Below are 126,968 nucleotides of genomic sequence, written 5' to 3'. Positions count from 1 at the left end.
GCCAGCAAGGAGTCATTTTTAGTATTTGTTTGGTCTCTCCTCTCTCTCTCTCTCTGTCTCTCTCCCTCTCTCTCTGGATGTCTCAGCAAGTAAAATGCATTTGCTATGCAAGCCTGGAAACCAGAGTTCAAGCCACAGAACCTATGTAAATGTAGGAGAAGATAACCAGCTCACATTTTTCTCTGACCTCCACGTGGGTATCATAGCACATGTACATACATATGTATGTACGTTTAAGAAAAAGGAACAAAGAAATAATGAGTTTGGAATTCAAAGTAAGTCCTTACCTTCACAATTCCCAATCCACAATATTGATTGGTAGATTCACATGCTATATGAAAAAATGAGTAACTAGATGGGGTTTACCTCAGTGGTAGATGTGAGGCCCCATGTATGAGCTACAGCAGTACCAGAAGCAAGGACAAAGAAGTAGCCAAGGTTGCCTTTCTAATGTGAAATCTAGATATGGGGAGAGGACCGCAATCTGCTAACAGCCAAAGCACAGAATGTTCTAGTTGAGTAAACAACTGAAAACAGTACCCTCTGCACCTTCAGCATTTCTCACCTGGACTTATCCTAGTCAACTAAGCAATCAAAATGGGTTTGAGTCAAAGATTCATGCCTAGCCAATTAACTACTGTTTGTGGAAGTCACCCATAAAAATCCTCATCTGTCCTTGCCTTAATGGCTACTGTTGAGGGACAACCTGGTTCAGTGCATTCTGCATTCTGTTCCCCTAAAAACTACTACTTCCTTTGACCTTGGTATCTTGGTTAATACTTTATTAATCAAATACTACCCAGTAATGCTCTCTGTGTTTTCCAGAATTTGAATATAATTTATAATTTTCCAAATCATCTAAATTTAATCATTTGAATTTAGAGGCTTTCTTTCTTTCTTTGTCCTGCGGGTGGGTACCAGAGATGGAAATCTAGGCTTTACACATATGAGGAGGCAACCTCCAGGGAGTATTCCAGTCCTAATAATTGTTATTATTTAAACACATGCTCCGGGGAATCATAATAGTATGAATATGAAAGTTGGAAGTATTTTAAGAATGATTTAAGAGCCTGGAGGTATAATTACAGAATGTGTGTTTAGCCTGCACGAAGTCTTGGGTTAGATACCAGCACCAGGAGAAAAGTGCAGTTCAGACTTCCTGTCTACATGTGAAAGATCAGTATTTGTCAGGGGCTTAGAAACACAATTTGTCTGTCCAGCACACATGTACACACACACGCACACACACCCTAGCTTCTCTACCTGGAATACAGCTTCCCAACTGTCTGTGTGGCTTGCTTCCTGAGAAGACATAAATAATCATCTATTACCACACCTCAAATGAACTTATAAAGATGAAAGGTTTATTTGGGATCATGGTTTTGCCGTTTTCAGTCCGTGGTCACTTGGCCCTGTTGCTTTGGGCTTTGACAGCACACTATGTAGCAATGGAAGCATTGGGAGGATTGGCCAGCTCTCCTGCTGCTAACAGCCGAGAAGCTAAGACAGAAACCAGTGTCTGCTTCAAGGGCATGCCCCTGTCTCCATCACCGAAGTGTATCCCACATAACTGCCCAGCAAAGGCTGCAGTATCTCCTAGTAGCACCACAGGCTGGCAACAAGCATTGGCACCATGGGGGGCAGTTACCCAAAGTATGATGCCTGCTTTTTAAGTGTTTTAATAAAGGGGGTGGGCTAGAGAGAGAGCTCAGAGGTTATGAGCACTGGCGTTCTTCCAGATGATGGGGGTTTGGTCTTCAGCACCCAAATGGTGACAACATATGTGTGATCTGGTGCCTCCGCAAGCACAATGCACAAGCAACACACAGACATACTTGCAGGTGAAACAGCCATACACATAAAATAAAAAAATCAGACATGAAAAAAAGTTTGTAATAAAGAAAGAAGCACCATTATTAGGAGTCTGGTATTAAATAGTTGGGTAGCCTTAGGTAAGTTCACAAACGTTTATGGGCCACTATGTTCTCATTTGGGAAATGAAGCTGGGCGAGGTTTGCAGTTCTTGACACCACTGCACATTAGAATGGCCATTGCACAGACTCCTGACACCAGGGCTGCACTGAGAATGTAACTAAAATCACCCAATGAGCTCAATAAAGTGCTGATTAGGTCTCTGGTGGGACTGTCACAGGTGACAGTAGGACTGGACGACAAATTGCTTTCTTGAGTAGATCATCTCCACATGTCTACACACTGCTTTGTTCTGTGAACAAAGGCCATGTTTTCTTTGTATGCCTGTGTCTGTGTAAGTGTGTGGAGGTCTATATAGTGCACATACATGTGTGCAAATGCAACCCGGGTATGCCAACATGGGTGTAGAGGTCAGAGAGCAATCTCAAGTGCCAGTCCTTGCCTTCCACCTTATTTGAGACAGAATCACTTTGTTGTCTTTCCATGGCATGTGTGAGATTAAGACTGACTGGCCCATGAACTTTCTAGAATTTTCCTTTCCCATCCCCCTCCCCATCTCCTCAGAGGAGCTCTGGGCTTACAGATGTGTAGCGCCCCCTCCAGCTTTTGTGGGCTTTGGGAATATGAACCCAGGTCCTTGCACAAGTGGCAAGTGCTTTCACCTGCTAAACCATCTCTCCGGCTTTTATATTAGGTGCTTAATGAGTCCCATTAAAAAAAATTCCACATTTCTCAGTGAGGTGGGGGAATAAAACTTAGAAAATACAGAGCTATGAAGACAGCATGTGATCTCTGGTGTTTTCCCTTTTTTAGCAGTTGCCTTTTAAAATGTATGCAACCTGAGAACTATATAAGCCAAATGGAAACAAAGTGTGTGTCTCTCACTCTGTAGTCATCCCACACCAAGTCCTTATTGATCATATTTTGCATAAAACAGTCTTGATGAGTTCATCTCTGTCTCTGTATTTTCTCAGTTTATTTGCCTCCTACTGTTTTCATTTTGAAAACTGCTCAGAGGCTGTGTGGGCCTTGAGAGCTAACTTCAGTGAACTGGAGTTGTTCTGTACTTGTTCTTAATATATATATCTGTGTCATAATGAGGATGATACCCTCAAAACAGTTAACATTCAAATATGACAGAGAGTGCCATCTTTTTCTGTGCTGTGTTTCCTACAGTTCTGCGTTCTGTAGAGACTGTCTGGATGTTATGCCTGCCTTCAGAGAATTCATAGAGTTTTTGTAGAATGAATGTATTTTAAGCTAAATTTCCCCTGCTCTTATTCCAGGTTGGGGGACATATGGCAGTGTTGATTCTGGAGTTAGATTTTGTTTTTGTTTCCCATCTCTCCCTGTTCTCGACACCTTCCTTCTGAGTGGAGTCAGTTTTGAAGGACTGAGAAACAGCCCACATTGTGTCCCATCTACCAGATGTAGCGTCCCAATTTCCCTCCTCTTGCCATAAGCTTTTACCAACTGTAACAATGTGCTGGGAGCGCAAATTCAAAAGCCTCTTCTCGTGATGGGTTGTTAATAGTGTGCGCCATGGCCCAGGCCCACCTCCTGTGATTCTGTGCTTAGCATTATTGAAAATGACATTTACGGAATGTCTCAGATTCTTCATTACTCATTTCCTCGTACTCTTCCTAGTTGGCATAATTATCGTGCAAATTTATATCTTAGGAGGTGAGCATCAAAAAGTTAGTCGTGTCGTGCGTGTCCTCGCCCACACCCCCCCCCCCCCCCCACACACACACAAACACTCTTAAGAATTTAACACATCCTCAACCTATACCAGGGCCTGAATTTGACAGTTATTTATATCCACTAGATGGCGCTAGTTATCTGTTGAAAAGACTGCCTTTGCCTTTCAAAAGCGCTTGCTTTCCTTGGATGTTAGGTGTGACTGAAGAGACCACTGGACTGAAATCTCAGGTTCCTTGAACTGTGCTTGGGTGTGTCTTTAAATAGCCATTCAAACGGGAGAAGTGAAAATTAGATCTGAAAATAGTAGTAAATATTATAAATAGCTAATAGAAACCATTGATTTTTTTTTTTTTAGAAAAACAGGAAATTCTCACTTATTTATATAAAAAACAGCAGATGTGCAAAGTGTGTTTTTATTCTACTTCCTCTTTTTTATAACAACTTCCAGCACTTCTAGTCCAGCGCATCCACAGTGACAACCACATAAGCCAGGGTGAATTGGGGAGTAAACAATGTCTAGGAGAATGATGGCCCGTTTTTACTCCAAGTAAGATGCCTTTTGGTGGAGTATCTTTTCATGGTACATTTTCAGCAACTAATACTGAACTAAACCTGCTGCCCGTGGGTTCTCAGTGATGTCCGAGGATCTCTTGGGGGTTGTTAGTCCAGATACCATGCAGGAGCCTGCATTTTAGCCAGTACTGTAGTGATTCTGGGGCAGCTGGACCCTGAGCCTATTGGGATCCAGTGATGGAGTTCATGCTTCAGACAGTGAGTGGTGAGGCCGCGGCTCTGTGGAGCTCTTCTGGAGATGGCTCCTACCAGGGCTCTGAACAACAGGGTACTTCCTGCTGTAAAGAGAATGGGAGGAGATAGGAAATGTTTTGTCCCTCCCACTTCCTTCATTCCACACCTTCCTTCCCTCTTTTTCCTGCTGATGCCTACATGGATAGAATCTGGTCCAGGTCAATGGACACCTTTATTTTATTTTATTTTTTTTAAGGCTTGCTGTTTTTCAATGCTTATTGTTCTAAAATCATAATGATGCCTTTGGTTTTTCTGTTTTGTTTTTGTTTTAAGTGAAAGGAGTTAGTGCATGCATTGTCATGTGACCTTTGCTGTTCAGGGACTGTGAATGTCAAGTGGAACTTGCCAGATGGTGGAGATGATAATAACTTGCTCACACTTGTGCTCACAGATGCGCTCTTACCACACCCTCCCAACACACACACACACACACACACACACACACGCACACACACAAAGAGCAGTCGAGCTATAAATTGCAGAGGTTTGTTTTTAAGGATTTTTATTTTTATTGAGGTGTGTGTGTGTGTGTGTGTGTGTGTGTGTGTGTGTTAGAAATGAGTGTGCACTCAGGCACATATGCAGTCTCCCTAGAGCTAGAGTTACAGGCAATTGGAAGTAGCCCAGTATGAGAGCTGGAACCACACCCCAGCCCTCTGCAAGAGCAGTTAGGGAGGCTCAGCCCCTCTAGATTTGTTTTGAAAAGCAACAGGTGAATGAAGAGGATGCTATGTTCTGGTGCCTGCTGTGGGGCTCGGAGAGGAGGTCTTGTCAACTCTGCCCTCTAAAGAGCAACTTTCCAAGTGTCTTCTTCAGGGGAAGGGACAGATGTTTCTCTTCTCTGAGGGAGTTCCCTCAGTGACACCCTGCTTAGCCTTCTCATTATGTTGCTAGTTCCAAAGTCATGTCACCTGCCCACTCTTGAACCTGTACAGAATTAAAGAGCTGCCAGAAAGTATCTAAGGCAAGTGGCAGGTCCCTTGCTGAAGCCAGCTGAGACTGCATGGTGCTGCTCCTGATACCCCCCCCCATACTGCCAGGGGGTTGGTGAGACACCCACTGCACATGAATGATGGCTGGGGTCAAGTTGATGATTTCAAGGCAGCAATCAACCCTGGGCTAAAAACTAAGAGATACCAGGCTGCCTGTGTCTAGCCTACTGGCAAGCTTGTCTTTGAATTCGAAATGAAACTAATCCCATCAGTTTTATTTGTTTGTTCCTTGTGTTCTGTAGCTTGGGTTCTGTGTTAGTTATCCTCTTTGCCTCCTCGTTTTGATGAAAAAAAAAAAAAAAACACCGGATAAAAGCAATCCAGGGAAAGAAGTGTTGATTTAGGTTCACAGTTTGAGGAGATACCATTTAATGTGCAGAGAAACCATGGCAGCAGGAGCATGAATTGGCTGGTTACACAGCCTTCTTGCCCGGTCAGGAAGCTGTGGGAAATAATCACCAGGGCTCCATACACCTTCTCCTTTTGTAAAGTCTGGGCCCCAGACCGTGGAGTATGTGCCCTATCAAGGGCATAGCTTCCCACTTGGAGTTAAACCTCCCTGGAAATGTCCTCATTGACAGACAACCTTCAGACGTTTCTCTCCTACTAGATTGACTCAACCATCAGTCGTATTAAAATGAAGAGATGGACTACGTTATGGGAAACTCAACCATGACATGCACTTGTGTACTTGTTTCAGTACGAAGTTAAGTGAAAACAATTAAAAAGACACGGAGGAGACAGACGCACACCAGCTTTGCGGGTCGCAAGCAGCAATGCACAGAAATCATCCCCCCCACCCTTGAGGTAACAGCTCAGAAATAAATGATAAGTGAATACTCAGAGAAACCCGTTCTTCAGTCAAGGCCAGGCTGCCCCGTCCTGGCATTTTTAAACAGCTTGCCTTGTCTCTTAAGGGTCTTTTTTTTTTTTTTTTTTTTTTTTTTTTAACGTGGTTTAAATTCACTGTTTCTCTCTGAACTCACACTGTGAAGGGGACCAGGAGCTAGTCGTCTTGATAAATGTTGATTTAGTTCTTTAAGCCTTTTGCATATTTGATCATAACTCCTTATTTAATGGAGCCTGCTTTGCTTTCTCTTCATTTTTATCAAATTGACAAACCAGAATGACTTTTAATTGATGTTTTATATTCCTGGAACTCAACCTACAAACACATGAAACCACTTTATATGTCTCATATGACTGGATGCCGATTCTTTCTCTGCCAAGAGCATGGCCAGAGGCCAGGCCCTTAACCTTGCACAATCTGTTTGTTCCACTAATACAATAGAGGATGATACATGGAGAGCAGAGGAACCCTTGAGTGTGGAAGTCCTAAGTGAATATGTATTGTTTGACACAGGCACAGCCATGTCAAGGACCCCAAAGCCTCAAAGCCATGAGAATGGCAAAGCTCCCCACTCCCTTAGCAAGGAACTCTGGGGGCTAATAAAACTTTCTCTGATCTGTGTGTGCAGAAATGTCCACCATAGCTCTCTCCCTCCTGTAAGTTTACAGCCTGAAGACTGCCCCACCTGCAGAGACTAAACCCACCTCCTTGTTTATGTGTAGGTGATAACCCTGCCTCCACGTTCAGCTCTGTGCAGTAACCTCTCCTCTCTGTTCAACTGTTTACAATAGGCATGCTGAGCTTCTGGGGGGCTGTGGTTTTTCCACCAGTTCACTCAAGCCCAGCTTCTCTGTGTCTCTGTTTGATGTTCATTCTTTTGCCACTCCAGTGAGGGTTGATACCTGGGGCCATGATGAATACAGCATATCCCAGCCTGGAGACACTGTGATCCTCTGCTTTAAGAAGCCTTGGCTCTCTTCAGAAATAGGCCCCAAAAGAAAAGACATTCACACCAACTTAAGAGGTACCTGTTCAGCAAGCCAGGCAGCAAAACCCAGCCAGGTAGTAGAAAGAGCCATCCATCATTATTATCTCCTGCAATCATCTAAAAATGAATTAAGCAAACCAAAGCCACAAGGGACATGCACTATTTGTATAGCACAAGTTAACAGAATGGATAAAAGACTGGCTTGTGTTTATGAGACTGTATCTGTGATCCTACTGAGAGCAAGCCTCTTCTCACTTCCCACTTCTTTATCAAATCAAGGGATAAGGCCTAAAATGTTTCTTTGTTCTGTAGAAACTGAGAAAGTAGCATGTTGTTTTAAAGTTCTTTGTTTGCTTATTTATTTAGTGCACATGTGTGCCCCAAGTTTCAGGGACGCTTACACGTGGGCAGCCCACTCACACTCCTGCATTATTTGACTCTCGCCCTCTGGTCATTTGAATTGAGTCATTCAGCAAACTGTTTCTGTGCAAGTGAACCTTCCTTGTCTCTAATCATGCCTAGTTGAAGATTCCAAAGAGGACAGCAGTTAGATGATTGTATAAATCCTGTCCACCTGCTTGCTCTTTCATTTTAGGTAGAAGGTGTCAGGAGTCAGAACATTTCTGGTTAAGATACCCATTTACTGGTCCCCCATAACTAGCAAGGAGAAAATAAAATCCACATTGGGAAAATATCTATTATCTTTGTTTTTTTAAATCTACTATCTACTGAGTGAGTTAAACTCCAGAATGATAAAGACACTTAAAAGCATTGGTTTCCACTCCACACATCTTTCTATGGATTAGGTATTTTCAGAGAGTCATAAATTCTGGCCCGCAATCTTGAGCAAAGTTAATGGTGATGGATAAGAGTTATAAATACTTTTATGGTGATGTCTTTTTCTATTAAATCACAGGGCTGGTGGATGGCTAGGCTAAGGTCCTCTAAATTCTAAGTGCTGTGGCTATATACAGCAAATGGTCATTTTATAGGGAAAGAATTTTGCTGGATTTTTAAAATAACCTTGCCACCATCCATCAATCAAAATTGCTCTCTATGAAATACAATTTTCACTTTCCTCTTGCGATTGTTGCTAGCATGTGATCATTTACTGAATCTTAGGGTCTTTTTCTCCTCTAATATATCAAGAGAGCAAGGACTATAACCCAAGCACTTCTCCTTGAATTATAATGGTATCATTAAACTTAGTAGTATTTACTGTTATATAAGACTAACTCTTGGCAGTATTTTATATATTTGCAATAAAGAACATCACATGTCCCTCAGAAATGTGGGTGACAGTGACTGACTTGGTGGCAGGGGCCCTTAAAGTCAACTAAGACTAAATTGGATGCAGAGTTAGCAAGGAGGCCAAGAGACATAAGATGACATTGCTGAAGAGTCTCAGCAGACCAGACTGCCGCTTTAAGACATTTACTCTAAACCAAATATCTCTGCAGCTTCGGAAGGCTGGCAGAAGTTTGGAAAATGACACTGCAAGAAACAGCTGCCAAGCATTAAGGATTTTAATCTAGTCCCCAGTACAGTTTAATAAAATGTGCCAATTGGGTATTCAAAAATAGTCGTGATAAGGATAGATGATATTGATCATCAGTGCTTTGGAAGCTGCAAGCAGAAGAATGGGCTCTAATGCCTGAGTACTGTTTTTAGCTGTCTCGTACTTGCTTCATCTCTCAGGGCTAATGACACAGCCATCTGTGCCTCCAGCTCCCATCTGCAAAACAGAGATCATATCGTTTCCTACAGAAAGTCTGTGGGCTTTCTTTACTACTCTCCAGTGAAACATCAGCTATAAACACAAAGCAAGCAATAATAAGCTGAATACTACTGAGGGAACATACTTCAAGGCAGGGTTCATAAATTAAAATTAATTAAGAACTTCCAAATAATATTCTAATGGCTTGGAGTGGTTGTTGCAAATGTACTTATATTGCATTCACTTTAGGTGGTGTAAGTGAATAGCATAAATGACTAACAAATAAATGAGTGCCAGGATGCTTTGACTCATTACACAGTATATTTGCATATCCAGAATATCACAAATTATTATGAAAAAATATAAACTGATTTCTGAAGCCAATTAGCATTACTTAAGTTAAACTTACTTTAACAAAGTAGCAGTGTCCCAAAAGAACAGTAATAAACCCGCAAGAAGACATTTTTCTTCTTGGTCATCCAGAAGATACTGGGGGAGTAGAGCAGACTAGCCCATGTCTGCCTTGTTCATACGGTGAAACCAAAGGAACCGTCTGAGTCAATGGACACCTACAAAAGCCTGTTTACCCTGCCCCTGACAGCCAAAATCTCCTTTTCCTTCAATTTCCTTTAACAAAAACTCAGGGTCTTCCTTGATTTAGTTGAACTGTGTGCTCCAAAATTCAGAAGCTTTTGAACATAGCTTTTATTTCTATGAAAGCAATACATGTAAATGGACTTTCACTGTAACTAAAAAGCTTTAAAACAAATCCAACTAAGAGTTCTGGAGATGAGGACCTGTGTCACCTGAGCTGTGCCCTCTGGCACGTGCATATTACCACAGACCCAAACAATATGCATATTCTACCTTCGGCATCATCCCTTTAGACAGAATTGAGTGTGTCCTGTCATGGCAGACGCCTTCCAGCTTCCCTGCTTCTCCATCGTTCTCTCAATAGCACTCTGTGGTTAACTCTATACCTGCTCTTTACACTGGTCTGCACTCATGAGCACCATTCACCCCCAAGAGTTAGTCTGTATTTGCCCCCCTCACCTTTCACTCCTCCTGGACTTCATAATTGCCTTATTGTTTGTTTTGCTTGATTCTCCTCATATCATAACCCCCTGTACCTCTCAAATACCTTCATGTACCATGTCAGTAGCAAAGGCATCTGTAAGCTGTGATCTTTAAAAAAAAACTTACATTTTTATTAATTCTTTGAGGATTTCATACAATATGTTTTGATCATACTCAACCCCAATCCTCCCCTAACTCTTTCCATATCCACCCCACCTCCCCACTCCCTCCCAACATCATGTCCTCATTTTTTGTTTGGGGGTTTTGTTTCGTTTTAATAACCCATATACTGTTGGGTGTGAGGTCATCCTCGGATGAATTATACTCAAGTCACACCATTCCAGTATGGACTGGTGACTTCCACGTCTTATGCACTGTCAACCTAAGGTCTCCTTCTCTATGACACCAGGATTCACTATGGCTGTCATCAGCGTCATAGGCCCTATGTCAAACCCCTGGTTAGAGGCTTAACTCCTGGTTGTTTGCTCCTCCTCCCCTTGGACAATATCCTCTGGTGGCTTTTAGTAAAAGAGGACATGAGAGGTAAGTTTTCTGAGAATTGATTATTTGTAAGTGTTTTCTATTCTACCTTTGCATTTGAAGTGTGGCTAGAGCGAGAACTCCAGGTTGGAAATTTTCACGTTCATTCTAGCACCTCCTTTTGCAGATGCTATATTATTCATGAACTGCAATGAATAAAAAGAGAAGTAAATTTGGGATCACTAAATTCTGATCAATAAAGCTGAAAAAAGAATTATTGTTCATGCCCATTGTGTAGGTCAGGAGCCATGGTTCTCAGTATTGAACTACTCACCCATACCTTGAGAACTTACGCTGTCTCTACTGGATTCAAATAAGACTCGGAGGCTGAAGAAAGAAGGGCACAAAACCCTGCCTTCTGTGCCATTAACCCTTGCCAAAGTCATTAGAGGAATTCATGAAAACCAGCAGCAACACTCCCCAACAGCAGATCTTTCTCCAGGAAGGTTTCACCGCTGCTCCATGGGCTGTTATTTCTTATTTATTTATTCATTCATCTATCATTAATTCACTTAAATTTGACAGGAAGAGGCTCCTTCCTGCTCAGAACATGAATAACCATGGAGGCTTTCATAAAACCATGTTGGAGATCATAGATTCATATTTATGAAAGGCCCCAGGACTTTATTCTCCTGATTAACTAGTTGATGCCCTCGGCACAAATGAGGGAAAACACTGGTTGGAACCTAAAGCAGAGGGACCGTTTTAGCTCCCAAAGCATTATACATGGAGAATCAGAACTCATTTCCATTTACTCTAAAAGCTTCCCATGTAAAGGCTTTTGAAGCTGCCCTGGGAGCTAGTACTGACCTCAATTCCTGATTTATTCACCCATCCTCCCCCACCCCCTTATTTACCATGGCGCACTTTCCTTTGGGCCACAGAACTCTAATACAGCATATCAACCTGCTAAAACTTTGCAGCTATGTGAGGGAAGTGAATCGATTTGTCACTGTGTGAATTACATACAGGCCGGTATGTTGGTAAACTTCAATCTGAAAGAATCAGTGTCTGCCAGGGAGCGAGCATGATGTCCTCTTCTCCAGTGGTGCTCCAGTAAACAATCCCCCACCTACACTCATGCACACAACCCTAATTAAACTCAGTGGGTCAAAAACAAATAAATATAAGACATGACGGCAGGAGGGGACTCGTTGAGAGGAATGTGTTTAACAAGAATGGAATGGGAAGATACGAGGATGACATGGGGTGAATGTGACCACAGTACAATACATACATATATACATACATGAAAATTTCAAAACATTTAAGAGACAGCTACAAATATGAAAGTATTAATCCTTGTCCTTCATGAAAACCTAGCCAGAAGTAAAATCTTTCCCCCTCAGAACATATCAGATCCTCAATGCATATCAAACAAACCACTGAACCCCAAATACAAACGTGCTGAGCATCACACACAGAGCCCGGGTTATTAGGGGGCTTGTTTCTCCAGTGCAGCAGGTGACAGCCTTACGTCTCCTTTTCTGTAGCTAGGCCTCTCTGGGTTTGTGGGCGACTCCTGACACTCTGTATGTTCTGTTATTCTGTTATAGTTCTGTGCCACAGGCATAATGGGCTTCTGAATTGTCTAGGGCTTATGGATTTAAATATCCTTTGTGTATGAACTGCCAGGAGTATCAGCATTGTGATTATTATTGTTGGAATAACTTGGAAAAGCACCAGTTAATGTAGTTCTCTGAATAAAATTCTCAATACATTCTCTGACCTGTTTTTAAAAACATATTGCCCAGGTTCCAGTATTGATATAGCTCTCTCTACTCTGGGCCAGGCTGTGTTGAGTCATACCATTTAACCCTCATGTGTATTGACAAACTGTCTGTTGTATACCTTGGATTTTCCCGAAAACACAGCTTGAAGCAAAGCTCTGTGCAGGTAAAATGTGGGAGTGATCCTTCAGTGCATAAAAGAGGCTGGAAAAATCAAGATAAAAAGGAGTAAGAGCCAACCCAGATATGCATTAATTAGGTGCCAGTGTGGTAATTCTATTCTATTTTGCCTTCTAAGAACCGAACATTTGTTCAGGGCAGGGAGCAAAAGTATTTTTCACTGGTTTCCATGTCCCTAGAGTAAATATTACTCTCAGAAGGAACAACTTCTCCCGAGGCAGAAAACAGAGAAAGTGGGCCTTAGCTGCATGCAGGGAAGAGAGTGGATGAGGCCAACAAAGCTGACAGTAGACACAGTTAAAATCTGAGCAGAGGTGAAGTATTTGAGTCAGAACAATAAGCTTACGTCACTGTTATCATCCCACACTACAGAAAGGAAACCAAGGCACATGGCAGCTTCCTCACCTGTCCAAGTTGAGGGCTCCAGAGACTGGAAAGTTAAGGAGGCTTCCTCCACAACTGCTATGGAGCTCTACTGGGCGATCTGCACAGCCCACTCATCAGCTCAGCTCAGACACCATCTCCGTGACACTCACTCCTGGGGAATGAATTTTCATTCATTCAACAACAACACAGGACAGTGCTTCCACAGTGCTGTGACTGTATTCTTGGGAGACAAACAGGTCTCTCTCATTTGAGGCCACGTTTAAAGAGACACCCAGGGAGGGAAAACAGCTCAAGCAATCATTAGAGCTCAAAAAAAGGCTTTTTAAATTTTATTACAATGTTATTCTTCACAGAGTATAGAAATACACGTGGCGACACAGAGTATAGAAATACACGTGGCGACAACTTATTAGACATCAGCCTTCCCTCTCAAACACACATGAGAAAATGCTAACCAACCTCTGCTGCTGCGAATGTATTAATCGTACATACATATTGCCAGGATGACACCAACATGAGTACATTAGACAGGTTCTTCTCGGGCACACAGAATTTTCTGACAGATTATTTTTCCCTTTAGTAAAAGCTGAAACAATTGAGAAGGCTTGGGGAATGTGAGCTTGTAGGGCCACAGTATTAACACAGTATCGGGGTCAGGAGCTACAAATGGCATGCACACAGGGCTCAGGGGGCAGCAGAGGTTCGAGAGGGGCGCCGGCCAGTCCCCTGTGTCTGCTGTGAGCAAACAACTCTGTGAGGTGACAGAGAGGAAGGTGTTCCCTCCTCTCCCAGGAGAAGGTGTTTGGGTTTACACTCAGGAATCACAGGACACACAACAGAAGAAAAGGAAATTCCCTCCACACGGACCGAGCTTCCTCCTAGGGGACAAGGGCCAGCATGGCTAAAACAGGAGCTGCTAGGACCGCTGCATTTGAGATGCAGAAGTCTGCCTGAGGAACACCCATCCACTCAAGGCACCTGACTGACTCCACCAAGGACCATGAGCAAGGGCAGAACACCCTAAAAGAGAAGAGCAGTGCGCCCCCTTGATGTAAGAGGGAAGGGTTGGGTTTGAACTGGGCCTGGGAGAGGAATCCCACAGCACAAGAGAACCGGGTCACCAAGCTGCTGAGACGAGCCCTCTCTCCCACCCACCACGCACAGCTCATTCTGAAACCTCCGGGGAAACAGGGGATGAAGTGATCGATCACTGCTTTAGCAGTTTGCAATTACTATTTCTCCCTGCTCTGCTTGTCTCCTGTGGAAACCAGAATCACTCACCACACTGTAAGTGGGACTGGAGGGTTGGCCCGTTCTCTATCTCAGACTGACAAGACTTGGGGCAGCACCACTTGGCCTCATCAAGTGTTTTTACCTTAATGTCACCAAAGAACCCAACACGTGTCGCCTGCATTTCTTCAGTACCTTGTAATTCCAAACATCTGCCTGTGTTGCTTCCCTGCTGTAAGTCGCTCAGTGTGCCGCACTATACTGACTCCAGTCTTGCGTCCTAGGCCACGTGGAGGAAAAGAAGACTATGCATAGTGGGCGTTCCTCACACTGCTCTCCACCACAAAGCTACCCTCCCTGTCTTTGATCAAATACAGTTTAAAGCAAAAACCCACGGCGAAGGGCCGGCAGTGTTTTCCAGACAGCACAGCTGGTGACTGGCAGACTCACGTACATTTGTCAGAGGCCTTGGTGATACCAACAGGGTGTAAAGATAATCAAGGACAAAGAGCCTGCCTCAGACACTGCCATGTCTGTCGTAAGGTGGGTCCAGTCATCTCTGCTTTAGGACCCAGAAAACCAGGTGAAAGATGTTAGAAAACCACTGGATACTTCACTGGGCACGGTGGCACAGGCTTTTAATCCCAGCACTCTGGAGGCAGAGGTAAGCGGAGCTCTGTGAGTTTGAGGCCAGCCTGGTCTACAAATAGAGTTCCAGGACAGGCTCCAAAGCTACACAGAGAAAACTCTATCTCAAAAAACAAAAACAAAACAAAGTTAAAAACACTGTGCCAACTTCACCTTTGTGGCCATTGTAGCCTACAATGATCTTGGTTGGGCCTGCTCCCTTTGAATGCACAGGGAAAGGAGGAGTTCCCCAGAAAATATGCATGAAGGACCTTCAGACCTGTTCCATACTGCCCAGCTTAAGGTGGGGTCGATTAAGGACACAGATCACTAACATAGATGGATATATACTCCCTCAATAAAGAGGACATTGGATTTTATGTAAACTTCCCCTTTGCCCCATATAGGAGGTGTCACCCACGGGTGGCTTGCAGCCGGAGTGAAGGGAGGGCAGGAATACACAGCTCCCTGTTGCTTCCAGGCACTTAGAATCCTTGCTAGGAGTCTACCTTTGGAAAAATGCTCACTTTATTGTTCCTGCTCATCTTCCGTTCCACCCTGCCTACTTTGGGCACCTTTGTCTGGATCAGCTCTTCTGGGGTATTGCCCAGTGGGGGAAGCAGCCTCTTCTTGCTATTTCGGGTCTCAGACAGCCACTGAGGGGGTAACTCGAAAGGCCCAAAGCCAAACTGCAAAGAATATTTATCAGGGAATAGCCCGTGTTCCACAGGGGCTACTGGGGCCTCCTGAGATACTGAGTCCACTGTGCCCGGAGGTGGAACAGAGGGGGCCAGCTGTGGCTCTTGCTCTCCCTCTGGGCAGGAGGTAAGTTCCTCCTTGGCCTGGAAATCAGCTGAGCCGAGATACTTGGCCTCACTCTCTTCCTCATCCTCTGAGGGCTTAAAGATCTGCTGCTGCCCAATGTGGAACATCTCTAAGAGTTGGCTACCAGAGCGCATGCTGGGCTCCAGGCTGGCCTCGGCCACCTCACTCCCAGTACTAACCACATTGCGGCGGCTGTACCGGTGGTGCAGCTGCACCAGGGTCCCAACCAAGCACTTGCGTACTGATTTGTTCACAGTTAGGAAGAGCACAGGGTTGGCCAACAGAGAGACTTTGGGCAGCCAAATGGCAGTGAGAAGCAAGAAGACAGAAGTGTTAGGTACATTGAGCACAGTCTGGTAGACAACCAGGGTGACGTAGGGTACACTGCAGAGGATGAAAACTGTCACCATGGAGAGCAGGGTGGCATGTAGCTCAGCCTCGCGCTGGGAGGCATAGGGGATGGAGATGGTGTTCTGTGGGGTCCTCAGTGCGGCAATGATGACTTTCTTCTTCTGACTGGCACTCAGAGCCCTCCGGATAAGGATTAGGAAAAGAAATACCACAGCCACAGGCACAATGACCGTGGTGACATTGTAGATCAGAACATACACCAGGTGGCCTAGGGAGTTGCTCCAGACTTCTGTGCAGGTGGACATAGCATAGATGTCGGCTACATTGGTCACAGCAAACACAGGGACACTGGCCACCACTGCATGAGCCCAGATGTACATCACCAGTTCCCGAGACTTGGCATCAGATATTTTTCTCTCCAGAGGATAGAGGACTGAATAGTACCTGCATGACATAAAAGCAGAATTCATTTCACAGGAAAAAAATACTCTTGAGATTAGGGTAACCTGAACTACCAAAAGTAGGCAGAAGGGAACAATAACAGACAGGAGGAATCATTGGAGGATTTCAGGAAGCCAGACCTTAAGTTGTGAGGACTCTGAAGTACATGGAGAGATCAATAAACCAAAAAGAAGTAAAACCAAAACTTTCTGAAGATACAGAGAAAAGCCCGGTCTTCATGCAATTCTTAAGACTCTACTGGGAAAATAAGCAAATATGTTCAATTCATAACTAGCCTAAGAATTACTGCCAGCAGGACTAAGCTCTGTAGTGCCTTCAACATAAAGGATACAGATCCCTAAAGTCTCCTGTGTGTAACTGATAGCTGGTAGCTGGTAGCATCCTGTGGGGCTGGTTTTCAATGTAATGATAAGGGGTAACATAAATTTTCTACATTGAAAAGAAGCCTCTGAAAAAATTTTAAAGCCACTGTCACAACAAATTTATCTACATACATCTGGAAAGCAATCCTACACCCTACTTCAGACACTGCAGATGATTAGCCTCTAAGGCTGCTCATGGCAGAAGACACCCAAGTGAACAATAGATCTCAACCAAGTCCAGCCAATCACATTGTGTCTGCCCAGTAGCCAATTACCATAATAACTCTAAAAGCAACCAGCAGATCTCAAATGCCTGTAAAATTAATTTGTTGTTAAAATTCAGATGCAGATTTCCCCCCTTCCAAGCTATAATTTGACCATTCTGTAACTACCAAAGAATTCCAAATGTACTTTGTTTTCATACCATCAGCAATCTGGGAGAACTAAATAGTTTCTCAGACCCCACAACCATACTCATCACCAAGGGGTTGCCATCAGCCATCAGAGTTATGGCGAGACTCTTCATATTACTTGGCCAGGAGAAACTCTGCTCTCAGCCAACACCAGGGTTGATCTCCTTACCCTGATGGCAGTCTCTTACTCATGCGGACAGGTGAGAATGAATGACAACCAATGCTGTGAACACCCTGTGCCAGACTGCGTTACTAATATGAACAGATATGCAGGAACACCACCACACTCTATGAGAATGCATGAACAATTAATTACACTCTAGAAGGTGATGGCTCTACCAGAGGAGGTACTTGGCACAGAGCACCTGAAACTACCTAGGAAACTATCAGAGAATGGCACTGTTGTGGAGTCTGATGGTGGACAATGAGGGAATGTTCTGAGGCTGAGAGAAACATAATACAAGTACTGCATGGGCCCTGGATGATCACAGAAGGGTGGGGCACTGTGAAGAGGGTTCTACTTATTCTTACCCCAGGGAAGAAAAGATTACGTATAAACAATGCATGCTCTCAAAATGCTTTGGCTCTGAATACAAATAAATGTTTCTAATCACAACTCTATAGATGGTACCACTCTCATACATAAAAACAGTAGGATGCCTCTGGATGCTACTTGCTCACTGCCATGAAACACAATCAGGCATCTACCTATCAGCTTTCCACCCCATTACACACTGGGAAATAAACTGTAAGATATGCACACACTAATGTTCTTAGGCTGCAGGTAGTGTAGGTGGCCTCCTAATTAACTTGCCAACTTAGTGTCGGAAGACAAATAGATGCAAGGAAGTGAGAAGATTCACTTCCCTTCTTCAAGTGCACCTCACTGATGCCTGCAAGTAATGTGTATATCTGAATCATAAAATAGGAATTTATCCACCTGGTTTTTCTACTAAAGCATTTGTTTACTTTTTTGCATGAGTGATGGTTTGAAAAATGCAAGGGTTTATCAGCTGGAAGGAAAGCCAGGACTTTTTATTGTTCGCATATTTCTTGTCTAAGATCAAGGGCCTAGACATAACAAATAAGAGTCATTGTGTTGGTTTGTGGTACAACAATAAGATGTTCTAAATAATATGTTCTGCTCTCACTGAATGTGAGAAAATTTAAAAAATTTTCCACATTGGTCTGGGAAGATGGCCCAGTGGTTATAAGCTTTTACTGCTCTTCCAGAGGACCTGAGTTCAGTTCCCAGCACCCACACAACAGCCCACAACTGACTGTAATCCCTCTTCCAGGGGATCTAATGTTCTCTCCTGATCTCTGCAGGCATCACACACACACACACACACACACACATACACACACATACACACACGCACACGCAGACAAAATGCACATACACATAAGATAAAAATTTTAAATCTTAAAAACAAAACACAAAACTCTCAGCATTCATAGCAGCTAAATTAAAATAACAACCCCAAATAACCACCAATCAGTAAATGAATAACCAAACTATGGTAGACCCCACAATGGGATGCTGACATGTGCTCTGACATGCTAAGTCAAAGAAGCTAAAAACAAAAGAACACATGCTGTGTGATCCCACTTACACAAGCTGCCTCACAAAGGCAAACTCAGAGCCAGGAGGCAGAGGGGTTGCCTGAGGTATAGAGATGGGAACAGAATCAAGTGCCCGGAGAGTGAGATCAACAACTAACTTCTCCATGGAGCCCTCAACTAATGCCTGTTGAAAACAGGATCAAACACCCATACATAAACACTGAGTCGAACTAGAACCCAGATGTAGATGGAGAGGAATAGACCATGCGGCAGAAACACATAGAGACAGCTTACCTGAACAAGGAGGAGCTAAGGGCCACTAGACTGATAGCTGGGAAGCCAGCATGGGACTGACTCAGGCCCCCCTGAATATGGGTCTCAGCCAGAAGGTCTGAGCAGTCTAAGAGACCTCAGACAGTGGAGCCAGGATGTATCCCTAGTGCACAAAAGGACTTTGCGAACATATCCCCCATGGAGGGATAACTGCCTTAATCTAGAGACAGGAGAGAAGCCCTAGGACCTGTCAGATCTACATGACCCCAACTGGATGGCATTCCCCTACATATGGAATTGGGGTGGGGGGATGGGAGGGGAGGGTGTTCAGAGTGCATGTGAGAGGGCAGAGACGGTAAAAAGGGAGGGAAGGAGGGAGGGAGGGCTGAGAGAGAGGGAGAGAGGGAAGGAGGGAGGAAGGGAAGGAGGGAGAGGGAACTGGGATCGACATGTAAAATAATATATTATTATGCTTTGACTCCAAAATTTATGTTGAAGGACAAGTTACTGGGGAAAAGGATTTCTATTTTTTGTTTCCACAGAAAATGAAAAGATGTGGATTCCTTCCAGACTAATGTGGTTTGATCACACCAGACCGCCTGAAACAGAGTACAAGCTGATCCTGCATTCAAAACAGCTGGACAAAACAGCCCTACAGACAACAGCCAGGATATCTGAATCTTCTTCGAATCCCCCAAGACAGTGCCCCTTACCAGCAGGAAGTAGTTTGGAAAGAACGACGCCCAAATTCCCAAATATTGTGTATAAATGTTTGTTTTCGTTTAATTGGACTGTTATATAAAATTAAATAAAATAAAAAAAAAAAAAAGAATCAAGTGCCCACCAGCAGGAGGCTTGGAGGGAGCACTAGGGAAATCCTGACGCTAGACCTAGCACAGGCACAATCCAAAAAGAGCATACTAAAACTCATTGGCTCGAATCCTTTCTATAACATGCAAACTATATCTCAAAGCTATTAAAACTTTCCAAAGAGTCCATAATTTAAACGTGAAGACCTACGACCTTCATCCCAGCTAATAGAAAAGCTGAAGCAGCAGGATGGCTTGAGCTCAGGAATTTGAAGCTATGCTAGACAACACAGAGAGACACCATCTTAAAAAAAAAAAAAAAAGACTACACCAGAGCAAAGTGGGATTGCAGAAAGACACCTGTGCAACACACATGACCCAACAGAAAATGAAAGCGATAGCGCTCCCATCAGAAAGTAAACTGAGACAAGCACTCTGAGTCCAAGTCATGAATGATGGACGTAACTAAGGCATTTGATTCATTCCTTAAAGATGATGGAAGAGAACAAAACCAATGGGGCAGCATGCAGCCCCAAAACTAACTCCTCCAGAGAATCATCAGAGCCATATAGTCATTCGTTAAGTAACTCCCTTTATCTCCCAGAAATGCTTACAAGCTACTTCAGATTGCAGTGCAAATACCAATTCCAACTGGGCTAGAACAGCACCATGATCCAGTAGCATCCTGGTGATAAAAATCTGACCCCAGGATCTTTTCTCAAGATGTTCCATGGATGTTCATCCATTTGTAAGACTCTGTTTTAGACATGCATTCTCTTTCTTTTGGCCACGAGTTAAAAACTAAAAACTAAAAAAAAAAAAAAAAAAAAAAAAAAAACAAAAAACATTGTATGAAAAAGCAATAACTCATCATTCACTCCATGATGCTCAATTTTCAATGCATAAAAGAAAGAACCCGCAGGGGTGGGGTGGACAGATGGCTAAGTGTTTAAGAGCACTTGCTGCTCATATAAGGGACCCAAGTTTGGTTCCCATCACCCACACTGAGCACCTCACAAATGCCTGTAACTCCAGCTTCAGGGGATGAAAGTCTAATGCACTCTTCCCACGTCCACAGGCAACTGCAGGCTCTCTCTCTCTCTCTCTCTCTCTCTCTCTTTCTCTCTCTCTCTCTCTCTCTCTCTCTCACACACACACACACACAAATACATGTTTAAAAATTAATTACCTGTCCAGGGCAATGGCAGGGAAACTGAGGATAGTCACAGAGCAGAAGACTTTGTGTAAGAATTTGACAACCTTGCAGAAGAACATAGTGTAGATCCACCAGCAGCAGTGAGGGCTGGTGCTGAGGATGATATCAAAGGGCACGCACACCAGGCTGGCACAAATCCCGGAGCAGGCCAGGTTTTTAATGAACCTGTTGGTGACAGATTTGAACACGGTTGTGCGGCAAGTTGACCATAACACCATGAAGTTTCCTGGCCAAATATGTAAAAAAAAACAAACAAACAAACAAACAAATAAAAGTGAATTAAGGATTTAAATCAAGAGTAAAAACAACAAAAAAGAAGAAAGGAAACACAGGTTAAACATTTTAATGTGTTAAGAGTCTATTTGAAGGATATTATACCATCAGTTTACATAAAATATCTAGAGCACACCATAGCAAATATTCTACATGAAATTTTAGTACTACTTTTTTTTTTTTTTTTTAGTTCCAGGCAAAAGACATTCTGTGATGATGGCTCAGTCTTACTGGCAGTATAAATAATCAGCTAGGTATTCCTCTCAGGCAGTCTATTTTTTTTTCCCCTTTGGAGGCAAGGTCTCATATATTCCATGGTGGCCTTGAGCTAGCTATGTAGCCAAGGATGACCTTGAACTTCTGACCCTTCTGTGTGTTTTCACCATGCCCAGTTTATGAAGGGCTGGTGATGAAACCCAGGGCTTTGTGCATCTACCACCCGATGTCCCCTGACCATCAGCCAGTCTACTCTTCTAGCATTTGCTAATGACTTCCATGTTGTAGAGTATCCGACAGAAACAGTGCAAGCCGCACATGGAATTTACAACTCTCTAGTGTTTCACAGAGTAAAAGGAAGCAAGTGAATTTATTGGTACCTTTTATTTAACCCAACCAATCCCAAACATTGTGATTACAACATAACATTACTGATAAATTACTGATGAAATATTTTTCCATTCTTGCTTTTGTGCTGTCTTCAAAATCCATCATGCATTTTATTTTACATTTCCAGAGCATCTGTTTGAAGTGGTCACATTTCAAGTATGTAGAGGCCACAAATTTTGCTTTCTGTTGCTGTGATAAACACCATGATCAAAAACAACCTGGGAGCCAGACAGTGGTGGCCCACACCTTTAATCCCAGCACTCAGGAGGCAGAGGCAGGGGAGTTTCTGAGGCCAGCATGATCTACAGAGCGAGTTCCAGGACAGCTAGAGCTGTTACACAGAGAAACCCTGCCTTAAACCACCACACCCCAACCCTGAAAAAACCCAACAACTTGGGAAGGAAATAGCTTATTTGGCTCACATTTCCATGTCACAGTATAGCATCGGGGAAACCAGGGCAAGCGCTAAAGCAGGAATCCGAGTGACATCAAGGACGGAAGTAGAAACCATGGAAGAATGCCGCTTACTGGCTTGCTCTCCAGGCTCAAGTTGAGCTGCCTCTCATGTTCCCAGTCCCAGCTGCCCAGAGGTGGCACCATCCACTGTGATCTGGGCACTGTCTCATAAATCATTAATTAATTAATTAATTGATCAGACTTGCAGCAGGCCAATATGATGGAGGCATTTTCTCAATTAAAGTTCTCTTTTCCAAGATGACCTGTTTGTATCAAGTTGACAAAAATAAAAAACAAACAAACAAACAAAACAACTAGTGACCCATACACTGAACAGTGGAAATTCTAGAATGACCCTATCAACCATCTCTTCCTGACAGTTCACATAACGTACAAATATCCCACAACACCATCCCACTTCCATTAACCTTTGGTTTTTCCAGGGACTCTGGTGTCTCTACAGCCTCTTCCTGATTAAGACTACCTGTTCCTGTGGCTTTCCATTACAATGCTGATGAATCCCAGATTCATGTTCCAAAGAAGACTTTTCCTCTCAACTCCAGACTTCTAATTCCAATTAAGCCTGATAATGTATCCCTTTCCCAATGTGTCAACCTCCAGGGCCTGTGTATATAATCTTCTGTCTGCCTGTCTAACCTCATACCTTCCCTCCTCTGGTTTGCAGGATGACAGCTCTCTGGCTGCTCTTGAACTACATCAAGGTTAACCCTAACCCTGGGTGCCTTTGCATAGCATTTCTAGATTGCCTGGCATGTTTGGTTCCCTTTAATCTAGGTTTTAGTTTAAATACTGTCTCATCCAAAAGGCCTTTTCTGACTACCTCTCTACTTTAAATACTTGTGTTTTTTCCTCCATTGTACTTTTATAATACCCTACTGCTCCTTTATAGTAAGTCCCTGATTATAGGCATATGTTTCTCTCCTTTTTCATTGAGGGAAAAAACAAAAAATCATGTCACTCTTGTTCAGTCACAAGTCTACATACAACTCAAACTAGGAAGAGTAGATATCTTATAAATAATTGTTAAATAAATGAATTTATTAAAAAATACATGGGCAGACAGCAATCAAAAGTCCTTGTGGTGAAACCATCCTTTCGGGGGTTATGTATGTCATTATCATCAGAGTTTCCAAACTGAACTCTGAGTTAGAATGACATATTGAATCAAAGCCTATTTCTGACTGAGGACCTGAAATTGCAAAGATGCCCCAATGCAGTGAGCTCCAAGCTCAACTCTCAGACTCCTAGACTTGGAGCCTGCAGCCCGGGTGGCCCCATCTTCAGGTGCTCCACACAGCATATCCTTCGCTTCCATTCTGTAACTTGGCCATCGCCTAAGGACACTGCTTGCTCTTGTCCACCTGCCCACAGGATGCCTGTGAACGGGGCTTTTTGACAGCAGAGCCATGCACTGTAGGAAGGACATGGTGCTAAGCAGGGCACAGCAGATCCAGAGCTCCAGGAAGGGTCATCCCAAGGAGCTGCTTTAGTCCTTGAATGTGGACAGAACTTACTGCCAAGTTCTCAATGTTCTATGATGCCTATTTTCTTGTAGACAATGTAGAAAACCAATTGATATATCTAGGTACAAAGGCCAGCTGCTTCCAGGAACTCTCTGCAGAACTCTGTGTTAGTATGGTGACTCAATAAGAAAGCATCAACAGTGTTTATAAGCACACACACTCCCATTTATTCAGGATACAAACTGCTTATACTGATGCCACCTGTCATCAAGGTGATATGCTGTAAAGCCACCTGATTTGGAAGTTCTTTCTAGGCCTTTCTTCACTAACACACAACCAAAGCATCCTTCCTTACAGTTTTCCAGGCGGGAATCAAGTGTGGCCATGGTCTATGAATGGAATAGCCACTAGAAGATCCATGGTCCATGGAGAGATGCACACATCACCAGATCTTTGATTTTCACCACTGAGGTCGTCTTTAACCCCCCAAGGGACTTCCCATAAATAAACCTTTCTCATGTTGTGAATCAAAACCCCGAGGATTTGCTTGTTATTGTTGTTTCATTTAAAAACAGGTGTGTGTGTGTGTGTGTGTGTGTGTGTGTGTGTGTTGGATGAGAGTGCCTGTATATTTTTAAAAACATATTTTGGATTTTCAGCCCATGTCTAAGTCCCCTTGGGTAGCACCATGGGGCTATTGGGCACCTCAGCACTTGGGGGCCACTCTGAAGTTGTCTGAGCAAATCTATAGTTAAATCCCAGAGGATCGCTGGCACCACATTCACCAGTGCCTTCACCCATGCTCCCAGGCTAGACCACTCTTTCCATTAAGTCCACAGCAGTGACCTGTGTGGGTCCCACGGTGGGCTCAGGGGAGCCTATGGAGGACTATGGCTCACTGTCCAGCACCAGCTTCCCTGGGTAATAAAACCCTGGCAATGAGCAGCAAGTGCTCTTAACTGCTGAGCCATCTCTCCAGCCTCAAGCCCACAATTCTTAGACCTATATAACCATGGGGATCAGCTGGACACTTTCAAAAGGCAGAGTTCTGCACATCTGACCCTACCCCATCAGAACCTTGGAGAGCCTGGGAATCCTTTATTTCATGTGCCCAGCAGGAAATTCAGAATGAGTAACCACAGCCGTCCCCTCCTAAGCTTCACCTAGCCTAGCACCACAGGATTCTTTAAATAGAAAGAGAAACACCATCCCATCCCACAACATTAAGGGCAAACACGGAAATCTCGGGAGAATCTAAGAACAACTGTCCACGAATCCTGGAAGGAAACCCTTCTCCATCAAGAATCAGGGTGGAGCTTGGCTTCTCTGCCCTGTAAACTGAGCTCCAGCTCTTCCTTTTGGAGTAGCAACACCAGAAGTGAAATCTTTGACCAAGTTTAAAATTTTTTTTAAACAACCTTTTCTGATACTCTGTATCTCTTCCAGATGACCCACTGGCCAAGCAAAAAAATAAGGAAAGATTTTTAATTAGCTTTAATAGAGTTACTTCCTGTTACCCCCATTCCACGGAGTGCCCTTAAGTACATTGGGACTATCCACTTTGCTTTGGAAAGAAGAGGGGAAGTTGAAGGGAGGTATCAGTTATTCACCTAAAGCTGTACAGGGAAGGAGAATGCAGGGCAGATAAAAGGGAGGGCAATCTTAGGGGCTTGATGCCCAGAGTGCTGTTCCTGTTGCTGCCACCTGGGAGCCAGCAAGACCGCTCTAGACTTCTAGTCTGGAGCTTCAGGTTTGTTTCTCATGTTTCCCAATGATTAAATGATTGCTAAGCTGATATTAAAACTGATCATTAAAATGCAGACAAGGATTGAAAAGATGGCTCAGCTCCTAAGAACACTTGCTGCTCTTCCAGGGATGGGTTCCCAGAACCCATGTCAGGTGACTCACAATTGCCTATGACTCCAGCTCTAGGGCATCCTATGCCCTTTCTGAATGTGTGCACGTGTACACACACACACACACACACACACACACACAATTTAAACTACGAATGAAAGAATAAGTATTAACTGCCCAGTGATTAACTATTATAAACTTTAAGAATGTTTTTCAGATATAGATTTTTGTCTATGACAGTGGGACCAAACTATGCACATTGCACAAAATCTTATCATAGATGAGCTGTTTCTGTAACAATATCTATATCATCATTTTAATAGCTAGATAAAGCAACAGTGTTTTTCTGGTTATATTCTAGTTAACTTATCTGTTGCATGTTAGTGGATTTCTTTAAACTGTTTATACTATTCCAATATTATACAAAGGTGATTAAAAAAATCAAACTGCATATTTATTGATGAGAAATTTCTAAAAGCAAAGTGTATGTGTGTGTGTGTGTGTGTGTGTGTGTGTGTGTGTGTGTGTGTGTGTAGGCAGAGGCAGGAGGATCTATGTGAGCCTGAAGCCATCCTGGTCTATAAGAACTAGTTCCAGGACAGTCTCCAAAGCTACAGAGAACTCTGTCTTGAAAAATCAAATAATCAAACAAACAAACACCTTTATCCATCATCTTCCCACAAGTGGCAGGAAGTACTATTGTTCATTTCCTTACAAGATAAACAATTAAGAATTTAATAAAAATGGGGGGGGGGAGAGAAACACTATTCATTTTCTAACCCTTTTATTAGGAAGCCAAAACAGCCCTAAGGACATTGTTTTGTTTCCTTTGGGTACTATTCTACGTGCATTCTTTGTAGCACTGATGTTGGTTTTCTTTTTCAAGTTGGTATTTACTTATAAATAAATGCATAAATAAGGAAATACTGCCAGAGGATGAAAAGGAGTGAGACTGAGTTCAACCCACTTTAAAGTGTAGAATGCAAAGGTAACACTGATTTTACCAAAACCATTCCACCAATCCCTACTGCCACTGATGAAAATAAATAACCCCTAACTTTTCAGTGCTGCATTTTTAAAATGTAAGGTCTCTTTACCTTTTATTTAAGATATGATCCCTGGATGCCACCATGCTTATTACCCAGATTTTCAGCATCCTAGTGAAATAAAATAATCCTAAGATCTGTCTTGGTCCTTTCTCCAAGCAGAACACTACAGCAGAACACTATCACAAGACATTGAGTTGGAAAAGAGAAAGGACATGGGAAAGAGAAGCCACACATATGGCCATAGCCACCCTCCTCCTCTTGACCTCAGTCTCCCACTGTCTAACGCCCAGGAATGCCAACATGAGTAGCCAGAACGCCCACAAATGAATGTGCTGTCTATTCTGAGAACCATTGTGAATGAGATTGTTAAAAAGAGCCAACGAACTGTCTGCATTCCAGCTTCTTCGAGAGGAAGGATCCAGATGTTCAATGCTTCTGTCACTAATGGAACTGCCTTCTTCGCCAGCAAGCGTCACAGAGTACCTAAAGTAAGGTCTCCGTGTCAGAGCAGAACTCTGTGGCTGAGTATAATGGCACACTCTCTCCCTAACATCTCCCAAGGCCATTTTAAAGCCTCCAAATCACACAACAGAGCTACTTCTGAGCCGCTTGAGTGCATTTCTCTCCTAATGCTCACACTTCACTGTGTGCTTGTGCGTCTTGCCTTTCGGTTTAATCAGTGAACTCACCGACTTTGCCTCTCTCTGAGTGGTCCTGGAATTCTCCTTTCTTCGTGATGAAGGCTAAGTACACTGGTGCACCTAAGTAGAGGTCCCCTAGGTTCTCAGGAGTGCAGTAGAAGTTTGATGGTGACAATACCACAGACTATGCTATTTATAAAAGAAATAAGTAACCAAAATAGCTGAAATTTGGGGTTGAAACAGCTCAGTGGGTTAAAGAACTTGCTACTCCAGCCTGATTATCTGAATTTGATTCTGGGATCCCAGACTGGAAGGAGAGACAGATTCCTGAAAGTTATCCTCCTGGTTCCACATATCAAAACTATGGCACACACACACACACACACACACACACACACACACACACACACACACACACACACCACGCTAAAAAAAATTAGCAAAAAATGTGATTCTTATTGTGGAATATGGAAATCCAGGTACAAGGCACGAATCCATTCAATTGTCCAGCCAGAGCTGCTCTCTGTTCCCAAGATGGCTCCCTGTTCCTGTCTCCTCTAGAGGAGGTGAGTGTGGTGGGAAGGAGGAAGGCAAGTGGGCCGACCACTGTGTGTACCTCTTTTGTAAGGACCATGATTCCATTGGGTCTAATCTTTTGAAGCCCCACTCTTAATACCATCATACCAACTGCTACGCTTTAAATGCCAATTCTTTAAAGGGGATTCATTGAAACCAAAACAAAATGAAGATTTTAAATGCATGTTCTTCTTTGAACCCTTACATGTACTGTTTGACCTACACTCTCAAAGAGGATTCCCTTTCATCAGAAAGGGGGACTGAACAAAAGGGGACAGTGAGGGAAAGACAAGGCCATAGAGAAGTGAATGGTCCCTAAAGAAATTTGGAAAGACACCACTGAGCCGGGTGAACCTCCGGGCAATGGAGAGGAGCTGGGACAACGGCTGACTTTCTCAAAGTTCACATGTCCAGAGGAGTACTTAAAGTTCCTATCTTACGCTAGCCTTAAAAAAAAAAAAAAAAAAAAAAAAAAAAAAAAAAAACTTCCCCTCCTTAATCCATTCAGATCATCTCCCAGCTACCCAGAAGGCCGACACTGGTTAGGTGTAAAGTGGGTCTTTTGATATTGGTGCTGACAGAATGCTGACCACCAACAAGGATATGAAGAAGAGCTACCTTGTAACCAGACCGTTATGCCTGGTGGCTTTCAACGCAATCCACTCTACTCCTCTCACTTGAAATTTGGATCCTTTCCTCACTAATGAAGTGTTTATTTGCCATAACCTGTGATTAAACTGCCTAATATCTGCCCTGCACTGCCTAAGCCAATCGCTATTATCATGAGAAAATTACGTTATTTCAGCTACAATTAATTTGATTCAGCCACTCTTTCATTTAAGAAAGATTCAGAGAGTTCAAATTAAGTAGGAATTGAATTAGCAGGAGAGAGCTACACAGTGAGTATATTAAAATTCATGGTGAATTTTAAGCCATCACTTGGAATGGAAAGCATCTTATGAAATACAGCTTTCCAATTTAACCTTGGTTAGCTTCTCCTTGGAGTACTCACTCCCAATGAATAATTCAGGTAAAGTATTAACTGGATTCATTGTTGTAATTCCTAAGAATATAAAAAGGGACTCCAGTAATAACCTTGTCTGGTCATCTCCCGGGAGACCACACAAAAAGCTTTAGGTAAGACTGCAACAAACACAGTGGTTCTAGCAGCAAGGTGTCCAAACGGCAAGACAAACTTCATTCCATCAAGATCAAAATGGCCTCAGAAACCTCAAGTGGACCCTTGGGTCTCTCAGTCCAGAAATGCACAAGGTAAGAAGAAAGTCAAGACTCTCAACTAGTCTAAACTATAAACATTTCATCGTTCACAAATACCTCACTCTCTGATCTCTCATACTGGCCATGGCCTCCCTGGAAAGTGTGTTATTCCTTGAAACACTACAGCAAGAGCCTCTGAATCACCTGCCCTGTCTGTGAGGGCAATGACAATTAATGACCTCATTTTCCATTTCCCTTTCATGAGGTGCTGTAAATTAAATAGACATTGTGTTAAAGGTTACTTAGCAACATAACAGCATTGAGAGGTACAGGAGCCTTGAAGAGCTGAGTGTTTCCATAAGAGATAGAAATGCTTTCCTCCTACTGAGTGGATGGTCTAGAAGTGAAGGACTAGACTGGTATGCCAGAGTGTGTTGTCATGAATTGAGCCTGGTCACACACACACACACACACACACACACACACACACACACACACTCACACGCACGCACGCACACACACATGCTTCCCTTCCACTCTTCGCCCTGAGCCGAAGCCTCATGAAAGCCTCCCCAGAAGCTGAACAACTTTAAGTGCTGTGCTCTTAGTCTTCTGACCACTACAACTGTGAACTAAATAAAGTTTTCTATATAACAGAAAATCTATTAAACCAATGAGTGTGGAGAGAATGCTTCTTGTGATAAAGAACCAGGTAGTCTGGCGCTCTCCACCATCAGGCATGCAAAAGAACCAAGCAGCCTGTGGAAGCAAACAACTCATGGTCCTATGTATCTACTGCACAGGCCACCTCAGTAAAAGGTCTTTGTAGACACCAAAGTGTTCCTTCAGAGAACCAGGCATTGTCATACACTACTATAAGCCAAGCCTGGAAACCAGAGTTGGGATCCCACCACTCATATAAGAAGTGGGGGCATAGACCTGCCTATCCCTCAAACCCCAGAACAGAGGGGTGGGGAGGGCACAAGTTCCATATTCAGGGAGGGCCCTGCCTTAAAGGAAACAGCAAAGAGTATGATGGAAGAAGACACCCAGCAGCTTCTACTGGCCTCCACATGCAAGGTGTACACATACATGCATGTATACCACACTCACATACATGCACATTCTCATTCACACCCACTAAATAAAAACCAAAGTTCAAGAACCACAACTTATAATTCTGCAAACCTTCATTAGCACTAACAACTTTTATTCTTGTGTGTGTGTGAGAGAGACAGAGACAGAGACAGAGAGAGGGTTTCTCTGTGTGGCTCTGGCTGTCCTGGAACTTACTTTGTAGACCAGGCTAGCCTTGAACCCACAGACATCCACCTGCCTCAACCTCCTGGGATTAAAGCACCACACCCAGCTTGAACCAAGCACATTTTTTTTTACAATGAAGAGTTGCTTTATAAAGACCTAAATAAATAATGAAATGAAAACTTAAAGTTTCCTATGATTTTATCAAACTCACCAGATTTTTTTTTTCTCTGTGTACTTGGTTTTGTAGGTACACTTACTGATGGCAATGGTCTCCGGTCAACAAGCTGAATGTTTACTACCTCCCATTGTCAGCACACTGCCAAAGCAGGCTGAAGAGACACATTCAACAATGACACATGGTGCTGTACTGTAATTAGTGTACACGCGACGCTCACACATTCACACACTCCACCCCCTCTCTTCCCGTAACTATAATTATGTAGTTGGAAAGGAAAAAATCATGTTGGAAATATTTCCAAGGGCCTCAAGGGTAAGATAATTAGAGGGCTAAGAAAAGAAAGTGAACACATTCCGCTTCAGTCCACTGGGACCAACACAGCTGGGGAGTCAGTGGAGCAGCGTTTGGAAATGGGAGCTTTACTCCTTGCAATCTGGGCCTAATCTGACAATGACATACTTAAAAGTTCAAATTCCATTACTTTTTCATGGCTGAGTTTGGGGGAAACAACCAAGACTGAAGGGCGAAGAGCTAGGAAAGTGCTGTAATTCTAATGGATTTGAACTCATTCTTCCATGACTGGGAAGGTTGTTTCTCCCCAGCAAACCTTCTCCAAGTCCTTCGTTTTCTCCTGTCCCTGAAGGAAGGACAAGACCAACACAGAAGGATGGTCCTGGAGTGAGATGCTGGGAGCACCAGAGCAGCAGATGGGGTGAGAGCTGAAGAGGGCCAGATCCAGGACAGGGCCAGATGGAAGGAAGTGACAGGATCTGAGGTTGAGGGCAAGGTCAAGACTAGGACACAAGCATCACTGAAGGGATAATGCACAGCACACAGTCCCACGAGGACACTCAAAATATGAACATGGAATAAATGCTCAGAATACTAGGAGTCAAAAGTTTCCTGGAAGGAGAGAGTGGTATAAAGTAAGCGACGGAATGGATCAGCACACCGCAAACATATGAAGAGCCTGAGAACTAAGGCACTTGAGAAATACATGCCTGTAATAAAGGGCAGTACAGTGGACAGAAACAATACTGTTTAAAATGCAAGCCGTGGCTGTGAGAGAGCTTCCTGTGAAAGCTAGGCAACCCAAGTTCAATACCCAGAGAAGCCACATAAAGGAGGAAGGACAAAACTGACTCCATAAAATGTGTTCTCTGACCTCCAGAGACCCACTGTGGCACAAGTACCCTCACCCAAGTCATGTGCCTGTGCACACACTCACATGAACACACTCACACACAGAGCTATTTGTTACGTTGTAGCAGAGGATATTTCGTGAGGGATAGGAGACGGAAAGAAAGGAGGGCAAAGCATTGGGAACAAATCAATAGGGAGAACCATTTCTGTTCTACTCATCTCCCCATGCTGAGCACCATTGTGCATGTGCATTTCCCAGGGGCTATTTAAGGCAACTTGGGCTTTCTGTGCCTGAATCTTCCTTGCTGAAAACTGAACAAAAGGTTCCTTTTCTTTGTATCATTTTCTAAGAATCCAAGATCCATGATGATGGTGGCCAGAGAGATGCAGATAAACACGCGAGGACTTACCTAACATTTTAGAATTTCATGAATAAATTGTTTTCCAGCTCTCACATTTCCCTACTCATACTAGTTGATTTGAATATCACAGTTATTTGTCATGTAAGTATCCTACAAGTTCAGAATAAAGCTACACTATTAGCCTGATTAAAACATAAATGAGAAGATATGACCTGTTATTTTCCCATCACATAACAAAAGTCAGAGAGAAATGTTTTCTATCCTGTGAGAATGATTTCCTACCATAAGGGTTCATAAAAGACTGGCATTCACAGGACAATCAGTGTCACCAAGTAACATGGATAAAGCAAATAAGATGGACTACAAGAGCTGTTCACTTACTCAGCCACACATCCTATTAGTCTTCCCTGGATATGGTGCTTATAAAGGGTAAGTATGCAGACAGCATGACTAAGGATAGAGCATGAAATCATTATTTTTTATAGCCAGCCAAGTAAGGAAATGAAAGTCACCATATGTGCAAATATTGGCTGCTTTTTCCATAAAGAACTTTCTGAAGCTCCTTCACAGGAGTAAGTGGTGTGTCACACTGGTCATATTGTATGCACGGATATGGACAGAAGAAATCTGGACAAGACATTCCTATATTGCCCTTGTTTCCAGAGGTGACTAGACAACCCTTAGAAAGAGAAGAAGGGTGTTCACTAATTGTGAAGCCAACTAGGAAGAGAAGACTGGTAAGGCCACTGCACAGCCATCTGCCTTTTCAACGGCCAATGACAGGAAAATTAGGGCACTTTCAAGAGTCCAGATGGCAAAAGCAAGTTTTATGCGTTGGCTTTTTGTCATTGCTTTGGTTTTGGTGCCTTAGGCTCTGCTCTGCTCTTCGCTGCTTTGTTTTAGAGTCAGGGTCTCTCACTATGTAGACCAGGCCTCTATCTCAGAGAGATATGCCTGCATCTCCCTCTCCTCCTGTCTGTCCTCCTCCTCCTTCCTACCCCTTTCTCTCAACTGAGTCAGATGTGTCATGATGTTGCACTGCTGGGAAACACTATTTTAAGATCCCAATGACCAGGTCTGTGGTTTTTAAAACTTAAGTCAATCAGGCTTGAATAGCTGCTGGGGAATTTGGAAATATCTACTTAGACAAAAAGACAATTTATCATGCTGCATCTGCAAGGCCACTTTAACATGGAATGGAAATGATGTCATTGGGCTGAGTGCCATGTTTTGTTGTTGTTTGTTTTGGAGGTGCTTTTTTGTTTGTTTATTTGGTTGGTTGGTTTTCTGTTTTGTTTTGTTTTGAGATGTTGACTTCTAGTGAGTTACAGGTTAAGTTGCCAACCAATCCATGGCCAAGCAACCCACTAATTCCCATCTACAGTTCTCCTTGTAAGGAATGGATCTGTGATGGAAACGTGACTTCAACCAGAACTTTGGCTGCCCTGTCCACTCCTAACAATGCCAGTTTCCATTTTTCAGGATTGGCGGGTATTTAAAGAGTGAAAACTCCATTCTACGGCCCATTAGTTCCTCAAAAGAAGTTTATTGAATAAGTGCATTTCATTATAAAACCACTAGAAGGTGGTCTATGCTGGAGCTAAACTTATTTAAAATATATCTTGTTTCTATTCCTAGAAACTTTCCAAGCTGCTGCCAGTTTAGATTACTGCCCTTAACAATGTTAATGCTCACTTTTTATATGCCTCACATGTGTACTCCATTAATGACATTCTTAAAGCAATAATAAACATGTGCCTCAGTGCTAACATAACTGCTCAGACCTGGCCTGTTGGGCACCACCTCTGGGACATTGCACAGCATGGCTCTATAGAAGGAAGTAAAGCCTTTGATCATTAGGTTAATTTTGTAGTGACGTACATGTTTATTTCCAGAAGGTATTAGTAATGCAGTTTTCAATTCTAAGATAGTTTTTTCTAATGTCTTTAATTTTAAGTGTATGAGTGTTTTGCCTGCATGTATGTGCCCACAGAGGCCAGGAGGGGCCTTCAGATCCTCTGGAGCTGGAGTCACAGACAGATGTGAGCTGCCATGTGGATGCTGGGAATGAAACCAGGCTATCTCTGGAAGGGCAGCCAGTGCTTTTAATTGCCATCTCTCCAATCCCTTAGAATAGCTTTCTGAAATCAGTCCATCTTAGGTTTCCATAACTACACTGACATATGTGAACTGCATATACATCCTGTAGTCTTTATTCCGTATTAAGTTTTCTTATAGTGACATATTTCCTTATGAGTTAACCAACTAGAGAGATGGAAAATATTCTCAGATTTAGTTAATGAGGTAATAAAAATAAAAGGTTTAATGAGAAGCTGCTGCAAATCATAAATGTATAAATCCAAGCCTATGGAGAGGACCTGAGTTTGATCCCCAGAATCCACAAAAGCCAGGCACAGTGGCACCCACTTGTGCACTGAGGGTCCATGGGGCTCACAGGCGGGTCAGCCTAGACTACTTGGCAAGGTCCAGGCCAGTGAGAGACCATCTCCAAAGAGGAATGACATCTGAGGTTGCCCTCTAGCTTCCATGTGTACATGTACACTCCCCACATACACACAGCAAAATGGAAAAATCCAAAGGCAAAAAGGTTAAACTGAGGCATATGATCAAATTTGTAAAATCTTTGTCACCTACTTGTTTCCTATACCCTAAAATTGGAGCCTTTTTTAGGACTTGACTAAGCCAACAAGTATACTTGTCAAGTGGTCACCATCACATGTCTCAATTTATTCAAGAACTTATGGAGGCAAAATGTCAACAATAAGCCTAACTTAGTGACAAGGGCCTAAGAGCAAAGTTGGAAACAAAGCTACTAATGTCTCCTTGTGACAGTCATAACTAAGTCTCCCATTAAACTTTGACCCAAAGACCCCTGTATACTACCTGCCCCCACCAAATGAATAATCTCCCCTCTTGAATTTTGAGCCATCAACTGTATTATCTATTATTTAAGATAAAAGGATTTACATTTGTTATTTGTTTTATGTGGCCTTGGGCAAGTTCTTAAACATGTTTCTGTCACATGATTCACTCATTGTTTTAAATAGAAAATCCAGAAAGGAGCTTCGTAATAAAATTCAAAAGAACAAACTCACTCGCTTTATGTCTTAAATTCTGAAAAAGAAGTTTTTGGTTAAACTTTAAAATCTTGGCAATTTTTAAACATTTTAAAGCTAACTATATTTCTGGTTTTTTCTTTACTGCATCCAAAATTAATTATCGCTTAATTAAAACTAATAATTTATTCTTGACCAAAACGACACACATTATTTCTAATAAACTATTAAAATTTAGTAGAAGGGGGTGGGACTGACATTTAAGCCATATTTTCTTGTAACACTGATCAAAACTTATGTACTAAATTCTACTTAAAGTGAACTTACTTCTATTTTGAATTTTTTAATTATAGTTTTTGCAGCAACAATCAAAATGCCCACACAACTACTCTTTCCCTTATGAGCAATCTCAAAAGTTGCAAATAATTAACAATACACATTGAACCTCTGAGCATGGCTTTCTCCATTCTATGTATGACAGTTTTGTTTTGTTTTGTTTTGTTTTGTTTTGTTTTGTTTTGTTTTTGAGACAGGATTTCTTTGTGTAGCTCTGGCTGCTCTGGAATTAGCTCTGTAGACCAAGCTGGTCTTGAACTCAGAGATCCGTCTGTCTCTGCCTCCCAAGAGCTGGAATTAAAGGCATGTGCCTCCACTGCCTGGCTAACTGTGTATAACTTTTAAGTGGTTAGAACCATTCTTATAAAGACTAGGCTGTAATTATGACATCTATTTTTATAACCTGAACAATGAAATTTGCATTATAAGAAGTAATTAAGCATTAATAGATTAATTAATAAGTGGGCATCTCTCACAGTGAATAGGGTAAACTAGCATAAACGTGCATGGTGGATGTGACAGTGGACTTCTGAGGCTAGGTCGCAGAAGACAGGTGCATGTTCCTTTCCTCTCTTTTGAGTCACTGGCTCTGGGGAAAGCCAACCAACTGATGAGCTTCAAAGAGCCCAAGCAGTCTGGCGAAGAGGTCCACACAGTGAGGATATGAAGCCACAGGAAAGAGCCCAGGGGATCTTCCATCCTTGCTTAAGCCCTCCTGTGCCTGCATCTCTGGTCAGCATCTAACTATAGTGGTATGAGAGAGCATGAGCCAGGAACACCCCCCGGACAAGCTGCAGCCAACTTCCTGACCTTCTGCAGCTGTGAGAAGGGATGAGCCCTTGCTACTTTGAGCAACTGTGGTAAGGTCCCTGCCTTGGGCCAACATTGCACAAAAAGAGGATACTAACATGGACCTCGAAGGACCACTGCATCCAGTGAAATGAAATATATAAAGGGCCACATTTAACTCACAGTGAGGGTTAAATAACTGTCGTATCTGGTGCTTTCCAGTGATCACAGCCTATGAATTAGTGAGAACGATTCCCAGAAGTCAAGGAAGACATCTCGGCATTTACTGTGCAACCACCAAATAATTGCTTCTTCAGACTGTTACACTGAACTATTTGCTTCTTCAGACTGTTACACTGAACTAACATCTTTTGCTCTAAAGAAACGATCCTTTAAACTTCTCTCCTTCACACAGCCCTGATAACTCTTGGCAGTGAATCTCCCACTGAGTCTCTTGGCTTTCTAAGGTCTGATGAGAACCTAGACTCCAAACAAGTTGACAGGGAGCGCAGAGGCTGACTGGCGGGGTCGCCTTCGCATCAACTTGTTTGCCCACTTGCTCTCCTGCCTTCAAACCTTCAAACCCCCACCCCCACCCCTGCAGCCAGCTGAGCTTGCCCTGTTTTCGCTTACACACATGGCTGACATCAAGAACAGCCCCGAATATGCTGTGTTTTCGCCATGATCTTCAGAGCCACTTACGGCACAGCCAGGAGCGGCGCTGGCATTGCTATGTCGGTCATGAGGCCAGAACTGACCATGAAGTCCATCATCCCCGCGGTTATGGCTGGGATCATCGCCATCTATGGCCTGGTGGTGGCAGTACTTATCGCTAACTCCCTGACTGATGGCATCACCCGCGCTACAGAGTTTTCTTCAGCTGGGTGCTGGTCTGGATAGCCTAACTGCTTGCTGGCTTTGCCATTGGCTGGTGTTCGGGGCACTGCCCAGCAGCCACAACTGTTCGTGGGCATGATCCTGATCCTTATCTTTGCAGAGGTGCTCAACCTCTGTGGTCTCATCATGGCCCTAATTCTCTTCACAAAGTAGTCCTTTTCCACCACCAATCACAAGATAGGATGTAAGGGCCACCCCTCCTCATTCCAGAACGAGCAGCCTCTCTCTCTCTCTCTCTCTCTCTCTCTCTCTCTCTCTCTCTCTCACACACACACACACACACACACACAGGGGCAGCTGTCCCCTCAGTAGTTGGTCTTGTAAATGCAGTGCCCTAGTGCCCATTGTCTGTTGCCCTGTCCTGGCCCCTGCTGTGGACATCTGGGCCCACTCATCCCCCATCCTGGCCCCTGACCACTGAGGATGATACCCCACCCATCGCCCTAGAGTGCTCTGTGTATAAGGATGAATTAGAGTTGTCATTTTTCTCTTCACTAGAAGTTTATTTATAAAAGATTTGACCCATTCATGTGTCTGTGGAGCAGCCCCTGTCTCCAGCTATATAGTAATCACTAGTAAAGCATCGCCTTGTGGGGTTCCTGTTGCTGAGACTCCTTGGATGGAGCCACCCTCCCCCAGCCCGGGACAGCCAGGGTAGAGGATAGAGTGTTACTGCTCGACAATGCTGGCTTCCATCTGTGTCCAATAAAAGTTCTCGGATGTGAAAAACAAGTTTACTGGTTTGACTTCTTCCCATCCAGGCCAATTAGTGAAGTCAGAAAATGCAGCTGCCAGGCTGGCAAAAGTGACTCGCCCTACTGAAAGGTTCCTAAAACAGGACAAAGCCATCATCAAGGTGTGTAAGTCAGCCAGTTGCACTGGACCTGAGGCCTGGGTGGGGGGCGGCAGTGACGCCTGAGGGGTCACGGTGAGGCTGGTGATGTGACAGCATGGGCCTCTGAGGTGACAGTAGTGCCTCTGTGGTGTGATTATGAGGTCACCGTGAGGACTGGGGGCCTGCAGTGTAACAGGAGCTGTAGAGGAAGGCTGTGAGTGACACTGAGGTCCCGCATGCTGGCAGCGAGGACTTGTGGCCTATGAGGTGGCCGCTAGAGTCTGTGTGGTGGCAAGGAAGTACCATGGAGTGGCAACGAGGATGTGTGATGAAGAAGTGAGGGCCAGTGAGGTGGCAGTCAAAAGTGTGGGGAGTGGCCATGAGGGCCTGTGAGGTAACAATGAGGGAGGCCTTTGAGGTGGCAGCCAGGCCTGTGCAGCGACACCTCTGGGGGTGTCGGTGAGGACCCATGAGGTGTCTGTGAGGACCTGGAGGTGGCACTGAGCGCCTTTGGGGTGACAGTAAAGGGGTGTGGGTGGCAGTGATGGCTGTGAGGTAACTGAGCTGACTGAGAAGTACCTATGAGGTGTCCACGAGGACCGTGACGTGGAATTGTGACCTGGAAGGCAACAGTGAGGCCTACTGGCCTACTGGCTGTCAACGAGCTCCCATGAGGAACCATGTAAGAGCCCATAGCATGGCACTGAGGGGCTGTGGGAGGCCTGTGAGGTGGCCATGGGGATCTGTGACGGGATGACAGCTGGGCCTGCGGGGAAAGTGAGGCCTGTAGGGTGGGAGGTACGGTCTGCATGTTTGGTGACACCATGGGGTGTCAGGTAGAGCCTATGAGGTGACAGTAGGGGTCTGGGAAGTGCCTCTGGGGCATCAGTAAGTGTAGGGCCCTGCACGGACCCCGAGGCATCTTGAGCAAGCCTGAAGCTGTTGGCCGGAACTCCCTGACCCAAAGCTGTTGTTGGTACTCTTCCCGTTTTGACAACACACAGCTCGTGATGTCACACCCCTCGTGGGGAGGGGCTAAGCCTAAAAATCCTGTTATTTTCCACTGTGCTGTAAGTCAGTATTTAAGCCCGTTCCATCCCCTCAATAAACAGCATTCGGCGTTCCGACATAGCCGTTGAACGATGACCCGCTGTCTTGTCTCTTTATTTCAATCTCTAGGCCTTCGCCCAGTTCGTGGAACAGATCGTAGTGCGTGCGCTACCAGAAGGTACCATGGGGACGGAGGGGGCACCGAAAGCCCGCGATGCAACAGAAAGGTGCTGTGTGGTACCAGTCAGGACTGAGGTAGCAGTGAGGGCCTGTGGGATGGCAGGGAGAGCCTGCGAGGTGGCAGTTAGGCCTGAGGTGTAGTAGTTAGGGCCTATGAGGTAGCCTGTACGGTCTGAGGTGACGTGGCCTTTAATGCAGTGTGTGAGGTGTCATTGAGTGCCTATGAGGTAGCCATGAGTTCTGTGAGGTGACACTGAATGCCTGTGGTGTGTCAGCGAGGGGCTCTAAGGTGGCAGCCAGGTCTTGTGATTGCGAGGAACTCTGAGGTGCAAATGAGGTCCTGTGATGTGGAAGAAGTGTGGTGACATGACAATAAGAGACTACAGGGTGGCCATGAGAATGTGAAATGACAGATAGGGACTATATGGTGACAGCGAGGCCTGTTAGGTAGCAATGAAGCCAGTATGGTGTTAAGTAGGACCCTGTGTGGTGACGGTGAGGCCTATAAATTGACAGCGAAGGCCTGCATGTGTCACAGGGCTTGTGTGGCAACGAGGCCTGAGGGTGACAGTGAGACCTTTAAGCTGACAGTGAAGGCCTGTGTGGTGTCCAGAAGGGCCTGTGTGGCAACAGTAGGCCTGTATGTTGACTGTGAAATAGCAATAAAGGCCTTCAAGATGGCAGTGAGGCCTATGAGGTAGTAGTGATGCCTCTGGGGCATTAGTGAGTATCTACCAGGTGGCAAAAAGGCCTGTGATGTCTCAGTGAGGGGCACCGGGTTACCAGTTATTTCTGTGGTCTGGCGCTGAAGGAGGACGAGGTGGTGAGGAAGGGCTACGGAGTGGCAGCGAGCGAGTCTTATGGGGTGGTAGCAAAGGCCCTAGGGCAATGGAGCATAAGGGGCTGTGATGTGACAGTGATTCCGCGAGCTGGCAGGGACAGACTGTGAGGTAGTCGGGAGAGGCTGAGGGGTAGCAGTTGTTGGGTAACTGGCTATTGCAGGCCTCTGAAGTGGTGGGAATGGCGTCGTTGGTGATGCGATATTTTGATCACACTCCGTCACTCCCCAGACCACCAGTAAAGTGTACTTTGAATCAGAGGGTAGCACTAGCTACTAGCTGACCAAAATTAGCCATAGAGGTTTTGGAGGACTGAGGACAGATAGAGATGTAGTAGGGTGGGGCTCAGAAAAAACCCTCAGCCCTTTTGCATCAAGGAAGGACAGAGGAGGCTACCGGTTGCTGCTTCTCTTATTCGGGTTCTCACTCTGATCTGCCTGAGGCCAGGCTTAGATGGGAGGAGTAGTTATTCCCTTAATGAGATAATGTTCTTCTCCTTCCCAGAAACCCTCAGTGCTGTTGTTCCTGGAGCCGCAGCCACTCAGCTCTCAACTGTTCAATTTTTCCTCCTTCTTCTTCTCTATCTCTTTCTCTCAGTTACTGGCCGAAGTTTAAACACGTTTTCCCTGGGACTTCTGGTTACTGACCTTCTCTCTGAAGTTACCCCCCCCCACACACACACCATTTGCCATGTCATTGTTTGCTGACCTCCACTGCTGAACATCCTGGTATAACAAGAAGGCCGTCTCCCCCCACAGTCCCCCACCCTCACCCCCACCCCCTGCATCCTTTCTCCCAGCAGCCGTTTGAATTTGCTGCTCTCCTGCCATGTTAATTTCCTCTCAAATAAAACTGCCCTTAAATTTCTGTTCTAAAATCCTTTTAGTATTAAGGTTGAAGAGCCCAGAAAAAGAACCCCAGTAAAACATGATGCCCAGCGTGGGGTTCTTCAAAGTTTCTGGTACCAGTGCTCCTCCTTAGGAGTACCATGGGCTTTTATCGGTCACAGAACAAGAGAAAAGTCATAAACCAATCATTTAGCAAATACATTGGCAGGGGACACACAACAAAGCAAGAACTCTCATGGCATGCATAACTTTTGGGTAAGGCTCTGGTAAGAACACCTTTCAACGTTTTTTACCCCATAGCAAAAAAGATGTTAGTTCAAACACAGGAATGTACAAAGATAGCCCAGGATAATCAGCCTCTAGACCTGCAACATTCTGACTCCCCACTATCATGTGATTTTAATCAGTCACTCGGCCTTGGAGAATCTCCAGCACAGGTGAGGGTCATTTGTTTTGTTTTGTTTGTTTTGAATTCCCTGGCAATTCCAGTTTATGCTCAACACCTTCTTACCACTCAAACACACTTGCAACCCAAAACTTGATTCTGTCACCTCTCCCCACAAAGTGCATGTGCAATAATACATCTGATCTGCTCCTCCCTGGCCTGGCCAGCCTCTCCCATTCAGCACCCCTCCCCACTCTCCACCTCCCACCCATCTGACCTCATGCTCTACTCACACTATTTTAAAATCAATTGGAACTTCCATTGTTTGCCATCCTTTGGATATGATCCAAAAATATATTTTCTTGACCCAGGAAGTCAGTAAGAAAGACAAAAGCTGCTCCTGTAGCCTTGACTGTGCATTGGGGCCCTGAACAAGCCCTATGGGGTCTTGCTGTGAGGCCACAAAACTTCAATGATCTCCTTTGCATTTCTTCCCTCTAAACCTCTCTGCTCTTTCACTATGACCACAGTTTTAGTTTCTGGGTTGTTTTTTGTTTGTTTGTTTGTTTGTTTGTTTTTGTTTTTTGGTTTTTTTTAACTAACCCATGCTGTTCAAATAGTTCAGAAAAGCAGCATCAAGTTTTCCAGGTGGACTCTAGACAGGACTCCAGGGTTGCTCAAATGCTAGAAAAAATCCTCAGAAAAGGCAGAAAAGGAGGTACAGTGGGTGATGCTCACCTTGTGTTAGCAGCTGACTGGAGAAAGGTCATTGTACTGTTGCATGCTGGAAAGCCCTGTCTCCATGTGAGCCTCTCTCTAAAATGCTACTCAAGTTCCACCCACAAGCCCCTCTCTAATATGGCATGCTACACAATTCCTCCCTACACATGCCTCTCCCTAATAAAACATGTGAGTTCCTCCTTACTGCATGGGGCTATCACAGACTCTACATGCTCTGCAGAGCACAGGGCACAGCAAGGTCATGGACCCTCAAGGTGACCACTGCAGATAGCTGGGTGAATCAGACACCCCTGGCAACCCGGCACATGCATCAGCCGTTCTTTCCTCCTCGTTCATAACCTTTCCAAATGGCATCTGCTTGAAATCCATCTTTTTGATGGGTTTAAATCAACACAACACGCAACAGCTATTAGGACTAAAATCCATCATGCTCGTTGAAGCTGCTGCTTCAATTCCTGCCCGGAGAAACAGAAGTCAGTGGAGGCTTGGCAGGATCCAAAAAGAATCTGATTCCTCAGGGAATGGAAAAATGCAAATTAAAATAAGAGAGAGAGAGAAGCCAAAATAAAATTGACTATATCTAGTACTGAAGAGTATGTTTTGGGTTTACAAATGGATTGTATAGACAACAGGAAAGAAAGCTGGCAGTATCTATGAGATGCATGTACCCTAACTGTGTCTGTGTGCATGTGTGTGGTATGAGTGTTTATGTGTTTACATGGGTGTGGATGCATGTATATAGGCATAGGTGTACCTGCACATGTGTGCTCATGTGTGGGGAGACCTGAAGTTGACATTGGCATCTTCCTTTGACCTCTCTCTACTGTGTATTATTGAGCCAGGGTCTCTTACAGAGCCCGCAATTCATGAATTCCAGCTAGTCTAACTAGCCAGCTTGCCCTGAGGAGCCTGTCTCTGCTTCCTGAGTATTGAAATTAAAAGCCTGCCAACCATACCAACCCAGCTTCTCCATGGGTTCTAGGATTCAATTGTTGCTCAGGCAGTCAGCACTTTGTCAAACAGCCATCCTCCCCGAGACAGTTTTACTTTTAAGAGACTGCCCAAAAAATAAATAAAATCAATGCATAAGGCTGCACATTCAAATAAAGGCTAAACAGCAGCATGTCCGTCTAAGGAAATAGTCATGAGGAAGACTACATACCAGGCTGTCAACACGGAATATCCCAAACTAAGTACAACTGGAGATGGCATAGTAAGGTTGTTATATAGTTTTTTTTTTTTTTTTTTACTATGAGAAAGGAAAAATATATTTGTATATAAACACACAGAGAGAGAGAGAGACAGACAGACAGACAGTGCTTTCTTCCAGCCAGTCTAATATGATGCTGAAAATGTCACCTTAGGAGTTGATAATCTCTCTTTCTGCTGACCTGGAACCAGTATAGAGAGAGGCTGTCCTCAAATATGTATGACGCCCTGCCCAATGGGAGCTAACTTATGTAAATCTGTTGTTACAATACGAAAATCCTCACAGTTTCTGGTGGCCCTCAACATCTAGAGACAACGCTTTTATTGCTTTCCAGCTATGACAGAAGACTGAGAGAACAGCTTCGGACTCAGTGTGGGGAGGTGAGAGCGAACACCAGCGTCGCGTCCCCAGATCCCATGCGGCCACTTGAGACTCACAGCTCGCACCCGGTTGGTGTGTTGTTCTGCATGTCACTCCTCGAACCTTGCTGACTCTTAACATCTCATCTGGAGTGGAAACCCACGTGTTTGGCTACGGGGCACCCACCTTTCCCGCTGCTTATCTGTGTCTCATGCCCTGAGGATGTGCACGGGTCCTTTCTGGTCCTTGATTTGCACAAGCATTGAGTTAGCAATCTCCCAACAGGAAGTGCAGTCAGCAGTGACTGTGGAAGGGTGGAAAGTCTAGTCTTAACTGAGAAAGAAGCCAGTCCAGCAGGAGTCAAAGGTGCTAGACAGTTTCCTGTGATTCACCTGGAAAGTGGCTCTTGGGCATAGACCCAAAGAATGCTTCCTCCTACCACAGAGACACTTGCCCAACCATGTCCATTGCTGCCCTATCTTAATATCCAGAAACTGCAAACAACCTAGATGTGCCTCAACAGAAGAATGGCTAAAGAAAATACAGTAGAGTTAGTTACACAATGGGGCAATCTCAGCCATTACTCAAAATCACAAAGTTCACAGGTAAATAGATAAGACTAGAAAAATCACCCTGAATAAGATACCTCAGACCGGGAAAGACAAATACAGTATGCATTCACTTATGTGTGGATATTAGCTGTTAAGTCAGTGATAACCAAGCTACAATTCATAGAACCACAGAGGTTAAGTATAGTAAAAGGGACACAGGGACAGATAAATCTCATTAGGAAAAGGAAACAGATCATTATGGATGGATGGAGATTGGAACAGGAGGACCAAATGGGGAGGGAAGGAGACAGGAACAAGGGAGGGAATAAGGGGACAGATAGCTAAAATTAAGGACCATTTGAGGGGAAATATGAAAATCTAATGCAGTAGATGCTTCCTAAAATATATACATATGTGAGGAAGAATAAATGAAATTGCCAAATAAAGGAAAAAGCCAGACCAATTGGCCAGTTGGGGTAACAGGGCAGAAGCAGAGGTGTCATACAGGCGTTTGAAGGACTCATGCCAACAGCCAGCATCTAGAAAGCACTTGCTGACTCCGTCTTACTTACAACTAGATTTTATCTGTGATCTTTGCTAAAAGCCACATGAGAGGGATGGTTCAAACCCAGGGGCTGAGACATTAATGGTTTGCGCACTGTAAGAAATAAGAAGCTGGGGAACTAGAATTCAGAGCCAGACCATAGAACCCTAGAGCCTGGGATGTAATATGGCACCACACTGCCCCTTTTAAAAGGACCCTCTCCCTACTACTGCTGAGAACAAGGGCCAAGGTGTTTCTCCGGGATCCATCTGGACTTGGGTGGGATGAATCTGTATCAAAGTGGACGTAAGAAAGCCATGAGAGTAGACAGAATAGCAAAGTCCTCAAGAGAGGATGCAAGGAGCTTCTGTGGGCTGTGGAATCCAGGACTAGCCCTGGACAGCGACTTCTGGAATCTGCTGGGACACAGAGCCATCCTGGGAACCTGCAAGCATAATGGCTTTGTGGACTGGTTGAAAGCAAAATGGAAAGAGCTTCCCTGGAGAGCTCTGTCTGTGCCTGTTTGGTTTTCACTACTTCCTCTGTTATAAAACATTCACCCTTATTGCTTTGAGGCTATTAGCACTGTCCCCACACCACCCAAAAACCTGACAACCCAGCTTTACAGCTGCAATGTGAGAACTCTAAGTGTCCCCATCCAGAGCAGCAAACACATGAAAGGCCCAAACAGGATAGCCTAGCTCCTGATTTGGTAGCATGTGATGATAGCTCCTGACTTGGTAGCATTTGATAGCTCCTGATCTGGTAGCATGTGATAGCTCCTGATTTGGTAGCATGTGAGCTACTTGTTTTCTAAGTTGTTAAACTACAGAGCAGCCGTGAAATGAGAAGGCAGTTGATTTTGTCTTCTCTGCCTGAACAACTTAGAGAAAGAGAGAGATTTAATTCTAAATATTTGATATTAAACAACCAGTGAACTCTGTGTTAGATAATAGCAAAGAAAATTTTAAATAACTCAACAAGTTTATTAGACTGAAGGGCTCTGAGCTAAATATCAGGTTTTTCAAAATGAATAAGATAAATGTCTGGTACATAATAGTAGACAAGTAGTAACTAAACGTGTGGGGGGGGGATATCCTGTTACTTGGGATACAGAGAGAAAGGAGGAGACACTAAGTGGAAGAGGATGTGAGGGTACGAGAAGACATAGTTGGGCAGAGTTCTAGATGGAGGTTCTAGCAGACCTGGGAGGAGCAGGATTGGAAACGGGAGCTCTATCATCATGTGGGAAGGTCGCACAGCATGGGTGCAGCAATAGCAAGGAACTTAGCACCACCAGAGGACTGGTGACTGTAGGAAAGTAAAATCTATCAGCAGAAAAGGTGCCAACTAAAAGGCAACTCCACTGCATGTGTTAAACGCCCATAGCTGATGCTCTGAGAGCTAGGAATCATAAAGCTGCTTTCCCCATTGTAAATTACTCTGCTCATTTGAGTAACACCTAGATTAGACAACGGGACCCAATTTAAGAAGTTTTCAAATGGGAAAGGATTAAGAAGACCAAGCAATGGCAATGATTAGAACTCCTTATACAGGGGGGTATACAAGCCTCCTTAAGTCAATAAAAGCCTCTGCTATGTCTCATAGATAAATATCTCAAGACCTGAGAGACGTTTAAAACTGGTTAACTTACAGTCATTCCAAGTTGAAGTAGTTCTTTCTGGCTAACAGTTTAAATGAAGGGGCAGAGGTAGTCCACGGAAGCCTGGGCTGTGGTGCTCTGAGGTATCCAGTGGGCAATGGCAGCTGCTTAGGTTTAAAGCACAGAGGATAGAGGTCCCTCCACTGCACCTGCCTCCCAGGGAACAGCTGCCTCTTCCACACCTGCTTCCTTGGGAGACATTTCTTTTTGTTTGGTTTTGGGGTCTCTTGATGTACTTCTCTGTCCAGGAACTTGATAAATAGACCAGGGTGGAACATAGATCCTCTGACCTCTGCCTCCAGAGTGATAGATAGAGTGTGTGCCATCTTGCCTGACATTTCTAACCCTAACAGCTAAATCTACCAGCATTGGTTCCATGTTTTTCTGTCTACCCCAGACCCTTCTCCTTAACACTCACATGCCCATCTCCCTCAGGATTTTGCCATTTGGTATCTCACAAGCATATTAAAAAACAAACAAAAAAAGAAAGAAAGAAAAAAGAAAAACAGGGTTTAAAACATTTGGGGAGCGTGGGACGCCAGGGGGAAGGACTCCTAGCTCAGTGGTACAGTGCTTGCCACTCAAATTTGATTCTCAGGGTTGCCAAGAACAATGAAACACTTTTATATCACTGTATGCCCCTAAACATCTTGCTTTAGACGCTCTCATGGTCATAAAAAGCCCATCTTCCCACTCAGTGGCCCAAAGCAGAGATCCAGCATTTTTTCAACCTGGTCTTACTCCCGTATCCAAACTCTACAGATTTATTTGTTCCCCTGGACATCTTCTCTGCTTTGGTTTCTAAACCTCATCACTTCTTGACTCTTTGACTGCAGGTGTCCCTGTCCTCTCTCTATGCCAGCAATGTTTCCTATACTGTCTACTCCAAATTCTTCCGTTAGTGCATATTTGACCACCATGCTCTGCATCCTTCAACAATGTCACCCTTTCCCAGTGTCTTACAAATTGCTATACAAGGCATTCTAGGCCTTGAGTGTATTGCCCCAGATTGATCAATCAATACATATCTCACAAGCCCTCTCCCCATATTCCAGCACGCCTTACACTTGTACCCTACTTCTGCCATGCACATCACCCCTTAAACACCTCCTTATCCTTTAGGATTTTAGACCCACCCCTTCTGTGAAGCAGGCCTTCCTGTCTCTCCAAGGCAGATCCAAAGTCTCTGCCTCAAAGCTACACCAGGCTCACTGTCAGACAGACACTGTAGTCCAATCCAAGTTGTCCTGTTGGCTCCATATACAAGTAGCCAACAAATACAAGAAAAGTCAGTCAACATCATCAGCCAGGAAATGCAAATCAAAGGTCCCAGAAAAGGGACCTCGCTTCACACCCTTAGTGCTGAGGAGTATACTGGGTAAAAGGTGCCACCCTTCCAGCCCTCCTGGTGGCTGGTGGACGTGGAAGATGCTAAAGCAGACATTCTGACTGTTTTTGCACTACAGGTTCGTTTTCCCTGTCATGACAACAGCTACAAACTCAATAGCCTAAAACAACACAAAGCCGTCCCTTCACTTTCTCTGTGAGTTCAAGGCCAGCCTGGTCTTCAGAGTGAGTTCCGGACAGCCAGAGCTGTTACACAGAGAAACCCTGTCTGGAAAAGCCAGAGGGGGTGGGGGGAATCTGCCTTTGGAACTTTGGGAGAAAGTCTTCCTTGCTTCTTCCAGCTTCTAGAAGCTACCTATTCCCTAGTCTTGAGGCTGGTGACACCCTCCATCCTCAAATAGCAGCCACTTATCTCCCACACTGAGGCATCCTCACTCTGACTCACCTCTTTTCTCTTCCTCCATCCAGATGGAACAGAATAATCTATTTTAAGGTGATTTGATTAGCAACCATCAGTCCATCTGCAATCTTAATTCTATGTCCAATTACCTCGTGACATAACACAGTCACAGGGTCAAAGGATTAGGACATAGACATCTTTGGGGAAGTATGAGGTGGGAGCATTGGTCTGCGGTACCACACCCAGCAATTTCTCGGTATATGCTCACAACAAATGAAAAGATATGCCCACATTAAACGTGTATAAGAATGTGATTGGCAGTACTGTTCACAATAGCCACAAGAGGAAATAACCCTAATAGTTGTCTACTATTGAAAAAAAAGAAAATGTGGTATATACGGTTGGCGGAACATTATATAGCTAGAAAAAAGATGAAGTATTGAAGCAGTCCACAATGTGGATGAACGTCAACATGAGGCTCTGTAAAGAAGCCAACAACAAAAGACCACATATTGTTCGGTCCTGTTTCCGTATGTCCAGAATCAGCCATTTCCTTAAAGATATAAAGTGCATTCATAGTTGCCTATGGTTGGGGAGAAAGGAAATGGGAGAAAACGGAGATACTAATGAGCAGGGCTTTTCTTCCTGGAGCAATAAATGCACCTGAAAATGGACTGTGGTGGTGGATTCTTCTGGAACGTGACTGTTAGATCACTGGATTGTACTCTCTAAAGGAGTGAGTAATACTGTCAGTGAACCTCAATAAGGTTTTTTTGTTTTTTTTTTTTTAATGAGTCCATATTTCACATACTGATGTATGAGACACAAAAGCAGTCAATGTTGATTCAATTACTCTCTTAAAGGTTGTTTTTAAGTGACTAGCAAGGACTGAAATGTCCTAAATAAGGCGGAATGTGGAGACAGCTGGCACAGCCATGTGCTTGGTCTCTCATACACCAGTCAATTTCATGCTCCAGAGGAAGCAGACAGGGTGCCACTGCCCCTCTGGGATGTGCCTGTTGCTTCTCAGGAAGCCACGAACTCACCAACAATTAAACATGCCAAGTGTTTGGATTTGAAGACATATGCTCCCTATCTCTCTCGAATCACTCTCCCTCACCCCACAAAGGGATATTTCTCCTGCCTCCCTCCTCCTTCCCTCTCTGTGTGTGAGTGAGAAAGCTTCAGACACTCTCTCTAGACACAGGACCAGTGTGTTCTCTCCACCTTTACAGTTCAGCAAATAGCTTGTTCATTTTGCTAAAAGCAAGCTTGCTGTGAGCCACCAATAACCAATGCTAAGCACAAGTAGAGCCTCGAGCCTAACATAGCCAATTCTCTTATTTAAAAATTCTTATTAAACACTTTTTTTAAAATTATAAATCCACTGATCCACAGCTATAAAATTAAAGGAAGAGATTGGGTGAGGCTTGATGGCAGGGCCCTTGCTTAGCATGGATAAGAGTCAGGCCTCAATCTCTAGCACCATACACACATACACATATATACACACACAAGGGAGGGAGAGAAGACTAAAGCAAACCAACAATCTTATATTCCATGGGAAGAAGGATTTATTGTGAAGAAGAATCTAACCAATGTTCAGACAAGAGCAAATAGAAACAGGTTACATCAAAGATGGATGTGCATATTTGTGTGTGTGTGTGTGTGTGTGTGTATGTGTGTGTGAGTGAGAGAATGTGTGTGTGTGTGTGTGTGTGTGCGTGTAGTGCATGTCCATCAGTGTGCAGGTGACACACCTACTGGTACCCCTGCAGAGGCCAGAGCAGGACAGAATGTGTCTTTCTGGATCACTCCACCTTAACTGTGTTGAGGCAGGTGGTTTGCAGTAGCTGAAGATCACTACATCTGGCTAACCACAGAATGCTTGGGACCCATTTTGGGCTTCCAAAACCAGGAATACAGGCATACCCTCAGCCATGCCTGGATTTTTTTATATGGGTGCTGAGGTGCCCCAAAGATACCATCTTGAAAATTAAAAATAAGCATTTTGTCCTCAAGGATAAGTAAACCCTGTAATACAGTTCTAGAGAAAATTATAAAGAACCTCCTCCCGGGGAGATGGGGAGAAGGCTCAATGGTTAAGGACACCACTGCAACTCCAGAAGACACGGATTCTGTACCCAGCACCCACATGGCAGCTCACAACCCCTGTAACTTCAGTTCCAGGGGATCCAACACCCTCCTTGACTTCTGTGGACATATGCATATACTCAGGCATGCGCAGAAACACAAAACAAAATTTCAAATTTCTCTTCCTAAACGGTAGTGTTGCTGACTCACCACAATCAGCTAAATACAAAATACTATCTTACGTAAAACAATTATGTGCTTTTTATCTTATAGCAAAATGTACAACATGGACAAACCAGAGCTGGCAACAGGGTGTCTTGGTTGCTTTTCTATTGCCGTGAAGAAACGCCATAAGCAAGACAATTTACAGAAGCAAGAGTTTATTGGGGACTTACAGTTTCAGAGCATAAGTCCATGGCCCTCACGGCAGGGAGCATAGTAGAGGACAAGCTGACAGGGCACTGGAGCAGTGGCTGAGATCTTACGTCTGATCCGTAAGCATGAGGCAGAGAGAGATAACTGGGAATGGCACGAGCTTTGGAAACCTCAAAGTCCACCCCCAGTGGCATACCTCCTCCAATAAGCCCATGCCTCCTAATCCTTTCCAAGCACTCCAATATGTGAGCCCTATGGGCACCATTGTCATTCAAAACACTATAAAAAGGGCTTTGCTCCTAAAAAAGTGGTTAGCACCTTTCTAGATCACTGTTATCCCCTGCACCTGAACCACCCAGTAAGCCCACAGCTCAGTGCTATCTGTATACATATGATCTACTCTGTAAGCCCACAGCTCAGTGCTATCTGTATACATATGATCTACTCTGTAAGCCCACAGCTCAGTGCTATCTGTATACATATGATCTACTCTGTAAGCCCACAGCTCAGTGCTATCTGTATACATATGATCTACTCTGTAAGCCCACAGCTCACTGTTACCCATGGATACCTAACCCACCCTGTAAGCCCAAGGCAGAAACTGAGCTCCTATTGTTTACAAGTGTATGGCACGTGCAGGTGAAAGAAAGGATAAAGAAGCTGGAAAGGGACAGCTTGCATTAACTGTCCCTAAAGAAAAGTTCAGGAAGCTACCATGTAATAGTGACATGACCACACTAGTTGACATGGACCTGTCTTCATTATTCTGTGTAGTAAGGTGTCCCTCTAAAACTCGGTTTCCATTGTTGCGGTGGAAAGAATACCGAGGAGCATCCTGTATTTTCTGCTGCTTTCATCTACTCTACTCAGAGCACTCTTCAGAAACATGCTTCCTTTTTACAAATCTTTAAAGATTGGAAGGAAAATAGCTTTTTCAAACTTTATATACCCAGAGACATTTAAGTACCTCTCCATTCTCTGCACTCCCAGGGAAGTTTCAGTGCCCAGACTTGCACCCAAGATTATTCAGAGTCACAAATAAGCACAGACCAGTGGCTCACAAATAAAACTACAGAAATAGGCCAACAAGCAAATTTTAAAAAATTAAAACTCCCTTCCTTCCCAAAATGCCTCATTACTACACACCTGATACTGTTCACATGTGACTGTGAGTTCCGTCCATCGAGATCCTGCTGCTGGGCCCACTAAGTCTCAGTGGCTGTGGGCAGGACCAGCTATCCCAGAGGACCAGGCTATCAAGCAGTCTCCAGGGATAGAAGAGGAAATTATTCTTTCGGAAGCCTTCATGTATAATTAATGGGGGTTTTTTTCCTCAATAAAAAAAAAACTTGTAAGTTTAGATATACTTAAATACTGCAAAGAATTCAATCTATACAGGAAAAAGGTCTGCAAGAAATGTGCCCTTTTTCAATGTTAACTTTTCATGCTTCATCAAAACAAAACCCGGTGTATAGGACTGGGGTGATGACTCAGTGGGACACGTGCTCACCACACACGCACTTGAATCTCCAGAACCCACATAAAGCTTGATGCTGTCATGTGCAGCTGCTATTGTAGTGCTCCTGTGCTAAGATTTAAGATGGAGGAGACAGGAGAATCCCCAAGAGCTCCCAGCAGCCATCCTGGCATATTCTGTGCCAAACAGCAGAGAGATCCTGTTCCATAAGAAGGAAGGCAAGGACTGAAGACCAACATTGTCCTCTGACCTGGACACCATGGCACATACACATTAGTACACACACAACCAATGAACACATACATACACACAAGTGCGTGTACACACACACACACACACACACACACACACACACACACGGGTGGTTTGAAAGAAAATGGCCCCCAATGGGAGTGGCACTATTAGGAGGTGTGGCCTTGTTAGAGGCAGCGTGAGATTGGAGGGGTGGACTTTGAGGTCTCTTTTCTCAAGCTTCACTCCGTGTGACAGTCAGTTTCCTGCTGCCTCTGAGTCAAGATGTAGGCCTCTCAGCTTCAGCACCACATCTGCCCACACGCCACCATGATCTCCATCATATGATAATGGACTGAACCTCTGAACTGTAAGCCACCCAATTAATGTTTTTGTTTATTGGAGTTGCTGTGGTCATGGTGTCTTGTCACAGCAATAAAACCCTAAGACACACACACACACACACACACACACCAGACAAGTACCTCACAAAAGCCAGCATTAAAAAGGGGGGGGGCTCAATGAGATATACTCAAAAATAATGTGTAATTAAGAAGTGGGCTTCTGCGCTTTATCCTGTGCTGTGGATTGATCTCAGAGAGTTACACGTCCTTGACAACAGTTCCACTACCGAGTTACAGCGCAACCCTAGATACTTCTTATTACCCACAGTTTGGGCCCTAGTTAGACTAATCTAAGAATACAATATAATGTCAACTATTAATAAACAAACCTACCTTCAAGCCCGTTCATATTCCACCTGAGTAAGTCACTGCCAAATGAATCAGGATCTTCAAAAGAGCCCAGCTTAGTCCTGATATAGCTTAGACCTTTAGTGCTCTCCAAAGGACTGAGAGTTAAAGGCTTGCTTGGTCCCTAGGGTGGCATTAGGAGTAATGGAACCTTTGCAAGGTAGACTCATGAGAGGGTCTGGGGACACTGAAGGGCGTGCCATCAGAGGAGACTGTGGGCTCTTGCCCTTTCTTCTTCTCTTTCACTCACTGGCTCATGCTAAGCAGAGGAGTTTGGCTCTTCCACACACTCCTAGCAATATCTGCTGTCTGGTCACAGGCCCAACGCAATAGGGCCTGCCAACCATGAACTAGAGCCCTCAAAACTGTGAGCCATAATATCCCTTCCTGTTAATAAACTAATTGTTTCTTGGGTAGTTTGTTATAGTAGCAGAAAACTGCAAGTTATCTCACACCTGGAGTTTGAACATACCAGTTGACTGACCGATCAATAACACTGTCTGCTAATGTAAAAACATTATCACATAAGCACACTTCCTAAAAAAGGAAAGCCAAAGTCCCAGCTAATTTATAAAGCAGAAATATTACTCAAGAATAAACATTACTTTTGAATTGCTAGGTTGATTGCAGCTGGCACAGTTACCATGGAATAGAAGCTGATCTCAACAACAACCAAAAAAGGTCTTTAACTCTCCTGGGAATTCAGGTCAGCTTCAGAACACAGGGCAGCAAGTGCCTGTCTATGTGACTTTGGCTCGCTTTACTCATTAAAATTTTTCTTCCTTTGTAGTGGAGACTACAAAGCTGTGGTAGTAAACTTCCTAGTCTGTTACTTATCACCAAAGTCTGCTCTCTGTCCACTACTATCTATAGACAGGAGTGTAGGAAGAGAGCATCGAGAGGATTGTTAATTGCTAGTCTAAATTTCACCGAATCTGTTTCGCTGAAGAACCCACTAATACAACCTTCAAATTAGTGTTAGAATCCCAGACAGACGTGTGGCATGATGCCATCCATACAACATCCTGGAGAAGCACTAGAGAACAGACGAGTAACATAGCTGGCAGAGATTCACATGGGAGGAAAGATCAGGGATCTTTGAGTTTATGAACATTCTGCACATCTGGATGGGTCCAGATTCATCTCCTGTTTGTAGTGCTGTGTGTGGCGTTATCATCTGAGAAGACAGAGTTAGAAGTATAAGGGATGTATTCTTACAAACTATATTTCAATACATACTCACCACAACATAAAATGTTTCACTAAAGAAAAAAGATGACCCATCAAGAGTGGAGAAAATAGTGATGAATAAAAGAGCAGTTCAGGGGACTGGAGAGATGGCTCAGAAGTTAAGAACAAAGACTGCTCTTCCAGAGGTCCTGAGTTCAATTACCAGCAACCACATGTAGGCTCACAACCATCTATAGTGAGATCTGGTGCCCTCTTCTGGCCTGCAGGGATACATGCAGGCAGGACACTGTATGCATAATAAATAAATAAATCTTTAAAAGAAAAAAAAAGGAGTTCGAAGAACATGAAATCATTTAGGTAAGAGAAGACTATGTTTGAACCAACATGGTGGAAACAGAAGCAGAGAGAAGTGGGTAGACCTGGTACACATAGTTGAGGCAGAACCGAGTGTATATAGATGCCTGTGGCTTGGGACCCTCATTTAAACTAGACAAGCAATGGAGTCCCTCAAACAATGGTTCTGTTCTGGAGAAACTTGAGACATTGTGAGACCATTATTGGATTAATGTATCCTCTTATGAAGCACCCGAAATTGTCCCTGCACATGAAGAGCTTCCAAGGCTCAGCTCACACCAGGGAGTTTTGAGTCAACTCAGTGTTTTAAAAAACCCAAACTGCTGAATCAGTAGTAAACCTTTATCCCATCATTGTTTTTTCATGTACAAAACAAGGTTCCTACTCTGAGTTTGTAAAGAAATTCTCCATTTAAAATGTATTGTCCACTCAACCTGTCACTCTTGCTTATGTGTTTCCTTCTGGGTAACAACAAGGATGCCTCATCCAATTAATGATAACTGAATGCTATCCACCAAAATGCAGGCGGGGTGGGGGCCAATAGGGAATGACTTCCCCTGAGACATGGCCGAGAACTTGGGAGAACACATGCCAGGCACAGGCTCATTCTTAAGTCAACGGTTGCTTTTCACCCGCCAACAACAATTCTTGTTTTCCTTATTAACGTGGAGTCAGTGGGGCTGCAGCCTCTGGTTGTCATGGTAACTGCAATTTCACACACCAACATGCTTTTCCTCCGAACACAGACTTGGAGTGACACTTTTTTGAAGTGTATTTTAGCACATGATGGATCTGGTGTCATTTCTAGTCACCTCCTTTGTCTCAGATATGTTCTGTTTCAGGTAACTGAAGGCTGGGACAAAAAGGGGCTCCCAGCTTTGTCCTTTAATTAAACTTTTGATTGTAACTGCTCCCTTGGCTGCTTCCTGCCCCTGAAGACTCTCTTTTGGAGTCTGTGGCCAGGCAGCATCAGGCCATGCCATCAGACCCAGACCTTCAGATAGACAGGAAAGAAAGAAGGGACATCTCTTCCTGTCATGCCGTTGTTGCTCTTCTAAGGTAGTGTATCCTATTGAAGCATATCTTGACTTTCGGCTCTCTTTGTCCTGTTACCATAGAAAATATCCATGAAACCGTTACCACACTGGAACATTGAATTTGAAGTAACCTAAACCATGGTCATTCATATTGACTCCAGAATAAATTATTTCTCATCCCATTAAGGTGAAAGTTGTATTTGTAACATGGTCACCCAACTACTGTGGTATGTATGAGAAATCAGAATTGTTTCTTGGTCAAAAAAATTTCCAAATGGCCTGAGAGTGCATATAGAACATATCTATTGGCACCCCTTATATTAGTTACTTTTCTGTCATTGGAAAAACTATTATCAGAAGTAACTTATGGGAGCAAGAATTTATTTGGACTAGAGGGATAAGAGTCCATTGTGTCAGGACGGCATGGCAGCAGAGCACAAAGCCCAGAGCTCATATCTTCCAAGCAGCAAAAAGCAGAGAAAACAAACTCAGAGTAGGGAAAGGCTAGGAAATCTCAAAGCGCACTCCCAAAACCACACTTTCTCCAGCAAGGCGGTGCCTCCTAAACCTCCTAAATAGCACCACTAACTGGGGACCAAGTACTCAAATAACCTAAGCCTACGGGAGACACTTCCCACCCAAACCACTCTACCCCTCTCTCACCACAGCAAACATGGAAATCTACCAGTAGACCTCCCACCCTGAGCCCCTGAGTTGTTCAATAGCCCATTCCATGGGAACTACTACATGTGAATTTAACTATTAGCCAGTGTTACAAACAATTTAAAGAGTTCTGAAGTCATCGCAGTACAGGAGTTAAGACTGCAAAACAAGTCGAAATCACTCACTTCCAGAGTGAACTAACTGTTCCACATCTATCAACTTGGGCAGTTAAAACACAATGCTTACCCAAAGTCATGGGTGGGGGGGTGTCAGATGGCCCTGTTAGCTTCTTCCCTGCTAGTCACTCTACCACCCCCAGTACAGTACTATTGGGGTAGGCAAGGAGTCAGGGAACTGGGAGGGGAGGCAGATTTGCAACTGAGAAACCTGAAACTTCAAAGGCCGACCCCTCAGCAAGCAAACCGCAACTTGTCTACCATTACCCCCACTGGCCATCACTGACCATTCTGCCTGCCTACCACTGCCTACCACTGCCTACCACCTCCTGTCACTGTCTGCCACTGTCTGCTTTAGAGCAAAGCAGTTCAGGGCTTGTTGACTCTTTGTTAAATAATAGCTAATCCCCAGACAGCTTCACCACAAAACTAAAAGACAAAACAAACAGCAGTAAAATATGGTCAAATTGCTTCTTCATGGCCCCAAATGGCAGGTCAGGTAAACCCACAACAGTAAAATCAGATTAGCCATTATCTGTGTGTACAGGATATAACTTGTCTTGGGCCACACATGGACTACAAGATTCTATGGGCTGACAGGACTAAAAAGATGGCCAAATTTCCACAATTTATTTTGCACATGGAGCTTGCTTCAAAGACCACACAGCTCTGGGATGCAATTTCCATTCTTATAGCATTCCCACCAGTATCCCTATGCATGAGCAGGTGGCCCAGAAACAAAGTGTTCCTTGTGTACCTGAGGCTCAACTAACTCTAGACAAAACAGCTTTCACACTCGGTAGAAGATGCCAGGACATGAAGACTCATGCTCTCTCACCGGCATACCCTGCTCTTCCCCAAGCTGTACTTTATTCTCCTTCATCCTGTTAAAATCTTCCTTAACTGCTCCATCAAGCTGCATTGCTTCTAGGTCTAGGAAGATCTTCTAGGGAAAGCACCCCTAACCCTAGGTGACCTCTCTCAAGGATCAAGCTATTTCTCCAGTTTGGGGGTAAGCTCATTATACTGTGACAGGTTCCTTTAAGATCAATTTTGTTTTGTTTTGTTTTGTTTTGTTTTGCTTTTTGTTTTTCGGGACAGGATTTCTCTGTGTAGCTTTGGTGCCTGTCCTGGAGCTTTATAGACCAGGCTGGCCTGGAACTCCCTGCCTCTGCCTCTGTCTCCCAAATGCTGGGATTAAAGGTGTGTGCCACCAACTCCCAGCTAATGATCAATTTTTAAAAATGAATATACATGTCAACTCAAAACTATCATGAGCACTTGAAAGGCAACAGGAGACACATATTGAAACAATGTTTCTAACAATACCCAGTAGATAACAGGAGACACATTGAAACAATGTTTCTAACAATACCCATTAGATATCAGGAGTTCAAAAGTGCCTGTTCTTCCAAATCTATTAACATAGCATGCTTTTTTAAAAAAGCAGAACATGTGTTCCCAATACCCAGAATTTTGAGGAAACAACTTTTGAGGAAACCTTGCTTAACTACTACATATTATATAGCATCAAGCTACTATATAGTATGCCCCATACACAAGCATATGTACTATATGCCAATTAAAAACTGAAAAAAATTTACATTTTCAGGAAGACACGGAAAAGTTGGGCTCCTTGTTCAGTATGGATAAGAATGTAAGATGAAACAGGCTGCTATAGAAAACAGTGTGGAAGTTTCTAGAACAACTAAAAAAAAAAAATAGAGTTCCAACCCCACTTCTGAGGACGTACCCAAAGGAACTGAGGAAGCCAGCAGGCCTGTGTTTACTGTGGCAACATTGCTCACAACTGTGTAAGTGTAAGACATCAGCCACTGTGGTCCAGTATGAGATGTGCTTAGAGAGCATCAGTGAAAGGCAGGTAAGCGGGAGACACAAAGCCAGTCTTCCCTAATTAGAAGCTGGTGAAGCTTGCTGGGAGCCTTTTACTTTATCTTATGGTATGAAAGTTACAATCTGTTACTTGAAGAGCCTTTTCCTCTATGCACTTTCCATAAAGGAGAGAAAGGAGACAAAAACAAGAGTGACTGATTCCAAATCCTGGGGAGGGGAGCTAAACCTCCTGCTGTACCAAACGCCAGGCCAAGAAAAATGTCCCCAATTCCGTGCTTTGTCTTCTAGATCCTACACCCTCTGTTAGCCTTAATTTTAGAGTACATGTCAGGAAGATGCCCTGGTTTGTGATCATTTTTTCAGACACTGTCTATAGTTAGCTACACTTTGGGGGATTAACTCAGTGGTAGAGTAGCCCAGTGGTAGAGCACACATCTATTATCATGGTCAAGGCCCTTGGTTTGATCCCCAATATGGCACAAAAAGAGACCCGAGGGCTCATGACACAGGTTCCAGCTACAGGTAAGAGAAGCTGGCTTAGACTAGCCTGCTGAAATGTCCTAAGAAGTTCAACGTTCCTGAAAAGTTAGTCAACCATGAAGTAATGCACGCTGTACTATCAGAAGCTAGCACGTGGTGAGTGACTGAAATCACTTAGTTTGAAACCATGTGCTAGTATTAACATGGCCAAAAAACAAAGCTTTGCAAAGATATCCTCATTTAATATTCTGCACCCTTTATGAGTGAGCTAGATGGAAAGCTAGCACCAGTGATTATCAGTAGGCTCTGAGCCAGCACTGCCAGCATTTCAATTCAGAAATCTCTCACTTAAAACATGTTAAAGATGCATTTTCCCAAAGGATGCTGAATTTGCATATCAGGCCCTAACAAGATGACGCTGGAGCTTGAGAACTAAGGCTGGAAACACCAGTGCAAACCCTGTGCCTTTAGCAGACATACTTAAATGTCATGCTTTTCCTTCCTCTATTCTAGGCTACTGTTCATAAATTGTTTTCTGAGCTGGAGTAGGAGTTTATTCTTTGGTTCTATTCATGGCATTGGATTGCCCTCATCTTTTTTGTGAGGCCCCCTACTGCTCCCAGCTCATTGGGTAACCCCACCTGGACCTCAGGAACAGAGCAGCCGGCCTCCCATCTAGACACACATGAAAGGGAACACAGAGAGGACAGACAGGTGGAGGGCAGAGACAGACAAGAGCAATATCTTAAACTAAACTTACATTTTTACTGGCACCATCTAAAGCCAAAGTTCAGAATGACTGAAATAGGCCAAAATGTCATGTTTTACCAGTGCTTTAGTAAAAAATATGAAAAGGTTTTCCTGTGTGTGCACAAGGTAAGGTCTCTGAAATGCTACACTCTTATGAGGGAAGTAAGTAGCAAATTCTCCCCATGAGGAAAAGCAGGCTCACTGGTGATGAATTGACCTGCATGCGAGCTATAATAGATAAACAAAATCCAGAGGTAGAAATCACATGGATGCCAAGAATCCTTTCCAACAGCCAGTGAGCCAGTACAGTAGCATGAAGTCACAATCCAAAGCAATTCCCAGCTGCTATGACAATAGAGATGGACACTGTTAAGTAAAAAGAATATCTGCTCATATTTATTCAGTACAAATTGAAGCACTGAAATCATTTTGTCATCACAAACTGAAGAAATGGCAATTTTCCATGGTATTTTTGAAGATGTATTATTTTTAATTGTGTGTTTGTTTATCTCAGTGTATGTCTGTGTGTAGATATGTACATGCAAATGCAGATGCCCCTGAAGCCGGGGGTGTCAGATTCCCTGAATCTGGAATTACAAACCATTGTGAGATGCTTAATATGGTACTAGGAATCCAATTCTGGTATTCTATATGAACAATAATGCTTCTATCTGATGAACCATCTCTCCAGCCTGAACTTCTGATATTTACACCTACTCTTCAATTTACACCTACAAATACCAACAATCTCACCTACCAAACGTATTTTTAAACAGTTGAAAATGTCATAATTATTTCTTTAAATTTTCAAAAGTCTTTGAAATTTTGAGAAGGAAGAAAAAAATTGGGCAAAGAGTCACTGATCACTCTTAACAATGAATATTCATAAAGACAGTGCATCTCCCAGATTAGAGTAAGATTACAGTTGCTGGGGATGTAGTTCAGAGGCAGAGTGCTCACTTAGAATTCATGGGGCCCTGAGGTCAACAGAGGAAAGCCAACAGAGAAAACTAGAAAAAGGAAGGAGTTCCCTACCATGGCCTAGTTATAAGTCAGCTGTTGTGGGGTATGTCTACAGTCCCAGCGCTCAGGACACAGGGGCACAGGGATCACTGTGACCTGAAGGCCAGACTGGGCCACATGGTAAGTTTTAGGTTGCACAGTGAAACATCATACATTATGCAAATATATTGTACATATACATATACTGAGTCTGATAACAAAGTCAACAAGTTAACTCTCCATTTTTAAATTTCATATGAAAAGGTGAATCATCGAGGATAATTAGGAAAATCTTGTAGAAGGAGAGCATCATGGGAGATGGGGCTAAGGGAGTGACTCAGTACCCCACAAATCTTTTTTAGTAAAGCAATGTATCAACAAAGCAATGAACTAGAACAGAAAGCCAAAAAAGTAGGTCAAGAACAAATGAGTAGTGCAGATAGAATAAAAAACATCACCTCAGCTAACTATGCACAAAAAGGAGGTTTTCTAAAATTAATTTTTTAATTTAGCATACAAAGTAATGGGTTTCATTATGGCATTTTCCATGCATGTATGTCAGTATACTTTGTTCTAATTCACTCCCCTCCCCCACGGCCCTGGTCCTTCTCTCCTCCCAAATGGTGGCCTTCTTCCATTTAAATGTCACCTACATTCCATTGCTGTCTCTTCCCTGCTCTGACCTTGGCTCCCTTCCTAAAGATGTTCTCCTCTGTGGTAGCATGCACCTTTAGTCTCAGCGCCTGGGAGGCAGAGGCAGGTAAGTTCAAGGCTAGCCTGGGTTACAGAGTGAAACCCTGCCTCAATAAACAAACCCATGTCCTCCTCTCCAGTGGCCCCTCAGAAAGGAATTTTGCTGTTGTTTGAAGTTTTATGTATATTATTATGTGTGTGGGGGGGGTGGTAACTGAGGGCCTGCATGAATCATAACAAACAAACGGAGGTCAGTGGGCATCTGTAGAATCAGTTATCTCCTATCGACATGGAATCTAAGCATTGAACTCAAGCTATCAGATAGCACGGCAAGCACTTCTATCCACTGAGCCACCCTGCTAGCCCAGAAGTTCTTAATAACATTAGATAACATCCAGAAAAGATTACCTTAGTTCCATGGTTCACACATAGTTCTGAGACAAGAGTTAGCTCTCTATAGGCAGTAAGCACAAGCCCTCTGCCCTCCGCCCTCCACCCTCCACCCCAACACACTGAGAAAAAGAAAGTAGAGTAACTGGAACAGCCTGCAAAACAAGTTGGGAGAGGGAGATGACCACACAATGTGTGGCCACTTCCCTTTCTGGAGGAGTAACACACAGTCACCTCTGCAATTGTGCAGAGAAAGAAAGCAAGCAAAGGCTTAAGAGGCCACTGATTGTCCAGCACTGTTGCTCCCTGAGATAAGTTCACCAAGGCTGAGCCAACAGCACACACTTCAATTCTAAACAGACCAGAGATTTAAGAGTCTAGAGAGAAAGGGGGGTATTAAAGAGAAAAGGTGGTGGGTTCTCTGTAATCCAGAGTGGGAAATACTTTTCCAATTATAACTAAATATCTAGGAGAAATTAAAGATAAGTATTGAAAAATCTGGGGCTGGGTATAACTCAATAATAGAATACAAGCTTAGAATTCATGCGGGCCTGGATTCACTCAGGGATGGAAGAGAAAGAGGTGATGGTAGGAAATGGGAAGGTAAGGAGGGAAAGTATTAAATAGCTTTAAGGTAAAAAGAAAAACTATCAGTACAGTCAAAACACAAATCACAAATTGAGAAGTAAATGCCTGCAATTTATTCATGATTAAGCTTCCTAACATATAAAAAGCTCTTAAAAACTGGGAAAGAAAAAGCCACTCAGTAACAAAAATGCATCCAAAAACAGCAGGGAGGTAGTTCAAAGGAAAAGAAAGGTAAATGACCTTCAGAAAGGTGAGAAGAAATGTCAGATTTCAGAATAAGAAATTCAAACTGCAATAAGATGTCATTTTTCATCTATCATATTGACAACTTGTTGTATTTATTGGCAAGGCCATGGAGAAGCAGCAACTTTGTACATTGCCGGTAAGAATCAAAGTGCTTTCATTACACCCATGGAAGAAATGCCTAAGGTAGTGTTTCTCAATCTGGGGGTCACCACCACTTTGGGGGGGATCAAACAACCCTTTCACAGGAGTTGAATGCCAGATATACTACATATCAGATATTTGCATTATGATTCATAACAGCAAATTTACAGGTATGAAGTAGCAATGAAAATAATTTTATGCTTGGGGTCACCACAACATGAAGAACTATATTAAAGGGTCACAGCATTAGGAAGGTTGAGAACCACTGCTCTAAGGCATTCACAAGTATACTGGGATGCTTGACCAAAGTTGTACACACAGTGATCCTCTGACCTACGATTCCTACTTCTGAGTCCATCCAGGGGATAAGCTTTCACCCCTCCCACAAACAGGAAACCAAGCAAGTAAGCTCCCTGTTGCATCATGATGTATAAAAGATCTCAATCAAAGTGAACACACACCAACGGGGGCCCAAAGAACAAACTGTCCAACAATAGGGAACCATAAACCATGAAAACAGAAGTGAGACAAGCCAGTGCCTGGAGGATATGGCTTTGCATGTGTTAATGCCAGCTGACCCCAATCACATAGTACACATTAGACATTCAATAGGGACCAAAACCAAGTGTCTCCCGGACCCAGCATGCTGTGTGTGGTTTAAGGGCTCTGCTAAAAGTCCAGCATATTGGAGTCACAGCAAAGGGCTACTGTACTCACGGGATTCACGTTCCAAATTTGGAGTTGAGAGTGAATTATTACAGAGAAGGGTCAGATTGCAAACTGCCATAACAGATGCACAGACATCATTGTCTGGACATGCGTGGCTGCTCAGAAAACTGCCCAGAGTGGTAGCTGGTCAGAGGGGAGGTGAACTATGAGAAGTCTCACAGGCCACAGGTCTGAACTTTGCAGTGAAGGCTACTCACTGGAGACCTTCTTGTTGTTCATTTACCTATTTATTTAATGTGCATATATGTAAGGAGTACGGTTTTTCTGCCCGCCACCTGGTCTTGTCCCGCCGCCGTGCCAGCCCCAAATAACACACAGAGACTCTGTATTTGATACAATTCTTTTGGCCGGGTGCTAGTTTCTTATCGGCTAGCTCTGTCTTAATTATTAACCCATTTCTATGTATTTCCACGTGGTCTTACCAGCAAGAGGAGGCTGGCGGTTCTTCCTTCTCCAGACTCTCCATCTTGACTCCTCCTTCCTCCTTCCTATTTCCTCCTAGTCCCTCCTATCTTCCTTTCCTATTGGCCAACAGTGCTTTATTCATTAACCAGTATGAGAAACATATACAGAATGACATCTCCCATCACATATATGCATGTATGTCAACGACTTGCATACAGGAACTCACTGAGGTCAGAAGAGGTCGTTAGATCCCCTGGAACAGGCAGTTGTGAGCCACCACATGGGTGCTGGAAACTGAACCCAGGTCCTCCAGAAGAGCAGCAAGTGCTCTTAACCACTGCAGCATTTCTCCAGCCCCACTGGGGGATTTTGAGCAGCTATGTGAAATAATCAGATATGGATTTTTCACCTGACTGCAGGGGAAAGGAACTAGAGAGACAGAAACCTCATTAGCATCACTCCAGGAGGCACGAATAAGCAAGCGGTGAGGAGAGAAAAGACCCCAGCAGTGTAGCATTAGGTTCAACTGACAGGAGGAAGAGTTGAGTTGTGTGAGGAATGAAAGTGGTCCAGAGAAGAGGGGCAGTCTGAGTGGCTCCATCACCACCTAGGCTTCAGAGGACCCTCTGCCATGAGTGATGAGAACTGTGGCGTCTTTGCTCATGTATCTAGGAAAAGGAGCCAGTCTGGGCTCCTGGGGGCAGAGAAAGATTGTGTGTAGCTTTGCAATTTTCTCCATCTTCACTATTAACTGTATTCTATTACTCAACCAAACAGTAGGTTGTGAGGCCACCCTCTCAGCTGATAAAGGATGCCTGGAAAGAAATGAGTTGGGGTGTGAGAACCTCCATTGATGTAATAGCAGGTGTGAGGAAGATGCTGGAAACAGGCTCAGGGAGAAGGCAAGATGAGAAGACACCAGAGGAACGTAGTCTTGTATTATGAAGAGCCACCCACTAACTGACTTTTCCTATTCCCCAAGTCTCTGTCAGGGCGTGCCTGCGTGCGTGCGTGCATGCGTGTGTGTGTGTGTGTGTGTGTGTGTGTGTGTGTGTGTGAGAGAGAGAGAGAGAGAGAGAGAGAGAGACAGACAGACAGACAGATTTGGTGCTGGTTAACAGTGCAGCTGATTAGTGAAGCAATTGGAAGACAGTCTGAAGAAGAGGGGTTTGCTCATTAAGCAAAGACCCTAACGCAGCTCAGAAGCATGAAGGCTCCTGAGACAACTGTGGGCATGGAAACTTCCAGATGAAAGCAGTGTAGACAGTGGGTGGTCGGAGATTTCAATAAGACACATGAGAGACACACTGCAGGAAAACAACTCAGGAACGTCTTCAGCAGAACTAGCACATCGCTGAGAATCCTATCTAGGGCAGTCAAGGAGACCACTCAAACACAGCTGATGCTTTATGTATAGGCATTCTTTAAAAAAAAAAAAAAAAAAAAAAAAACTCTCCAAAAGTCCTGCTCTAATTGTTTTAATTAGACTTTTATGAACTTACAAGAAAATGGCTTTAAGACATTTTAATTAGTGTTAACATTAGCCCATTAACCTAGTAGTTATAATTAAATATGGAGATAAACCCACATTCCAGTGACCTGTGAGCCAGCTAGCCCTCGGGGCCACCTGTGCTGTGTTTGTAGCCACAGAAAAGAGCAGAAGGACAAGGGCAGGTTCTCTCCCTGAATGTCCTGTGGCAAAATAATTTCAGCTTCACAAAAGGGCCTGAGGTCACGGAAAATGGGGACTGGCTTCTGAAGTATCCCCAAAGGAACCCCAAAAGAACACATTAGCCCTACAGAATGTTCCTGAGAGCTTCCGTGAACACTCCGCTAGGGTTCAAGCATCAGTCTCAAGCCTCAGCCTCACCCTTTGTTTTTGGTTTTGTTACTTTAAAACATCTTGGTAAGCTTAACATTTTTCAGTTTGCAAGTCTGTTGTTTTATGTTAGAAAGAATTGTACCCCAAGTACTTTGGAAAGTACTCAAGATTGAGAAAATAAAAGTATATTCTGTCTTTCTCCCATGAAAATGGCTTTAAAGAAAGTGTGGAGATTCTCAGATCTGGAGTCCCAGGCAAAGCAGATAAAGCACGGAGAAGCTGTGGCAAGCTGCTCATGTGACATCCCTTCAGGGTTGTGGGGAACAACAGTCCTGTCGCGATGCTGACCTCCAGCAGGATTCTTGGCTCCCAGAGGTCCAGCCCTGAACCCCTGATTCTCCCAAACAGAAGCCACTTGTCACATGCTGTTTACAGAGCGAGTTTGCACAGCCAAATCATACCTCACAGGTCCATTGTCTTCCCTCTCTTACATGCCATACCTAGAGTTCCTCTTTGTTACTCCTCCATTGTAGTTATAATCCCTTTCTTAGTATCTGCATTTTTTCCCCTTCTGTTCAAAGTCCCACTATGACTCGTTTACCTTTACTCCAAGCCAGCTCATTTTAACCCCAAATCATTTGAGGATATTAGTAAAAGAGAGAGAGAGACATAGATATGGGAATAATTAGTCCTGGCTGGTCTTGGTGCTGTATGTAGCATTATGTATACTCTGCACATAGTTATTTCTAGAAGTGCATTTACCTTTTGGGGCTTCTATAAACATGCCCCAAATTTACTCTCTTACAGTTCTTGGGGCCAGAAGCCATTGGGCCATCAGAGTTGGGTCCTACAGAAGCTCCAGGGGAAACCCCATTTCCTTGTCTTGCCAGCTTCTGGAGGCTCCTGAATTCTTTACCTCATATCCTTTTTCTATGGTCTCATCTCCCCTTCTGCAGTCGAAGTCCTCTCAAGCCCCTAGATTTGTTACTATATTTAGAGTCTGTCCAATGGATCCAGGAAAATCTCCCCATCTCAAAAACCTTAAATAAATCTCATCCACTAAATTAATCTCATCACCATGTAAGGTCCTATCTAAGAATTAGCACCAGGATATCTTGGGAACCAATATTCAGCCATGTCACTATGATCTATGGGTGCATTCCTAAGAGTGGATCGCAACCACTAGGTAACACTGAGTGAGAAAATCAGACCCTCATTTCGATATCTGCAAGGAAGCTGGCTCCACCCACAACCTCAGTGAGCATGGAAGAGTACTCCAGATGAAATCACTTCTCCAACTCACACCCTGATTTAAGCTTGATAAGACCTTGAGCTATCCCATGTCCTCAGAAACTGAGACTACACACTAGTATTGTTTACACCATTATGTTTCCAGTAGTCTGTTAAACAGTGGAGAAAACTATTGTAGTTGACAGGCATAGAACATGAGCGAAGAGTTGAGTGAATAATCTTTGAAAAGTCAGTGACTGATATGAAAATTTTAGCGTTCCCTCCCTAAACATATACATTTAGTTAAGGAATGCACTCACAGTTCCACCAGTTATTCAGCAGGATAACAGCCTATACCGAGACAGGGGATGCTAAATTAGGAGTCTAACGAAGCCCTTAAAAATTAACATTTGAGAACATTCTTTTGAGGTCCCCATCTGGCATGATATGAAAGAGTATGGAAATTCTATAAACATAAAGTGGGACTCAGAAACCATTTGTTGTGGGTAGCCTACCATCTCACACAGAACAAGCTGGGCAGGGGAAATGTAGGAGTATATTTCATTGCAAAGCAACTTTGAGAGAGAAACAGAGTACAGACTCCCACCCTTAGAGCTGGCCTCACTGCCTAGAATGCTCCTCCTATACAACTGGCAGACCCTGCCTTCCTCGACTGTCGCCTTGAGCTCATGCCCCTTCCCCTACACTCTATAGAAGTTCACCATTCAGTATAAAAATGTGTTAGAACACTTTCCCAGGCATTTCTGAATGGGCTCTCCAAGTCATCTTCCCTCATCTCAGGAGTGTCTACACAGACTTTTCCACCCATTCAGATGACCAGTGCCTGATCTTTTTGACAAGATCTCCTAGCCCAAAAAACCCACCTGTCTAAGGATCTAACCAATCAAACACTGCATTCAAAACACTTGAATTCTTCTAATGCCAACACCTGCTCCACACTGATCCCTGCTGAGTGACCCAAAAGCTAAAATGGAAAGACATTTAGAAACAAGCCCTGAATTAGCAAATGAGACTGCTGTTAAATGGCAAAGGCTAATGAAGCTATAATTATTTCATCCAGTTCAGCGTTTATTTCCCGAGCACTTGCAAATCTGCAACCCACTGAGTTGGGCACTGTGGAGAACAAAGATTCCTAAATCAAGTTCCTGACATTCCCAAGGTTAGCATGTGATGGCAGCAAAAGCATGGAAGCAACTAATAAATACTCAAGGCAGGGGGGAAAATAAATAAAAAAATGAGCTGAACCAGAGACAAAAGCATTATGGGAAAAATGAGAAGACAAGATCTGGTGGGCCTTGAAAAGTAAGTAGCTGAGGGAAGATGGGACATCCTTCCAAACTGAAGAAGAAGGAAGGTCAAAGGCAGACTGTCCAATGTTCCTGATGTGTGCAGGAAGATAAGAAGTGGGGAGTAGGGAGGGGGACTGATAACTGGGCTCCTCTGAGTGGAGGTCAGATGGGACCCAACTGTAAAAGGTCACAATAGAACTGAGGTGCCAAGGAAGGGCATCAATGGCTACTGCTGCTCCCGTCTGTGTTCCATCATGAAACTAACAGAATTCAAACAGTGCTTTTAGAAAGCAGAACTGACGGCAGCAGGAAAACGGCTGTGGGAGCAAAAGCCTAGAGAAATGAGAAGCAGTTAGCACCCCATTATAATAATGCAGGTGCTGACTTGCAGGTTATTGGACACTAAGCAATAGCCTTGCATTATCTCATTTCATATTCAAGGCCTTACAAAAATAGGTGCTATGACGAACCTCATTTTCTGCCTGAGAAAAAGCCAGGCTTCAAGAGGGAGCATCTAGCTCAAGGCGATACAGTGAGCGAGTGGCAGTACCAGGTATGGACCACAGCAGCCGTGAGAGAGTTGCAAAGCCATTTCATGGACAGAATTGTCAACAATTGATTTTAGTAAAGACAGTGCTGGGGACAGATTTGACTTAGAGATGCAGAAGAGGAAAATATCAAAGGTGTCTAGAAGATTCCCAGGCCAGGTGAGGATGTCACAGTCCGAAATGACAGTAGGATTGAGAACACCCACACTGGCTACAGGAAACACAAAGCTACTTGCTGAGTGTGTGACTGGTTGTCAACTCTTTATTCCTGGAAATGCCGACAAGCCGGGGACTACAGTTCTCCTAATGGATCTCCAGTGGATGGTGAAGGAGTCACTTAGGAGGCCGATTGTGGTGGCACACTGACACTTTGCTCTGACACTGCCACCACCAGTCATCCATCCTGGGTGCCACTTGCATCGTGCACTTTTCATCTTATTCTCTTCTCGGGCCTCATTTTGAGCAACCCAGCAATCAACCACACTTTTATCACCAAGAAGAAAAACACAGAGCTAGACTATTTTGATAAAATTTTCCCAGGGCAGAAATAAAATCTGTAAAATCAACAAGCCATGCATTTCCTAAAATCCAACAGCACGAAGAGTGCAAACTTTACTATATGAAGATACAGCCTCGAGGCGGCTGCTCCTATGTCCCAAACGACATCACAGTGTCATCTAGGCTTCCACTAAACGGGTGACACTTCATAATTTCAATGTGGATCATCTTCCTCTTTTTTCCACTCTTACTTAAAACTTCGCATCCTTTTCTGGAACTTGTGTTGCTAAGTAACTACACCTGTCCTTAAGGAAGCCCCTGCAGTTGCCCAGCCCTCAGAAGTCATGCAAAGCCTTCATTGGTGATTCCTCTCGTGAAAGATCTACAGATGAGAAAGGTTCTAAAGCCAGTGAAGCCACCCTCAGTCATCAGACCAGACTCCTCATGTGTATCTGCATGTGTACAACTTAAAGATGCCAACTCCAATTGTGTGTAAGAACCTGCATATTACCAAGTGTGCTTCATGTCACCTCTAAGAGTCATAACATGAAGTTTCTTACAAACATATTTACCATCAACCATCTTCAAGCACTGTCAAGTGCTCAGAAGGTAAAGGTACTGGCTATGCAGGCAGGATCACCTGAGCTTGCCCCCAGGATGGTGGAAGGAGAGAACCAACTCCCGAAAAGTATCCCCTCAGCTCCACATGAATACCATGACATATACTCAGACCCACCATCACACACACATACTGTGTACACATACATACTCTCATCATATGTACACACAATAATGAATATTTGTGTTTTTGAACTGATACAGGGGGACTTTGTATCTATTATTGTTATGTTGACTGGTGAAAGGATTCAGGCATTACGCTGGCCCGCCCCTGTCACCTGGCCGAATGCACTCAGGCAGTACTCTGGTCAGCCCAGGGTTCCATGAGTCCTAGTCTGCAGGCAGGTGTAAAGGACCCTTTAAAAGTCAGACCCCTGCCCACTTATGTTTTCTTTTGCTTTCTCTTTTGCTCTCTCCTGCTTTCAGTTGGCCACCAGCTGCTCCCTCCTCTCTCTCCCCTCCACTCTCTCTCTCCCCCTCTCTCCTCTTCTGTTCCTGATGCCTCTATGTCTCTTCCCTTCTCCCTCACTCCCCTTTCTAAATAAACTCCTCATTGAAGCTCTATCTGCCTGGCGTGTTATTCCCTCCTGACTGGGTCACCTTCACCAGCTATGCAACCCGATATTCTCTCCCATGTGGTCCCTTACCTTGGGACCCCACTCACTCAGGACCCCCACCCTCTTCTCCAGCTTTTATTCTTATAACTGTCACAAAAGAAAACAACTGGGTTTTCTGGAGTAACACATTCCCAAGTTTCTCCATTTTTTTTCAACCATTTTTCTCTCTCTCCTCTTTCTTGCCTGGTTTTCTGTTTGAAAGTGGGCTTCTCTGTTTGCTAAGCTCCCCTCAAGCTCACTACATAGCTGAGCTCCTAAAGCTCCTTCCTCTACCAACCAAGTGTAGGATCACGGGCCTGCACTAGCTTTCCTTCCTTTCCTGCTTGCATTAGTACCACTTTAGGACAGTAACGTTTATGTGTCACATGATTTACATTTTTCCTTCAGGAGGTGTCGAATTGATTGTTTTCCCCCTTTGCCACGTTTATATTCTTCAAAGCCACCAAGAAATAATTGAATTCTTTCATAGATATCTCCTGAGGTTAATAATTTTATAAAACTCCTCAAAGCCAGGGTGGTGTGGACACACCTCTTTTCTAAGACCTCCAGCAATGGAGACAGGAGAATCAAGGCCAGCTTTGGCTACCTACACATCCTCAGCTACTTGGTGAGATCTTGTCCCAAGAAGATTTAAGTGAGTTAACAGAGAGAGACAGAGACAGAGACAGAGAACAAGCCCAAGCCATAGTCACAGAACAGAGGCCAGTACGTAACCAATACCGCCATCTGTTGGTAGCAGGCAGAATTTGTTTACTTCTGCTTGATAACATGGCTTCCCACCCACCACCCACCCAATGTGCACCAGGCCCACCTTGCCCCAACCTTTCAAGGTTAGTAGTTGTTAAGTTCCTGAATACAGAATCCATAATCCAACTTTTGAGCCTGATTAAAGTAAAAGCAATCATTACTGAAGACATCCGAGATTGTCAAGATAACTCAACAAATGTCAATGCCCATGGTATAAATACAAAGGTGGCTAACATTGCTTTGCAAGATTTCTTCTCAAAGAAATATTTATCTTTGAAGGACTCTTAGAGGTGACATGAAGCACACTTGGTAATATGCAGGTTCTTACACACAATTGGAGTTGGCATCTTTAAGTTGTACACATGCAGATAGTAAAGAGTACTGAGAAGATCACTAGATCTGCAAGATTCTCATTCGGTCTGCTACTCATTCATTTTATCCATATATAAAACGGAATTATAGTGCAACACTCTGTATCATATGGTTCTTTGAAAAAATCAAGGTAATGTGAAAATGTTTAGAAATTATGGAGTATGGGAGAAATTAAAAGGTCTTATCATTTTGATTAACTCAAAGAAGTTTCTTACAAACATATTTACCATCAACCATCATCAATTAATTTGTTTGATGTATTGGAGTTTTTGTCAGATATTTGAGTCTACTCTAAACTCTTCCAGTTTGAGACTTCTTTTTCTCTTTTTCTTGAAAAAGGAACAAAGGTTGCAGTGTTACTCAAGTTGGGCTCCAATTCATGGGCTTGAAGGTCCTCCTGCCTCAGCCTTTTGAGTAGCAGGGGCTAAAAGTGTAAACCACGATGCCGTTTAGCATATTAAAAAGAAGGAGGTTTTGTTTTGTTTTCAATAAGAAGACAATTAGACAGTGGAATAAAATTAACTTCCTTTATCATAGAAATGACCCTCTTCATGATCCTACTGACATTCATTTAAAATTAACATTAAACATGTAAAATAAATAGCAGATGTCAAATGCCATTAAATGGGAATTTCATAAATTCCTTTCTCTCAGTCCCAAAGAAGGAAGGGGGAAGAGAAGGAGGGAGGGAAAGAAAGAGAGAGAGAAAGAGGGAGGGAGTGGGGGGAAGGGAGGAAGACCAGTCAGGGGAAGGGGGGTAGGAAAGGACAAATCCCATTATTGTTACCTTCTTGTGCACAAGGAATTCAGGCCCAATAAAACTGCATTTGCACACACCTCTTTCATCTTGAACACTAGGTAGGTTGTCACAGTTGCTAAGTGAAATAGGCAAAATGCTAGTTGCATGGTTAATCTTCACTGTCAACTTGACAAGATTTAGAACAGACCTGTTCTATGGAGATGTTTCCAGGATGGTTTAACTGAGCACAACCCATTCTGAAAGTAAGCATCATCATCCCATAACTAAATGAGAAAGGGCTGGAGCACCAGCCCCCAATCTTCTCTGCTCCCTGACTGCAGATACAGTATGACCAGCCACTTCATCCCTGCCCCACCCACAGCCCACAGTCCACTTTGATGGACTGTATCCTCAAAAATTAAACAAAATAGCCTTTCTGAAGTTGCTTTTCTCAGGTATTTGACACAGAACAAGAAAAGCAACTAACACCCTAAATAATGTTTCCATTTATGTTAATGCTAATGTATTCTCTGCTGCTGTTGTTACTGTGCAATCCCCATGCAGTTACCTCCTGCGAACTAGCCTTCTTGGCTCATATTCTGGTGAGAAATTTTAGCAGCGACCAGGTAAACACTCTAGGATCGGGAGTCAACAGTGTCTCCTGTTCCTTCCAGGTAACCATACAAATCAGTATGTAGGAAAGGATACTTCTTCCACTTACAGGGACATTTTCTTAGCTGCCCAGCTAGGCTGCCTTATCTGTTTAACATTGTCTCTTCCTATTTTTAGTAATAATACAATTAGAAATCTCATGGCAAAGCCCAACTATGGAGTCTAGACACCCTGGGAATAACTAGAGGAAATCCATGTTGGTCCTGACTGCCATTTATTTTCTCCCGTTTTTCATTCTCCAGTTTGATGTCCCATTCTGCTTAGAAAGATCTCTCTTATTACAATTACTGTTGCCAGGAAACATAAAAAGAACAGCAGCTAAGCGCATATAGATTTATTCCCCACCCCCTACACACACACACACACACACACACACACACACATTTGTATTCAAGTGAACATCCCTAGGGCACGCACCCAGTCCTGCCTACCCAAACTCAAATGTAAGCAAACAACAGATGTGTCACCAAATGTGAGTATGGACTCTTCTAAACATTTTATCACCCTTTCTCCTACATTTTGCTGGGTGAAGCAAGCCTAGGCCTCCTGGCTCCCAACCTCATGCTCTTTCTATCATGAATGCAGCATGCTGACACTTGTTCTGATGATTTTCAGATCTATACCAAGTGTCAGACTACCAGGTCAAAGTGGGCAAAGTACCCCAAATTCAATAATCTCCTTATACCCTGATTTATCCCACCGGCCCCTCCCAGACACCATCTCAGTCTAGAGAACCTGACTTTTACCTCCATGTGGGATCACTCACCAAGTCCTCACAGTTTTATCTTCTATACCTATTGAATTTGTCACCTACTCTGTGTTCCCATGGCCATTCCTTTGTCTGTCTTCATTACATCTAGCTTGGGATTTTGACAGTGGTCTCCTATATGATCTACGTGTGTCTAAGCTTTACTTCATCCAATTGACCTTCACCCAGCCCTGAAGAGAATGATCTCACAGTAATGGAAAGCTGCCATGTTTAAACCACCCCATGTCTCCCTGAAACCAGGAGATAAACTCCACTCCCGAAGCAGCCATGCTGAGCCCTGGAGACACTGGCTTCTGCCCATCCCACCAGCCTCAGCCTCTGTCACTCTCAACCTTGAAATGTATGTTCTTTCCCTCTCTGAGCAGCTCATAACTTTCATGTACCCCACTGTGCTCTTACGAGTGCCTCCAGTGTTGCCTGAGCACAGGGAAGTCCAACTATTGGTTTGCATTTTTGTCTTCCCTAGGAAAATATGAGCTAAGACATTAAAGGGTGTCTTATTTCTATAGTATATGCTTAACATTCTGTTAATATTAACTAACAAACTCAGAAACTTCCTTCTAAAAAGCATGGCTTTAGAGTCCATTTTGTCACTTATTTTTTTAGATTTAATTATTTTTATTTTATGTGTCTGGGGGTTTTACCTGCATGAAGGTCTGTGCACCACAAATATACAGTGACCAAAGAGGGTACCAAATCCCCTGGAACTGGAGTAACAGCTGCACCAAGACGGAGAACAGCAGATGCTGGGGATTAAACCCAGGTCCCCTGAAAGAGCAGCCAGCGCTTTTAACAACTGAGCCCTCTCTCCAGCCCTACTATGGCATTTTTAAAGGGTCTAGGAGTGTGAAGTTCTCAGGCCATCACTCAGTCAAATGACTGGGCAGTTGGGTACAAGTAATTTTATTCCATACATGTTACTTTTGAATGACAAAAGTGATTAGGATTTTTATAGCAACCCTGCTATGTTCTTAGCAATCTCCATATTTACCATGCTCTTAAAGGCATACTTGCGGCAGCTAGTCTCTGTTAATGCTTTTTAGCATCTTTGTGTGTTAGTTTGTTAATAAAATTTTGCATTTCTTTCTGTTGCTCATGTGTCTTATCTCTAGTTCACACAAATGAACAGGTGGTTTGGAAGTCCTCATTTTGATGCAAGAATGCTGATAAAAATAGTAACAAAAATATTAGACCTCACAGAACTATATTAAGCATTGACTCTCAGCCTAGTACTGGAAGAAAATGAGAATAATGTTTTCACACCAGTGACTTCAAATCCCAATCAGTGGCCACGGAACATATTGGCCAAGATTATATTAAATTATTGCATGTGGCTGTGCTTATGTTATAAGCTCTTATCAAAAAACAGCTTGAAGCAGTCAAAGGCTTCACATCAGTTCTAAATTGTATTTCAAAGATGGCACAACACACACAAATTCTTCCTATTAGCTTTCTGAATTTTTCAAAAACAAGTATAAAATAATACCTTTCTGGATTGAGTTGACTCATTTTGCATCAAAAGGCTTTTAAAAAATGACAAAAGCTATATAGGCATTACTCAAGGCCACATTCCTCAGACAAGGCAGACAAAAATTACTTCCAGGAAATTAATGGAGCTAGCCACATACTTAAGGACAATGCCCTCACAGAAAGATTCAACTGTGGGAGTGCATTGGTAAACTGGCAGCACAGTTGATGTCCCTGTGGGATAACACATGTAAATGGCATAAGGCATGGGAAATCACATACTGATAAGCACTTGTATTCTGCTTTTCATGTGGGTGAAATCAAAGGCCTGTACAGTATGTGTATCAATCTGCATTGGAGTAGAACATGTTTTAGGCAGAAGTGATTGAAGACTCTTGATTCTATCACCAACAAACTAAGTTAAAGAAGAAAACTTCCATTTGGTCAGCATTCTTTTGCAAGCAATAATAAGAATCTGAAATGTTCTTGACCAAATAACCAGTTATGTTGGCCATCAACCATGAGGACATGTGTGGACAAACGGGAAGTTTTACTTTGATTTTGAAACATTTGATTCTTTATTCACCCAAATACACAAAATACAATGCTATAGCTGGACTATGGTGGTGCATGCTTTTGATCCAAGCACTTGGGAGGTGGATCTCTGTGAGTTAAAGGCCAGCATACTCTACAAAGCTACACAGAGAAACTTTGACTGGGGAACAAAATAAAACAAAAACAAAAAACAAAACAAAACAAAAACCTTGAAAACACAATAATACACCTCCTACATTTAAAATGCAAAGTTGTAGAAAATAGTTTAAGGGTAAATATAAGAAAACCATAACCACTGAATATCTTCTCCACATGCTCCACAAAGAGACAAAGGGCATTAGATTGACTGTGTCCCAGGACTCTGGCTGTCAAGGGTGCTTGTGCAAGCCTCCAGGCTCAAAGGCACTGCTAGTTTGATCTCCTTTTCCTCCTGCTCCATGGGCCTGGCCAGGGATCAGCCATGGCATGACTTATCAACTGCTACATGGAGTATTTTCCTCTTAAACATGTGCCCCACAGTCACAAAAATTTCTAAATGAGGAATGAAACCAAAGAGTGGCTAGTTCCTATAGGTCATGCCGGGAAGGGGCAGAGAGCCAGGGTTTCCAGGAGGGAATGTTAGAGTATAGTCAGCATTCCAGTATTCCTGAACCTCTCTCTCCCAGGACATGCTTGTGTTAAATATTAAGAATAAGCACAGAAATCTTTGAGAAGATCACAGCAATAAAAATAACTTGCTTTGCCTTCATAGCAATGACCGTCTTCATGATCCTACTGACATTCATTTAAAATTAACATCATGCTTGTGGATACATACACTCTGTATTGGTGGAACTCTTGCCATATTCCTAACACAAGTTCAATATGAATTATTTAAACTTCTCACACTGATGGAGTTGCCACTTATTTATCACATAAGATGTTCCAGTTAGGAAGCGGTATTTTCTATTTTGGTAAAAATAAGAAGGAAAAGAAACTCAGTGAATATGGAATGCACAATTTAGTAAAAATTAGATATTTCATCTAGAATTTACAATTAATAACTCACGGTTATTTACTATTACTATTTCAAACATACTTTGTCTTTAAAAGAAAAAGAACATTTTATTGGGGTATGACTGACACACAAAAAAAGCCATACATAATTAATATATACAAGTCAATGAACTTGGTATTTAAAACTGTTCCCACCATCAAGTATATGAACATTCTCATAGACTCCCAGATTCCTCCCATCTCTTACCATCTATGCCTCTCTGAGGTTTTGTGGGGAGTCGTGTGTGTGTGTGTGTGTGTGTGTGTGTGTGTGTGTGTGTGTGGTTCTGGAGATGGAGACCAAGACCAAGCAAACATGTCCCAACTAATATCTCCAAATTTTTCATGTTTACAAGTTGAACTCTGGCCAGCTAGGCAGGTAAAGGCTTTGGCCCCAGAGCCTGATGGTCAGACTCCTGTCCCCAGGAACCAAGAAGATGAGGGAAAGAGACAATGTCCACAAGGTGTCTTCTGATCTCCACATGCACATCATGATACCAGCACATAGACAGACAATCCAATACACACACACGCGCGCACACGCATACACACGCACACACACACACACTCACACACATACACACACGCACATCTGTGCTAAACAATATCATAATTAACAATTTCTAAATAGCCATTATTTTTTCAAGCTTACCTCACTCAATTATGGTGGGTACATTCACAAAGCACCCCGAGTGGTGTGTGATTGCTAAGCATGTGAGAAACATCACAGCATAGAAATAAACAGTCTAGAATTTTCTATATGATCTTTGGGAGATTTTTCCTCTCCTGAGCATAAAGCATTCTCTATTAAGTACTTTTCCTTTCTTGTCACAGAAAAGGGAATTGATAATCTACAGTTATCTGTAACAGTAAGATCTAGAAGACATATTAGAAAGTGGTCCAAGGAAAGGGGACTAGGTAATGCCTATAAAACTCCTATAATAAGCCTTTGTTCAAATTATGGTTATTTGCTGCTTACTGAATCTAGTTAGAGAAAACCTACACAATGGAACCGCCTCCAATAAGGCAACAGATCTATAGCTGGACATGATCCCAGACCAACAACTCTGGCTGAGAGGAGAAAAAAAGAGACCCAAACATCCCTGATGGAGGCAGTCATCAGGCCATGCCCACAGAGCCTCCTGCAGACAAATCCCTCTGAGCCCACATCCTTCACACAAAGCAGTCACGCCTACTTGTTGGCTCCTGCCTCCATTGACTTTGGGTGTGATCTCCCCTCACACAGAGCAGTAAACAGCGTAAATGATGACCTGACTGTTGTTGAACACTGCCTGGTGCAACAACATTTGGCAAGTTTTTAATGCCTCAGTGTCCTGTGTTTCCAACAAAGCAAGCCCAGCAGACTCGGGAATCTCTCCATATCAAAAATGTCTAATTTCATAAGCTGACCTACTGACTATAATTACAAGCCCAGTAACACATGTGTATATATGCACATATATGTAATATTCCAACCTAACAGTGTCTAGAAGGTACATTTGACTCTGTGTCAGAAATCCAACAGATCAAAGTAATGAAGGTTATTCTCTCCATATAAACCAAACTCCAGAAGAGATGGAGGAAGTTACCCAGAGACATCATCAAGGAAGGGCCCAGACTTATAACTTTATAACACAAGGCTTATATCCTCATGACTGCAAGGCAAATTTTCCATCCTTAGGACCTACTACCAGGCAGGAAAGTCAAAGACAAAAGGCAAACCTCAGCTTAGTCTACCTCCTTTTACCTTACAGTATTTCAGAACTTTACTCAGTGTCCCATGCATTTATGACTCACTGGTCAAAATACAGGTGATACAGCTATCCCTATCTGCAAAAAAGTCTGGGAGACTGGACACTTTGTTGATGAAAACAGAAGCAGCATCCCTTAAGAAGGAAATAAGAAGATAGGCCCCTTGTAGGCAGGGCCTGCCATATAACCAAAGACATTTCCGATTTCCTTAAGTTCCATGAACCAAAACACCAATGACTCAAACCTCAGATTATCTCCTAACGTCAGCGGTTGTTTTTCTTGTGAAAAAATTGCTTTAAGTTCCCTCGTCTTTTACCACTGTATTACCCTTCTTGTCCCTAGGATAAAAGACCCTGACAAAAGCAACTTGAGAAGGAGTTTGTTTTGGCTCAGAGTTCCAGGGTAGACTCCATCACAGTAAGGTAGTCACTGTTGGCCACATTATAGCCCGTCAGGAGGGAAGGAGTGGTAAATGCTTATGCCCAGCTCCATTTCTGATTTTTAAAAAGTCTGGGACCCAAACTCAAGGGTTGGAGTCAGACTTAAGGTGGATCTTCCCATCGCAATTAGCCTAATCTACACAATCCCTCCTAACCACACTCAGATACTCACAGTTAGGGTGATTCCGGGTCCTGTTACGTCAACATTAATTGTCACAGCTATCAAACCTATTCTTTACCAATGACTCAGATTACCCCTGTTCTCCTAACCGAATTACGCAGACACTCTGAAAATGCCACGGTAGTGGAAGTCACAGAGATTCTCCAGCTCATCAGCATCCTCTCAGGGGACCAAGAACTATGCTTCTACTGCTAATTCCACAGTAAGTACTGTGTCTGTTCTCTTTTTAAAAGCCAAGGTGGTTTCCAAAGCATTATCAGGTAAAAAGAGGATGAGGAGGCAGAGTAGAAATTCAAAATATATACAAACCCATCCCCACCTCTAACTGCCTGGGCAGCTACTTCCACACATTAATTAATTGAGTCATTTGTGTGTCTCCAAAATAAATTACAGACAAATCTTCCAATTAATTAACTGTGGCACATTTATCACAGGGCTTGATAATTACAGCACACCTGCCCTCACAGGACTGAGGGCAGTCCCCCAGCTTACATTAGTTCAGCCACACAGGAGCCCTCTCTTTTAATATGAGATGGTTCACTGTTGTAGAACAAGATACAGACAGGGAGACGTTTTCTCAGGTTGAGTGACAGTTCTTAGCAACTTCCCTGCTTCCCCAGAGTAGCACAACCCAGACATGTCTTTAGAAATGGAAATGTTGGGTTTTGCCTGCCAAGAAGTATGGGACTCAATAGAGAATGTGAATTCTTCCAGTAGGACCCTTCCCTCCTATTGGAAGGTTTGTTCAATGCGTTGCAGGTTCTCACTTAGAAGTGGGGATCAGAAGCTGGGCATTGGTGGCGCACACCTTTGATCCCAGCACTCAGGAGGCAGAGATAAGCGGATCTCTGTGAGTTCAAGGCCAGCCTGGTCTACAAAGCTAGTTCCAGGACAGGCTCCAAAGCAATGCAAAGAGACACTGTCTCAAAAAAAAAAAAAAAGAAAGAAAAGAAAAGAAAAAGAAAAAGAGAAAAGAAAGAAAGGAAAGGAAAGAAAGAAAGAAAGAAAGAAAGAAAGAAAGAAAGAGAAAGAAGAGGGAAATCAGGAGATAGGAGACTTCCGACTTCCTCCAGCCTGACATCCCTGCTTTAAGAAAGCATCTCCTACCCCCATCTTGGTTTTCACATCTGCAAAATGACAATAATGTATCCAAATCAGGTATCTGTGCCATTTCTCCCTCAACGGTACACCAAGCACAGATGGCAGAAGCCACATTTGGCACACAGATACTAGTGTGACAAGAAAGGAGTCACAGGTACAGAAAATGTTTATTTACCTGATCATTTTTGTCAATTCTTATGCAAATGCCTGACTCTCTTAAATAATACTAGGAGAATTACACTTTAACAGTTAAAATCAAAATAATCATCTCTGCTTTCATCCATGACTAATGGACCAAGCCTGCTATCTGCTAAATGTCATGTCACAGAGATGCTTGGAGTGGGTTTTATCTTTACTGCCCTAAGATTGCATGGGCATTCTAAGTTCAGTAGAAAATTTGGGCTACAGCAATTCTTCACAGTCTGTCTCAATGCAACACAGCTTGTGACCTCTGGGGAACTCTAAAGATTTCCTAACATCAAGAGTCTAAACCAAGCCAGGCTATGGTGGCGCACAACTTTAATCCCAGCACTGGGGAGGCAGAGGCAGTCAGATCTTTGTGAGTTCAAGGCCAGCCTGGACTACTGAGTGAGTTCCAGGACAGCCAAGGCTATACAGAGAAACCCTGTCTCAAAAACCAGGACCATCTGTGACATTTATTAGAGATGCGTATTTTTAAACTCCACTCCAGGAGTTCGGAGATTCAGATAGCTTCCGAGGTAACTGCAGATACAAGTCATCCATACTAAACAAGCAGAGGAACATACAGGCAACTGCTGAGTAAGTGAAGGAGTCCTTGTACCAGAAAGGGGCCTTCGTGTTCTTCACTTGGTTAAACACACAACAGTTGCAATTTAAATTCCAAACCAGCATTCTGGGTATATGGGTTCATTCTCCTAACAAAGATCAAGGTGGCCTAGCCATGAAGGAGCAGTGGGTCTCTCAGGTACAGAGAGGTACCTGCTGCATGGGCCTGCTGTGTGAGATAATGGTGCTCAGGCCACAGCAGCATTAGATATCGGAAGCAGATAGATCATAAATTCACTAGAAAACCAGCACGGTAAAGGCTCCAACAAACATGCAGCACCTAGCAGCTGATTTCTCCTTGTTTGTTCTTTTATATTTACTCATTTTATTTTGTGTGGGTGTGTGAGTAGTCCACGTCATATATGTGAAGGCCAGAGGACAGACAACCTGTGGGGATCAGCTCTCCCCTCCCACCATGTGAGTCCCAGAGACTGGACTCAGATTGTCAAGCTTGGCAGCAAGCACCTTTACCTGCAGAGCCATCTCACCAGCCCTAAGACACTATGCCCCTTTCTTCCTGAGCTTTTGAATGCACACTTCCTAGAGGAAAACTTCACTTCATACAAATCACACCAGCTATTTGTAAACTTGGCACAGTAATCTTAAATCTTACTACAAGGAAATACATCCAAAGATGGCAGAATATGCACCCCCAAAACATGCTATTGTTAACCACTATTCAACCTGAGGACAGTTGAAGCAAATGAGGCAATAAAAGCTCTCTGCCCTCCACCTGCCTAAAATGAGGACATAAATCTGTAGTAATGTTTTCCTTCCCATCTGGAGGCTGACTTGACTGCTGTGGGTGACTTTAGACCCTTCTCAGACTGGAGAGGGCACCAGAGGAATTCACATGACAAACTTTTCTCCCTGGCTTTTACGTAAAATAAGCTTCCCAAATGTAGTCATGTACCAAATAACGTTATTCTCTGATGGGTCACATGGAGAAGAGTGCTAAAAAAAAAGTCCTATTAGCTAGAGCCATGGCTTAAATATGAAGTCTCCCTCAGACACACGTATGTTAAAGGTTTTGGTCTCCAGCTAGTAGTCCCATTTCTGGGAATTATGGGAACTTTAAGAGGTAGGGTCTAGCTGAAGAAGGACACTGGGGACATGAGCCTGGGGGCTGTATATTGTCCTGGGAGCCTATTTCTTTCTGCTTTCTGCTCACCACAAGGTGAATGGCCTCTGCCACATACCCTCACTGCCATGATATTCTGCCTCACCATGAATCCAAAAGCAATGGAGCCAAGAAATGAAACCTGTTGTGGAATGTTTACATGGTGTAAAGAAGTATTACTGTGATGGGTTTAATAAAGAGCTGAATGGCCAATAGCTAGACAAAAGAAAATAGGTGGGACTTCCAGGCAGAGAGAGAGAGAGAGAGAGAGAAAGAGAGAGAGAGAGAGAGAGAGAGAGAGAGAGAGAGAGAGAACTTGGAAGAGGAATCTAGGTGCGTGATTTCAATGGCAGACTCAGAGAAAGTCAGATTTACCTCACTAAGAAGAGCCATATGGCAGAATATAGCCTAAACTAAGGTCAAGCTTTCATAACTAATAAGTCTCCAGGTCATTATTTACTGGCTGGTGGTCTAAAGACAGTCCAACAAGAAAGCCTGCTACAGAAACCATGAGCCAAAATAAATAATTCTTCACTGTTGTTTTTCTCAAGTGTTTGCCACAGCAACAGGAAAAACAACTAAGTGCCACCCATAGGCTTAGAGAGTATCTCAGAAGAGGGGCAGGAAGAAAGCATGAGCCGGAGGATGAAAAGGAGAGCTGTGAAACACTGTTGTCTGGATATGGCATATCTAGTCACTCCCAGATCTCAGCAGCTGTGGTCACCTGCACAAGATCAAGCGAGCCAAAATTCTGGCATACATGACGGAGTTGCTCTCCTGACTCCGTTTTTTACTGAGAAGTTATTGGCAGTTAATAGTTGCTGGTGGAGAAGGGAGAACATTCTTCCTTGAGGTGTGGCCACTGGTAAGGTTCCCATGCTTCTGCGGATGGCCCCACAACCATGCTCACAGACAGCACTAATTGGACTTAATGGGGGTCTCACACAAAAAGAAGACATCAAGTTGGGAGGGGGCATGTTGGGAATGATATGGGAGAGCTGAAGGGGAAATGGGAATGGTTATGCCTGTATTTCATAGTATACATGTGTCTTAGTTTGAATTTCTATTGCTGTGAAGAGACACCATACCCATGGCAACTCAAAGCCTGCCTCCAAAGTGATGTACTTCCTCCAACAGGACCAGACCCAGGGCTGGAAAGATGGCTCAGGGGTTAAGAGCACAGGCTGGCCTTCCAAAAGTTCTGAGTTCAATTCCTAGCAACCAAATTGTGGCTCACAACCACCAATAATGAGATCTGGTGCTCTCTTCTGGCATGCTGGCAGAAAAAAGACCAGACCTACTCCAGTGAAGCCACACCTTCTATTAGTGCCACTCCTTTTGGGGGACCATTTTCTTTCAAATCACCACAGCATGTATGAAATTCTCAAGGAATAACAAACTGTCATGGAAAAGTGGCCAACACGCCTAGCAATATCTCTGTACCATTCCTACTTCTAGATACGTTTAGGTGTGCCAACACTTACTGTTTCCTAACTGCCCATTGTACAAGTATGTGAAACAGGCTATAACTCCATTATCTCATCTAGGTGTGTAGTAGGCCCTGCCATCTGGGTGGTGTTCACACAATAACAAAATCACTTCTCAGATCATAACCCAGTGTTGAGTGCACAGGACTAGGTCTGTCTCCCCAAACTTTAGTGTCCCTAGAAAGCCAAGGTTCTCTTCTTAGGAAAAACTACATTGTTCTAGAACTGAGAGCACTAAAGCTACCTCTTTGAGATTGACTAATCTCTTGGAGTATTGCCATGTTAAAGGCTTGAACATCTCCTTCAAGATTCATGCTAAAGTTCACCTGCCACTGTGATAAATGGCACCTGAAAGAGGTGATTATGTGAGAGGTCTCCACTCAAATGATGTATTAGTGACGTTATCATAGGAGAATGGCCTTGTGGCAAACACCGAACCCTCTCAATACCAGTGTGTTCTCTTGCTCCTGTTCTTTTGACACACGATGTCCTCCACCATATAATGATATAGCAAGACGCCCCATCAGATGTTGGCACCTCAATCCTAGACTTCTTAGCTTCTAGAATTGTGAGGAAGTTTCATTGCTTTATAAATTCCCTAATCTGTGGTATTCTACTACAGCATAAAATGGACTAACTAAAATGAGCTGGGCAGTGGTGGCACAAGCCTTTAATCTCAGCACTCAAGAGGCAGAGGCATGATGGTCTCTGTGAATTCGAGGCCAGCCTGGTCTACAAAGCTACATAGAGAAACCCTGTCTTGAAAAACAAAAAACAACAAAAAAATGGACTAAAATGTACATATTCATGAGACAAAATCTACTAATAAGGATCCATTTATTTTTCTCTTATTAGCCTGTCTTACCTTCTCAAGTGAGAACTGAGACTCATGAAGGAAAAAGCATCCTTCATCCTTCTACCATCAGGAACCTCATCAAACCCAGTCCTGACCTTCTTGAGCATGTGAACTTCCTGATCTTAGACTCCCTTTGGTTTCCCACTCTTACCTGGAACTTTAAATGAAACATGTAAGAGTTTGCAACCCACAGTCAGTTCTGGATTATTAGGTGACTGGAATCCTAAGCAAGAACACTGTCTTCTCTGCTCTTTAGTTCCTCTCCTAGTGGCACACTATCCACACTCCTAACATCACAACTTCAGGGCTCTGCAGTTCCAAAGACAATGAGACAACAGTTCTACCTCCCTTGAAAATACCCTGTTCCATACCCAGGAACAAGACAATGAGCCCATGCATCTTTCTCTGTTTAATAAATAAGTGTTGTAGGAACTTAACTCAAGTTTCATTGTTTAGTAAAGTGTTATGAAGGAACTGGAGAGATGGGATCAGTAGTTAGGAGCATTTATCACTCCAGAGGATGAGTGTTCAGATCCCAGCACCCACATGAGGAGGCTTACAGCTGCCTGTAACTCCAGCTCCAGGGAATCCAGTGTCCCAGTGCCCTCTTCTAGTTTCCATGGATACCCACACAGGAGTAGCATCCCCCACACACACACAAATATGAAAATCTTTTTAAGAATAAGTAAAAGCGTTCTGAGACCCTGACTCACGCTGTTCCCAAATATGGGAAGGGAGAGGCACCAGCCAGCTGGAGTCAGAACTTTCTGGTACCTCACACTGGGACCTGGAACCCAAATGGCATGAGTTCAGGGATTTTTTTTTTTTTTTTTTTTTTTTTTTTTTTGTGGTTCCCATCTTAATTCCCAGCTCCCAAAGCAATGCTTGGCATATGGTTGATGCTTAATAAACACTTGTAAAAGAAATGAATAAGCCAACATCACTCCCAAAAGGAGCAACTCTCAGTCTTTCTGATGACTCAATCCTCCATCCATCTGTGGAAACCTGCCTCTTACAGGGCCCTGGAGTGCAGACTCCAATGAGGTCACACTGGTAGCTTGGGACTGGCCTCGGACCAGAGCATCTACACTGTGAGATTCACAAGCATCACAAGCTGGAGTTGCTTGTTAGAGCCAAGTGACGAGTACCAACCACACGGCACCACCCTTAGGAGTCTACAAAGTCAAGAAAGTGGGGGGCTCAGATTTCAGCATTTCCAATATAGAATACAGTGCAGTATTTGTTCATTTATTTTGTAGAAGCATTAAAATCACACCAATTTTCTGGTCTTGGTATTCTGCAGTTCTCTTTAGAGAAGGTTTCACCGAAGTTACAGTTAATACCAGCTAAGTCACCAAAGACAAACCCTGCCCGCAGAGCTGAATGGAAGACCAAGGAGGCAAGCTTTGCCTTCAGCCTTCTGAGAGCCTATGGAGATGCTAGGTGGTTTGTGTGACCTGAACAGTACACACTCACATGCTCTGGCATTTTACTATAATTCATATATTTATATATAAATTATTTTATGCATTGTATTAATCATAATTATATTAATATTGAATATGCATATTAATATAAATAAAGTATACTCATATGATTTATATATAACTATATATACTTTGCATTTATTTTCAATCATATTTATACCATTTATTATGTGCTTGGCATTGGATCTTTTGCTTACCAAATATTCACTCCTTAATCTGGCCACAAATACTGGCAGAACTGTTCAGTATAACCTGGCAAAAGAAACAACTGGCCCCTACCTACCCTCTTGCCTCCAAACCCCAGAAATACGAATCTGTTTACCAACCACTTCTCTGCTCTAGGCCTGAAAGAAAGATGAATTGGAGCTGGGGTCCACCAGACTTTGGAAGAGTTGGGTTTGACTAGGCCTACAAAAGAGCACAGGCCTAACTTGGCACTGGTATGTCTCTTTTCAAGTGTAAGCAGTCACCGTTGCCTTTGGCTTTGCCCTTTTTGAAGAGGTAGAAATCTAGATTAGAAAAATCTCCTAAGGAGTGTAGCTTGAGAAAATGGCACCTGTAGGGCTGCCAGCTCACAAATAATGACATGGAGACTTGTCATTAATTATAAAAGCTCAGCCTTAACTTAGGCTTGCTCCTAACTAGTTCTTATAACTTAAATTAAGCCCTATCTTTTGCTCTACATTCTTTTATGTATCTCTGTTACCTTTACTCTGTACTGCCCATCCTGCTTTCTCTGCACCTGGCTGGTGACTCCCCCTTTCCTCTTCCCAGAGCTCTCGCTGTCTGGAAGTCCCACCTACACCTCCCATCTAGCTCTGGAACATAATCTTATTTGAAGGTTGTTACAGATGTCATTAAATTAAGGTGAGGGTGGCCCTGTTCCTATTATTTCCTGATTTATTTATTAAATAAATATGGTTTAGTGTGTGTGCATGTGTGCCTGCGTGTGTGTGTGCATGTGTGTGTGTGTGTGTGTGTGTGTTGTATGTTCACGTGTGATATTTTCATAAGAAGGAGTACACATTGGCAGGAAAGACCTCTGGAAAGCCATGTGACCACAGAAGCAGACAATGGAGTAACACAGCTACAAGCCCAGGAGGGCCAAGGGTGACAGGAACCACCATAAGCCATGAGAAAGGCACAGGGCAGGCAGACTCTCCCTCAGAGCTCACAGAGGACCCAGGTCTTCTAACACCCTGACCTTAAAGTCCCAGACACACATGCCTGGGAACAAATTTCTGATGTTTTAGACCAGTTGGCTTGGAACTGTTTGGCACTATAATCCTAGAAAAAGGAATGTGGTCCTGCTATACACAGTAGAATCTTGGAAATGGAAAAAAAAAAAATAAGATGAGAAATGTCATTATTTATTTACTTATTCATTAAAAGAGAGAGAGAGAGAGAGAGAGAGTGTGTGTGTGTGTGTGTGTGTGCTTTATGCACATGGTGTATTCAGGAACAAAAGAAGGATGGTCAATTGTCCATCAAACCCTACTTTGTTTGCTTGTTTACATCTATTTATTTATTGAGACAGGGTCTCACCATGTATTCCTGGCTGGCCTGGACTCACTATGTAGACTGAGCTGGCCCTGGACAGCCAAGTTCTAGATTAAAGGCATGCACCACTGTGTTTGTGTCTGGCTCCCCCACCTTACTCTTGGGGACAGGATCTCTCCCTGATCCCAAAGCTCACTGTTTCAGCCAGGCTAGCTGACTAGCCAACAAGCTCCTTGTATCCACCCATCTCTGCCCTCAAACCTTGAAGTGCCAGGCACACTGGGCTCCACACGGCTTTTACATGGGTGATGGAGAGTCAAACTCAGTTCCTCTTGCTTGCATGGCAAACAGTCTTGCCCATTGAGCCACCTAACAACCCTTTATTACAGTGAAAGGAAAAAAACCATTATTTTTAAAAGAATAAAAGCTGACCCAAGGATAAAACAATCTGCAAGCAGCAGAGCCGGAACTTAACCCTAAAGCTGTTTGACTCCAGAGCCCTTCAGTCACTACCCACAATGGTCTTACTTACGTAAATGTCCTATTTTTATCCCAGGAACATTATCCTCAAAAGAAGAACCGCTTCAGCATGGCCGGCTGCTCTTTCACAAAACAAACTATTACAACTTAAAGCATCGCCCCCCAGCACTGGCCACAGTTCTTTGGTACTCTGGAACAACTTCCCAGAGGCTGAGTTCAGTCTGAAAAAATGCCATATGCTGAGGGGCACACGGACCCAGAAACAGACTAGCCAGGGACTCAGTCACAAGAAAAGAGGCCAGAGTGCCCACTCCAGGCATTTCAGCTAGAACATGATATTGCGGTAAATAAGGATCAGGATAAACAAATAAGCCGAATAGATGTTTATTCAGGGAGAAATAACTTACAACCTAGACAGATGAACACCAGGAAATTCAACCTGATCCTCTCCTGTCCGAGTCACGCCAGAAAGAGAGCGCCTTCCTGGCCCCCTCCGACCTCCTTCCTCAGGTCACCTCCGCCCATAGCTCCACCCCCCAATGGGCGTGGTCAGTGCTACAGAAGGACTACCTCACTACAATTCCCCTTTTAGTCTAAAGAAAAGATTTAGGCTTAATAAAAAACTATATACAAAACAGTGAATAACAAGTGTGCTCTAAGAAAAGGAAAATCGAGAACAAAATGACCTACATATCTAGTCCTAGGGTGAGGGCATAATGGCTAACATAATTCAGTGGCAGCTCCAGGTCCCGGGGGAAAGGATATTATATCAACACCTGTAGCATCCTAATGAAACTGGCCATTCCCTTCCACACAGTTATCTCAGCATCACAGGCATCTAGGTCACTATGAGACACAGACGCCCAAAACTGTGCTATAAAACAGAGGTATTCCCTTCATTTAATTGTAAATCTACATACATTTGTTAACTGCCTGCTGTGTGCAGGGGACTAAGTCTGATGGGCAGAGCGTAGGCAAAAGGCCACTCAGCACATAAAGTTTGAAGTCTGCTAGCCCTTCAGTCTCTCCTCTCAACACCCTCCCTCTGATCAGCAAGTGCCATGGCAACCCATTCAACAGCAAATGGTGTTTGTTGCCTCAGGAATCGTGACCACAGCCATGGAAAATATTTTCAAATTTTATCAAAAATTTCCTAGTTTCTCGGGGTCTTAGTTTATTTCGGTTTCCTGCACCACTAACCTGCAACACTAATGTTCAGCTGATCATTCGCCCAGCTGAACACCTGCACCCTTTCAGGCAGCTCTCCGCCTCTATTCTCCATTTCTCTTGAGAAAAACCAAATCAATTTGATGATGTCTGTGACCACTCTGAAATCCCACAAGGCTATCAGGGGCAGCCAATTGCAAGATGATACCAAGGTTTCCAAGCTTACCACTCATCATTATTTCTGCAGACATAATGAATACATTCACATCTGATGAAATGTTATTAGTCCGTTCCCATGAATATAATAAATATTGTGTAGGTAAGCTAGAGTAATTCATACAGTGATGAACTAATTTTAAATTGTTCCTCTTTCTCTTCATATACAGAGTGATGGGTAAGCTCTCCTTATTTAAAATAAGATTTATGGTGACTTACAGAGTAACTCAATATCCTTAAACCCTTCAGTAAGAAGCTAACACCTGTGGTAATCTGATGGCCTCCATAAGCTCATAGGGAGTGGCACTATTAGGAGTTGTGGTTTTGTTGGGGTATAGGTATGGCCTTGTTGGAGAAAGTGTGTCACTGTGGGGTGGATTTTGAGGCTTCCTATGCTCAAAATATTGCCCAGTAAATCAGGGGACTTCCTATTACCTGCAAGATGCAGGACTCTCAACTCCTCCAGCATGATGTCTGCCTGCATGCCACCATGTCCCACCATGATGATAATGGACTGAACCTCTGAACTGTAAGTGAGCCACCACAATTTAATGTTGTCCTTTATAAGAGTTGCCATGGCCATGGTGTCTCTTCATGGTAACAGAATAGTGACTAAGACAACACTTCTTCCATCAGAACCCTACCCACAGAGAGCCACCTGTCTCTGACTCCTGAGTGCTGAAATTAGAGGCGTGCACCACCACCTGGCACAAGAACCCCTTTCAATTGTTTTTGAATTATGCAAGCAAGAAACACAAGCAGAAATAGGAACTTACACTGCTAGTACTACAAGGCAAGGATCAAGTGTTTCAGATGAGAGCCTGTGGGGGACGTTTCAGATCTGAATATAATATTCTACCCCTACCCTCAAAGACTCATGGGAATCTCACAGTGCAAAAAGCATTTATTCCAACTTCACCAGTCTCCCATAGTCTCAACAGTCCTGAAACTCTTCAAAAGCCTACTGTTCAAAGTCTCTTTTGAGACTTGAGGCAGACTCACGGCTGTAAGAAAGAATATACAAAGAATGAGAGGCATTAGTCAAGTGATTACGGCAAAGGGAGGGGGCTATTATGGGCTGGGGAAAAAGAGATGCTAAGGCAAGGTGCAAGGAAAGTAACCAGACTGCTATGCTCTAAAAATAAAGAGAGTGTGAAACTCCTGCAGTGTAAGGAGCAGGCTAGAAGGGGAAGCAGGAGCCATTAGGAATGTCATTATACTGAGCTAGAGAGGGTGAGAAGCCAAGAGGAGCTTTTAAAGAGAAGAGTGACATGACCAGAACAGTAGATTGAAGAGGAATCAGAAAGGGATAAAACAGTGTGAACAGTAGGGCTGCTCTTCCAAGAGCGAGTATGAATGGAAAAAAGAAGAAAGGCATTATGGAGGCAGGGGCAAGGGGCAGAGAAACCAGTGGGGGCAAGCAAGCTTGAAGATGAGTGCATGGGGTGGGTATCAGTTGAAAGACAAGGACGTTGCTTCATTTATAAATACCGAAGAGCACTGGAGCTGGGGAGACTGATCACTGGATAAAGCATTTATTGCACACACGTGAGGACCAGTATTCACATCCTCAGCACACACATAAAGCTGGGCAGGCATGATGGGTGGCGGTGGAGACAAGGGATCCCTGGGGCAAGTTGACTGGCTAGACTAGCCAAGTAGGTGAGCTCCAGATTCAGCAAGAGATCCCAATTAAAAAAAGAATGATTGAAAGAGACATCAATCTCCATCCACATGAACCTGAACACATGAACACATACACACACACACACACACACACACACACACACACACACACACACACACACACAGAGAGAGAGAGAGAGAGAGAGAGAGAGAGAGAGAGAGAGAGAGATTAGTAAGAGGTTGCATAACCCACCAGAGCCCCTTCTTCATGTTCTAGAGGGATACCCAAAGTATCTGGAACATCAAGTCTTCTAGCGCCTAGATGCTCAGAGTTCACACAGTCTGTTGCACCATCAGTGTTAACATCACCTACACATTTGCTGGAAGTGCAGTAGCCCAGACCTCCTGAGTTAGAATCTTCTCTTAGGAGATTCCTTGACACACTGAAATGTGAGAGCTATTTCACACCAGCTCTGGAGAGCTTCAAGGAATTATGGGAAGCATAAACAGAACCAAAAGGCTGAAGATGGAGACAAGAGGAGGAAGAAAGGAAACAAAACTCATAATGGCCAGCTTGACACTACTACCGATGTTTGGCAGGAAGGCATGCATGATCGTTAGGAGTGAAGTGACGACACTGAGGCTAAGTGAGCCATGTCACATCCTTCTCACCTTCTCAGCAATAATTCTGAGAAACACGTCAGACAGCGTGTATCTGGCATTCAGTGATGTCTCTGGAAATATAGAAAAGAAGGCTTTTGTAAACAAGATAAATCAATCTTGAATGATAGTTCTACTCTGTGTATCCATGACTAGTTTCACAATTATTCCAAAAAAAAAAAAAAAAAAAGATTTTGACTGATGAACTAAAATCAACCTGGAGAGACAATCTTGCTCCCTGACCACTAAACTAATCGTTTAAGTGAAGACATGAAAGACTCATAGGAAAGCTCACTGAGAGCTTCCTCATAAAACCAAGAGGTTGTTAAAAGAATTAAAATGCTGTGATTACATTTAGATTTTAAAACTATTAAAGTGCCAATCTGACCTCCTAAATTTGAGAAAGACAAGACCAATGAGAGAGAGGCATAGCAACAGCACATGAAATAAAGACTAGGCGAACTTTTAACTCAGTGGGTCAACAAGTTAACATTAGCACCCCCAACAGGATTGCATGTAAATTTAGTTAAGCCAAATTCCCTACACCCTAAAGTCCTGTTGCGATTCAAAGGGGGCCGAAAAGATTTAAACTAGCCTTTGCACTCATGTCCTGAGGTGATACACAAAGGTCCCACAGGCAAAATTAGAGATGCCTGCTAACAACAATAAAGGAGCCTAATAAACAAGGCAAATCACAGAGAAATGTCCTTTCAAAGCTGCCCACCTGCTCCCTGGGCGCCTATGTTCTAACAACAGATTTGCATGCTAAATTTGCACAATTCTCCCCAAAGCCAAATAGCCCTTAATTGCTCTTTCTGATCACCCACTTGCCCTTTCTATCACCCAGCTGAAAATAGTCTTTGACCACATTCCCAGAAGAAGGTAGAAATAAATTTGATCGAAATGGTTTCAGGGGAGAAGAATCCAGAACACGTGTGACCAGACCCAACGGGATGGTAGCCATGGTCTGAAGTTTGGATTTCTACAACAATGAAACTTTTGTGAATCTTAAAAAATTCTACCAAGAACAATAAAGAAGGGTTCAGGGTTCCTTGTATATGTGATAGAATTAGAACTGCCTCTATGTTTCTGGTAGCACAATAGCCCATTTTGTCATCCTTGCTAAGATTCAAGGCTTCAAGAGTACCCAAAGTAATGGGATAATAGTCACGTCATCCAACACATCATTTATAAAATGATTTGCCATAAAAGCAAATGTCAGAACTGCCCTCCTGCCTTTTGTATAAGTAATTTAATGACTATTTACAAGATGTGGATTATCACAGAGATACTTAGCAGGAGCAGGGCTTGGAAATTCAGTGATCTCATCTGTAAGGTTTTGAAGGGATCCTACCCAGTCATATGGGAATCTCTCTGTTTTCCTTACATCATCCTCAGCCTTTAAGCAATCCTGCTCATTACGGGTAGAGACAGTCAGTAAAGCTGTCACAGCACCTCAGATGTGGAGACAGGCAGAACTCAGAGGCTCCTTGGCTAACCAGCCTAACCCAGGTACCAATGAGTGACTCTGTTAAAAAAAAAAAAAAAATCAGGTGGATGGCACCTGTCAGGTGCCATCCACCTGATAAATAACACCAAGGTTGACCTCCATGCACGTTCATGCAAACAATAACAATAAAACAATAGTAAAACTGGTACCAATTACTTCAAACTGTATTGCTCATTCCTACTCCTCTCAATCTTAACCTTTGCAAGGAAAACTTGGCTACAGACAATGCCAGTCCTTGAGGAGGACAAAGGCCTCCTAGTGATCTCAGTACTTACACATATAACCAAATTCCTCTCTTCTAGTTTCTGAACTTTTGCCCCCATGGTTTGAATCCCAGGGCTACATCCTGTGGATGAGTCTGTTACCGACCTGCCATCTCAATAGACTCTAAGGAACTGGTCAGGCATCCCTCAGTCGATGTGAAGCACCTACATAAAATCACCTAGTATGTCTAGCATACAACAGATGCTGAAGGAGAATTCCTGTTAGTAGAAGAGGAACCTGCATTTTTAACAAGTTATCAATTGACTGGGTTTTATTTTCATTTTTCACATTGTCCCAGGCATCCCAGACTGGCCTCAGGCTCTCAGTGTAGATGGGATAAGTTTGAATTTCCGGCCTCCACCTCCTAATGTTGGTATTGTAGGTGCACTACGCTCACTTTACATGAGCTAGGAATAGAGCCCAGAGTTTCACACATCCAAGAGTCTCAGCCTGTGGTCACAATCACAAAGAGACAGCTTTACCAGGCCTCCACCTAGCTCAGCAACAGGGCCAGGCCAAATTTCACCCTTCTCTCACCTAGTGTGAGCCTCACCAGCTACAGCCCATTGATTTGTTACTAACAAGACAAATGATTGGGTGCTCTTCAGAGCAAAATCCCACCCGAACTCAACAAGGGCAGCATCCCACGGAGAAACAGACAGTTAGCCCCCCACCCCCAGTCCCTCACCCTCCCTTCACATAGCAGAGGCAGAAGGCTTCCTTTTCGGACTCTGATCATTGCTAGATTCGTTGCCGCTAACGATTTACAGTCTTGGGAGCAAGCCACAGAAACAACAGGACAAACATAAAAGATGCTATTCCTGCCAATCGATGAGAGGGGTTAGGAACTGAAATTTGATTATTTTGTCTCTGCATGAGACTTTATTGAACTCTGTGTTCCTGGAAATTAAATTCACACTCACACAGACTTTGGAGAGATATTCTTTCCTTTCCACTTAGCAGCCTCTAAAAGTGTTTCTTGTCCTAAGAAACTGCACAACAAAAAGTAGCTGTAATTAAAGGTGTAAATGAGTACACACAGGGATGCCGGGAAAACCAAGAGTCAATAGCACTTACCCGTTAGGGCACACAAGGCAGAGGTGTCCTCAAATATCCTGGCTCAGAAAATACAAAGTCTTTCTTAATACAAGGCGCTCTCCAATTACTTTATTTGGAACAAGTAAGAAATCATCTGAACTTTGGCAAAGGCACAATGACCTGAAATTATCTGTTGATGATCTATTAGGTCCACTAGAGGTCATTTGACAGAATCAGGGAAAAGGGAGACATCATCATCCATCATTCCTGAAGATGTAAGTTAGAAACTGCAAGCTTTGTAAAGGCTCTCTGAAAAGTGGCTGTGTCACAGTTTGTGAATGAAAAATACAAATGGGGAGAGGAGGGGGGAGTCACAAAAAGAGCAGATTGATTGACCCTGGACTGGTGTAAGATACTCACTGGCCATTTCATTTGTGGGATTTTTTTTTCCCTTAAGGGTAGTTAGTGTCTCATCTCCAGAATTTGAAGCAATGGCAGTAAGCCCTAGAAACCTCTATAAGATAGCTTCAAAATCCTCCCAACAAAATCAGATGCTGATGTCAAACAAGAATTCAGAGGGCTTCAACAAAACTGCCTCATATGTTTTAAGTGGGCATACAGCCTTTGTCTTCCTTCCTGCCTGCCTTCCTTCCTTCCTTCGTGTGTGTGTGTGTGTGTGTGTGTGTGTGTGTGTGTGTGTGTGTGTGTGTGTGTGAGAGAGAGAGAGAGAGAGAGAGAGAAAGAGATAGAGAGAGAGAGAGAGAGAAAGAGATAGAGAGAGAGAGAGAGAGAGTCTGCTTTATGCTTTCATGGATCCCTGTGTATTATCATCACATATCTCATTTTTTAAAATTTTTTTATATTTTTTCTTATTTTACATATCAATACCAGTTCCCTCTCCCTCCCATCCTCTCATTCCCTCCAGAACACCCCCCCCCATCCACTCATTCCCCATCCACTCCCCAGGAAGGGTGAGCCCTTCCAGGAGGGATCATCAAAATCTGTCAAGTCATTTGGGGTGGGGCCTAGGCCCTCCCTCGTGTCTCTAGGCTAAGAGAGTATCCCTCCATGGGGAATGGGCTCCCAAAGTCCTCTCGTACACCACAGAAACATCCTAGTTCCACTGTCAGAGGTCCTATAGACTGCCCAGGTCTTCTAACTGAGACCCACATTTAGGGGCTCTAGGTTGGTCCTATACTGGTTTCCCAGCTATAAGTTTGGGGTTCATGAGCTTTCTGTGGGTTCCTATGGCCTCTTTTTTCTAAATTGACATAGTGCTTTGTGACTAGAAAGAGAAAGTTTGGCTGAGGCATCAGATGCCATAGAGTATAAAGTAAGGTGTTAGAGCTTGTGCTGGAGAGGTGGCTTACTGCTTAATAGGGCTACTCTTACAGAGGGCCAGTGTTCCGTACCCAGAACCCATGTTAGGTGGCTCACAACCAGCTATAACTCCAGCTCCAGATCTGATACCCTTTTCTGACTTCCTCAGGCACCCGTACATATACAGAGGCATCCATCCACTTAATTAAAAATAAATCTTGGTGGAGGGGGATACAGATTTCAGGGCTGGAGAGATGACTCTGTGATTAAGAGCACTAGTTAAGAGCACTTTCTGCACATACATGAAGACCTGCATTCAAATTCCCAGACCCAAGTAAAACACCATGCACATCTATAACCCCAGTAGTGATGGGAAGATTTCTGAAGTTAGGAGGATTACTGACACTAGCTGGCCAGCCAGTCTAGCCAAAAAATAATGAGCTCTGGGTTTAATGAGACCCTGGCTCAAGAGAATAAGATTGGAAAAGAAGTCATCCTCTGACCTCTACATGCACACACATAACACACACATACACACACAAACATACACACACACACACACCACAACACAGCTTTCTCTAAATTACGGTAAATGAGACTGGAACCTTCCTTAACCTAGAGAGCTGAGGGTATACTGTGAGTCCTTTCCAGGCAGGAAGTGGGAGGTACCAATCTCACTTCTGCCCTAGTAAGGAACATTCAACAAGGCCATCCTGACAGCTCGATTTGTGTCCCCTGCAGTTGGGGTTGGGATTCATAGTGTTCTGCAAAGCATAAAGGGCAAGAGATAGGCTGGCAAAGAAGATGGTGGTGCAGCCTACAACCCCAGAATTCATGAAGGGCAAAGAGGCCTTGTGTCCCCCCCTCCCCCGCCGTGTGAAGCTGGTGGCATCATGACCATCAAGGAGAAAGGTGACAACTGAAGGCTATGGAACCATGTAGAAAACCACCAGTGCTAAACGTTTCTCTGCCATCCTGCATCTCCCTCCATTATTCACTCCTTTGCCACAAACCCCAGTCCATCCAGACTAGAAACCCATAAAAACCTAGCCACAGGCGTGAGGTGAGGAAGGAAGCAAAGGAAACTTTGCTGTCCAACCTCAGCTCCCTCCCGGGCAACAGGCCTGAACCAGGGATTTCACAAAAGCAGTCTTTCACTTTCAACGGGGAAATCTTTTCATTGTCAACAGTGTCTGGAGCTTTGACTCTTTCATCTGACCCCACAGAGTTTGTAATAAAGACAGTGTGTGTGCTATGTACGACCAGAAAGTATGGAGGATTGGCCAAACTTTCATCCAAAAAGGTCATATACATGGAGTCAAAAGAAGGGGAATAACTTATAGATACATGCACTAATTTGGATAACTTTCCAAAATGAGGCTGAGTTTAAAAAAAAAAAAAAACCAATTTCAAAAAGTTACATAAGGTATCATTCATTTATATAATGCTATTGAAATGGCAAAATTACCTAAATAGAGGACAAACTGGTGGCCAATAACAAGGACGGTGGGGGACCAGGACAGAAGTGGATGTGGCTATAATAGTATAACAAGAGGGACCCTTGCAGTGACAGAAATAGCAGTCAAATCCTGACACACAAACCCCTACATACATGTATTGTGTACTGAAAGATGCTATTGTTAGGAAATTAGGTAATGGACATATTGCACACACACACACATTACTTTATTATTGTTATTTGTGGGGTTTTAGTTTGGTTTGGTTTGAGATTTTTGGGGAGACAAGGTCTTGCTATGTAGCCCAAGCTGGACGCAAATCACAACACTTCGGGGTCACAAGTATGCACCACCATGTCCACACAACAGCCGTCTACATTATTTCTTACAGCTGCATATGACTCTATAATTATATCCAAGTAAAAGAAAATTTAGTTTCTAAAACAGGCTGAGCACTGTGTATGAGCAAGTGGATGTAACAGTGACAAATAGTCTTCATCAGACACACACCCCACCATGGGTGATATTTCATCCATCCCATTTTAAAATCCCGTGTGATGTGTAAAACTCGGGCTCTTGCCCTAACATTTGCTGGCTACCTTGACTAGGATCATGATGTTCTAGTATTTCAATCCTTTATTTGATTGACTCCCTTTCCCACTACTAAGTGTCCTTGGTAAACAGAGAGTGTTTCCTAATGCTTGCTAGAAAACACAATGAGTCCATTCTGATCGTACATATCCAGGAGCCAAGTGTGCCAACAGAGGCAGCCAAATGTCAGCTGGTTCCTGGTGACAACACCTGCCTCTCAGCAACTCTCCCATAGGAAAAGTCATGACCATAGACTACTTCTAGCAATACTTGCAGACAAAGATCCTAGCAGCTTCAGAATCTGTAGTGATGTCCCCACATACGTTACTCTGCCTGTTTCACACTATGGCATTCCATAGGGTCACTCTAACTAAATAAAGCCATACATTCTTTTCTTATGGCTTCCTATCAAGAGAGCTGCCATCCTTTCTCATACCCAACCTTAGAAGGCATTGTTCCAGGCCACTGGCCATGGCTACATGTGTCTAGATCTTGGCTGTGCAAACGTCATTATCATTCCCACAGGTTCCTAGGTCTCATGCAGACCAGGAAAGCAGTTAATTAACAGCTTGTCCTCAAACATTTCAAAGCCCTCACTACTGAATACCAACTATGTGCTAGACACAATCCTAGACATTAGAGACACAGCTTGTAACAAGGTTGCTATCCTCACATAGAAGGCAATAAAACATTATACCGGCACAATCAGTTCTGGGGTGCCAACTTCTGCAAACCGGGTGATAGGATAGAAGTGGGTGGGGAGTTCTTTAGATAAGTGCACAGAAAAAGCCCCTTGACATCTGAGTTGAATTTAAAAGATGACACATGGTCATGAAGGTAGGTGAGGCAAACAGGAAGATGGGGAACTCAAGTCCAGCCTGTGCTATGTATTGAGAGAAGGGAGGAAGGGAGAGAGGGAGACGGAAAGGCAAGCTTTGCAAAAACAAGAGAAGAATATTCCATGGCAGAGAGAACAGCCAGGAAAGGTGAATAGCCTTCCATAGGACTGATGTGTCAGAGAAGCCAAAGGCTGACACAGGCTGCGTGTGGCGCCTCTGCTTTGGCCCTCTCCTGCTCCCTCTGCTTTGGCCCTCTCCTGCTCTTGCTCAGTGCCTGCTGCCTTTGTGCTGCCTGCTGAACCTGACAATGCAGTGGAGAATGTGACCCAATCCCTCTCCATGTTTCTACGCTTCCATCTCCTGCTTGCAAAGCTCTCGCTCAGTCTGCCAAGGCCAGGGCTGATCAGTTGACAATACTCATTTCAGCCTCACAGAAGTGATCTGCTGGACACAGGGCAGTGTGTTCCCCAACCACACACCTGCCAGATGTCAGGACTTCCTGCAGATGCCCCAGAATGACTACAGTGAGAGTTGCGATTCTCAGACCTCACCTTCAGCTTTGCCCCCCAACCAGAGCCTGGAAACAGTAAGGACAGCATAAGTCAGCTTCCATCCAACCCAGAGGCATTTGAGCCTTCTGGGGAGCTGCATCTAAAGATGCCAATTTCTCTTCTCTAACACAACTAGGCTTCCTTTCCTCATCTTGGGGTTTTTATATTGACTATCAATGTAATTTATGTGTAAGAAGCTGCTGAGTAAAAGTAGGTGTTTAAATACATCAGAGGTTGTGTGCTGATTCCAGGCAGGAGCTAAAACATTTCCTGATCCAATGAATCACTTCAGGGCTTCTGCTTCTACCCAGCCACAAACTTCTTGCCAACCCCAGAGCTTCCAGCATCATCACATTCCTGCATTCATGACCCTCAAAGCCTGAACATGACCTTCCTCTCCTGACCTCATGCTCCACTGGACCTTACAATGCTCAGAGCCTGTGAGCACATCTCTAGCAGGGCCTCTCTGGCTCTTGCTAGGTTCTCACGGCTCTGGGTTTCAGACACTGTTCTTGCAAGCCATCCAGTGTCCACTGCGTTGGGTCTTCCTGGCTGTTAGAATGTGCTATTAAACAAGCCACTAAACCCTCTGGATTTTTATTTTTATTTTTACCCAAATGTGAGATATGAAAAATGAATAATGATATGAATAATAATGTTTTTATTGTGACTCAACTCAAGTTGCTTTTTTTAAAAGGATATTTGAAGTTTGGGGGTTTGTGTTACTGGAAAATATAGAGATAGAATTAGGCTCCAGTGCTCTAGGGAATCAAATAGTATGAGAACTCATTCATTCCATTTCTTTCCCTTGCTGCTTTTCACACAGATGCCTTTCTCTCTTCCCTTCTAATCCCTACATCTGTTTCTCCTCTAGCCTCATACCTAAGTAGGCAGCTTCCAGCTCCCATTGAACTACTCAGCAAACTTTCCGGGAAAGAGGACATCTCTACCAGACTCCACATTAAGCATCTTGCTTAACTTGACAGATAAATCATATATCCCACGTGGGTAGGTAAACAGGACCTAAGATCAGGAAGGCTCTCACAGGTAAGAGTAGGGTTACATAAGAACACTAACTGAGGGGCTATCACAGAAGACTGAAATAGAAAACTACAATCCTGAGTTTGTTTTCTGCCTAATGCCCATGGCAGGACTTATTTCCCAAGAATGAGCTCCCTACTGTAAAACCTGAGTGTTCTTGTAATTCACCTTCTCAAGCAAGCATTTGTCTATACTATATGACTCTTCTATGGACCTCGGGATCTTGATGTTATTTGGATCTAGAATGTCTCCTGAACACCCATGAATGGAAGATTTGGTACCCATCTTGCAGTACAATCAGGAGAGAGCAGAACCTAGAGAAATTAAGTTAGCTCCTTGGGGAATAGCCTAGAAGGAAATACTGGGACCTCTCTCTTCTCTTTCACTTCCTGGATGCTGTGAGTTGAGCAGTTTTGCTTCATTGCATACTCTGCCATGCTGGTCAACCTTACTACAGGCCCAAAACCATGGAGCCAAAAGCTATGCACTGAAACCAAGAACCAAAACAAACCTTTCCTCCATATAAGACTGATGACCTCAGGAATTCTGTGACAGTGACAGAAAGCTAGCCCAGCTCTGCTGTCTCCAGCAGCCATGCTCCAGCTGCTTGTCTCTGAAACGTTTGGGTTTGAACTATGAGAAAAGATTTAGTTAGAAAATTAAAAGAAAAACTCTCCCATAGTTTCACACAGTTACTATGATGACAGAATGAAATAACATGGTTTGTGTTATAAACAAAAAAGCCCTGGGGAAAGTGAGACTACTGTAGTTTTCTTGCTTGGTAGTTACCATTTGGGCAGATAAACCAGTGCCTAAACCAGTGGTTCTCAACCTTCCCAATGCTGTAGCCCTTTAACACAATTATTATTTTTGTTGATACTTCATAGCTATAATTTTGTTACTGTTATGAATTGTAATGTAAATATATGAAATGCAGGATACCTGATATGTGACCCCTATAAAAGGGTCATTCGGTCCTCAAAGGGTCGAAACCCCCAAGCTGAGAACTGCTGGCCTAAACTATCAGAGAGAGAGAACAAATTTCCTAAGTAAAATAACTCTAATAAGTTTATAGGTTAATAAGAAAAGTCTGTGTGTGTTGAGGAAGGGGTTCTGTTTTGTATTTTTTAACTGACACAGTAATAAGGGGGAGGGCTCTAGACTCTGTCTTGGCTTCCTGACTTGCCCACACCTTAGAGTGTGTTGAAAAAGTTTTATTCATAATTGTTTTCCTTTTACTCCTTAGTAATACTCTAACCTTATAGTGGAATTTTAAGAGAACCAAACTTACACAAATCATGATTGTACAGTTAAGTCCAACAATTACTGATGGATCGAGGCTCAAACGGGAATGAGTCCTGGAAAGTTAAGACATAACTGTTCCTAGTCCAAGTGCACAGGTTAAAACTGATCTCCCACCAGGATCTCAGGCTTGCTACTTTCCTCCCTTGAGAAGTTAAGTTTGCCTCATTCAAATTGTGGGCTCTCCATCTAACCCAAGAGCTACAAGGAGCCAAAAGTGTTACACTATAACAATAGGAAAGACACTATAACCATAGGAAAGACATCAGTGGGCATTTCAAGAATGGGCCAGCCCCATCTGTCAGATGTTCCAGGGTGTAAAACTGCACTCATTTGAAAGAGTTTCTTTCTCTTCTATTTTTGGTTGTGAGCCTAGCCTTTAACTGCTAAGCCATCTCTTCAGCCCACGAGTTTTTTTCTCAAGGAAAGTGGTGGGCCTGAAGAGATGGTTCAGCATTTAAAAGTACCTGCTGATCTTGCAAAGGACATGGGTCTCAGCCAGTTCCCAGGACCCATTGGAATGGCTCACAACAGCCTGTTAACTCCAGTTCTCAGGGCTCCAATACCCACATCTGGTCTTCACAGGTACCTGCACACATGTGGTGTGCATACAGACAATCAGGGACTCACATATACCACATAAATAAATGCTTTAAAATAACACAATAAAAAGACAGTGCTATCAAAGGGGATGTACTGTTACAACAAGCTCACTAGGTGTCCTAGTCAGGGTTACTATTGCTGTGATGAAACACCATGACTAAAACCAACTTGGAGCAAAAAGGGTTTATTCAGCTTATACTTCTTCATCATTGTTAACCATGAAGGAAGTCAGAGCAGGAACTCATACAGGCAGGAAGCTAGAGGCAGGAACTGATGCAGAGGCCATGGAGGAGTGCTGCTTAGTGGCTTACTCCTTATGGTTTGCTCAGCCTGCTTTCCTACAGAACCCAGAACCACTATCCCAGTTAAGGCATCACCCAGTGTGCTGGGCCCTGCCCTCATAAATCACTAATTCAGAAAGTGTTCTACAAGCTTGGCTACAGCAAGATCTCATGGAGACATTTTCTCAATCGAGATTCCTTCCTCTCAGATCACCATAGCCTTTGTGTCAGATTGACACAAAACTTGCCAGAAGTGTTTTCCATGGTCCAGCCACTCGGACACTCAAAGGATACTGCAGCCATGGTCCAAGGGGACCAGGCTACAGCTAGAACTGGCAACAGAAGTTGACATTTCATGTGTGATGCAAGCATGCATAATTCAGGATTTACAGCGTCAGGCAGGCTTCTATCTACATTATCCAGAGAAAAGTCAGTGAGGTCAGGCAGTAACAAGATCAGATTCTCTGCAGGAACTCCTAAGAGGGCGATCCAGGAGGCTGTGAAGGCAAAGCTGAAGTCAGACTGGAGACTTCAGGATATTGCAGATGCCAAGAGCACAGGGCATTTGCCATGGCAGATTGCATACACTGAGTGGAGGCAACTCAAGAAGCCATGTGGGCTGCAAGTGACATGACTATAGAGGAGATGCTACCCAAGCCTGACACCACGTGCTCTCAATGTCAGACGTAGAGCAGAGGGATTGACTTCTGAGCTGATGGTTTTGTCTTCCTTTGGTCTCATCTATGCCTCATTCCTCCCTTTTGGAATAGTAACTCCTATTCTGTGTCACTGTATGTTGGAAGTGTATGGATCTCTTTTTAATGTTATAGGGACTCACAGCAAAGAGACTGTCTTGAATTTCAGTAGAGATTTTGGGCTTGTATGTCTTAGCAGTACTGGAACTATTAAGACCTTAGTGACTTTGGAAATTAGACCAGATGCATTTCTCATTGTGAGATGACCATGAACCTTTAGAAGTGAGGCACGGAATGTCCCCTATTTAAATCTGAAATGTCACACATAGACTTGTCTTTGCAACAATTGTTTCCCAGCTGCTGGAGCTCTTCTAGGAGGTTTTTTAAACTTTGGGAGGCAAAGTCTAGCTGGCAGAAAGGGGTAGAGTTTTGAGGTTATACCCAACCTCTGGGTACTGTCACGTTCTTTTCATAATCTGCACTGCTCACTCCTGCACTGTGTTTTCCCTGATGTAATGGACTGGAACCACCTAAAACCATGAGCCATATTAAATCTTCTCCTCCCACACCCACCTTGACTAGTTTCTGTCATGGCTTATGGTCACAGAGACACAAAAGTAATTAATACACATGTAAAATTACAGTGTTTAAATGTCAAATATGATCAAATGTTGGAAATATAAAGGGATGGAGAGATAGCTCAGCAGTTAAGAGTACTCGTTGCTCTAGCAAGGCCAAGGTTCAATTCCCACTTGACAACTCACAACTGTCTGTAACTCCTGTTCTGGGGAGCTTATACCCTCTTCTGGCCTCCACAGGCACAGGCACACATATATTGCACCTACATACATGCAGGCAAATGCATATATAAACAAAATAAAAAAAATATATACATATCATTAAAATTTAATTTAATTTTTCCAGGCTAGATCTCCCACTATTGTGCTTTTTTAATTCCCATTCCATTGCCAATTTTCCATAATCTCACAAAGCATTTTTAGTCTAATCAAATGCCACCATGACACTTTACAACATCTTAAATTTGGTTAAAGGTATTAGGCATTGAGCACAACAATCATTCCCACTTTTTGCTTTTAATGTGCTTTACTTATTCTTCAACTTCTGACTCTGGCAACAAGAAAATGAAGCACAAACAACACACAAAGTAGGATAAATATCTGCGAATTATATAAAAGTTTAGTGTCCTGAGTATTTACAAAACTCACAATTCAACAACAACAAAAAATACATGAATAGATGTTATTAAAAAGAAGATATCCAAGTGGTTAATGAGTACATGAAAAAATGTTTAATATCATGTCATGAAAGAAATGTACATTGGAGTAACAATGAGTTACCACTTCCTACTTACTAAAATGGGGGTATGCCAAAAAATGACAAATAATAACACATATTGACAAGAATGTAAAGAAAATACGACCCTCAAATACAAATCCAGTGAGAATGAAAAATTATGCAGACACTTAGGGAAACAATTTGATAATTCCTAAAAGGATAAGCACTGAGTTCTCCTATGACCCATTTATCCCATTTCTAAGATATGTGTCCAAAGAACTGAGAATATGCCCACACAAAAATTCACACATGAATATCTATAGCAAGCAGCATTATTCATAGTAGTCAAAAGGTGACTAACTCAAATGTCTAATAAATGATGAAAGGATATACAAAATGTACTGAGTCCATATGATGAGGTATTATTTAGCAATTCTTACACTGACTTTTTTATTCCATGAGTATGCATCTGTGCATTCAGGCACAAACATGCCACAGCACATGTGTAGAAGTTAGAGGACAACTTGCAAGAGCATGTTCTCTCCTTCTGTGGCTCAGGTCATGGGGCTTGGTGGCAAGTGTCCTGCTGAGCTATCTTGTTGAACCCAATTCAACAACTTTTTATACAGAGTGAGAGCTGAGAAGGAATACAACTAAGTGGTAGAATGCTTGCCTAGCATTCAGGAGGCCCTAGGTTCAATTCCCAGCATCACAAGAGTTGAATAAATAATAGTAATGAAGTTCTGATACTACAATATGAATGGGACCTAAATATACAATAAAATATTATAAATGAAAAAAGCCAGTTATCCTAGAAGGTAACACATTTGATTTCAAATACATGAAATGTCTACAACAAACAATTCACAGAGACATAAATAGATTGGTGGCTACTTACAACTCAGGGTATTGAAGCAAACTGGATTGTTAGTGGGCATATGTTTTCTTTGTGGAATGTTAAAAATGTTGCCTAATTAAATAATTATGATGATTCTTCAACTCTGTGAATATACTAAAACCACCCAGTTGTAATATGTAGCATACAAATTTTATCTGGATTTTTTATGGTTTTCAATAGAAAGTTGAGTTCCCAAGAACTGGAAAATGGAAAGATATATTGTACATAAGTAAGCCAAGAACAGAGTAGTGAGAGGTTACAGCATTTCATTCAAATGGAGTTCAGGTCAATATCTGTCTGACATGCTACAAAAGAACCAACTGATCACTGTCTGGTATTCTAACGCTACAAAATTAAAGAAAGAAAAAAAAATGAGGACTGGGCGGGGATATCTGTCTGCAAAATGATTCCAAACACAAGGACTAGAGTTCAATTCTCAGAATTAAAAACAAACAAACAAACAAAAACAAAACTCGGTAGGCATGGTGGTGGATTCTTGTAACCCCAAAGCTCATGATGCAGAGACAAGGAGATCGAGGGCCAGTCAATACAGCCCAATTAGTGAGCTAGAGGCTAGTGAGAGATCCTGTCTCAAAAGGAGGTGACCCCCAAGGTTGTCTTCTGGCCTTCACAGACACACACACTTGTATATACACATGCACTATGCAAACATAGGAATGGAGGGAGAATGGGCAGGGTATAATCTAGCCTATGAAAATCAAAGATGGGGCAATGGGAGTCAGGATAGTGGGTTTATCTACACAGGCTAACCATTGACCCTGCCATATCATGACTCTATAGGGCAGCTTGGATATACCTTATTCTCTCTCTCTCTCTCTCTCTCTCTCTCTCTCTCTCTCTCTCTCTCTCTCTCTCTGTGTGTGTGTGTGTGTGTGTGTGTGTGTGTGTGTGTGTGTGTGTGTGTGTGTGTTTTGAGACAGGATCTTGTGTAGCTCAGTTGGGCCTTGAATTCACTATGTAACTAAGGCTGGCCTTGAACTCCTGATCTTCCTGCTTCTACCTCCCAAATGCTGGAATTACAGGTGTGCAACACCACACCTGACTATGATACCTTGTTTCTTTTAATGTCATCTGTCCAGGTCTCTAGACATGCCAAAACAGAAACAGCATATAAATGTAAGGTAGCTGGTATTATATTACTAATGTCTATAATTATGGCTAACTAAAAATTATTCTGTATAATTATGAATTATGAGCACAAGCTAGCGTAACGTATTACCTGTCAACAGTTAGCTAGCAAACTGTAAAAATTACATAGCTAGTATCAAAGGCACAAATATATGTCTCTTATGAACATTGTTGTGCCATGTAATTTTGCTGGAAGACTATGAAAAATAAGCATGAGGCAAATGGTGTTTATATATTTCATCTATCTGATAAACAGATTCAACAAGCCCAGTCCCTCCCTCCCCTCACCCCATCCCCTCTGCTTCAAATCATGCCTTTTACATGCTGGTAAGCACTCTGCCTAACTGAGCAGCATCTGCCTTCTCTCAGCCTTTCCTTTAAAATGAATACTCTAGGCTATAGAGATGGCTCAGTGGGTACAAGTATTTACTCTGCAAGCATGATGACCTGAGTTCAAATCCCAGCACACAGGTATAGTCCTAGTGATGTGGTGGCAGTGACAGGAAGATAGCTGGGGCTTCCTGGCCGACAGCCTCACTGCAGGTTCAGTGAGAGACCCTGTTTTGAAGAATAAGACCAAGGGTGGTAGAGAACCTTTACTTGATGGTCATCAATTTCACAGTGGTTCATTATCCATCACTGTAAGAATAGCAGCCTGCACATGCTGCTATCAAACAAACACCTGGGCACAGTAGTGTGCACATTTAATCCCAGCACTTGGAAGGCAGAGCAGAAGGAGGATCTCCAGGTTCCAGGCAGGCTGATCTACATAGTGAGTTCCAGGACAGCCAGAGCTACATAGAGAAACCCTGTCTCAAAACAAACAAACAAAAAAAAAAAAAAAAGAAACATATACTGGGTGGCTTGAACAACATTTATTTCTATGGTTCTGGAAGCTAGAAAAGTCCCAGATCAGATGACAGTGTGGACAGGTTCTGGGGAAGGTGTAACGAGTATGGTTTTTCTGCCTGCTGCCGCCGAGTCTTGTCCCGCCGCCGCGCCAGCCCCAAATAATACACAGAGACTCTGTATTTGATACAATGCTGTTGGCCCGGTTACTTGTTTCTTATTGGCTAGCTCTGCCTTAATTATTAACCCATTTCTGTTGATCTATGTATTTTCACATGGCCTTCTCTTACTGGGGAGGCGGCTGGCGTCAGGAAAAAACATACTCGTTACAGGAAGGGCTTCTTTCTGACAACTGCCTTCCTGCTACATCTTCACAAGATGGAGAAACAGAGTCCATAAGCTCTTTGGCACTAAGTCTGACCTCATCTAAACTTCCCCCAAAAGGTCCACTTCCTAAAGACTATCACACAGGGGTTAGATCTGCAACATATAAATGCAGGCAGCTGTGAGTATCCAGCGACATTCAGTCCATAACAGTTGAAAACGGAGGCCACTTAAAAAAAAAAAAAAAAAAAAAAAAAAAAAAAAACAAGAACCATATAAATGCACTGGTTTGGCAAGAGGGAGAAACACTGGTTTCTGTACTTTAAAACACCTTAAGCTAAATTTCAGTGTAGAATACTTACATGCTGGCTGTTGTTCACATTGGTGACTTTCTTTAATGGGCAGTTTGTTTATAAAAATGTCTTCCATGCCTCCAAGGATAACAGGCGCAGATGATGACAAGGGATCTGTACAGGAGTAGCTTAGTGGTAATAGTCCGGCATAGCTACTGACCTTTCTAAGCCAAAGCAACAAAGAGAAATGTAACTCTGCAGGTATTTTCATTGTGAATCCAAGGAGATTGGAAATAACAAAAACCAGTCCTATAGAGCTTAGTTTTTAGTTGGTTGGTTTGTTTGTTTTCAAGGCAAGTTTTCTCTGAGTAGTCTTGTCTTCCCTGAAACTCCTGCTGTAGACCAGGCTGGCCTCGAACTTAAGAGATCTGCCTGGCTCCATCTCCTGAGTGCTGGAATCAAAGGCGTGTGCAACCATGCCCATTGGAATTCAGCCTTATTGGAAAGGGTGATTACATATTTGAGTCTTTGATTTCCCATTGTTGACTTCTAGAAGTGGTGTGAGCTACCTATTAAAGGACATAATTAATCTGACTCTCTTCCAGGGTACCTATATAACTGAAGTTATCCCAAGATGTTGTATCATGAAGGCTGAGAAAGACTCATTACTCAGATGCCCAAAAGGCATATTATTTGAGCAAATACATATAATTCTTGAGTCATTTTCAGCATAGCAAATAATGTTCCCTATTACTGAAATGTTATAATTATTCCAAGTTGCTGGGACATTTTTCTAGTTACAGAGCACTAAAAGTATTTAAGGTTTTGCAAGATAGCAATGCAAGGAAAGTATTCCCACATACTATTGGGTCTCTGGAAGCCTAGGAAAGAGAATTCTATTTGGAGGATATACAAAGAATGTTTGTGTTTGTTTAAAGAGAAAGAGTAAAGAACAACTCATTTGCCTATGTTTGGGGATGGGAAGTAAGTACAGTAAGTAAGTTATGGTTAGCCTTTTAGACACACTCCACCCTCCCATGATCTCACCTTCCTCCTACTTCTCACCTATGACTTTACTCTATTTGTGGACTTTGGAGCTATATTCCTAACTTTACTTGCCTTGCACATAACTGGACATAGCTTTAAGTGTTAAGCATCAACTGTCTGTCATTCTCAGGAAAATCTGCATCCAAGAAAATGTGCATGTACAAGAGATATATTTGAATGGCTCAGAACCTTCTAGAACAATAAACCAAGAGCACTCACAAGGAATTAGCTCACAAGACAATGTAATGATTCAGTTATGTTTTCAAGGAAACATGAAATGCTATCCATATTTGTATTTTCTGAAAATAGAATAGAGCAAACGGAATTCTCAGTAGGTCCAGTCAGGCATAACCAATGATCCTGGAAAATGAGTCTCTTTTATAGAGCTATCCATGAAGGCAATCTGGCATGTCACTCACAAGTACTATGTGGGAAAGAACTGAAATAAGAGCAGGTTACCTAGGAATTCCTGAATCCAAAGCACAGACAGAAATGAGAAAACCACAGAAAGATAGCAGAAATAACATGTAAATGCACGCTATTTGATATGTCTCTTAGAGACTATCTTCTACTCCATTAATACTTAACGTTTTAGATTCAATCCATGAACAATATTTCTTTCAACACCAAAGTTGCCACGAGGAAAAGTTATTCATATATACCTATGCATAATTGGAGGGGGAATATATTTGAAAAAATTCAGTCATTTTTTTTCTGCCTTTCTTTTAACGTTTTAAGTGAAGCAATATTGGAATTCGACTATTTGCACAATACCTTGCATAGCAAATGTTTAGTGATTGTTAAATGAATCTTGGAAATATTTGAAACATAGGGTTTTATTTTCTAACTGTGTATTCAATAGTCCTCTCGAAAACGCACATCTACATGTCACACAGACGTCTACACCTGAGAATGCACTCATGAAAAACAGTGGATGGTAACTATTACAACAGAATAGACTAGAATGATGACAGTTTGAGAAAGTATGAAGGGAAATTCCAAACATTAATTTATTTCCAAATATGGTCTTTCAATATCTCAGATATCTTGGTTTCCATGGAAATTCCCAGTGTCTAGGAAATGAAATCTGTTCCGACTTTGAAACTTTGACTTCTCCACAATATCCACACATAAATTGTAATCTTTTCATGTTCTTATAATGCCAAAACAGCTGATTTATACATGTTTGCCAAACCTCAGTGGAAAGCAGTATTGATTATACCATTCGTTGTTTAGAAGGTAGCCCTAAAGCCCAAGTGCCGTTTAAGAGTGGTCAAAGTATCGTGACCCTCACGATAGCCCACACACATTTTACTACCCATTGCACACAGAATTCACACTGACAGCAATTCCTTCATCCTTCTTAGGGTCCTCCAGCTCTTTGAAAACCAATTCGTTGCCCTGTAATGGGAGAAGGACCTCATTTTGGTCAAGGGGGAAAATCTATTATGTGGGATTTGAAATTTCCTTTCTTCTTTTTTCTTTCTTTCTTTCTTTCTTTCTTTCTGTCTGTCTGTCTGTCTGTCTGTCCGTCTGTGTTATGCACTTAACACACAGGTAGAGAAGTAGAATGGATACGGTCTTACTCGGAGATTGTAAAATTATCTGAAGGCAATACAGTTTAACTTCACGCGCTCTTTTACCCGGTCGGTGTTCCTAAGAATCAAGCCAAAACTGACACGAAAAATAGAGCTCTTTCAAAAGTAATTATCATATACAGGAAACAGATGGTAACGCAAAAACACATCTTTCATTGAGAGAGTAACATTCCTTCATCAGCAAAAAATTCCCACGGAATCTCTGCTCCTATTTGTAAATAAGATCTAAAGGCAGCGATGCTGGGAACACCAGGAGGTAAGTGGTGATGCGCAAAGCCCGTTCGTTGGGCAAGGGCTGCGTGGACAGGTCTTCAGCCAGAATCCTGTACCATCCTCCAGCCAAGAGAAGCCCTGTCCCAACTCTTCTGCTTCCAGCCTTAGGGCTGGAGGCGAACGCCCTCGCTTAACTTCAAGGCAGTCACTGGGGCATTCTTTAACCTCCTTCAACTCCCCACACATGGCCAAGCACCCCGTACCCACGGTGGCTCTTGTGTCCTCGGCCAAGACCGGCCTGCCTGGTGGCCCTGCGGGGTGGCTTACCGAGCAGCGAGCCGATGAAGATGACGACCTGCACGGTGGTTGTGAACTGGCGGTACAGCTGCGCCTCGCTCAGCTCCCCGAGCGCGCTGCGGTTGGCGCCAGCCTCGGCCCCCGACGTGTTGCGCGGGTGGCTGGTGTTCGGAGACACCCAGCTGCTGTTGTGCCCCATAGCGAAGCCGGGGGCTTGCGCTCACCCGCCCGCTCTCGGAACCCCGCGCACAGCCGCTCCTGCCCCGGTGCACAGGGACGGACGCGCGGGAGCCGGACGGGCGGCTGGCCCCTCACGTCTGCTCATTGCCTAGCCAGCAGTCCGCGAGGAGGGGTGGGAGGGAGGCGCGGCCGCGCCCCATGCCTGCTCCCCCCCTGGGCCCGTCAGCAGCCACATGGAGGCGGCACGGTCACAGCGCATCGCTGGGCCCTCCTCCCGAGGGTGGGGGGGCACCGCGGCCAAGCCCACCCTGCAGAGACATCGGTGGCTGCGGAGGACCCACGCACGCCCTGGTCCCCTCTTCTCGGGAAGGGAGCTCTTAGCTGAAGCTATATTCCAATGCTCCTGGCTTCGAGGCTAGAGCAGTGCGAACCTAGCGATCAGAGCTGGGAGGGTGACGGCTAGACCCCGTGGGCAGCCGAGGCTTGGGCAGGAGGCCCTGAGGATGCATAGCCCGTCCCCGCACACTCGGCTGAGCGCCAGCACTCCGGGACGGTCAGCCCGGGTAAGGGGGCTGCGATCTCCTGCCTCCCCAAGGCTGCCTGGACCCCCCGGAGCCAGCTCTGCAGCCCCTTTGCCTCCTCACGCCGCCCCCACCCTTGGCCTCACAACCCCAGGTGGATTCGTGGCTGGGACAGGTTGTCGTGACCTAGCCGGGACCGGCGAGGACGCTAGCTTAGCTAGCGGGGCAGTGGCGCCGCTCGCTCGCTCGCTCGCTCGGCTGCGGGACTTCCCAGCGAGCGCGTGCCTGGGGCGGTCGGGGCCGCGCGGCGGGCGGCCGGGGTCACGTGACTCGCGACCCGCCCCCTCACGCTGCCAAAGGGACGGCGCCATTTTGCCCGGGTGGAGCGTGACTTCGTCGCGGGGAGCGTGGGAGGCGCGCAGTCCCGGCGTCTGGCTTCTGTAGAACGCGTTCCCGGCTGCGCTGCGCTTACTGCTGTGGTGGCTGCCCCGGCGTCATCAGAGGCGCTGTCGGCAGGCTCTTACTCACTTGCCACTGCCACCTGGGCGTGGAGCCCAGCCCCTGGGCCCTCAGTCAAGGGAAAGCAAGGTGGAATAGAGGAGCCCACGGATGGTTTCCTAGGCACTCTCACTGGGCTTCACCTCTACAATGGGCGCTGCTAATGAACCCAGCAATGAAGAGCTGGAGGCAGCTTCCCGCAGACTGATAACAAAGACAGAGCATTGGGAAGTTGAGATAAGGAGGCAAACTAGAAGAGTAAAGGAAAGGAATGAAAAGTGGGGGAAAAAGGAAGGATAACCAGAGAGGGATTGAGAGAAGAAAAATGGAGAGATGAGTTGGGATGGTAGTGCATGCCTGTAACCCCAAAGCTTTGGGGGTGGAGGCAGGAGGATCAGGAATTTGGTATGTAGTAAATACGTGAGACCTTTAACAATTTAAAAAAAAAAAAAAAAATCAGTGGAGGTCACCTTGATTTCCACATTTGAGGAATGCTTGCTTGCCTTATGAAAATATTGAACCAAGGACATGATGACATCGGCCTTACAGTTACATCTTAGGCGAATTTCCCACTGACTACAATGAGTCATGGGTGGAATTTATATGCGATATAGGAGCTTGGGCATTGTTTAAATATATCATTTATACTCTGGTTACTGCACAACAAACTCACAAATTCAGTGGCTTATACAATGTATCTTGCCAGCAGCTCATTCAGTAGCTGAATCTGGAATAGAATATGGAAGCCCTCCATAGCTGGCAGGAGATACAGGCACAACTTAGAACTCAGCTGCAACTGTCCCCTTTCCACATGACTGCTCTCCTTCCTCAAAGGCTACTCTGTTCTTCAAGGAAGCCTCCCAGAGAAGTAATAGCAAGAGGACAAGACAAAAAGCTGTATTCTCTTTTATGACCTATTTAGAATCTACATGGTATCGTGTCCACTGTACTAGACTTGTTGGAACAGTCACAAGACCACACTACATTTAGGCTGGCAGCCCTCAGGAGTGTCAGTCATAGTAAGGACACGTAGAATGAGCAGGATATTGCAGTCATTAAATAAAAATGTTATGTCATATAATAGCTTCCTGTTCAGAATTTGTTTTTTTTTTTTTTTTTGAAAATTTGGATATTTATCTGAAATTGGGCCTGAAGAGGGAAAAAAAAAAAAAACATGAATTACTTAGAGGAGTTGTCCTGATTTGCCTAGGTTACTATAACAAAATGACCCAAACTGAGCAACTTATAAACAACATAATTTTGTTTCTGATAGTTCTGGACTGGGAGGTCCAAAACAGCATTGAAGCTTGTTTCCTTTTATCTCTTCATTTGTTGTGTTCAGAAGAATTCTCAAGTCACTTATTAAAAATCAGGAAGAGGAGCCGGGCATTAGTGACTCAGGCCTTTAATCCCCACACTTGGGAGGCAGAGGCAGATGGATCTTTGTGAGTTAGAGACCAGCCTGGTCTATAGAGCTAGTTCTAGGACAGCCAGAGTTGTTACACAGAGACTCCCTGTCTCAGAAAAACAAAAACAAAAAAGCAGGAAGGTCCTCTGTAGGAAGGGAAAAGATGGAATAGGATTTTCAGATACTTGCAAAGACCAAAGTGGTGGCTAAGTAAGATGGTGCTCTCCTTCCTACCCCCTGCTCCTCACATCACGTTACTGTGCTGTTATGTGGCTTTTACCAAAAGGAGAGAGAAGAGGAAGTCTGCTGAGAAGAGGATCCAATGGCACCAGACTCCCCATCTCGAGAAAACAGTTCTGTATTTCTGTGTGGCCAGTCTATACCTATGTGAAATATGTAGTCCGTGCTTTGTTAGGCACACATTACTAATGGTGACTGGGTCTCATTATCTTCTTCCAGACACACAGAAAACAATATTTCTCAACTGCCCTTTCAAGTAAGAGGGACCATGTGACTATTATGACTACTGAAACGTGAGCAGAAATGGTGAGGCATCTGGAGGCTGTTTGTGATTTCACATCTCTTCAGCCCTGCCACAGTGACTGGGGGAGTCCTGTGTTGAATGGAGCTGCCTACATGCAGGAGCAGTCCACGTCTCTGAGTCACCGTATGGGAGGACTCATGCCTTGGACTCAGAGCCACCCACAATGAATTTTGTGTGAGCAGGAAATAAGCATTTCTGTGCTAAACTACAAATATCTTTACAGTTGCCACCTTTCACAACACAATCTGCCTATGCTAGCAGATAGTCATGGAAACAGGCCTGCATAGTTAAGAGAACATACTTTATGTGAATGGAAGGTAGTAAGGTTTTTTCTTTTTTTTTTTAATATACTGAGAATGGCAATAGAACATTCTTGGTCTAGATTATAGAGCCTCTGGGAACCTTTACATTGAACTACTGGGGTTTTTATGTCCAAAACTGTGTCCATCTCTGATAAATTTAACTTGTTTAAATGGCTTTCTATAGAGTATTTAACCTTAATATAGGTGACAAGCCATTTTTCTCTGGAAACCTAGCCTGGATTATTTTTTACACAGGCAAACCTATCAGTACTCTCAAGATTACAGAGTTCAATATAACCTGCATGGCAGTGGGGGCAAAGGAGGTAGAATATGAATAGTGGTCTCTCAAACCTATGTGTGGATGCCTGTGCCATTTCTGACCCTGTATGTGAATGTCTGTACCATTTCTGGCCATCTTCACCTCTGTAAACTGTTGTAGGAACCTAACAGAGTCACTGTATCAAGGGTAAACATAACAGAATAGTTGTTGTCTAGAAGTACTTTAACGTTGAAGAAATCTTAGCAGAAATCAGGAATTGTTTTCCTGGGGGAATTTTACATGACTTTGGTGACCAGCAGCTTCTGCCACACCTGACACACTGGAATTATTGAGTACTGCAAACAGTACATAATAAGGACTAAGGCAGCAGGAATGACATACTTTCCTTCAGAAAAAAAAAATAGATTAGATCAGGGGCTTTGGTAGGAGGAAATTGCCTCCAAAACAACTTTGTGTAATAATCAATAAATATGCCTTTGTATGGCTGTTCAAGGTTCAGTCTGCCACACAGACCTAAAAGTTCATATTGGAGTAACATCTTTCTTCGACTAACACACACAACACAGAACACCTGACAGTATAAACTCAGTGCCCTTCTCTATGAAATAGACATAAGGGAAAAAGTCATTTGGACAGGCTATTTGGGGTGAGTACAATACCAAATTAACGAAAACTTCAGTGTCAGGCATTCCTGTATAACAAGTCTTCCTCTGTTGTGCCAGCCAGCTCTAAATAATGACAGGGAGACTTACTATTAATTATAAAAGCTTGGCCTTTAGCTTAGGCTTGTCTCAACTAGCTCTTACAACTTAAATTAACACATGTTTTAAAATCTATGTTCTGCCATGTGATGTTACCTCTCTTCCATCTTACACTTCCCATTTCCTCTCTGTGTCTAGCAGATAACTCTGCCTTTCTTCTTCCCAGAGTCCTCTCTGTCTTTGGAGTCCCACCTAACCTCTTCGTGCCTAGCTGTTGGTCATTCAGCTCCTTATTGAACCAATCAGAAGGTGCTTTGGCAAAGACTCATCTTCACAGTGTAAATAAATATTCTGCAACAATGTTGAACTTTACTATTAGATCAAGACCTGTTTGTTGATGTTTAAAGAAAACAAATACCAAAGTGGGGAAAGTATCCCCTTCCAGAGTTTTAAAGCATTTTCTTGTAGGCTCCAGTGAAATATTACTTAGCAGACCCTGAATTTTTAAAACAAACAAACAAAAAAAAAAAAAACCTTTTTCTTTTGAGGGAAGGTGTTGACAAAGAGTCTTCCCTAGCCAAGGCTGACCTTGAACTGACTTGAGCCAAGAATAAACTTGATTTCTGATTCTTCTACCTCTACCTCTTGAGTGCTAGAATGACAGACAAGTTCTTGTTAAGTAGATTTTTGTAAACATTTACTTAATTTAGAAGTCCATGATCTATAACTGTCTCATGGACAGGTGTGCTGGTACACATCTTTAACCTCAGCACTCAGTAGGCAGAAGCAGGTGGGACTCTAAGTTCAAGGCCAGCCTGGTCTATATAGCAAGTCCCAAGCCAAAAAGGGCTTCATAGTGAAACCCTATCTCAAAAAAAGTAGTAATATTAATATATTCCTTCATGTATTCCAAATTATCCCTGTATATCAGTTGGGGAAATGGTTCCCTATGGATACAAATCTACAAATATATTTCAGTAGCTTTTGCACTTAAAGACTTGCTATTAAAATTCTCAAGGATATTCTCAAGGCTGAATACCCTTCCTTCCCTCCCAAGGAAGCCTCAATAGTCACATACACACGATGTTACACACACACACACACACACTCATATGCAGATATGTACTGATCATAAAGCTACATACACACACAAACACACCATACTAGGGATTAAAACAAATGCCTTGAACATCTTAGGCAAAGCATTCTATCACTAGACACATCCCCAGCCCAGATCAATGTTTCTAAAAGCAAATGTGTCAAATGAGAATATCCATGTATACTGTCATCTTGGGTCATCTTGGGAAGCCACATAGTTATTATATATTTTTGAGACTTTTCAACCCTTTTTTGGAGCTCCTATGTTATAGTAAACTTCAGGATCTATCACACTCTTTTCTGTGTTTCTGTTCATAATAAATATGTACTTTGAGAATAAATTTTATTTCTTTGTCAGAGTCAAACGTTATCTAGAACCACTTCTTGTGAATTGAGTGATATCTTCTTCAGTAAAACATAAGCCATGATTATGACTCACACCTAGCCTGGAAGTAATGGCATAGCTTTGAAATAAAAGTATATTCTTAATTTATTCCAAAAGTTAAAGGACAAGACTCATAAATTAAGGTACATAAAGCAGCATTGCAATATTATGAAAATCTCTTACATTCTGAGAGACTGGTACTTATACTGGCCTTCGCAACCAGAGTAATTAATACACCCTGAGGTTACTTATGACTGCTATTCCTCTGTGTACTCAGCCTGTTTGTTTAACCTGCCCTTAGAACAATGTAACAACCAACTTTACTTGCCTTATATTTCCCATGTGATCAATTTTTACAACCCAAGCTAATACATAGCTGAAATCTTAAACAATCTTCCATGCCCCTGACCTAGAGTAATGCATGTATGTTCTAATAACCATTTGCTGAAAGCAGCAAAAACAGATGTTAAAATCAATCTTATAAAATGAATGTTGAATCCAATATATGGAAATTGCTTGATAAGCAATGATGACTGTAGTACTGTTTGTCACCTGGGTCCCATGAGTCTGTGACTTAATCCCTTGTAAAAGTCTATTAAGATTTCTGTAAAGTAACTCTCATTCTTTCCCCGTTTGATGCTTTCTGTGCTTGCCAATAAAGACAAACAAGCTCTCTATGAGTGACAGACATTCAGACAGACAGATTCAAAAGGCACCTTCAGGTAGGCACACACTGAGACTCACATAACAGACAGAGGCCTTTCCCCGTTTGATGCTTTCTGTGCTTGCCAATAAAGACAAACAAGCCCTCTATGAGTGACAGACATTCAGACAGACAGATTCACAAGGCACCTTCAGGTAGGCACACACTGAGACTCACATAACAGACAGAGGACAGAAAGCCCAGGGAGTATGAAGACGAGAATTCAAATCTAGGCTTGCTCTTGGTGAAATGACACCTGGGCAAGGGTTTTGATTTCTTTCCTTAATATGATACCAGTATATTATTGATGACTTGGGTTTTATTTTTTAATGAATTTAAAACTTTCTCACATAAATATATAAGTGCCCACAGATATTAACAAGACAAAAAGTCTCTAGGCCGTTTTTATTTTGTACTTCAGGAACAGTAGGAAGAAGAGCCTTGTGTCTCCTGCTCCTGGCTTCCAGGCCACAAAGAGCCTTTGCCTACCAAAGGTTAGAGAGAGGAATAATTCCAAAAATATCCAGAAAAGTATTGGCTGAAGACTTGATAATTAACAAAACAAACAAACAAAAAAGTCAGAATCTTAAAGAAAATCCACACTAAGCCTTGTCATTGACAAACTGCTGAATCTAATGAATGTGCACAGGAAAAAGAAAAATCTTGAAAGCAGGCAAAGGAACACAGAACTTCCTATAGGAGAAAATTCATTTGAATGCCATCAAGTTTCTCACAGAAGCCATTAGAGGTCAGAAAGAAGTGGCACACACGTGAATGTGAGATCTGCGAGCAGAACCAGGGAAATGCAAGTGAATCCACAATCACACATCCTGCCCAGTTAAAATGGCTGCTACCAAGACAAAATGCTGGAGGGTCCAAGAAAGAACTCTCACACGCTGTCAGTGGGACAACAAATTAGTACAGCCATCGTGGAAAACAGTATGATGATTAAACACACACACACATCTAGAAACAGAACTATTACACAATCCAGCAATCACACTACTGGGCATGATTCGAAAAGAAATGAACTCTGGTTCACAAAAGCCAACATATGGGGTCCACCTAAGTAAGCATCCATTAATGGATGAATAGATAAAATATGGAATAGCTATGTAATGGAATCTTATTCCAACATAAAAATAATGAAATCTTATCATTTGTAGCATCATGAATAAGCCTGGGGGACACTGAGACAAGAAACAGGAAGACAAATGCCACATCTATTATCTCCATTATATTAGAAAGCCAAAGATGTCTGTTTCACCAAAATAGGGAACAGAATCAGAGTATCTGGAGGCAGGGTAAGGTGGACAGGAGGAGAGAGAGGATGGTTGTGATGGCTTGAACAAGAATGGCCTCCATAGGCTCATATGCTTGTATGCTTGGTCACCAGTTGGTACAATGGTTTGGGAAGGATTAGGAGGTGTGGCCTTGTTGGAGGTGGTGTGTCATTGAGGGTGGGCTAGCATCATGTCTGCCTGACTACTGCCATGCTCCTAATCATGATGATCATAGACTCTCCCCATCTGGAACCATGAATCCTCAAATTAAATTCACCATTTTATAATTTTCCTTGATCATGGTGTTTTAATGGCAATAGAAAAGTAACTAAGACAATTGTTAAGTAGCATAGGAAAGCTGGGAGAGGTCTAGCTGGGTGGGTATGGTGGTCTATCTGTAATCCCATGTAGAATACATGTAAAACATGCATAATACAAAGCCAGAATTCCCAGAGCAAGTTGACTAATCAGGCAAGCCAAAATGGCAAGCTCTTGGGTTCAGCAATAGACCCTACCTCAATATATAATGTGGGCACTGATTAAGAAAGACACACAACCTTAGTCCTCTGCACACAAGTGAACATATTCATGCACACAAATAACACACATTATAATATGCAAAAACAGTACAGCTTGGTAGGAAGAATAACTTTTAATGTTCTACAGCATAATAGGTTAACTCATGTAGGCAACAATGCTTGCAAAATATCTAGTGGAAAGGATCTTGAATGTTCTGAAGACAAATAACTGTACAGTGTTTGAGATGGTGAGTGTGGTGGTTTGAAGGAAAATGGGCCCTAACGAGAGTGACACTATTAGGAGGTGGGGCCTTGTTGGAGGAAGTGTGTCACTGAGGAGGCAGGCTTTGAGGTCTCATATGTGCTTAAGCCACACCCAGTGAAACAGACCATTTCCTATTGCCTACAGATCAAGATGTGGGACTCTTAACTCCATCACCATGTCTGCCTGCTCACTGCCATGTCCCACCATGATGATAACAGACATCTGAAACTATAAGACACCCCAATTCAATGTCTTTCCTTTATAAAACTTGCTCTGGTCACAGTGTCTCTTCACAGCAATAGAAACCCTAACTAAAAAGTGGATATGCCCATTACCTTGATCTGGTCCTCACACCCTGTGAACATGTATAGCAATATCTCCTACTCTACCCCATAAATATGACAACTATTTAATGCCAAATAAAAACTTAAAAAAAATAAATGGGTTGCCTTTTTCATTATTGCAGAAAGTAAAGAATAATTGGTTCAGAGTTCTCCATCCAGTGACAGTGTCCTTCAGAAACGGAGAATTTTTTAGGACAATGGCCAAAAAATGTGGGTATTTTTGTCCTCAGGAAGTCATCAACAATTAGCAAGACCAAGAGCTCTTTTGACTGATTCAAAAGTTCTTGGAGGGGCTGGGAAAATACCTCAGGAGTAGAGCACTTGCCAAGTACATTCAGTCCCCTATACCACAAAGGAAAGAAAGAAGGGACAGAAGGAAGGAGAGGAGGGAAGCAGGAAGGATTGAAAAGCTGGAGAGTATTTAGAGAATAGGGAAGTTTTGAAGTATGTTCACAAACTGGCATGTGGACTTCAGACAAAAAAAAACATTCTTATCAAGCAGGATACTCTTTGAAAATGTATGTTTCTACATTCTAAACCTGTAGAGTTGCCCTGAACTTTGCTGAACATATAGAAACCAAAACAGCAGCAACATGTGGGACTTGTTCAGATTTTGGATTAATAAACCACTGCAAATAGAAGCATTTCTTTTAACAGCGTGTTAAGGTATGACAGCTATATGACACACTACATTTTAATGGTTAGTATGGGGTTTTAACTGCATTTGCTTCTGCTTTGTTTTGCGGGGGATAGAACTAAAGGCCTTGTACTTGCTAGGCAGGTGCTCTGCTAAAGCTATACCCCTAAGCCTGATATTGAGCACCACAAAGTAATGAATGCACACATCATCCCCAAGATGAACATTTAACTTCTCTGGGATCCATCTCTCCACTTCCTCAATTATTCTTAGCCACAGGCAGGTACTCGTCCTCTTTCTATTACTAAATTTCTCACTTCTTCATTCATAGAGCAGACTTTATATGGACATATGCTTTCATTTATATTGAACAGACATCTTAAAGCAGAACTGCATAGATGTAAGTATATGTTTAATGTGGTTGGGGTAGATGGTGTAGCATAAATTCTAATTGGTATTAATAATAAAAACTCAGAGTCAGCTATCAGGGGATGAAAGCTGAAAGATCAGAGAAACAAAGCAACCAGCCACTAGAGACTTCTTACCTCTACCAACCAGTGCTCAGACCAAAGGGGCAATCCTGTCCTCAGACTGCATTCTCAGACTGCCCCCTCAGACTGACTGACGACTGCACCCTCAGACTGACTGACAGACTTCCGTGAGCTCCTGTCTTCTGTCCAGCCATTCAGATCCTCTGAGAAGCAACAATGATGAAGCAGGCCTTTTGAAAATGAAAAAGTTTCATCCTATACCTCTAATGTAATTTCCATTTTCTATCGTTGCCTGTCCTTTGTTGCATTTTTCACTTTCCTAGCCCCCCCCTTGCTTTTGACCTGAGATGTCAGTTTTTGTTTCATTGCTTTAGATGGTTATGGTAGTTTGAATGTAATTGGTCCCCATAAGCTCAAAGGAAGTAGCACTATTAGGAGGTGTGGTTTTGATGGAGTAGGTATAGCCTGATTGGAGAGAGTGTGCTCCTATAGGGATGGGCTTTGAGTTTTCCTATGCTCAAGCTACTCCCAGTGTTACAGTCCACTTCCTGTTGCCTTCTGATCAAGATGTAGCCAGTACCATGTCTCCTGCATGCCACCATGCTCCCTGCCATGATGATAATGGACTAAACCTCTGAACCATAAGCCACCACAATTAAATGATATGCTTTATAAGAATTTTGTCATCATGGTATTTCTTCACAGCAATAGAAACCCTAACTAAGACAATGGTGGACAACTAACCCAGGGGCCCCATGCATATAAATCAGGCACTTTAATACTGAACTGCAACCCTCACCCCCACCATGACCTAATTTTTAAAAACTTATTTCACGTGGTCTTCTTACCAGGATAGTTTATAAAAATCCAGACTCAACTACCTTCAAGAGAGAGGATATCTTGGCATATTATAACTGCAAAATTCGTAATAGAAGCTGGCTTGGCTCCATCAAAATGCTGTAATAGCGGCAGTAACAAACTCTAATGGCCCTTGGGCCCCTTTTTCTTTACAAAACAGTCACATGAGAATTTCTTACTTATATTGGTGATTCCCACCTTAGTGTTTTGTGCCATTTGATATTTCTTACAAATAGTTGTCATCCAACCATGGTGATTTGAGTAAGCATAGCCCCCATAGACTCATATATTTGAATGCTTGGACCCTATTTGATGCAACTGTTTAGGAAGGATTAGGATGTGTGGACTTGTTAGAGGGGATGTGTCACTGGGGGATAGGCTTTGAGGTTTCAAATGCCCACACCAGGTCCAGTTGGCTCTCTTTGCCTTAGACTTATGGACCAGATGTAAGCTCTCAGCTACCACTCCAGGGTCATGCCTGCATGCCTGCTCCTCGCTGTGAGGATCATGGACTCTGCCCCTCTAGAACCTTAAGCCTGAATTAAATGCTTTCACTTATAAGTTGCCTTGGTTATGGTGTTTCATCACAGAAAAGTAACTAAGACATTAACCATCAAAGTCTAAAGAGAATTATCTAAAAGATGAGTGGGTAGAGCATGGGGTCTTTTAGGCATATGAAACTACTGGATAAATTACATTTTCTATTCTATCCATGAACTAGACATCACTGAATCCTAATATGAACTATGAATATTGGTAACAATGTGGTGTCTATGAAAAAAATGGAAAAAAAAACCCACAGCTCTTATTTTAAAAGCAATAAGAGATTGCTTATTCTAAAGCCATTCTGAATGATCACCGCCCAGGAAAATAGATTTAGGCTCTATGTTTCAACTGGAAGCAGTTTCCTTATGTATTTAGTTTTACTGAACAAAGAAAGTCATAAATCAAGACAATTTTAAAATACATTGGTGGGTACATCAGATAATTGGAATTTTCTTTGGACTACCAACCAGCTCCAAAATAAAGACATGGAGACTTACTGTTAATTATGAACGCTTAGGCTTGTCTCACTAGCTCTTTTAACTTAATTTAGCCTGTTTCTATTCATCTACATTTTTTCCTAAGGGATTTTAATCTTTTTTTTCCATTCTATATGTCCTACTTTCCTCCTTCCTTTCCATCTGGTTGGCTGGTCCCTGGCATCTCCCTGGTGTTTTCCTTGGGGGTCTCATTTTCTTTATTCCTCCCTCTAAGCCTAAATTCCTCCTCCTACTTACTTTCCCTGCCCAGAGTCCCACCTATATCTCCTCCCTTGCTACTAGCAGTTCAGCTTTTTATTAGACCAATCCTGTGCCTTACATAGGCAAGGTAAAAACAGAAACACATCTTTACATAATGCAACACATCTTTATAGTTAAACAAATATTCTTCAACATAGAATAACTAGAGCAAGATAAGGGAAGCTTTTCTATAGGCATCAGATGCTATATGATGATATCCCTAGTTTTTGGTTTGGTTGTCTGCTAAATTAATAGATACAAAGGGTCTTTAATCTATTAGTCATCAGTGCTAGTTCTAACTCAGAAGTAAGCAAGGAGCTAAAGCTAGCCCCAGATTAGATACTTAGCCTCTGGACTTGTAACATCCCAACCTCATCATATCGCTGGTTTTAATCAGTCAATCTCTGCAGACACAGCTCCTTTCCAGGAGTTCTGTTCACAACAGCAACACCCGTTAATAATAATATCAAATGTAATTGAAGAAAGCTCTGGAGGAGAGAAGGTAAATAGGAACCCTTAACCTACCAGCCTTAATCTCTGTAAACCTAAAAGTCTCAGAAAAAAAAATAAGGTGCTTTCTTTAAAACAAAAAAAAAAATGAGGCACTCATGCACAATGTTTAAAGTTTAAAGACTAATAATGCAAGTTCCTGTCAAGGATAAGGAACTGGAACTCTGGGGAACTCATGATGATACAAAGTTTCCACTTTAGAATATAGCTTGAGACTTTCTAGTCTCGTATTTTGAAATTTTGATATTAAACTGAATTCAAACTTGCATGAAGGTTACAAGAATCATTCAAAGAACTTACATAATCTATTGCTTAAATTCAGAGGTCAACATTGAACATTACACTTGCTTCTTTTTTAATTACTTGGGTGCAAATTGCTGGTTTAACCTTCTATTATCCATTAATGTCATAGTGAAATTTTCTTCATAAGCAGGGCATATCTACATGTCTACATGGTCACTTGTTCTTAAGTCACCTCTGAATGGAAACATCACCCCCAGGTGCAAGAGCCCCAGGAAATAAACAAAGGTTCACTGACTCTTAACCCCTCCCCAGCAGTAGAAAAAAAGAGCAGACAACTTCTAGGGAGGAGACTGACCTGTGAAACTGCAGAGAGAAGATATTCTAGGACTGACTGTGCTCATGAAGTAGCTTCCCAGAATCTTCATTCTTGCTGGGGTAGGCTTTTGGGTGATGCAGCTGCTTTTGAGTCGTTCCTGGTCCTTACAAGTAACCCCTTACCTATACTCCTATTAGAAGTAGCACCAATAAAAACTCATTGGTTCATCAAGTTGGACGTGTGTGTGTGTGTGTGTGTGTGTGTGTGTGTGTTGTGTTGTGTTGTGTCACCCCAGGAAAAGACTGTCACACAACACCACCAAAGTACAGTTACACTGTACTTCCATCTCATCCACACCCTTACAAGTTTTGTTGATTGCTTTGATTATGTCCTTTATAGGTCTGGCATCCACTATAGATTATAATTTTAGACAAATGGAAAGTTTTGTTGTTGTTGTTTTTAATATTCATTTGTTTATTATATATACAGTGTTCTGCCTGAACGTATGCCTGCAGGCCAGAAGAGGGCACCAGATCTCATTATAGATGGTTGTGAGCCACCATGGGGTTGATGGAAATTGAATTCAAGACCTTTGGAAGAACAGGCAGTGCTCTTAACCTCTGAGTCATCTCTCCATTCCCAAATGGCAAGTTTTGAATATAGACTGGGTGTTAAATTTTTTGTAATTGTTATATGGATCTAGAGAGATAGCTCAGTGGTTGAAAGCATTTGACACTCTTTCAGAGCACCCAGATTCAGTTCCCAGCACCCACATGCCAGCTCCCTCTATAACTCCAGTTCTAGGGGATCTAATGCCCTCTTCTGACCCTTAAGAGCATTAGGCATTCACAAGTCAAAAATTTAAAAAAATTTAAATCTTTAAAAAATATATTATATCATTCTAAACCTGTTGCTCCACGGTAGACCATATTCTTAACATCCTTAGGATCCTGGATTCAATTCCTATCAACTTCCTTCACCACAAAAGAAAGTGTTATAATTTTAGAATTCAGTTTTTAAATTTTTAACATATTTATTTATTTATTTATTTATTTATTTGGATAGGGCACATGTGGGGGTCTGAGGACATGTGGGAGTCAATTCCCTCCTTCCATCATAGGGTCCTGGAGTTGAAACTTCAAGCTTGGCAGCAATGGCCTTTCTCTATTAAGCCATCTTGCTAACTAGAAAGTGTGACACTTTAAGGGATATGGATTACCTTATATTTGCTTCAAAGGTCGTTTTCTGTTACACATATTTGTGTATTTGTAGAAAAACCATGACACTTGATATTCAAAACATTCCTAGGGGAGGCAAAAATTAAACAGTATTGGTGAGACATTTGAAGCTGTTGGACTTGGGTGACAAATACACAGGGTTATTATAATGCATCCTCTGCTTTTGTGTTGAAATTTTTTCTTAAAGAGTATTTCATTTTTAATGAAAAAAGACCAGTTGGAAAATGGAACTTTGGAGATTGCCATGATATGACATACTGTGATACAAGAGCTTTACTTTAGATGCAGTAGGATGAGCTGCTCAACATGGGGCAAAGATGAAGACTGGCTGAGTGGAGAGCCAATGGAGAGGTGCAGAAACAGAATGCAGCTTAAGGGGAAACTAAAGAAACTATCTAAATGTGAAAACTGAAAAGGGAGGATCCAGATCTTCACTGTTGAGGGCTGCTGTGAACCCAGTCAGGGGTCACTGGAAATGAGACAGGTCTCTAGTTCAAAAGAGGCCCTTGTGTGACCTGGTCTGAACAGAGGGGATAAATAACAGCGAGATGCCTAAGTAATCATGACTAAGTGGACAACATAGTAGCAAACAAGATGCACAGAGACATGTCACCTAAACCTAACTCAAGGAGCTATGATGCGATTTTCCTGAGTCAAGCTGCAGCATGTAGGCAACAAAGCAATTACACCGTCTGGATACATAGGTTGCTTAATGCTTGAAAAAAAAAATATGGTCAGATAGCAATGGTGGCATGGTCTCATGATCTTAACACTAGGGAGGATAAAGCAGGAAGACTACAAGTAATACATACCCTGACTCTAAATATGCATATATACATAAAGACACATACACACATCTATACATGTAAGATAGGATGCAACAGACAGAACACTCAAATTTACATTAAATGAACTGTTCAGGTTACATTCAATTTACACTAAATGGCCTAGTCAGATAATTCTCTTTGTGGGCGTAGCTCATAAAAATACACAACTTTTTTTTCAGTTGAGAATGTAAAGAGAAAATTCCAGAGAGGCCAGAGAGTATGTATGAAATATTTTAAATTAAAATATGAAATATTAAATGGTTCGAAGGATAACTGAAGGATACTATTGTGGAAAAAAAAGGGTTTACAGTTTTTACTTTCAGGAGTCTCATTCTGGGAAAGTTAGGTAAAATAAGTGACTCCTTGGTCTGCTCTT

At 43.1% G+C, this 126,968-nt stretch overlaps 1 protein-coding gene and 1 pseudogene across 1 annotated transcript; one reads left to right on the top strand and one right to left on the bottom strand.

Moving 5' to 3' along the window:
- Positions 1–14,993: 14,993 nt before the first annotated feature.
- On the bottom strand, positions 14,994–111,446 carry Gpr176 (G protein-coupled receptor 176). Its single transcript, XM_051183710.1, has 3 exons — positions 111,190–111,446; positions 21,012–21,264; positions 14,994–16,381 (listed from the first exon to the last, which is right to left on the bottom strand). The coding sequence occupies exons 1-3, from the start codon at positions 111,356–111,358 to the stop codon at positions 15,259–15,261; spliced, it is 1,545 nt and encodes a 514-aa protein (XP_051039667.1). The 5' UTR covers positions 111,359–111,446; the 3' UTR covers positions 14,994–15,258.
- Positions 36,984–37,396, top strand: LOC127221657 (V-type proton ATPase 16 kDa proteolipid subunit c-like; annotated as a pseudogene).
- Positions 111,447–126,968: the final 15,522 nt, after the last annotated feature.

The sequence above is a fragment of the Phodopus roborovskii genome, unplaced genomic scaffold, assembly GCF_943737965.1.
Source record: "Phodopus roborovskii unplaced genomic scaffold, PHOROB, whole genome shotgun sequence".
NCBI lineage: Eukaryota > Metazoa > Chordata > Mammalia > Rodentia > Cricetidae > Phodopus > Phodopus roborovskii.
The sequence above is the reverse complement of the archived record's forward strand: the minus strand, read 5'-3'. Positions and strand labels throughout refer to the sequence as shown.

Bases quoted from the DNA above. Each gene is read 5' to 3' on its own strand.
- Gpr176 (XM_051183710.1), bottom strand. From the start codon at position 111,358: ATGGGGCACAACAGCAGCTGGGTGTCTCCGAACACCAGCCACCCGCGC. The intron at 21,265-111,189 runs GTAAGCCACCCC...ATATTTGGCCAG, and splicing joins CTTCATCGGCTCGCTGCTCG to GAAACTTCATGGTGTTATGG. The intron at 16,382-21,011 runs GTAATTAATTTT...TATGTCATGCAG, and splicing joins CCTGCCATTGCCCTGGACAG to GTACTATTCAGTCCTCTATC.